We start from the raw sequence: 107805 nt of genomic DNA, 5'->3' as shown, positions 1-107805 counted from the left end.
TTTCGAATCATCGACCTGGATAATGATTTTTGGCCTTTCTTTTTCTTTGTTTTTAATTTTTTATTAATCTGTTTTAACCAGGCAATCGGACCATTCAACCCGAAAACCAGTTCCAGAAGGCTGCCCTGTCCCATCCGGTTTTAAAAATCTTGTACGACACCCAAATTATTACGAGAAACCAACCTCTCCATGACAACGCACTAGAATCAAGAGCCCTTTTGTCAACTTGTTTACCCAATTAAATTCAATTTACAGGGGGCATCCTCTGTACTTGAACGTATCAGCTTGTTGATGCTCTTTGTGCCATTTGGGGAAGGTTAAAATGAGCGCCATTATACTCACCAGTCACCATGCCTTTGCCAGTTCACACAGATGCAAGTGGGTGAGTCATGGTGTCAAATCCTATATATATATATATATATATCGGATCTAGTCTATTTGCGAGATCAGTGAGACATCACTTAAAAGATTCTTTTATGATGCTTTCAGGCTATGTTTTGTTTGAAGGAAAAAATAGAGAAAAAAAAGGAAAGAGAGAAAAATTTATGCAAATCTTGTATAGATCCTTTCTTTTTCCTACTTTTTCCTTCGAATCAAACATGCCTTTAATGGAAACCGTCTACATTGAACGAATGAATATGAGACACATCCTGCCTGGTAAGGCATGCCAAATGGGAGATCAAATTGCTACCTTCTGGTTCTAGGTCTGGGGTCCAATCCAATAAAGATGTGACACAATGCTGTGGGAATTTTTAGCCCATCACATGCACATACAGGATAATGGAGGGGAACAGTTGGGTCTATTTTAATTGTCAAACAGTAATCAGAATTACATTGGAAAGTATAGTGTTTTCAACCCACCGTTGATCCCGTCGGTTGAATTGTTCCAACCGGGAATCAATCTTTTTCAAAACCCAATCGATTTTGTTTTATCCTAGAGTTGTCATTTTGGCCAAAAATTATTAATTTGGTCAGCAAACTGTTGATTTGGGTGATTGAATTGTTCAAATCGTTAAGTAGTTTTTAGCCATTTTTATTTTTTATTTTTTGTGAGAATGGATCATCCATTCGATTCGAATGGTTAAACCGTTTGACCTGAGAACCGAACCCCTAAACGGTTCATTGTCCAGTTCAATTTTAAAAACCTTGATAAAAACCATTCGACTCAAGCAATTGGACCTTTGATCCATTCAACTGAATGACTTGACACACTAAATGTGTATGTAAACCTCGTGAAACCATCACTTTGAACTTTGATGCTCAATTGAAGTGATTTTATTTTTTCAAATTTGGGTAATTTTTAAGATCTATACATCTTGCCCCGCTATTTTTGTAAAAAAAACCTTTTTATCCTCAGATTACAAATTTTAATATTTTTTATAAATAAAAAACTAAATTGAATTAAAAAAATAAATTAAATATAAAATAATACATATATATTATATGTGATACATTATCTATATGAATTTACATATTATGATAGTACAGTTTGACCCGTTCAACTTGAACAATCGAACCGATGAGGCAAAAACAATTAGACGTAAGGTCGATTTTTAAAACATTGGTGAGGTATTGGTTCCTCTCTCTACAAGAATATTAGCTCTCCTCAATCGAATCCAAGTAGTTTATAGTCCCATCTTCTTCTGATTTTCTCATATACAGACATATGGGTAAATAATGATGCCATAATAATTAGGGGTTTTTATATTTCAGTCCACCACTTCTAGGATGGAGGTACGATTGTTAAGAGCGGACTGTATGTGTCCAGCGGATTGTGGATGTATGTGTCGTATTGTCGATACAAGGTGGTCATTTGTATCGAATAATGCCAAATTTCAAACAAACTCATTCCAAATGCCCCTTCTAATTAAAGAAGCGTGTCTGCACCTTGTTGACTTACTAACCAGGAAATCCCATAGTGAGATTGCAAGCAACAAACCTAATGAGGCTGACTAAACATGCATATTTAACAGAAACAGCAACCAGATCATGAGGATATTGTTATATTTCATATTGTTAAGGGCCTTTTAGTATTTACATTTACTCCTTAATTGATCTATTTAATTTGAGTGGTTCAGACTTCAGAGATATATAATGGGGTTCCCGTTCCCACTTTCCACCTCCACCAGTCCACCTGATGAGCTAACTTTTTTGTTTATAGGAGCAATTAAGTCAAGGGATTCACACCGCAAGAAAAAACCCAGAAGCTTTGTTTATATGTAAACAGGCCGACAAATTTCAAGAAGACAATAAGCAATAGTAAGGTACCGTAATAATTCCCCCCTTGGACTTGTCAGTCGGATTAACACAAAATGACAGACTTTTTCAGGTTCAATTCCATTTCCCATTCAATGGGTCACCGTATTTATTGGTGTCATGTCAACATTCAATGATTCAAAAACTGTTTAATTAATCAATAAATTAATTAATTACAAATACATTAATAATCTGCGTGTGTCCTACTCCCAGGGACAGATATCATATTGCCATCCAGGTGCAGGTGCACTAGAGCAGAGGCTTGCGTTGCCACGTGGCAAACGATATTTGACAGAAAGCTTCATTGAAAAAGAGAACTCACGATCGACTTGACCGGTTGACCGGATTTGACAGAGAGCTATTGCAATTGTGTTAGAAAAGGGATGGTTTCAACATTATAAACCGTTGTTGTCACTTGTCAGTGCAGGTGAAGAGCAGCATACGTGGCGAATTCGTAGTAAGTTAAAGTTGGAGTGCTTTCCTAACTAAAATTAATAGGTTTTGTCTGAAATCTGACTTAGCCTATGACGTGTCTCCACGTGAGGTGAGGGAACGAGAGAGTTGACCATTGGTGTCAAGATCATGCACTGTTTTATGAGACCTTCCCCCCCCTTCCTCCTTTATGGCATGCTTATCGCCTTTGTCCGATTTCTGAAACAAAATGCAATGCATGCAGTGATATTATTAAAGCCTGGCTGATAAGGTTATTGACTCCAATTTATTACCCTTTTTTTTGGTAATAATTTATTAGCCTTAATACTTAGTAATAGCTGGCTGTTCCAATTTCCAAACCCGGCCCCCCTCCTACTCCCAGAAGCGCAGAGCATTTTATCAGAAAAAAAAAAAAGGAAGCCCAGAGCCAGAGGGATTGGTCTTACCTGAAGCCAGAAGGGACATGATCTAACAACACATTCTATAGATTCCAATCAGACGTCAAGAAGTTGGACTTGGACCCAGGACCCAATTTTATCAAAAGGACAGACGAGGTTCCGAATTTCTGGCTCCTGAGTCCTCCTGACTGGGTAAACAATTCTGGCTAAACTAGATTATATCCATATGGTTTCCCGGTCATAGGTATGAAGCTGCCATCACCGTCCATAATCCATATGACCAATAGAGAAGCATAGAAAACGCACCTTAACAAACGTAACGTAGCCTTTCCATTTCCTTGTTGTGGGCTCTCAGTGCCAGACGGCCCTTGTCGTGTCAGTGAGCTTAGAAACAAACCAAGGCTTTAAGTTAATAGTAGGGAAAGGCAAATTGAACTCGGCGGTTTCCACCGCCCACCCTCTCGTTTAAACTCTTCAAAGTTCAGAGAGACAAGCACCGTTCTATTATTATCTATTTTTTTATTTACTGCTACTAAATACTAATGTTGGAACTTCAAATGATAAAATAATAATTAATAGTCATAATGTATCCGAGGTTGACATACATAAGGTATTCGAATCCAAAAGTGGTTCTCAGCCAGACAGGATCAGGATATACAGAGGGTTGATCTTATTATTGCATTTGATGAAAAAGATTCTGATCAAATGGACCCTGGAGAGGAGGGCTAGGTTAAGTCCAACAATTTGTCTTGAGCCAGTCTTTTTTTTCTTTAATGAGAGAGTCGGTGTGGTTTTCCCGCTTTTCCATGCTAAAGCAGACCAGAAGGAAGAGTGAAGGCTGGCTGAAGAGACTCTTGCTGATGCTCTCACTCTAGCATTTATGAGTTCCACCCAACTTCGCCATTACCCGTCGGCAGCGGTACACAGACCGAAGAGAGGAAGAAAGCTCCATAGGTTCTCTCGTCTATTTTCATTAATTGCCCCGTTCTTTCGTGAGTCGTGACCACTGGCCACTACAAAGCCGGCAACACATTAATTTCGGCATGCCACCTCCATTAAAGAAATGACCCCAGATATCTGCACCCCCCAACTCACCGCCACCGTCGGTTTCCGGTAATTCTCGCCGGTGATCCGATACCGGTTCATTTGCCAATCATGCTATCTTCGGCCCAAATTCAATCTTTCCGGCGATAGCAATGCCTCGAGATCTCCGCACCTCAATCGGCTGGACGAGAACCCTGCCACCACCGACGATCTCATGAAGATAGGGCTGGTCAACGACTTAGTCCGTCGCGATGATCCTCCGCCGGAGTATCTCACGCTTGATTCTGATAGTGGAAACAATCCTCTCCGTCGAAAGAAAGGAGATTTCATGCCCCTGTAGTAACGGAAAGAGAAAACCCTTGGTTTAGACAATGAGCTAAAAGGCGATGGCCGCTTGCTCCAGAAACTCCCTCTACGATATCTCCAAGGTGACGTTGTTGCTGGCTCCATCACAAACCGATCCACTGTGAAGTTTCGCTCGAATCCGAATGAGTATGATCTCTTTAACAAGAAATCTCGACCGTTAAATCTTCTATCGTCGCTCTCGTTTCTTCGAGGCGATGCCTCTTCAATGGGTCCAATCTCCGACGCTGGTGCATCGGCTTCCGGAGCTGCTTCAGTTAGCCGATTGACGAGGAGACCTAATAGCCCTTCGTCGAGACTCGGTCGGATTCTGGCTGCCATTAATGGAATAAATGGAGATTCTGGACGGAATATCCCGGCACGGCATAGAGGACAGTTGGCATGAGACCTGAGCCATATATCAATGCAGTCCACATGGAAGGCATGGGCACAGACGGGGAGGGTGCGGATGTAGTCATTCTCTTCGAATTCAAGTAGACAAACGGCGCAGTCACGGCTCCCGCCGGAGAACCCCTTGTTATTATTGTTGTGGTTTCCTTTGGAGCTATAGACGGAGAGAGGTATGGTTTTGATTACCGCCTCGTCGAGTCCGTAAGGAGAGAGGTAGTGATAGGCGTCGCTAGACTCGAAAACGTTGTTAGGTAGAGGTGATTCGAGGTCGCCGACGGATGGATCGTACGAATAGCGGTGACGCCATCGTCTCCAGCGTCTGCGTGATCGTCGGAGGAGACTGCGGACGGGCGGAGTGAGGTGGCGAGAGATTAGACGGAAGTAGGTGACAACGAGGAAGGCGGTGGCAACAACGACGACCATGGCGATTAAAGGTGGACTGAAATCGACAGGAAGTCCGGTGGGAGATTGACCGAGAGTGGCAGGAGAAGGTCCCCATTCAAATTCGTATTCCGGTGACTCCGCTGGGGTCATCGTCGTCGTCGTCATAGTTTTGGGCCTTTATTGCTACCTCGTAATTTCTATGCAATGGTTTATGATTGCGTTCTTTCTCCCACAGAATGTGTCCTCTTTAAAAGTTTTAAGCATGATTTGCCTGGCGAGTGCGCCTGTGGACCTGTGGTCCACCTAGGGCAAAGGGAGACGTTAATTGTTGGGGTATGCTTGTTCTTGGGGTGGGTTGGGTTGGGTTGGGTTACTCACATCACTGTCTACCACTGTGCAAGGCAGCAAGGCCCAAGGCCAAGGGTGGTGTTGGACTTGGACCTGTGTTGGTGGGTAAAGTGGTGAAGGATTGTAGTTTGTACAAGTAAACTATAGATGATAACAACTAAAATAAAATTTTTCTCTAGGACTCGTTATTGGTTTCTTGTCAGTGGATGATGACCTATCGGAGTTTAGAAAGGTGGGCCTATAAGATGGTGGTTGTTCTACAGTCTACAGATGTTATGTGTTCACCTGGCCCTGGCCCGGTCCACGTGAACTCTATAGTCTATACCCTACCACTTTAGTTCCGTCCAAATACAAAATTTTTAGACAACAAATGAGGGGAGGGGTCAGAGCCAGAGGGGTGGTGTGAACATTTCCCATAATTTGAAGCGTTGCACGTAGGTGGAGGTGGCACCTACATAATTCATAATGAATTATGATGGCGAGTCACTGCTCTTAATTAAGCCAACAAAAGCCGCTTGTTCCCCCCATGTGTCCACGGGCAAGTCAATAAAACCCTTATTCCCTTAACCGTTGCGTGTATGAGGTGGTAATGGTAAATGCAAATATGGGTGTATCAACTAATGCCAGAGCTACTAATTTGTGAGGTCGGGTTCGACCAGTTTAGCGTAGGATGATGCAATGTCCTTGTTGGCTGGCCCAGACTCGACCAGTTTAATGTGGACAATTGGATTTTGGAGAATGATATTGATAGGCCACAACTGTTCCATTCATTTATGAATTTCTCGGTGAAAATTAAAGAATGTATTGTTTGTATGGGTATAAAGTTGATATCAGCGCACATGATCTTGAATTGTAGAGATTAAAGAACACTTTAGTTCTTTCTTTCTTCTGCTAAACTAGTGAGTCATCGATTAATTAATAATCATTAGCAAGAAATAGGGTTAGGTTTCAGTTTGTTCGGTGGTTTCTGGCTATAATGATTAGTAAGTACATCAAACCCAGACCCTGATGTTCCCTAAAAAAAATATGGTTTCTGGTTACTATCTTTGGCAGGAGTATCAGCTAAAGAATTGGCTGATGGAATTATCAACTCAAACCAGCAAGACAAATAGGATGCCCACCATAACGCTTCTCTAATCTCCTGGTGCAGTTCCTGGGGGCCTTCATTTTCATTTTCCTTTTCCATCCAACTTATCACCACTCTGCAATTCCCTTTGACAATCAAATTTGACCACCTCAGTAAGGGAATAACTATTTTCAAACCTTGAAGGAGTGCTCCTTACTTCCATATTATTGTAACTGCCTCTAGTCTGGTGTCATTTTCTTTTGGTATGTTAATTAAGATTAGGTATAGCTCTTTGTCACTTATCTATCTTTATTATTCTTCTTTTAGTTTCTTGTACACACAACGTTCTGTTCCTCTTACTTTTTAACTGTTTCCAAGTGGTAAAAATTCCATTACTTCAAAGTTCTAGCATGCCTCAATGCTGAATAACCACCACCAATCACCTGCCCTGCTGCCCATCTCTCCACTTTACAGCTTCCTCCTCTTCCTCTATCCATGTTACTCTTTGAAAAAGTAATTGTAGTCTTGAAAGGTTCTTTTACAGGTTGAGATGTCTCCCTTGAAGTAGGGGTGCTCAACAAAAACGAAAAACCAAACCAAACCAAGGAAATTCAACCGAAAAATCTGGTTAACCAAAAGATTGGCAGTTAACCAAACCGGCTGGTATATATATATGTATGTAGTTTAATTATATATGTATAATATAATAACTAATAATAATATATTATATATATTTATCGTATTTATATATTATTTATACTATATTGAAAATATAAAAAATCGAGAAACTGAAGATTTGAACCAATCAACTGATTAACCAATTGATTTTGGCTCACAGTTTTACAAAAACTCGTAGTATCAGTTTGGTTTTAAAAAATAGCTCATGGTTCGGTTAACTAAACCGTGAGCACCTCTATCTTCAAGTTCTCTTTGATGCCTACCTCCCACTCCCAGTTAGAGCTACAAATGGATTGGACTTAATCAGATATACTATTATCAAATTTTGATTCATTAATATTGGATCTAAGGCTTAGTTTGGGAGTGGTTAAAAATAAGTGCCTATTTGAATAAGCACTTATTTTTGGGTCGGGACCACACCAATAAGTACTTATTTGCATTTGGGAAATAAACCCAAATAAGTGCTTATTCCTGATATAAGCACTTATTCAAGAAGCCCAAATTTTGGGCTTACATTGCTTATTTCCTTTCTGGCCTGCCTTGAACCGCCGTGTCATTTTAAAAATATCCATACTACCCTGTTTGAAATAAATGCTTTTTTACCAAACACTCATGAACATTTATTTTTCAAATAAGCATTCCCAAAATCTGCCTAATCTGAATTTGAATCCAGACAAAAGGATACTGTTTCTAGACTTACTCCTAGCTCAATCCAGGTCTCTGCTTAAAGGATTTAATCTCCTCATTGACTTTCACCAAATACAGGTTCATCTTTAGCTGTTTGATTATTCATCTCTTCCTCTTACAAGTGGTATTCTCTTTATCTATATGTAGCTTTAGGAAAGGTGTAATCTCCATAACTTGGACCAGACCAGACGGTTGGCTGTATAACCTCGGAACCAGAAACCATTCAGATTTTTGGATAATGGATACCCCAGTTTTTCAGATTTCTGAAAAATCAACAAACCAATCAAAACCGAATGGGAACTGTTTAAAACCGGCCAAGTTTCAAGGACCCACCCGGGTCACTAAATTACCACAAACCTTAAAATGTAAAGAGACTTGAACCTATGACCTCTATCTATCTATCTATCTATCTATCATATACAACTGTGGTAAAACTGTTTGACCTGTGACCCAGAAAGACATTCTGGGTGTATTTGGAACCTGATCTATTGATTGGAGGACACTTGTGTAAATGTCTAATCTTGTCAATTTGGAACACCTCCTCATATGCTTCTTCACACTCCCTATCCATTTCATTCTTCTTATCTTTGATGTCATCTTCTGAGGCCGACTACCTTTTCCCCTCAGCTCCTCTAATTGGGGGAAGTCCCATAAATCCTAGAGTAATCTCCCCCTACCTGTCAAACTCCCGTTTAGATGATGCATGCGACAGCACCTCCCCTAGCTTTGTCATAGGCTGTAAATGATAGAAGTAGGGGGGATAACAAAGCTGTAGGCCATGTTCAGAAACCCAATTGATCCCAAAACTGTTTGCTTGTGGCGCATGTAACATTCTTTTCCAGTCCAATTTGCAACTGTTATGCGTAGCCTAATGGAACTTCTAGATGTCTGTTCTCTACTAGTGTTCCATTTGGGAGGTCTGAAGCTTACGCCTATCTGCTTAACAATAGCAACTGAAGTGAAAAGGAAGTTGCTGAGAATTCAGATGATTATGGCATTAAGAAAAAACAGTAAAGTTAATTTACGAATAAATTTTAGTCAAGTAAAAGGGGGTTTGTTTATTACTCCAACAAGTTTTAAGATGCAAACACAGAGACTAGGCCCATTTCTTTGCATAAGGTAGAAAATGAAGCTTAAGAGGATAGCTGGTCAAGTGGCTGGATGGTCAAAATTGGCAGGCAGTGGTGAGTGGTTCATTTTTCACTAAAAAAAAATGGTGTAGCCAACTACTGGATAATTGGCCATATAGCAAGATCACTTGGAAGTCTTGAAAAATGCACTTCCAACTTAAGAAAATAATCACATTAGTATCAGAGTCCAAGAGGCCGGTAGACAACCATGGCCAATAATCCAGTAGTTGCTTACACGGTGTCACTGCCAAAAAGGAGGTGTATCAAACCTATGGATCCACAGGCTTTCTGTGGTGTGGCCTATGGGCCTCATGTGCACCCTGCTCTGTCTGCATTGCTGAGTCCCCACAAATGTAATGCCAAATAAAAGGTGATCTTGCATTCTTGCTATATGGAAAATGCACGATTTTAGTATGGTGCCGCCTTGCCTTGTTGTATGGGAAAATATGATTCATTGTATTACCTTATGAGTTATGGGATTATATGATTTAATGTGCTTTGGTTAAGGGATATTCTGAGTTCTGATTATAATTCTTTTTGTTAGCATTGATAGTCTTTTTATTTAGTAATAAAAAAAAAAAACTATATGAGATTGGATACATGAATCCATTTTGTCATACAATTAAATATGTTCCATGTTTCCTTGCTAATGTGGGATATTTACTGAAAATTCAAGACCATCTTCGCCAATAGTCATTGCCCAGGTAACCCACCTGGGCTACAAGGTGCTAAAGGCACTACCCCGTTGCTTTGCCTTGTAGACAGGACACTACCCTGTTGCTTTGCCTTGATGTGACTTAGGACACTACTCTGTTGCTTTGCCTTGTGGACTTGAGTTCATTTTTTAAGTTTTGAAAGATGAAAAAGAAAAACTATTCGCACCCTGAGAGGCCCGTGATTGTTAACATTTGTAATCCAATTGAATCTTGTTATTTGCTGAAGTAAGTTTGGAATTATTGTAGTGTACCTGGACTGGACGCAAAGGATCGGGATAAGAGAAGAGGAGATAGTGGAGGTTTGTAGAGGAGAGGTTCACCATATTCTTTTCTTTTGGTCAACTGTGATAGGCTCTGTTTATGCAGCCAACATGCCCATCCCAACCTTCAAAAGAGATTCTTTTTCTTCATACCTTCCAAAGAGATTGTTTATGTACTTTCTGTGATTTAAATTTTGGCATTTGGAGCTCTTGCTCATTAAATGCCTCAGGAGTCAGGCGTCAGGAGGGATCTCTTATTCATAAAGCGTGTTCGAGTATTGTGCATTGGTTAAGAGTTAAGGAGTGATGTTACAAAAAGGTTCGAGCTAAAATGGATAAACCGTTGACTAAACAGTCAACGAGGACGCATCATGGGTCCACATAAAATATCCTCTGTACCATACAAAAAAGAGTATGGCTGGATTACATTTTAGACATCTGCTTTTTAATAGTGCCTTTGTGGTTGTAACGCTGTTTTCGCACTATCTAATATGGATGCATTGCTAGTTGCAATTATTCGATCATATTGAATCTTTCCGACTGATTTCATGATATCTTGAGTGCAACCCATTAAATGGTGGGCTGTGATCTTATTAACCGAAGAAATAGTATACCAGGGCGAGCTGTAGCCATTAATTAATGATCTCTGGGAAGCATTTTTCCGGCAGGGAGGGCAATTAGAGAGAAGTTCCCAAGTGGGAAAAATTGGTCATAGTGCGCCCTTTTGGTTTTTGGCGTGGGGGATGCGTCAGATATTCATGTACCTATTATATTGACTGTCTAGCTCACTGCCAAAAGGAAAAGGAAAAATTGTGTAATGGCACAATGATGGATGGTTAATGGGGGAGGTCATTCCTGCTTTCCGCCTTTGTTTTACAAACATGGTTGATGGTTCTCATCTTTCAGCGCCTCGAATTCTGTGAAAGCTTAGTGGGCATGCCGGGGAAATCCACTGTTGAGTTAAAAAGCTCCCATGTCTTACATGGTAAGTTGTGAAGAACCTTCATCCTTCTGCTATTTTTTATGGTTATATGGTTTACTAGATCATACATTGTAGAGGTCATACATGATAGATTGAAGCTTGAAGGTTTGGCGTTTCAAGAACTGTGGACCTGCCATCACATCGACATGTTTCAAGTTTCATGTTTGGTGGCTTTTTAATCCATACAATCAGAGAACATTCATGCTTGCCCCATGTGGTCTTTTTTTTTTTTTGATAAAGCGGAAGTGGTTAATTTGGAAAGAGACACGAGCAATGTTTTACAGCCATTAAGATCATATCGCAAGTCAGCCAAGTTAAAAGTAAATTGGGTAAGGGTGGCAATTGGGTGAGCATTTAACCTGTTCAATCCATTTATGACCCATTTAGATTAAATTAAATAAATTGATTTCAATCCAAACCTATCTTGACCCTACCCAACCCACATAGAAAATGAAGAAAAATAACAGAAAAATATAGGAAAACATTGAAAAACAGATATTACAGAAAAACAATAAAATTGTAAAAAAATACAGAAGTGGCATAAATTACAAGAAAAATATAAAAATAATAAAAACCGCAGAAATCAAAACAAACTTGGTCATGATAGTTAACCAGTTGGAGCTTTACCTTTGAATCCACCCTAAACATCTCCTAAAACAAACTCATTGCTCGCTCTGCAAACCCATTCTAAGTGTACCTGGATATCATAGCAATCCAAGAAACAATATTTCCTTTTGGCATTCATTGAAACAACGCATTAGCAATTTGAATGACTCCGTAACCAGCAATCAAAGCATTCCATGATAAAACATCTTTAACATGCGTATTGTCAAACAGTTGACGAGCATCACTTCGTTCACATTTTACATGCATATCAATCAACGCAGTTCTGCCGAGATGCATACAAATGATATTTCAATCCAATTCTTAAAATCTTTACATTTTCCAGTCAGAAGTCATGATAACTCCACAGGTTTTCAAAAGAGTGCGAAGGTTTATTCCTGCGTAATTCAAATTCCACAACGGTGATGTTGGGAATTGCCTAGTAAGGTGATGAGAGTGAATAAGAAAGAAACCACTACATAGGAAATGTAAATCCATCCAAATCCTCTAAAGAAGCTATCTAAAAGAAAATATTGAATTCTGAAAAAATTACAAAAAAAAAAAACAAATAAACAAAGAAGGTAGAATTCTGTTAGCTACCATATTCAACCTCGGATTAGGGTTGGAGGAGGGAGGTGAACAAACAAGGCTATGGTTGCTTGGTTTGAGAACATCTCTTAATGATGACATTATCGGTTCAAGTATCGGGAGATGTTCTCGTGGGGACATGCTGCGGGATGGGTCTGTATGTAGTAGGCGCATTAGATAAGTACAATGAGTGAGCACATATTAGCACACATGTCCCGGTTAATGTGCCTTTTATCTAAATGTTTTTCTTCCATTGGACAGAAATTATCCATTATTTTATTATCATTGTCAAAATAATTAAAAATAAAAACAATGAAAAAAGAAAACCTAAACGTATTGAGAGTTGGGACTCATTTATGTTTTCCTTTTTCATTGTTTTTTATTTTTAATTATTTTGACAAAAATAATAAAATAATGGATAATTTCTGTCCAACGGAAGAAAAACATTTAGATAAAAGGCACATTAACCGGGACATGTGTGCTAATATGTGCTCACTCATTGTACTTATCTAATATGTCTACTACATCCAAACCCGGGATGAGGAGGCCCCTTATGGGGCAGAGATGTAAATTCAAATAGAGATATCAATAATGGGACCCATCATGTATAAGATGTGTCAGATTATATTGATAGAGAGTTGAAACGTGTTTTGTTGGAGAGGATCCGAACGCCATGGATGGAGCATTTGAAAACAGGCCACAGTGAAAAACTCCTTCCTTCTGAGTTTTATTGAGGACTATTCCACCTGTGGATCAGACCACGATATCTCATAAAATCTTGGCCGCACTTATTTATTATGGCTCCTTCCATGCAACAGTGGTTCACATTCAATAAAAGTTATGCAATGCTTTACACCCATCTTTGCTCTACGATTTTTACTGCAGAAAATTTCTCTTTTCTTGCACTCAATTCAGAGACCGGATCTATTACTCACTTAAGGCGCCTCACACGTGTTTCATATGCACATCCTACCATGCATTGTATATATATCCCATACTTATAAGTTATTAATCACGTGAGATGTTCCCAATGCACAGTGGATGTGCATGTGAGGAAGAGATCCCATTCCCTCAATTCATCACTGAGTGAAGTGTGACCAATTTTACATGACATTTTGCTTGAGAAGAACTCTTTTGTCTCAGCTGAGTTCAATCATATTTCCAAGAATTTAAGGCCCTCTTTGTTTTTACGAAGCAAAAACGTGTTTGGTACAAGAAAAAAAAAAAAAAAAGGTGTTTCCGTGTGAAAACAATACCCAAAGAAGAATGTGTTCTTTGGGAGTGAAAAATTGATGCTCCCAAAGAATGTGTTCCCAGGGAACGCATGGTTCTCACAACGTTAACCTTTATTAACGAACACATGTTAACGACTTCCACATGAGAGAAGGGGTATTTTGGATATTTTGCATGAAATGATAGGAAGAAGCTCTATTAAACATTTTCGTTCGATAGGGAACTCCTCTAATTCGTCATTGTAAATCTCAGAGGAAGAAGGGATTCCCTTGGCTCCAATCGGACGACGAGCGGATGGTAGAAAGCACTAACGACATTTCCGGCCAGGAACGAATCAGCAAGCATGTTGTCTCGTTACTGTACCTGATTTTGTATCGTGTGCTCTGTTTTAAACTCACCTTTTCTTCGGCTAGATTCACCTGATTTCATTTTTGCTCCGACCGTAAAGATGAATTTTAAACAATCTCTAATTAATGTGATCTAAAATCGTTTTCTTATATTATTTTGTTTGCATTTGTTAAATGTTATGCTGGATGGGTGTGGTTTTTTTTTTTTTTTTCTAATCCAATCGATGGTTATATGTTATGCCGAATGGGTGGGGTTTCTTCTCTAATCCCATCGTTGTGTTCTGCTATGCCTTGTGTTATATGTTGAATATCATGAAGATTGTCCTTTGTTATGTGTTATGAACCTTGTCCATGTGTTGGATTGTTATGTCTTATGTATTCTGTAACCAATTTGATGTAGGATGAACATTTTAAATTTGAAAAAAAAAAGATAAAATAATGAAGGAATTAGCAGATCTATATGAATGAAAACATAGGAGAAATACTGGAATCGACAGCTGATATTAAAGAAGCAAGTTTGGTATTGATGCCAAATAAAGAAGCCAAAGGTTAAAAATTTTAGTTTGATGGATTAAGTTCCATACAAAAAACAAGTTTGGTATTTGTTGATGAATTTGCAAAACTGATGTTAAGAAATGGTTTCACTATCCAAACGCTATTTCTATTCTTATAGAACAAAAAATTTGTTTTCGAAAAACATGAAGTTCTTGGTCAATGGGAATCAAAATCTCATTGTCCAACTTTCCCCCTCTCAAAATCCATAAAAAGAACACCTATAGAGAAAAAAAAAAGAAATGATGCTAAAAAAAGAAAGGGGAATAGACTATTTTCGACAAAACAGAAAGGGCATTATAAAGCTGAGGTTGGAGATCTAAGAAAAGACCTTTGTTTTCCTTCCATGAATAGAAAATTTTGATCCTGTTCATGTTTGAGTGGTTTTTGGATTTGGGTTCAGTTTGAAGAGAGTAGAAATACAGATATGTGTAAATAATCTACATATTTGTGTTGTACACTTACCAAACCGAACCTTAGATGTAATGCTTTCAAGATCACATTGCGTGCATTGTCAGTGGACGATGTTCCCTATAAACGGTTGGGATATGCTGTAAGGGCGTCTGTGGGGCGCAGATGTGAATTCAATGCTTTCATGTATGCTCCACCGATATGGATTAGTTCGATGGGCTTCAATCATAGAATGGATGGGCCTCGGCGACTAATCCCCCAATCCCATAATAAATGGGCTTTATTTTTTTAGATTCCAATCTAAAGGACAAAAGAAGTGATTCCAACATCAGGGATTCAGGGTTTTATTTTTTCTCAGTGCCGCGGTGCCGCCAAAAGCCTAGAAACTCCTTCGCGTCGGAGCTCAGATTCAGAAGAAAGAAATTTGTTAGGGCTCTAACTCTTAGCACCCCATTTTTTTGAAGGTAAAAGAAAATCAGGGAGATGTTTCTGGGAGGGTTTCCCAGGAAGCCTGACAAAGCGGCGGCACTGAAGCAGCTAACGATGCATGTGACGATATTCGGGATATGGGTGGCCGTGGTTCGAGCCACCCCTTACGTCCTTCACTATCTCTGCGAAGAAAAGGAAGAGCTCAAGCTTGATCTCTGATTCTCTCCTCCAAGATTTAAGAGGTAAGGGGAAAGAAGAAAGAAAGAAAGCCAAATCTCTTTCACTTTTCGTTTTCGTTTCTTTCTTTTCTGTTTGTTTATGTTGCTATAGATTAACGATTTAAGTAAGCTCCCTTCTACCTCTTGTTTGGCGTTTAAATACACCTACATTGTGAACAATCTTTGGAGGCTTTCAATTTAATACGACGAGGATGTAGTTCATGCACTAGTTTGAGTTTATTAATTAAGTGCGGCAGGTTGCTCCTATAGCATTCTGAAACCCTAGGATTAAACTGTCCATTTTTCTCCTTAATTTCTGGTTAGACTTCTTTTAAGGAAGTTGTTTTACTCCTATGGCATTCTGGAAGATGTAACTATCGGAGTCCAACGTATATTTTGTTGTCCAACTGTTTATCGTTATTTGTGCTAGTAAAATAAGTCATTTTTATAAGGCAATCATTGAACCTTGACTAGGAAATGTCATTATGTAGATTGGCATTATTTCTATTAGTAAAAGGTTGATATAAGCAGACTGATCTTAAATTTTAGAAACATTTCAGTTCCTTCTTTCTTTTGTTAGGCAAGTGATTCATCGATTAATTAATTATCATAAGCAAGGTCTGTGCTTAGGTATCAATTTGTGGTGATTTCTGGCTATCATCTCATTAATTATGCACCATCACCTGCACGGCATATTGCTGAACAATTATCAAAATTAAAATTATTGTATAGACGTTTTTTTAATGGGGACAAACTGGGGTGTCAATGCCCTCAATAATTACCCTTACATGTCAAGGGCGTTTCTTGTTTCAAGCCAATTGTTTCTGTTAGCTTAATATGTGCAATCAGTTTTTAATTTTTTTTTTCTTTAGGTTCTATTTGCTTGAACATAAAATAAGAGTTGATATTTTTCATTCTAAAATATTTGAGCTATATTATATTCTCAGTTTACAATGAAAACTTTGTTTTGGGAGGAAAAGCAAACTTTTGCTATAAAAGGGTGAAAATAGTAGCTGAAATATTTCAACCAAGGTTCAAAATATTGATACACCCTGGTATGCCGTAAGGGGTTATCGATACTTTGAACCTCATGCTTTTTATTTAGCTTTCTTTTTTTAATTCAAAATTTTCTGTGGAGCCATTTTTAGCAAAGGGTTTCTTAAAATGCCTTAAAATGGGCAGATGGCTGAACATAAGATACAATACCATACGTCAATACTTGAAACTTGATTTCAACCTGAAAAATTCTATACCCATTTTGTGAGAAACAAATGGTGCCTTATGTTCATATAGATTCAGTACTTCTAACACTTTTAAGACAAGCTAAAAGTTTTTGATGCTCTCTATCAGTTTGTTGTGCTATGGTACCTGATTATTTCTTCAGTCATGCGCAACTATCAAAATGCGACACCTTGTGTGCTCTGGTGTTCAGATACCTTGTGACACCTTGCAGGTCATTTGGTTACGTGCTTGTGTATTGCATTATAGCGTTCATTCTGGCCTATAACTAGGTAGGCTATGATTCATTTCTACATTAAGCTTTTGGAGTAAATGAATGTCCTTAGTGGGCAATGTGGCTGTGATTGCATTGAAGGTTTTACTCAGCCATCTGCTTCAAAACAGGCATGAAATTTTGTTCGACCAATAGGTTCTGTTTTGTGGTCTCTGGATATAGTCATTGCAGCAGGTTTGTGGAGTCTTTTATTATTCTTCTGTTTCTTCTCAATATTTTTTTGATCAGTAATTTCTCTTTGTTTTGAATATTTTGTCTCTTACCTTTCTTAGTTATTTCAAGATTTGTTATACTGAATACTTAATACTTAAATTGGGTCAAGCAACTAGTGCCAGTAAAAAAAAATTCAAATTTTACTTGGTAGATGAATCTAATATGTTGAACCTTGAATAAGATTATAGTTCTGTGGCTGCTTCTCCATTTTCATGGTCAACTCAACAAGCCCTCACAATCCGTACAAGGGTTCATCTACATAGGCCCTGTTTTGGGATTCCTCTCTTTATTTTCACACAATTCAATTAAAAGTGCTTGAAGCTCTCTTTTTTTGAGCCTCATTTCCTTTTTGTAAGAATAGCATAGTTTTTTTTGTTGGGTTGTTTTTCAGAGGCTGGCTTTTCTGAGTTCTTCTGTCCATTTCTGCTGTACAGTCTCTTATTGTACAGGGGCCTTTTGTATCCTGCCCTTTTGTTATTAATGAAATACTTTACCTTACAGTTCTAAAAAAAAAAAAGAAGAGATATGGAATGGTATTCTTTGGACAGGACTCAGTTTTATACTATTGTAAATGTTTCTAAATTCTATGCTGGAGTGATTTCTTTTCGGTATAATTAAGATTTGTTGCGGATCTCTATCATTTATCTGTTTTTGTTAGCTTTGTTCTTTTTTTAGTTTCTGATTGTGCAACTTTCTGTTCCTCTGACTTGTTAACTACTTCCTGGATGTAAAAATTTCAATATTTGTTTATTCCAAAGTCCTAGAAGTGAGTTGTTATTAACTTTCTTTTTGTTAAATTTCCAAGCCCTAACTTTATTTTGTTTTATTTTAATTTTTTGTAGTTAAAAAGAACACTTCCTGCAACACCAATTATACACCTGTTTCTAGGCAAAAGAACCCTAAGGCCTAATCTCCGCCATCATTAATGGGGCATTTAGTTCCATATAGATAAATAACTTTTCTATTGATACCAATTGACGATTAGTAGAATAATAGAAAAGTATCCTTGGTTTCCAATCTATAAAATAGCTTTGATAAGTACTCGTGTTCAACTGTTCAAGTAAATTATGCTTAGTTAGAGCAATTTATAACTGATAATAAGTAGCTTGTATCATTAGTTGCTTTTGATAAGTAACTTACTACAAGCCTACTGAACTAAATGCCACCTAAAAAGCAAGCCTCAACACTGAATAATTACCATGAATTACCAACCCATTTGACCACTTTTCACCTTCTTTCTCTTCTTCTACCCCTAGTATTATTACAATGAGTGATCATAATCTTGAAAGCCTCTTTGACAGGTTTATACGTCTCTATGTCAAGTTTTCTTTGTTGCCTACCTTGTAACACTCCCTGTTTAATTCAGGTTACATGGAGGATCTTGAATCTTTTTATTGATCTTGGCCAAACACAGGTCCATATGCAGTTGCCTGATAAGCTGTCTCTTCCTCTCACAAGTGGTGCTCTTTTTCTTCTAAATGTAGCATTGGGGAAAACTGGAAAGGTGGCACCCCTAGAACAAGTAAACCAGGTCGTTTTACCACTTTCACATTCACCTCACACTAAACAACCTGATCCATCAGAAGATGGTCAGTAGACTTGCGTGAATGGCAAACCTTGTCAATTTGGATTTCCTTTTTCTTGCACCAAACAACTAGGAACCAGTCAATTGCTTTAGAAACAACCTTTTTTTAAGGGGTTTTTACCATCCACTCCACCTCAATTCATAATTTGATCGTACAGTTTGGGTCACTGTCAAGGGGGGGGGGGAAGATTCCCAATTCAGGAGGGAGATGCTATTTATAGGGGGAGCTGGGATTAAATACATTTGGGAAAATAATTTCCCAATTCTGAGGTGGAGTGAACTATAGAAAGGCCTTTTTTTAATTGCTCCCTGTTGAGCATGATTGATTATTTTTGGAGGAAGAAATCTGGGAGGCTCACTACTTTAACTATTTTGGGTTGTTCTTATGCAAAACTAAAATATTCATAAACTTATACCATAAATTACATCAAATGGCTTTGGTTCTTTATGTGCTATTTTATGATCCTTCTGTTCAGAAGATTGGTAAGAATTCCTTTCTACAGGAGATCTGGTTCTTCATCTCTGTTTGGATTTTAAATGGTATCAACTTGCATTCTGAACATTTTCTTTGGCTCCAGAAATTGTCATTGGATATTAGATATTTGCAGCCTGCACATTGCATTTTGAGGACTCAGCTGGTCATTAGATTTCTGATGATTTTCCTTTTACATTAATACATTTGTTTCATTGTTCTGGATGATCTCAACTGTTTTGGCAGGCACTTTTAGCAAGCAAAATCCTTAGCTACTAGCTTTTGCAGCCTTCAGTGTACCATATGATAAACTTGGTGAAATTCCAAGTATCTTAGTACTGAAAAAATTCTGAGTTATCTTAGTACCCTTTAGGTTCTGTTCTACCACCACCTATTTTGTGTGCATGTAACTCTTTGGCAGTTGACACTGATAAAAGAGAAAGAAAAGGGAAAGGAAAAAAATTGTACCGTTTGACTTTAAACTAATGGGATACTTTTATCATGTGTTTTGGCATAGTGACGCCTACTCAGCTGTTGAGATGGTTATGCTGGTTTGATGATGTATTGTCTATGTAAAAATTTTAGCTAGTGAGCTAACTCTAGAGGGCATTTTGGTCCTGCCAACTTCACACACTTCTCTTGTGTTTTGTAGAAAAAGGGACCAGTTCCTGTCATTTCCAAATTCTCCATATGTGCAAGGTGGGTGGGTGGGGGAGAATAGGGATAGGGGTAAGACAAAGGACACTGTTCCCTCTTATTCTTAGTGTGAAAAACATGGTCCCCCCCTCCTTCCCTTTGTGTGTGTTCTGTACAATTGAACATAATAGGGTGCTTCACCATAGTTGTCTACTTGCCTCTTGAGATCTGATACTAATACATCTAATATGTCTATCTTCTATATGTAGAAATGCATTGTTTAAGAATTCAACTTTTCATACTCTAAGAAAATGCATGATTTTTAGTGTAGATTGCTGCCTTGTCCTATGGAGTCATATTATTTAATATGAATTTTTATGTGGCTTTTATATTTATTGCATTTTTGTATCTATATTTTTTAATTTTTGAATATAATATAGTACTCAACCCAACCCTGCAAAGCCTTATCCAAACCATATGGGGTTGTACATATGAATCTGTTTTGCCTTCGATGAAAATATACCGAAAACTCATGGCCCATGCTGTTTTGCCTTTTAGACTTGAGTTTATATGCAAGTATTGAAAGATGAAAAAGAAGAGCTATTTGTATTCATAGAGGCCCATGATTGTTACACTTCTAATCAAATTTCATCCCATTAGTTGCTGAACTAAGTTTCCTATTTTTGCAGTGCATTTGGAAGGAAAGGATTAGGATGGAGAAGAGGAGGCAGTGGAGCTTTGCAGAGGTTCACCATATATATAAATTTTCTTTTGTTAAACTACGACGGCCTCTGTTTATGCGGTCAACATGTCCTTCACATTTTAAATCCAAACGTTGAAGAGAAACTGTTTATGTAATTTCTCTGATTTAAAATTTGGCATTTTGGATGCTACATAATGTTCTTGGCTTCTTGCTAACGGACCCCTGCAAACATCTCCCGTGCATGTATATTAAATTCAGAGCTGGGATATGCTTCTGTCTCTGCACATCTCACCATGAGACTGGGATCCATCATGTTTGCAAAATGCGGATACAGATCATGTGTTGAGATAATTTTTTGTTGTGAGCAGATCGGGACCTTTTAAGTTAAAGAGATGTCTCCAATGTCGGTGGGATTCCATGCTTGTAGAGTGTATTCAGAGTTTTTTGCTTGCAGAGAAATCTCATCACCTCAATAGGAGGGATCTTTTATTCGTGAAGCATATTCATCTAAGACTTGACACGTTTTGAGTGATGTTACAAAAGGCTGGAGCTAAAATGGATAAAACTATTTGACCAAAATATATATATATATATATATATATATATATATATATGAAAGTCAACGAGGACGTATCAAGAGTCCACATACAATATTATCCTATGTACCAAAACAAAAATTAGCATGGTTCATGGTCGTAACGTTGTTTTCGCACCATCTAAAAAATGGACACATTACTAAGATCCAATTATTCGATCATAAGAACCCATTAAATGGTGGGCCTTCTTATTAACCGAAGGTTTAGTGTTGAAGCTCTCTGTAGTTGACATGTGATGGTTTTACCTGGTCGGAGATTTTTCAATTTTACTCTTTTGAAATACTATGAGGATGGACAGTAACTATTAATGATCTCTGGGACTGGGAAGCATTTTAATAAAGCTGGTGATATTTCACCACCTGCCAGCTTGCGGGCAGAGCAGCAATTAGAGAAAATATACCAAGTGGGAAAATTGGTCATGCCGTCATGGTGTGGTGCGCGTGCTGTGCGTCCTTGGCTTTTGGCGTGGGGGATGCGTCAGATGTACCCATATATTGGCTGATTGTCTTGTTCGCTGCTAGGAGGAAGAATTGTATGATGGCACACAACGATTCTGAACGGGAGGTTATTCGAAAGGCAAATTTTCTGAACAAAGCTGCATGGGAGCTAACCGCAAAAATCTCTGTTGTTTGGGCTGATCCTTGGCATCATACAAAAAAAGAAAAAAAAGAAAAAAGAAAAAGATTAAGTAAAAAAATGAATGGACCGAAATATTGATCTGGCTTCATCGTGGAATCCTTTGAGTTGGATTGGGGAGTTTCAGTCGGAGCTTCAGGTGGTACATAGCATCCACATCGGATGGTTGACGATCTGTATGCGCAAAAACAGCAAGTCCACGTGCGAAGGCAAAGGATCCTGTCCCTCCGACCACCATAAACTCTTCTCTGTCCTTGTAGCCTACATTCTTAGCTTGGACACCAAGGCTACCGTAGTACTCTGGTGTGTCGAAAGTTAGATATATGATGTTGAATGCAGAATGCGCGAAGTGCTCGACTGGAATGATGAAGCCTTGAGCTTTCCCAATGACCCGTGAGGTGTTTTCAGGCCCTTCCGTAAGTGTGTGATGGAATATGAATGCTCCACGGTGAGATGGTGATGCGGGCTGCTTGCTGGGAACTGTAGTGTGTAGCTGTTGGATGTAGAGGGAGAGGGCCAACCAAGGGCTCGCCTGCTGCTTTTGTGCCTTCCTGTGGGAGACCGGTGAGACTACGGCCAAGAGGATAACCGCTAGTGTGGCTACAGAGACCGCGGTACAGAATATGACCTTAGGCAGCACCATGACTCATGAACGGAGAGCCCGCTTTCAAAATTTCCGTATTAAGGGATCTGGTTATAGACTTGTAGTTGGTTTGGGTCACGGATATGTTTTTATAAGGGATCTTTTCTAAATACGTTCCTTTTTCTTTTTTTTTTTTTTCTATTTGTTTATGGCCTGGGGGAATTCAGCTGACATTCTTGGTATATCTAATCTGCGTGATTGCCTAAACCACTTATGGATGCTGCGTGCCTTTTCCTGGAAATGACTCTAAACCAGTAGTGGTTGCTAATTGTTATATAATTTTAAAAGAATACAAACAGTAGTCATCTGTGTATAGTGATTATTTGAATGAGTCGTAAAGCGTTAATGGGTTGGATGAAGGAACTATTAGCCAAAGAGGGTAGGGACCCAGAAGACGAGGCTCGATCTACTTCCCCAAAACAGCAAACCTGTCCGATTCTGTTGGATGATTATAATTCCTTGATTTTTTTTTTTTTTTGGGCCCTCGCCCTTAAAGACACTTTCGCTAGACAATGTTGGATGCTTGGAGCTTGACTGACTCCACTTGCATTTTGATTCATTGTCTAAACATCATAATCTGATGGTGATGATTCCTAACAACGTTAAGATGTATCGACTTCCTTTCTAATAGTAATTCATGCGACAGTCCAATAGGATGTGGTATACCTATAACTGTAAGCTGTAGAGGTCAAGATAATCTACCTAAGCCTAATTTGTTCACATTGTTTTCTATTTTTTACACAGAAATAGTAAAATCTTTGGAACGAAACGACTCGTTTTAGCCTCTCCTAATTCCGGGTAGGACCCTTTAGACTTTTGACCTGATTTAGCCTCTATAACAGATGTTGCTCACTTTCTCTTGTCAAGTTGTCATTACCTCATATTATGAAGAAAAAATTTGGAAGTGGTTGGCAAGGAAACTGAAGACCAAGTGTCAGCTAAACTGAACCTCCTTATGAAAGACGTTATTGCTGGGAAAGACCCACGAGCGCCCACTGGCAATTGTTCAACCGTTGCACTACAATGCTACATCCACCAACTTCACCAAGGAAATGACAGAATTGGCCTCTCATACAGGAACAAGTATCATTTCTTTTCAATAGGAACCCAGAGAACAAAGGAGTCTGAAAGAGGAGAGCTTACATTAAAGAAGAATCAATATAAACGCCTCAATTGTACCTCTTAAAATGAAGTTCTAGCCTCTCACATGTTCTTTTAGGCTTCCAGTTGCAGCACGTAAATGTCCAATTGCCTAGCCTGGCATGTTCTTCAATGGCTATCCCACATAAGGGGTCTATTGCAGCTACAGATTAAATTTTCCATGGAGTTAGGTAGATCTAAAAGATTTTCCCGGATAGCTCCACTCTTCCAATAACCTGGTCATGTTTTGTAGCAGCAAAATTTATGCTGGAATCTCTATACGCTGTGTGTAAAGTTATATTTCGCCTTGTGAACAAAAGAATAGATAACTTAGGTGTATATATCCCCTTTCTGTTGTGTTTATTATTGATCTCATTTCATCAGTTGGGAGAAGGGGAAATCTGGCAATGCAGTAGATGTGATGCATCTGGAGGTCTTCCGGATCAAAACAATAATTCGTCACCATAATTATCTGTATATATACTTGTTCAGTCTGCTGCCTCAAATGTTTCCTTCCTTCCTCACCATCCAAAGGATATATGGGATGATTAAGACTTGGGAGCATCAACTCATTTTTTCCATTGAACTATATGACATCTCGTAAATGGCACATATCAAATGGTGGAATCCCAACCTCAGCATGTCACTGCATTGTCGAGAAGAGCATGGACTAGAGGAATAGCTACTTCCTATCCTTCAAATCTTACCTGAACATCACAAGCAAGAGCAAAGCAAATTCATGGATTACCAGAAATCTCTACAGGAACATAATCCATATCTAAAATGGTGGAACCTCAAGTTGTCCCTCACAGTGATCTGGACCCCAATAATCTTGGACATGAACTTGATGGCATTATGACAATCTCCACATATCCTCAAGTTCTTGAAAACCCGCACCAGTGATTCCCCATTGAGATTTAGTATGCCAAAAGCAACGGCAAGCCTTTCACTGTGATTACAGAGAAGCTCTTCCTTCTCCTCCTGATCTACATCTTGCAGAACAAAACCAGTGTCAGGCAAATATCCTGCTAGTCTCATCTTCTCCCTTAATTCATCCAGAAAGCGGTAGATTTCATTGCTTTGTTCATTTCTCTTGTCACCCACAACAAAAGTATGGACTCTATTTTTCACCTGAACCCAACTGCAACCTGGTGCTTTCGTAATTCCTCTGTCTCTCATCAGTTTCCTAATCTTCGAAGCATCCTGCCACATTTTAGCAGAAACAAAGATGTTAGATAACAGTATATAGTTGCCTGGATTTTCTGGTTCAATTTCAAACAATTTGTTTGCTGCAATTTGTCCCAATTCTACATTCTTATATACCCTACAAGCACCAAGCAAAGCTCCCCAAGCACTTGCAGTTGGTTCTATTGGCATTTTTTGGATAAATTCATATGCTTCTTCTAGGTAGCCAGAACGGCTGAGTACATCAACCATGCAAGAATAATGATCTGCATCAGGTTCAATCAAGTAGTTTCTACTCATCAAGTAAAAAATTGAGTGGGCTTCCTGGACAAGCTGTGAGTGGCTACAACCAGACAAAACACCGGTGAAGGTAACTGAATTAGGTTTAATTCCTGAATTTATCATTTTCTGGAAGAGCAGCAAGGCCTCCTTGCCATTCCCATGCATCGAGTTTGCCATGATTATTGTGTTCCAAGCAACGGTATCCCTTCTGGGTAACTCACTGAAAACTCTTTGGGAGAGCTCCAAGTCTCCGCATTTGGCGTACATGAGGATCATGGCTGTTGCTATCATAATATCCTCAATGAATCGATGCCTGAAACTATACGCATGAATCTGTTTGCCTCCTCTTAGGCTTTCTAAATTGGTGCAAGCTGGCAATAAACTGGCAATTGTAACGTGATTGGGTTTGAAGCCTGAATCTTGCATTTGAGCAAGTAGGTACAGTGCTTGTTCGGTTTTCCCATGTTGGATGCAGCCACTGATGACGGCATTCCATGAAGCAGAATTCAAATTAACCCCTTCGCTTCTCATTCGATGGAAGAGATTGACAGCCTTTTCACAACCTCCATTAGAAAAATGTGCTGTTATAATCACATTCCAGGACACGATGTCTCTCTTTGACATATTATCAAAGACAAGCTGTGCTTGGTGGATGCTGAAACAGTTGGCATACATATCTACAAGCCCACTGGTCACAAAGACATTCTGGGACATCCCATTTCTTAGGACGAAGCCATGAATTTCTCTTCCCAAGTTAAGATATTTCAAATCAGAAATGGCGGGAAGAATAGATGAAACGGTTACCGAGTTGGGTTTCATTCCAGTCGATCCCATTGCTCGAACAACTTGCAGGGCTTCTCCAGGGAGGCCGCAATTGACGTAACAGGCAGAAATTGAGGTCCAAGAAATGACATCCTTAGTGGGCATCTCGTCAAAAACCTTGCGTGCACCTTGAAAGAAGTTGCATTTCCCATACATATCAATCAATGCGTTGCCTAACAGAAGATCGGAAGAGAACCCAAATGCAACAGCATCTTCATGAATCTGCATTGCATTGGCAAGATGTGCAGAGGCAGCGCATGCCTTGACAGCAGCCAACAAGACCAACTTATCAGGCTCAACTTTCCTAAGTCGCAATTCCGCATAGAGTTTCAAAGCTTCTTTGGGGAAACCCTGCTTTGTATGTGTGGTAATCAAGATAGTCCAGGAACGGAGATCTGGAACTGGAATTTTATTGAATAATTGCAGAGCACATCCCAAATCACCGGAATTCACATAGCTTTTAATGAATTTTAGACTAATATTGAGAGGAAGACAGGTGGGCACTTTTGAGGGCATCACATCAGCATTCAGCACTCAGCCGAGCACAGGATTGTAAATTGTAATTGAGAAGAGATGTTGGGGCTTGAGGCACGGCATGCAGATATTAGTGGAGGCCAGAGGGAAAATTGAGAAGAGAAGAGAACGGTCTGGTCTGGTGAGCGGCGAATGGTGTCTGCCAGCTTGTAAAATGTTTTGATGAGGGAGGGTATCTTAGTCATTTCAGAACAAAGAAACACAAGGGTCCTCTCGCTCGCTCGCTCTCGTTTTGCCCTCCGATGGGATCTATAAAAAAGTGACACGTGGAAACTGTATTTCAATTTTCAACACATTATCATGGTCCATGGATTCAGTGGTCCAGGATCCACAGACAGGTCCATCATATTATTGAACATCGATGACACACTGGGTTTCGGAATCTGGACCAACCTCTTAAAATGGGCCATGTCTATAGGCTAAAAGAATGGGTCGGTCTGTTGAGAAATGGCCTAATCAAAACCTCACCAGTCACCAGTCACCAACCTCCAGTAGAAATTGTTATCAGTATGTAAGACCGTAACCGCAACAAAAACGCGGAAAAGGAATTAGGATTTGGGCAAAACCAGGATTGAAGAGTCATAAGTTAAGCGATGCTCAAGTTGGTGGGCCCCCAAGCCCAATGACGTTGGTTGGTAAGTATTTATTCTCTTGCTACATTCTTGAATAAATTCCAATTCCAAGTGTTTGTATTTGTATGGTTCTGCGACTCGAATTAGTCTTCCGTAGAATTTTAAATTTGTTTGGTGGTCAATGGCACCACCCTTGTAGAAAAGAAGAAGTTCCTTAATCGTTGGATGAGAGAGAGAGAGAGAGAGAGAGAGAACAAATAGAAAGATTAAAATACAAGGACGTGATGGTAATGACTCGTCAACTGAACTGAAGCAATAATCCACATGTCGGCAGCTAAATGCCCACAAAAAAAGCTACACATGTTCTGATTTATATTCATTATCTTTTTCTCCAACTGTGTAACTCGGATTAGCTGAATCCCCATGGCTGTTTAGCGAGCTGTTAGCTGGTTAGTTCACACATCCATCTCATGTATGGAAGATCAAAGGGCCCATTCCAATAGAAAAAGAATTTATCTCCTTTTTAAGCTGATGGTAAAAAGAAATTAAAAGTTGATTCAACGACAAACAAAAATGAAAAATGTATTCCACGACTCTTTAACTCCGACCCCCTAAAACTCGCCGGAAGGCCAAAAACACACCATATGTGCTACCACCCGAGTCCCGACTCACATGCAAACGACGAGAGAGAGCGAGAGAGAAAGAGAAGTCTTCCATTCTCATTAACGTTTATCTTCTATCTTAAATGTTTCCTTTCCACACCTCTTACTCTGTCTGTGAATGGAAGTAGTAGTAGAGAAAAGATATAACAGAAGCACAGAATTCTAAGTCGATTTTTTTCCATAAAGCCTTCCCGGCCTTTGACTAGTTTGGGGATTTCTGTTCCTTAATTTCTATTTCCTAATTTAATTTGCTCCCCTGTTCTTTCTCTGCCCCTCCTCAATTAATTGCACAGATTCACCGCTCATGAGGAGCTTCACATGGAAAAGTTTGACAATTGGACGGCCACGATGATCTTTCTTTGCAAGGAAAGGAACAATAATCCCAGCCGGAGAGATCCCATGCACCATGGACGACGAACTACCTGGGTCTTTCGGCACAAGCGCCAGCTTGTCTCTGCGATTGGGGCAAGCCATCTTCTCCTCTGCCTCTCTTCTCTTCATGTCTTTGGGTGTCGAGTTCTACAACTACACCGCTTTCTGGTACACTCTTCTCTTCCTCCTCTCTGTTTTTTCTTCTTCTTCTTCTTCTTCTTCTTTATGAATGATTACAAATAAAAGAACCGATCCAACATACAGTTGCTTGAGTTTTTCGATATGTAAAAAGTACAAAATCCCTGGTTTATTAAAATTACCCAAATCATCATCCTCTTTATGCTGTTCCGTGCGAATGGAATTAAGAGAGATTGAGGTGATGTTGGAGCTGTGGCATTAAGATCCACTGGGAAGTGGGTACTTCCCCACTCTGTGTTCCTATTTTATCTGTTGTTCAGTTCTTTTTAATAAAACAAACAGAGCCAAGGAAAAAACACATGTTGTTTCCACATCTCCCTTGTTCCAGAGCATACGCTTGTTATTGAGAACTTCATATTTTTAGTAGATATATCAGTTCTCGTGTCATCTTCAGCTAGCGACAGAAAGAAAAAGGCCAAATTGCATCTAGGAATTGTAATTTGATACTTGTGCATCAGAGGTCTATGATGTTGCACCGAGTACAACCATCGAAGTAATAAAGTTTGGGTGGTTGGAATGATTCAAAAATGATAAACCATCGACTGGAGAAAATTCCATTCTTTCTGATAGAACAAAAAAGGTTAATTTCATTCCTTCAACTGCAGGAAGTTATAGAGAAACGAGTGAAATAGAAGAGAAGATTAAGTCTGCATTGCTCACATAACGTCTTTGGTTGATTATCTATAACTCTCTTTACAAAACACCCAAGAATGAATTTCTGACTAGAACGAGAAAATGGCATACTAAAATACGCAGATCAACTTCTACTACCTGGAAGACCTCAGACTAAATACACTACTCCGAGATGATTGTTGATGTCCATATTAGAAATTGGACAGGAACTAGGAATAGCCACCATAGGAGTACAATGCATGGGACTCTGTTTAGAGGCACCTCCTTCCCCCACAATTCTATCCATAAGGTAGGCAGTAACTGTGAAATTCTTCTCTGATAACTGCCATTGGTGGTAGTGTGGTACTCTTTCTGAAAGGCTACTTCAGAAAGGACTAAATAAATCAACTTTATCATTTTTCCTTTTCCTTTTTCTGATTTTCTATGGTCCATGAAGTGACTCTTAGTCTCTAAATCATACATAAATCAATAATGTCTTTATAATGAAGGTATGCTTCCCTGAATACGCTCAGTCAAGACTTTTAGATTCAAGTTTGTTCAAATACCTTTAGGTTTAGTCTTTTTACTTTGGGGCATGCAATCCCCAAAGTTTTATTGTAAGCAAGTGAAGTAGTGCAGTTGTTATGATCTCAAGTTAAAAAGTGAAGATGTCAGAATTGAAGATTGTAAATATTCTCTGAAATTGAATAAAATCCTTCTAACGAAGTACCATCCTCACCCCAAATAAATAAATAAAATAAAGAGCTTCTAGAAAAGGAGGATTTTCTCTCAAATAAGCACACAAGAGGCTGCCATATTTATGAAGTTGTCTGAGAACTCGAATTTGGAATGCAATTACCCACCCAAGATATCCATCAAATGAAGATAAAGTTTGTCTGTCTTTTCATATTTCTTATGTAATTGTTTGTAAATCATATATATGAATTGGCAGCTATTTAGTGACAGTCATGGGTCTGGTAATTCCATGGAGTTTCACATTGGCACTGGTGGATGGGTACTTGGTCATTGTTGGTTGCTCCCTTCGCCAACCAGGAATCCTACTGATCATAATCATAGGAGATTGGGTATGCGCCCCTTTAGTTACATCGACAAACAATTAATCTTATCACCCACCACTTAATTGTGACTAAGTTATCATTTCTACCACAGGTTCTATCAATTCTCTCACTAGCAGCAGCTTGTGCAACAACCAGTGTTATAATTTTCCTGCTTGAAATTGGTGGAGCTTACTGTCCTCCAAAGTTCTGCAGTAGATATCAGCTGTCTGCTGCAATGGCTTTCCTATCTTGTTTTCTATCTGCAGCATCATCATTGTTCAATCTTTGGCTGCTCCCTTCCCTGTAGTTCTCATTTTGCTATTTTCATTTTTTTGTTTTTTTTTGTAAAAACCAATATGTATACTGTTAAGTGGATAATGTTGAGAAATCCAAATACAAATAATGAAATAGTACCATTCAAAAGTAATGACATTTTTACAGAAATAGAGAAGAAGATGGCTGGAGCTGCAAGAAATCAGGCGAGATTTTTCTGATATGTCCTCGTATATTGTATGGTTATAGTCATGATGTGATGTCTCACAATTGTATGGTTAACTTAAGTGTTTCTGTCCTGTCAAGTACCGTAAAAAAGAAGGGTAACTTGAATAAATGAATATTTGTAATCTATTGTAAATACCAGTCATTTAACCCACAGGAACACATACATAAACTAGAGCTATATCTGTTTTGAAAGGATTTGTGTGAAACAAAAATGGGAAAGAGATAGAAAAGAAATCCTATCATTCTAAAAGAATCAAGTAATATATTGCTCTCACCTTTCTGACTACTAATTATTGAAATTCATACAAAGTAAAAGAAAAAAAAAAATAAAAGGGCAATTTTTTTATCGTTTTAGCTTATTAACTCTACCCTTAGTTTTTATATATTGTGCTTACATTTTCTGACAATTGATTAATTACCCCTACCACTAGGGCTGAGTCATAAAACATTACAATCCGCTCACGTGACTGTTATATTTTAAGAAAATGACAGTAATGCCCTCAAACTTTGCTTTTGTCTCTACATTTAAACAAGCCTTGGAAAATCTCCGTCGTTCTCCCCTGCATCCAGTCAAGAGGGAATGTGATTAATGCCAAGATGTCACTTGCCATGGCTGCGAACTGCCACCACTGTCTTCGTATCCAACTGGAATATGCCACCGTGTTTGCTCTTTTTTTTTTTTCATTTTTTTTGGATCCTTTACGTATTCCTCTGCAAAGTGCAGACACCGTTGTCGTCTTTGTACCCGACAACCCCGCATTCCTCTACAGACAAAACTCAAGAATGGAAAGAAATGAAATTGGATAAATTTTTCAACGATGGGAACTGTTGTTGCCACGTCTCGTAAAATTTAAGCAGGTTAATCTCCACCACTACTATAATCAGATTGGTGATTTTATCGTTCATGAACCGACGAAAAGAACCCCCATCTTGACTTTACAATCTACACCCACGCAGAAATGACCAACTAAAAACCCCCTACCGAAATGAGAATTTTGAAAGATGTTTAGCAAGCAGCCCATACCACTTTGCATGTTCCCTTTCTCCTATACAATACACCATACATTGAACTTAAACAGACATAATAATCTTGTTTAATAAACCAACTCTTTTAGTCTGAAGGGGCATTTTAGGAACATCAACAGTAGCAGAAAGAGGAAAGTAGAATCTTGTGGGCGGTAAATAATTCTTGAAAATTTTCATCAGTTGAGTTTTATTTTAAAAATTTGAGAAAAAGTGAAAGGCAACTTTGACATTTCTTTTTTTTTCCGTTAATACTCAACAATAGGAATTCTTTAAGATAATTTGTAAAGAGTATAAGGGTAAAGTTATTAACTAAACAGTAGGACAGTTTAAGAAATTTGCCCATAACACAATTAGTTTCATTGACGCTTCTGGCATTTCTATGTTATTTTGTCTTTTAATTTGCCCAAAATAATTGGCGTGTTAAATGCGAAGAAAAGGTGGGACAACAGTAAATCCCATTCATTAATTGATCAATCTAGCAAGTATCAAGTATAGAGAGGTTTCTTCAGGTAATAATGAAAATAGCCTAGAATTCAGGAGAATAACCTCAGCAATCACATGTGACAGGAAATGACACAAACTTCATTAACTTCAATACTGTACCAGACAGTATTATATTTGCCATTTCTCCAGTATCAATCAAATACAAATCAATTAATGGATTTACATGCCATCAACACAGCATTCGCTTAGAATGCTGAGAATTTGAGCGTACATCTTTCTGCAAGTAAAGAAAGGCATATGCATCACCAAAGCAATTAACGTATAAATTGAAGGAACATAGAACCGTGGTGCTCCAACTCCAAGTATGCTCTCTGGAGTGAGACCGGAATTGAACCACATGTTTCTCCCACCCTTGTTATCAAAGAAAAGAAATTCAAGAAAAATACATAAAGAAAAAGGAAAGGGCACAATATCCAGTGGGTTATATGGCTAATGAGAGCATGGATGCATAACAAATAGCTAATCCAAAAGGTTCCTCGTCACAAGGTTTGTCTGGATCTTCCAGATAATCTGTGCATGTGGCAGATAAACCTATCATCGTGCGCTTACGGAGCCTTCAATGCCAGCAAAAAATTCCTTTCACCCTCTTCCCACATGCTAGACTGAAAATTGATGCAATCTCACTTAGAGCTCCAATACAGGATATTCTAACCAATCTAGTATCTACGATAAAGCTTCCATATAAATGCCACACAAATTTGGTTACCTTGCACACACCAAGAACATATGCATTAGATCTTTTTGGCTTGCCATAAAATAGGATGTTCATTCATAAAACATTAGTTGTAATAGATAAGCACCTGGAGCAGCACAAAGTTGAGCTCTTGTATTTAAGTCCTTCCTTGCAATGAAGCCAACTAGGCTGAAAGTGCAATCAAGTTCACTTCTTCCATTTCTGCTACTACAATGAAGATGAAAGAACCAAGTATAAGATAATGTTGCCCCATCACATGAAATATCAATGGAACAAAATAAGAAAGGCAGAATAAGGACTTTTATGATAATCTGCTCTCTGTCTTTTAAATAGAAGGGAAAATTCTCAATTAGTACCTTGTACTTTAGCCCTAGTGCCACTTTGGCCCCCAAACTTTAAAACACGAAAATCCAGTATCCGAACTTTCAAAACGTGCCAATCCAGTACCTGCTGTTAACCAGCCAATAAGTGGCATTTGAAAAGAACACAGATGCCACCGAGTTTCATCTAATTTTCTTTATCAACCATCCAAACGCTGATAAAAAAAATGAAAGTCCCAAATCCTTGCCTCTTATACTCAAGAAAGTTGAGGTCACCAGAAACCCCAACTTTCTTGAATAGAAGAGGCAAGGATTTGGGACTGTTCATTTTTTTTTATCAGCGTTTGGATGGTTGATAAAGAAAATTAGATGAAACTCGGTGGCATTTGCACATTTTCAAATGCCACTTAATGGCTGGTTAACGATAGGTACTGGGTTGGCACGTTTTGAAAGTTTGGGTACTGGATTTTCATGTTTTAAAGTTTTGGGACCAAAGTGGCACTGGCACAAAGTACAGGGTACTAATCAGGAATTTTTCCTAAATATAATTAAACTATTTTACAATACAATAAAGGACAAAATAACGTCAAGACAAGGTGGTTGTTCCCAACTTCAAAATAGGACCCTATATAATCATGTAAATAGATAGGAAATTCTACCCAGGATTTCTTACAGATAGAAATGTCAATCATGGTCTAACCTAAGCATCAGAAGCAGAAAAGTGATCATAAGAATTATGGTCCAAAGCCCCCTAAAATTCAAAGAAAGAACACAAAGGAAATAAAACAAAAGAAAGGAAAAAAGCAAGGCTAATTTTTATTCTCCACCCAACAGTTTAGAGGTTTTCTGAGTCCTAATCTTATTCTCAATAAAAACCAAAAGTACAATAAAAAAAGGAAACAGATGCAGAAAGGACAGGAAAGAATATAAGCTTAATTAGGTAATATACCGATTTTTTTATTGACAGTTAATATACTAATATAACGAAGATGTGAGGTGGTTTCAAAATGCTGTGGAATTGAAGGAAAAGAAATCATACTTCTTTACATTTGCTTCCTCATCCTCGGTGAGCACATGATAAATGGCTGCAACAGAAGATAAATAATAAACATTCTTGAGTTTTCCTTTTTCTTGAGGATAAAGTGGGAAGCAGGGAAAGGAAAAGAAGCCTTTTTAACAAGATCATACCATAGAGAGGATAAAATGCAAGCTAAGGAAGTTCCTTTCCCAGAACAAGCAAAGAAATTCTTGATGAAACTATGAGAACAAATTGGTAAAAAAAAATCCTAATCTCTTTCCTCGGCCAGTCCAATTTCATACATCTCTGCTCTTAATTTTCTTGCTTTATCTTCATTCCCCTGTTTCATATAACCCTCAATAAAAGTATTGTAAACCTTAGAATTTGGCGGGAATCCTTTCCCTACCATCTCTGCTTGAAGCTTCATCGCTTCTTCCATCTTCCCTTCGACACATAGCCCTCCTATCAGAAGCTCGTAACTTACTCTATGCGGAAAAAAACCTTGCCGTTTCATCACATCTCTTAGAAAGTCCAAGCCTTCAGAGATCCTACTTTTCTCGCATATTGCTCCAATCACATGATCAACTGTCGAAGCCTCTGGCACGAAACCTTTCCTAGACATATCCTTATACAAAAGGATTGCCGAATCAACCTTCCCAATTTTACAGTATCCTTGGACCATATGCTCATAGGTGAGGCAAGTCATCTCGATCTCACTCAGTTCCATCTCTTGGAAAAGTTTTTCTGCTCTTCCCATTTCTCGAATTTTGCAAAAACCACTAATTATGGTATTATAAGCCATCACATCAAGCTTAATTTGTTTGGTATGCATTTCTTCCCATAATTCAAGGGCTTCATCCATCTTCCCTTCATCACAAAGTGCAGCCATTAAAATACTGTAACTAAAAACATTTGGATTACAACTGAATTTTACCATCTCTGCCCAAATTTCTTCTAACCTCTCCGTCCTTTCATCTTGATAGGAGGAAAGCATCAATATATTGAAAGTCTGCAAATTCGGAGCAACCTGAATCCTGAATTTACTCCCAATTTGGTAATCCACTCCAAAAACCTCTTTATAAATGGTGAAACCAGCATCACATCCTCTTAACCGGGAAACTGACTGGATCAACAAATTGCAGGTGCTAACCATGGGATAAAACCGGCGAGACCGTAGCATCCGAACGATCTCGATCGATTGATCTATTTTTTTTGCCTGCAAACATGCCCGAATGAGCAAATCAAAAACAAAAGGCGCCGAATCACATGACCTGTAGGTCTTTGCTAGGGTTTCAAAGATCTTTGGAGGCCTCAACGATGACAAATCAGAATCGTCAATGTTGTTTACTTGGGAAAGTCGCATGGCTTTTCCAATTAAGGTTTCTGATAGGGTTTTGAGGCGAGCCCTGGCGAGAATGTGAATAATGGTGGCGTAAGAGAGGAGGTCGTGCGTGCAGAGGGACTTCTTCTCTGCCCAAAGAAAGAAGCGAAGGGATAGACGGGGATTGTTCTTGAGGCGAATAATAATTTCGGAAACCTCTGCGGGAGAGAAGCCACTTGGGTAGAGGGATTTGATAAAGTTCCATCGGTTTTTCGAGCATTGCTCCCTGAGAATTGAAACTACCGATGAGACCAGGGTTTCGTTTGGGGAGTTGTGCTCATATGATGTTGATATTGACGAGAAACAAAAGGAAATTCGCGCCTGTGCGTGGTTTGGAAATGGAATGAACTTACCTCTCAAAATCGCCATTAAAGAAGCAACTTTCAAAAGAAAAACGCGGCCAAAATACTAACGAGGGAGAACGAGCTGTGATCAAATGTAAACCAAAGGAGGAAGATTGGAAAAATTTTGGAAAATGCAGAGAGATCAAATTGGCGCCCCGCATGCATATCTCAGCGTGTATTGGGAACATCTCCCCGACTTGGGAGTGCTTATTTCATAAATAAACAACTGTTTATCGTGATAAACATCCACGAGTGCTTGTTGAAAAAGCACTTATTTTAAACAGGGGTGATATAGGTATTTTCAAAAGGAAATAAGCACTTATTCAATAAATGCTTAAAATAATAGGCTTTAAATTTGAACATATTTCCCACATAAATAAGTAAGTACTTTATATGATTTAAACCTTAAATAAGTGTTTATTTGAATATGACTCCCAAACATGAGTTTAGTAGTTTTGATGAAAGCAGTAACAGTAGCAGAATTTAGTTATTAAGGCTGTGTTTGATTAGAAAGAATTTCCCTACCGTTCCCTTTTCTTTGAAAACAAACATAACGTAAAGCTTTTAACCAAATTTGTAGATAAATTCTACAATGGCAGAAACTTGAATGATAGTTGCACGTAGGATTGTTACCTCAAAAGTAGGGTTTTGCTCATGACATCAATAATAGATGACTCCCAGCTCAGCCCTTAACACCCCAATTTGTCCATTCTTTATTTTGGTACCCCTTTTTAATCAGCATTAAATATCCGGTACTTGTTGATTTTCAATAAAAGAAATAGAATAGTTAAATGGTTAAAATACTTTTAATACATGAAAGAAACAAAAGAATACATCTGGTACTATGGTACAGATTGATTTTTACACATTGAAAAAAAAAAAGGTTTATAAGCAGGGGTGGCAATTTTCAACCCAACCCGCTAACCCACCCAATCCAACTGGATTGGATTGTATCTATTTAATCCTACGTTTGGTGGGTTGGGTAACTAGGGGTGTCAATGGTATTTGAAAATCCAATTTTTGAATTTAAGATTTGATATAATTGAACTGAATTCAGATATCTTATTCATATCGAATAATTAATTGGATTTGAATTCGAATATGACTTTATTTGATTTGATAAATATTTGAATTTGATCGATTATTAATTCTTATATATAATATATATAATATTTAACTACTTTATATAATTTATATATTAAATAATTAAATCATATAAATAATTTATATATTTATAAGTAATAATGCTTGATTCAATTCAAATTCGAATTTTTCAATGTAAACTTTACGTTGGAAACAAATGTGTGAAAATATAAATCGGGTATGAAGTTTTACACTATCTATATTTACCAAGGTTTTAAAAACCGACCCAAAAATGGAACCGTTGTGGCCATCGATTTCTGAGGTTTGGATTATTAGGGAAAATGTTTTTTACACTTTTAGGTTTTTATGAAAAAAGAGAGGTTGTGGTTGTTGGCTGAGAAAGAAAGAAAGAAAGAAAGAAAGAGAGAAGAAAAGAAGGTAAGAAAGAAAGGAAGAAGAGAAAAAAAAAATGAAAGAAAGGAAGGAAAGGAAGGTTGTGGTTGTTGGCTGAAAAAGAAAGAAAGAAAGAGTGAAGAAAATAAGGTAAGAAAGTAAGGAAGAAGAGAAAAGAAAAAAATATGAAAGGAAAAAGAGAAATGAAGGCTGAGTTTGGAAGCAGTACAAATGCAAATATGTATCGTGTAAATACATACAAAATAATACAAAATATAAGGTTTTGCATTCTACATATTTGCATTTGTACTCCTTCCAAACTCAGCCTGAAAGAAAAGAAAGAAAGGAAGGAAATGAAGGAAGAAAGAGGAGGAGGAGGAGGGAAGAAGAAGGAGGAGGATTCAACATTATAGGAGATGATGATACGATGGTGGTGACAACAAAAATGCAAATCTCAGATCTAAGGTCTGATTTCTCTCTAGTCTCCAACCTCTACAATCTTCTACTTCTTCTTCTTCTTCTATCTACTGTATTTGGGATTTAGTGATTTGAGATCTGAGATCATTCTTCCTCTTCTGTACTCACGAACTGCTGTCCGGGTTGAACGGTTCAACTGCTCAGGTCAGCAGTTCTCTGACCAAGTCAATAGGTTTGGGCTTAGGAGCATGTCAAGGATGAAACTAAGCCGGTTGCCTGGACAATTTCTGAACCAAACAGTCCAACCATCCAAGTCAATAATGAAAATCAAGTACAACCTAACCAATTACTTTACTTCAACGCCAATAATGAAAATCCCCAAACTTGCAGTAGAGATTCAACTAAGTAATCATGATTTATGAATCTTAGTGTCAGATGTTCGAAGAAATCAAAGAAGTCTGAACGTTCATTGCGAGTGAAGGTCTGCTTGAAGCTTTAGAAATATATATCTCGATTAAACACTATTACTCCGTTGTGGAATTCCAGTAAGTTTCAAATATGAACTTAAACTACCATCGGTGGAATGTCTATGCCAACCTTTTAAATGCCATTGTAATATGATCTTTGACAATCGAAGTGAAGGTTCGAAAAGGCTTCGTGAAGCTCCGTTAGATCCTAAATAATTTACTATTTAAGTCAAGATGCAAACGAATTCCATCTCCAGCATTCAAATCTTCCTCTTCTCCATCAAAATAGGCTTGATCCAGGATGGTTTGAAGAATATGCTTTAACTATGAATTGCTTCAAAAAAGCCACCGATCTAACATCCAGTCGAGCTAAATGAAATTTATGAGAGTGAAGAACTAAAGCTTCTCTCAGAGATTTGGAATGGTTGGATGGACTATGCATTTATTTTTCTGTAATTTCTATTAATTTTTACGTTTTCAGTGTATTTTTATAACTCCAGTATTTTTTTTTTTGCAATTTATGTCTTTCTTTTCAATTTTCATGTTTTTCCTTTTGTTTCTGTAATTTTTGCTTTTTATGCTTTTTCATAATTTCTATCATTTATCTTCATTTTCTGTGTTTTATCATTTCTGTTATATTTTCCTGCAATTTCTCAATTTTTGTTTTTTCAATATTTTATTACTTTTATGTAAATTTTTATTATCCTTTTCTGTAATTTGTGTTTTTTTCACATTTTCTATGTTTTTTATATTTTTAATAGTTTTATTATTTATTATTTTCTTTTTTGTATTTTCTATTTTATTCTAGAACTTCTGTGTTTTAATGGATTAAAAATAAAGTCTCAAATTAAAAAGAGTATAAATATAAATATATACAATACACATATAAATAAAAATACAAGATTTTGCATTCCACATATTTGTATTTATGCTCCTTTCAAACTGAGGTTAAGGTTTTATTTGAATCAAATCCATTTAGGGTCCATTTGGTTTGAGTTAGAATTGAAATCAGAATCAGAATCAAAATCCTCCGAAATCGGAATCGGAATGGTCCATTCCCATATTTTGTTTGGTTCAGACAGGAATGAGATTTCATTCCCAAGGGAGCTATAGGGAATGGTCATTCCCTCAAATGGGGGAATGCCATTCCAACAGGAATGGAAATGGAATTCCAATTCCATCCATCCAAATAGTTGGACCATTCCAATTCCATCCATTCAAATAGTTGAACCATTCTGATTCCAATTCTGATTTCAGACCCCTATTCCCGCAAACTAAACGGGGCCTTAATTTTTGCTCAATGGATCGTGTTAACGAATTTTTTTATAGATGGGTCACGGATTGGGTTGAAGGCTTGAAGCTAATTCCAAGGCCATCCAATTGCCACCCCTATTTATAACCGACATGAAATATACCTATCTTGTGTTTCTCTGGTTGGTCCGGCAGAGTATTCTCTACTGACTACACCGAAGAGGATTAACAAGCCTGGCAGTTGGAACTTTGAAGTTTGAACCCCATCTTGTTCCTAATTCCAAACATATATCGTCATCATCTCATGCTTCTCTGGTTCAAGTTTATAGCCCTGCTGCGTTCCCGCCTTAGCTTGTCATTCTTGATTTCTCATACCCTACATACCATTGTACCTATACCACCACCTAAGAGTATCTCCAGTCCCAAATTAATATCCTCTCTCCACCTGAACATCCAAATCCTACTAGCGCGATGTTCTTCAATGGCAGAACTCAAACATCTTCATGCTCAGATCATTGTCAATGGCTTGCTTCAAGAAAACCTAACTGTTGGAAAATTGATTGCCTTCTGTGCTATTTCCGATGCGGGCAATCTCAGCTACGCTCGGTTGGTCTTCGATCAAATCGCGGAACCCAATAGGTTCATGTGGAATAGTTTGATAAGGGGCTACTCAAAGAGCAATTTCCCAAGAGAGGTTTTCCCCCTCTACCACAGGATGAGAGGTTTAGGTCTTTCTCCCAATGAATTTACCCTCCCATTTGTTCTCAAAGCCTGTGCTTCTGAACTTGCATACAGGGAAAGCTTACTCATCCATGCTGACGCGATCAAGTTGGGAATTGGATCACAGGTTTGCGTACAGAACGCCCTTTTGAGTGTTTATACAGCTTGTGGATCGATTGAATCTTCTCGATCAGTATTTGACGATATTGTTGATAGAACTCTTGTTTCTTGGAATTCAATGATCGGTGGGTATTCTAAGATGGGTTTTTGTAAGGAAGCATTTTCTCTCTTTCAGGAGATGAGAGACTTGGGTTTGGAACCCGATGAATTTACCTTAGTCAGTTTTCTCTCTGTTTGTGCACAAACTGAGAATTTTTACTTGGGTAGATATGTGCATTTTTATATAGAAATTACGGGGACTAGTATCGATTTGTTTGTGAGGAACGCAATAGTGGATATGTATGCTAAGTGTGGGCATTTGCATTTGGCTCAAAAGTATTTTGATCGAATGCCTGACAGAAATGTGGTTTCATGGACTTCCATTGTCAGTGCTTATGCTAGGAATGGCCTATTTGATCAGGCCCAAAAGATGTTTGATCAAATGCCTACCAAAAATGTAGTTTCTTGGAATTCCATGATTTCATGTTATGTCCAACACGGTAAGTGCAGGGAAGCATTAGATCTCTTCACTCAGATGCGCAATTCAAGAGTGGAACCTGATGAAGTGACGCTAGTAAGCATTCTTGCAGCATGTAGCCAAATCGGTGATTTGATAACAGGAAAGGAAACTCACATTTACATTTCCAATAGCAGTATAACCCCTAGCATTGCACTATGTAATTCCCTTATAGATATGTATGCGAAATGTGGCCCTGTTGATACTGCCTTGGATCTATTTAATCAAATGCCTGAGAAGAATTTGGTGTCATGGAATGTTATGATTGGAGGCCTTGCTATGCATGGGCGTGGTCTTGATGCAGTCAAGCTCTTTGAAAAAATGCTAAAGAATGGGGTTGCCCCTGATGGGTTCACTTTTGTTGGCGTGCTCAACGCTTGCAGTCACAGTGGCTTCGTAGACATGGGCAGATATTACTTTGACATCATGACTCATGTTTATGGGGTTCCCCATGAAATTGAACATTATGCTTGTATGGTTGATCTTCTTGGGCGTGGAGGGCACTTGGAGGAGGCAGTCAAGTTAATAGGAGGTATGCCTGTGAGACCTGATGTTGTTATATGGGGTGCTTTGCTGGGGGCCTGTAGAATTCATGGAAACGTAGAGATAGGAAAGCAAGTTCTGAAACAAATTTTGGAGTTGGAGCCACATAGTGGAGGATTACATGTGCTCATCTCAAACATATATTCTGAAGCTCAAAGATGGGAAGATGTGAAGAATGTGAGGAAACTAATGAAGGACAATGGGATCAAGAAGGATAAAGCACTGAGCGTGATTGAAATTGATGGCCATGTTCATGAGTTCATGGTTGAAGACAAGAGCCATGAAAACTCGAGCAATATTTATTCCATGATTTATCAATTGACAAATCATTTAAGGTCCATTGGGTATCTAAGCAACAACCCAGGAGTTCCGTTAGATGTAAACGAAATTTAATATTCTTGAATTCTTTCTCTGTTGTATTTATAGAATCATGATCAAATCAATATGCTTCACTTGGGACATTATTCTGCGAATTGAGTCAGAACCCTATCTCTTATAGCCTCTTAAATTTGGAGGCCTTTAAGGAAAGCTACAAGCCGAAGTGGGGAATCGTACCTAGATTATCATCTTTGGAAGAACTGGGACAACCGATGGAATTTCTGCAAGTTCAACAGAGAGTGACGAGCCTTTTGAAGGATATATTCACATTCGACTCATTGAACACTTGCACTAGTGCGAAGATTCTGAAAGTTACTCATGCTACCATGGGAATGCTCGGGGCTTGAATACTCGTGCATGACTGCATTCATAATTTCATACACAAGGATGACAATTGACAACCTTTCGTTTTCACCACAGTAGACTATATTTGTAGTTTGACATTACGCATCCAGGGATTTCAACGGGGTCCGGTCTGATACAGGCTTGATTCAACCAGAACACGACAACGCACCCCAATCTGATCTTGATTCCTGACTGGCTGATTAAGCCAAATAGATTTATCGAACTTGACCCTATAGGTGCCAACCAACTGTTTGGTAAGGTCTGCTGATTGTAGTGGAGACATGGGGATCGAATCCCGCCTGCACCTGGCTTGGGGGCGTGGGGGGGGGGGGGGGAGGTATGGGTTTGGGCTACACAATGGTTCACAAGATATAAAAAAAAAAACAAAACAAAACAAAACAGAAACAAAACTAACTAACCTAGAACATTATCCTTATTATTAGTGCAGGCTATATTTACAATTTTTTCAATGTCACTATTTTACCCATGATGAATGTTAATAATGCATTAAAGATCATGACAAACATAGTTTTAATATTTTATTAGGAGGAAAAGCATAGTTTCAAGTCCTCTTCTGATCAAAGAAAGTTTTACCTACACAACATCGTCAAAATATCTAAACCAACAAATCTGCATCTTCTTAATGGAGCCCCTCTTTTTTTGCCACAAAAAAAAAAAAAAAAAAAATCTAAGCCAACAAATCACAACACTTGATACGATATAGAAAGGAAAGAAAATTTTGGGAGAAATTGATGTCAATGGTCTGGGTTCGATGTGGATTAACCTCGACCCAAACCTTGATCCAAACCCATTGATATCTCTACACTTGCTTGCCACTTCATTTTCCATTAATTTGGGAGGCTAGGAGTCTCCTCTCCTGTTCCTATTTGTAAAGGATTAAAAAAATGAAGATAAGGGAAATCAATGACATTGTTATACTAGATATCTCAATTCCCAATTTATCTAAAATCATGAACGGGGATTTGAGGGTCTTTGAACCACTAGATGTGAAATAGGCGAGTCTCTCAGATGTATATAGGTGTCATTTCTTGCAGCCAGGGGTGTCAATTGGACTGGATTTGGTTCAATCCCATCCAGTCCAATGTGAGTCCATTACAATGGACCAGGTCCAATCCAATCCAATGACCATTTGACCCGGTCCAATTCAATGTCTAGACCATCTAATCTGTTCAAATTTGTTTTAGTTTAGATTAATTGTAACCCAAACCTGGTCCATTGACACCTATATTCTTATCCAGATATGGGCTCAATTCAACCCAATCCAATATAAATTCATTATGGATGGACCCTGTTCAATCCAATCCAATAAATACTTTGGACCATTAAGTGTGGACTGATCCAATTTAATTTGTCTTGTTGGTCCATCCAAATTAATTTTGATTTGTATGTGGTCCAATACAAAACCGGTCCATTAACACCCCTACTTGCAGTGGCAGAGCTGGGGGGGGGGGATCATCCATCCCCCCAACTCCCTATGCCTCAAAATCTCCACATATATGATTTCTCCACTCTATGTATGTTTCTCCCCTCCCCATATATGGTTCCCCCCCTCATGATCCAATCCCCTCTCCAATTCATGTTAGAATTTGGAATCCCAAAAAGAAAAAAAATCCTTGCTCCGCGACTGATTCCTTGGTTGCTCGGAAGGATAATTAAAACTTTTTATTATCTGAGAAATGATCCAATTACCAATGAAGAGAAAAATAATAATCCTTATAAAGCAAATGGCATGAGATGATGGCATTGGATTCCAGTTGGGAATTTCTAGTACCATTATTAATTGTCGTTGGAAGGAATTCTAAAGGGGATCAACCCTATTTTCCTATATATAATCAGAGATTACAGGCTTATCAATCAATCAAAAACAATAATACATGTGCTACATCCAAATGGATAACGTTTGTTAGTAATAAGCTAAGCTTCTTTAGCATATGCTATGGGAGAAGAATAATACTATGTCTTCATTATTCTGTGGAATATTTGGACGAAATATCTAATCTAAATGATATATACAATAAACAGAACTATTTATAAGCAGGGAATTTATTCCTGTTGTGTCATTCTCCACTTCAGCGACATAATATAATGAACTACATTAAACGTATGGCCTACTTATTCTCTTCTCCTCTCCCCCTCTTTCTTCCAAGTTCCAATTAATGGTTTGTGCAAAGTTTCCCATACTCCGCCTGCTTTGTTTTCAAAAGCTTCCGGTGTGTTGAAGAAAAGAGACAGGGCAAATTATAAAGGCATCGCTTTTAGCGCCCCCCCCCCCCCCCCCCCCAAAAAAAAAAAAAAAAATACAATTAATTAATTAATGTAGACGAATTGAAATCAGATCTTTGTCGGTTGGGCTGTAATCCTGCAAATCATTTTCCAAATTGGGTGTACAAGTTAATTCTTATTCTCCAAATATTTAAATATGAGTTGGATGTGGGCAGAATACTTGTACTGTACTAATTCAAAAGCAATATATATATATATATATATATATTTGAAACGACTTGACAAGAAATCTCATTTATCTTGCAAACACTTTGGTAGGTCATACCCATACAGACTTATATATTGAATTGAACCAGGTTATCCATAAATTACAATCATTCGGTGGAGATCAACTTGAACCGATCGAAAAACAATAATAAGGGGAAGAATTGGAATTCTTCATGGCGAACAACTACCTGCAGTCTATTTATAGGACTATAGCTTCCACCACTAACTACCATTTACCAAGCATAAATCCCCACAGGCTTAAAAAACAAGCCAACCAACAGTACTGTTGACTTAATATTCTTTCTTGCTACATATGACGACCCTCCCTCACCCTCATTAGAACCCTAACCTTGGGCTTTGGGTATCGGGTATCCAAACAAAGTACTTTTAATCTCTCTCTCTTTCTCTAAAAGTTTCCCCATTTGGCTTAATTTCCTTAATATATAGTTTCTTCTTCTTTCTTTCTTTTTCTCCGGCCCCAGAAGGAAAAATAAAAAATAAAAAATAAAAAGCATTCAAAGTTGAAACAGATTTGTATATATAAGTAAGGCAGCAGTGTTGGGCGTCATTCAGTTTTACCACCGACGCGATGAAATACGGAGAAATAAACCATCTGAGCCATCCTCAGCACAAGCTAAGGTTTGAATACGCAGAAGCACCATTCAAGTGTGATGGGTGCAAAGAAGCCGGCATAGGCTCACGTTACAAATGTAACGTCTGTGATTTTGATCTACACATGCACTGTGCCCTTCCTTCTCCTTCCATCTCCCACCCCTTCTACACCAAATGTTCCTTCCAGTTCCTCCCTCGACCCCCCGGCGACATGCCACGATTCTGTAATGCATGCGAGAAGGACGTCAACGGATTCGTCTATCACTGCAAGTCCTGCGGCTTCGATCTCCACCCCACCTGTGCAAATCTCCCACGAGTGATCGAGGATGGAGAGGTGAAGCTCTACTTGTACAGGAAGCTCAGCTCTGCGTGCCACAAGTGTGGGAGGAAGGGGCGCAGCTGGAGCTACCGCTCAAGTTGCAAGAAGTATAACTTGCATGTGGCCTGTGCCAAGGAGATACTACTGGAGAGCTGGCACGACATTTATTTTGGGCGAGGAAACAGCAACAAGAAGTTACAGACTAGAATTCCTAGCCTGAAAGCAACATTTCAGAACCATCACCCCACTAGGGGCGGTAAGGTGAAGAAGTGTTGTGAGATGGCTGGGATGGGCATTCAGTTCATTATCTCTGCTATTCTTGGTGATCCTACCTCTATTATTGCTGGAGTTATTGGATCGTTAATGTCAAAATCATGACTCCTCCGTGCCGGCGACCAGTGGTTTGCTCACAACTCACAATATATCATATATCCCCTGTAAATTATCATGTAGTACTAATTAAAAGGGTCAATGGGGCCTCACAGAAAAGGTCTTGCATGGAAAGTTTGTAATGGACCTCCTTTAATCTAGAATATTTCTAATTAATAAACTTTGTCCTTTAAGGTGTAGTAGTAGTAGTATTGTGCTGGATGATGGAATAGAATCTGAAAATTTCTCAAGAAAGCGAGTCATGTGCCATGTGTATATATGGAGCATTGATACCTTTTATCATGCCAAGCCCATTTCTTTACCGTGGCAAAGTTCCAAGGTAGCGTTTCTTTTGTTTGGTGCACGAGAATCCAGATGGGGGGTAGCCTTCTTAATTAACAAGTTAAGAATCCTCAACAATGATATTCTTTAGGAAGCACATGAAGACTATTAATTCTTTCTCTTAAAGGATAAACTATACGTTTATTCTTTAGGAAGCACATAATAACCAAAGACTTCTGCCTCACCCATCCATCTAAACAACAAACAAGGAATGGATCTGTCCAGCCTTAACATGTCTAACTCAGCCCCATCTATACTATGAATATGCCTGAACTAATTAAGGCTGAATTACTTGGACTGTTGTTTAAGAATTTTCGCCAGTTAAGCCTTTGACATATGGACCTTGCAACAATAATGACTACTACTAAATAATCAAGAGGAAAAACAGATAATGAATAACTTAAGAACAAATCCACAGGCCCAGTTTGGGAAGGGGTTTTGATTGATCAAAAAGAAGAATCTACTTCAACCGAGATGCCCTTAGGCACGGCCATACATAACATAGAAATCACACTTGGAAAGGGTGGACAATTAGCTAGAGCTGCGGGTGTCCTACAGCACATACACAGCGGGGATGTATTGGAAACATATCATTTCTGATATATCATTCAGAGATATTCCCAATACACAGCGGGGATGCGCTGTGGGACGTTGTGGGGGGTTGATTTGAACTCCCCATTAGATGCTTTGTTTTTAAAAATAAAATCATACATGTTGTCGAATACCCCTAAGTTTGTGTTGTTTTTTGGAAAATAAGTAGGTCTCAATTGCTAAATTGCTGAATGACATGTTTTTTAAATTTAGAATCTTTGTAATATTCCACATTTATCTACTACTTTTATTAACCCTTCTTCCTTTTAACATGATGAGGGATAGGATGGACAACCTACAGGCTACGGTGGCCATCAGATATCTTACACGATGATCCATGTGTTCACTAAAACAACCACGTCTTCATTCCTGTCATGGGGTGTCAATACACCGGTTTTGGACAAATTGGGTAGACCAATAAGACATATTAAAGTGAATTAGTTCAAATTTAATGGTCTAAAGTATTTATTGGATTGTATTAGACCTGATGCATTCGTAATGGATTTATATTACATTGGGTCGGATTGAATTGATATCTGGTCCAGTGAAGAATATAAGAATACAGGTGTCAATGGACCAAGTTTGAGTTGGAATTAATCTAAATTAAAACCAATTGGAACAGATTTGAATTGGACCACTGGTCCAAATTGGTTCAAAGTATTCATCGGATTGAATTGGACCTGGTCCATCTGTAATGAGTTCATGTTGGACCTGGATTGAATTGGATCGAATCCGGTCCAATTAACACCTCTATTCGTTGGAGATGCGGGTAGTTGAAAGTCTATGACTCTATGGTTTTCGGGGCTTTGGCAAGGTGCCCCACCCCCCACCCCACACACACTTTTTTTTTTTTTTAAATTCACCTCACTAAGAAAAAGGCTGAGAGAGGAATGGTTGTTCTTTTGGTCAAAAACAGCTTGCCAAGTGGGGTTTTGGGTAATGCTGGTAGTTGGAACTTAGGAGTCATGTGGTGGTTGGATGTCATGATAAAACAAGGTTTTTGGCAAGCTCTTCAGTCCAACGAATAAAGTTAATCTAATGCTCCTTTTAGCCCCAAAAAGGTTGCAACGTGGAAAGATCTTAACCCATCTGGACTGCCTTCTGAAAGCCAAAAGTTAAAACATGTCATTTGAGGGAGTGCCAGGTTGCAATATATATGTGGAAAGCGGGAAACTCATGATTCATGAGTATCTACAAACTTGGTTGGCCGTTTCCTATGGCTCAGTTTGGAAGGGGTATAAATATAAATATTTAGAGTGCAAAACATTGTATTTTGTATATATTTATGCTGTACATATTTGTATTTGTACTCCTTCCAACTTGAGCCTATGAGAATATGGCCGAACCTTGACTAGATCCCCTGAAATTGAGATAAATGAACAGATGATCCAGTTAGAGAAAGTGTGTAGAAGATCCATGAGGATTCAATGGGCCGTAGAAAATCCATGAGGGTTCAGTGGGCCATAACCATAATGTGGGGAAGGGGTGTCAATTCGACCATATTTGGTCCAATCCAATCCAGCCAATATTAGTCTATACAAATGGATCCAAGTCCAATTCAATCTGATGAATACTTTGGACCATTTTGGACTGGTTTAATTTAGTGTCCTGACCATTTGATTTGTTCAAATTGGTTAATTTAGATTTGTTCCAATCCAAACCTGGTCCATTGACACCTATATTCTTATCTTCTATCAATGGATTAGATATCAGTTCCATTTGACTGATCCAGTCCAATATAAATCCATTATGGATAGAGCAGATCCAATCCAATTGAATAAGTACTTTGGACCATTAAGTCTGGACTGATCCAATTCAATACATCTTATTGGTCCGAAAATCCATCCAAATTGATTTTGATTTGGATGGGTCCAACTCAAAACCGGTCCATTGGCACCTACACCATTGGGGTAGGTGTCAGCTTGGAATTGATGTCAATTCACGGACGGGCATTGATGTATAGAATGAGAATTTTTGACATTTTGAATGTTTATAGGCTTGCAGTGGAATTCAAAATTTTGCATTGGACCGTACTTTTCCCTGAAAACTTTTCCAGCTATATTTCTGTCCTTTAAATTTAAAAGATCATTTACATCTAAACAAATTATAAGATGCTGTGGAAGGAGACGGAAAATGGCTGAGACAGCAAGGATAAGCAGTGTTGTCGTTATAACGTTTAAATAGAAAAGAAAAGAAAAAAACCTCGATGACCGTAAGGAGCTGTTTTGACTATTATTTTAGACTCAGTTTGGCAAAAGTGCAAATACTAATTATATACAGTGCAAATACAAGTTTATAATTTATAAATGCTGTATACAAGTTTTTGCACTGAATATCCTTGTATTTTCGTCCTTCCAAAACTAAGCCTATGAAAACAATTGACCTTCGGTGAACATCACCAAACAAAAAATGTAAACTTTAGTTTTTTTTACCTCAGAAACTTCCACCAAAATTTCAAGTTTTTCAGTTTTAGAATGGATTAAAAAATTGTTTTTTTTTTTGTGGGGTGGGGTGGGGGGGGGGGGGATCAAAGTGAACAGGACAATCCCTTGTGTTCAGTCTGGCGTTTGCATTTACCCTAACAATACCTGCAACCAAGTAACTGAGCTATAGTTAAAAGGCGTACCTAGAGAAGAGAGCTTACTGGAGGGGTTCTATTAGTTGATAATGCCAAGCACAATGAACCCCTGCCGTTCACCAGATTTGTTGATGTTAGATTATGTGTCAACTAGCTGTCCATTAAGGATTTGTGGAGAAATGGTATAGATGCACCATGAAAACTATCTATCAAAAAAAAACAAAAAGAAAAAAAAAAAGATACACAAAGAAAACCATAAGACTATTATCCGGGTGATCAGTGAGTGGGGATTGCACAACTTCATTCATGTGGTATTTGGTACCCTGGTGAATGGTTTCGAACCTGGATTTGGAAGGGGGTTGGGGGGAATTGAGATCTGCTCCTCACACCGACTTCAGTTACATCTTATCATATACTGTAAACATCTTCCATGAATAATTACATATAAGGAGAAATCCGGACTTGGTTGGAGGAAGACTGTCCAGTTTTATAATTACGGAGCCTGCTATGGTCAGGGATTGTGGGGTCTACCAGCAGAATAGTCAGAGGCATAGGTTTAGGCGATCACCTTGCGGTTGTGGGAAGCCCACTGGGCTAGGCCATGCCATGAAGTGCTATTCTCCCTCCGGGACGAATTCAAATCAGCCCCCCACCAGATTGCCCCTCACAATGTCCCACACTACATCCCCACCGTGTGTTATGAACATCTCCCAATGATGACATCATCATTTCTGATACTGATGATGTTCCCAATACATGGCAGAGATGTACTGTGAGAATTTGTGGGGGGCTGATTTGCTCTCCTCCGGGACTGGGTGTTCCCACTACATTTATTTATTGAGTGAGTGAAGTTATGGGCTCCAAGCCTCTGATTTCCCGGCGGACTGTGAACCAAACGAACCTAAGAGAATGTCTTCTATCTTCATTCAGAATTGGGGCTAAAGTGTAGAGAAGAGAAGGGGTAATTTTGTACTTTTAACCTTTGTATGTATATTATTAGATGTGTATATTAGTGTCCAGCCCTGTACAACTGTCCTTTTGTTTCTTTTATAAGGGCAATCTTGTCCATTCATCTTTTAATATAAATATATCTTTTGAGAGCCTTGGAGTTCTCTCGCTTTTCCCTTGTTTGTTTCTCTCTCTAAGGTTAACATAAAGCAGATCAATGCCATGTGAGAATAGGATTAAAATCAAAATCGCACCAAAATATTGTCACACTTGCATTAAACACAGGTAAAAAAACAGAGAAAATTATGTCATGGGAACTACATCAGCTTCTTTCACTCCGTCCACCGGATATTTGGATATTTCTAATGGGAAAACTCAACAGTCAACATACTGCTTGGCTGAGACCATCTCTGTATAGGAAGGGGTCGATCATTTACAGCATTCAAAACTACTAGCTTAGAAAACTAATCAAATTTCAAAGCAAATGCATTGCCAAGTAGCTCAACGATTAACCAATCATCCTGCTTGTACTCACAAACATCCTTTACCAGTAACTCCAGAAATAAATGAAGGATATTCAGTACAATTCCATAACCACCGGTTTACCAAGAAACATGCTCAATATACATACATGTAGTCCCATGTAACCTAAACTTTCTCAATCAGTAGCTGACCAAACGAGTATCACTTCAGGCCTTCATTAGGGTGACGGGATCAGCCACAATGGTCCCTGGAGAAGCCTCTATCAAGCAAGGCTGCGAAGGTAATTGAACTCTAATGCTTAATAAAAAATTCGAAACATGAGATGTGCAAATATAGATATTGTTTTTCCACAAACATATCCATTCGTGGGGAAGAATTGAGGTGGGTTTCTGAATGGAACATACGCAGCATTGTACAAGTCTAGAAATTTTTTGTTCAAGCTGATGTATAACTTGGTTGTGTCCATAAGTGGAGTGATCAGAAGGATTCTTGTGTCTTTGATGGCGAAGATAAACTCCATATGTATGATTCTTCAACAAAGCGAGTGTCTAACAGATTCTAGTTTAATTGGGAGCTTACAGCACAGAATTCTATGCAGAACAACTATCTTTCATAACGGACAAAATTTGTTATGAGAACAGAGAAAGATATACAACAGATGAAAGAAAGACATGGCAGAACTTCAAGAGGAGCATTTTTTTTTTTCAAATGTCAATTAATTTCAGGAAATATGCTAACAAGCACGCAAGTAGTATACAAGACAATGATCATCCTAGCACTCCAATTCTAAGAAAGGATATTGGAGATGAGGGCCATGAAGCGCAATTCAACTTCACCTCCTTGAAATCAGTGGCAAGGTATCAACTAGCTAGTTGGTAAGGTCTCTAGGTGGTTGTAGTGGAGAGACTTGGGCTCGAATCTCACCTGTACCAGGGTTTGGGGGAAGTGCTACCCAAGATTGGCTTCAGTCAGTGCAAAGCCTATTCGAACAGCCTTTACAGCTTTGCATTGGGAATATCTCCATACTTATGTTCTTTATTTCATGGGGAGATATTCCCAATGTAAGGTTGCAACAGACTGTGCAAACGGTGTGAGCACGGGCTTGCACTGACTGAAGCCGGGCTAGTGCTACCCCCCCTCCCGGGATTGTATATGACGCTACAAAGCTACACCCAAGCAGTTCTGGAAAGATGCTAAAAAGATATCAACAGTTCCTTCCTGAACACGTACAAAACAAAATGATGGATTGAAAGAGATGGCGTCATACAAAAAGTAAAAATCTCCAACTCCCAAAACCTAACCTCAATCTGAGAGAGTGAGAGGTATATTCAAAAGTCAGCTAAGAGTCCATTGAAATCCAAAGTTCTTGGATTCCCATTTCAAGAACTGTAGTCATCTGAATATGAATTTCTTGAAGCTCAAGATAAATGACAGACAAGAAGTGCACAAAGCTACAAATGGTATAAACCACTATAATACATTTTATAATAGACTGTAAAATGGATAAGTTTGACCCACCAACCCATCTGATACCCAACTAAGAGAAATTAACAGTACAGAGTATAATGCTCAAACATGTATCACACAATGTGATGATGGATGTAGGAATATGAATCATCAATCATCAAAATCCATATGCTGAAACCATAGTTTAATCTTTCTTCCTTTTTCTCTTTCATTACAGATGGATTAAAGAACAGAAGAGGATTTCCCCATAAAGAAAAAGGATCACATGAACATACAATTATAGAAGTGAGAACTCCTTCCATAAAATTTTGAAAAGAGAAAAAGGTAAGAAAAGAAAATAATCAGATACACAACACCCCTAAAAAGAGGGAACCAAAACAGATAAAATTTTAAGATAATACAACCTCTTTATATATAATTCATTTTCTATTATGCAAATCCAAAGGAAAAATAAATCAAACACATTATGGGGAGAGACAGCATCAAGTATACCTTCTCCTGAACATGATGGTTTAAACTAAGCTGTGGCAGGTGGGATTGGTTTTACACCTACTTATGGTTGTTGCTACCCTTCTTCTTCAGCAGACTTCCAAACTTCCGGAGCAATGGTTTTTTCTTCTTTTCTGATTGCTGCTTTGTTGGAGAGCTCCCCCCATTGTCCAAGTTCTCCAATGCTGAGCCATTTACCTGATCAAAGCCCTCACCATCAACCTTTGAATCACGTTCCTCTTCAAAGGATTCTGGTTCATGCTCCCCCTCAGGCAACAAGTCTTTCTCTCCAATCTTGCATGTCTCCCACATCTTAGCCTCCACCTTTACTGAGTTATGTTCTTCTTCTTCACCTTCTTCTTTCTTTTCCTCATCTTTGGGGTTTCCAATTCCATTCTCCATCTTCTGTCCGACAGGAAGCTTTTTCTCACGGGCTTGATCTTCATCTCCCTGAGGTACTTGAGATGAAACTTCATGCTTGTGCTTCTCCTCTATTCTTCCACCTCCATTCTCCTCAGTGAATTCTACCACCTTCGGGAGCAAATCATAATCTTTTTCACTATCCGAAAGCTCTACATGTTCCTCATTCTTTGCCTTAGAATATGCTTCTTCAAGCAACTTGGATAACTCTTCAGCTTTCTGCAGTGCTGCTGTCTCTCTCAACCGAAGCTCCTCATTCTCTTGAATAATATTCTGAAACTCATTCTCTTTGTCCAGCAATCTCTCCCTCAATTTCAGATTTTCACCTTTTGCATCTTCCAGAGCTTCTTCCAAAGAACTAGCTTTGGATTCAGCTAGCCTTAGGGTACTCAGAAGTCGAGATCCTTCCTCCTTTGCAGCTTGAGCTTCTTCTTCAGTTTCTCTAAGTAAATTAACCACTCTATCCATTTCTCTTTTCATGGAAGATGTTTCTTCTTCTGATTGTCTTAAACAATTCACCAAATGGAGTTCTTTTTCATCCCACTCAATCTTGCAGTTTTTGTATTCGTGATTGGATTGCTCGAGGGTGCTTGTAAGAACATCAATCTCATGTTTTGCCTCATCAAGCATGGATTCATATTTCTCATTTGTTTCTTTTAGAAGCAACTTCAAGTTTTCTATCTGGGACACAGAATTTTCAAGCTCAGTTTGATTGGACAAAAGCTTCTCTTTGGCTTCCCTGGTTTCAGAAGAGGCTTCTTGTACTGCTAAAGCTAAGCTTTCCATTGCATTTCTACTCTTCTCTTCTTCATCTCTGGAGGCTTCCAACTCACTAATGAGTTTGCTCTTTTCCTCCAGCAGACTCTGAACATTTGATGCTGCAAGGTTCTCATTGTTCAGAGCTTGCATTTTCTCCTCCTTCACAGTTTCAAGTTCAGTTTTTAGAGACTCAACCACTTTTTCCATTTCTGATGCTTCTTGTTTAACCATGTCAAGATGCTGTTCTGCTTCTTCAAAATCTCTTTTCTGTCTTTCAATTGACATCTCCAAGGACTCCACCTTCGCTCTAAGAGAAGTAACCTCAGATTCTGTATCATTCAACAAAGCACTATTGGCCTCTAGTTGTCTCATCAATGAAGCCAGAGATTCTGAAGCAGATCTCTCTGATTGTTTTGCTTCCTCAATCCGAATCTCCAACTCTTTGGCCTTTTTCTGCCATTCCTCAATTAAAATTTCAGCATCTGATTCAGCCCTTTTTGCAGTTTCTACTTCTACCCTGAGTTTTTCAACCAAAGCTTCTTTGTCAGCTAATTTCTCCTCCAAATCTTTTGCTCTCTCAAGTTCTTGCTTCAGAGAATCCACCTCAGAGTTCAGCTTCTTTACCAACTCAGTGGTCTTGTTAGCTTCTGTCTCCAACTTTGAATCAAGCAAGGCTTTTAACCGGCTTATCTCAGTAGATAGGAACTCCACTTTCTCAGCATGAATTTCAGCAATCTTGGTTGCATCATCAGCATGGCTAAGAGCTTGGTTCTTTAAATCAGTGGTCATGGCCAATTCCTTTTTAGCCCGTTGGAGCTCTTCAGTGGTAGAGAGCAAAGCAGCTACATCCACAGCATGTTGGTTTCTAACAGCTTCAATTTCCTTCTCCCATTCCTCTTCCCTTTTATGAGCAGCCTCAATACCCGCCTGCTCCAACTCATCAGCTCTAAATTTTTCAATTTCAGTGTTTTCCTCAGCTCGCTTCTGAGCAACCAAGGCCTCCCCAAGCTTCTCATTTGCCTCTGCAGCCAACCTCTTGGCTTCTTTCAATTCCTCAAGAGCATGATCTTTCTCTTTCTCAATAGAAGCTAATCTCTCTTTTGCTTTCTTCAAATCTTCCTGAGCAAGACTTAATTGAGCTTGTAGGTCCGATCCCTTCAGCACTCGTGGTTGTTTCTAAAATCAAGACCAAATGACAATGCCAATGAGAAGCCAAAGAAATTCCACAAAAAAAAAAAAAAAAAAAAAAACAAAATTGAGGATATCCAGCTTTTAGATTCTAGATATTTTTGTACGACTTACATCAGGAGTAACAGTAACCCTTGGGGATCGCCGATCTACCGCAGGCTTTGAGTCAACTGATCTGGGCGATCGGTCAATTGAAAGTCGTGGATTTTGCAGAGGAGAAGGTGAATTAGCATCTGATTTAGTAATTCCCCTGCCCAATTTGCTAACCCTTGGAGTTGCTGGTGAGGTCTTGTTGTGTGAACCTTCTTTATTGTGAGAAGCTTCTTTGTTATGTGAAGCTTCAGATAAACCAGATCTGTTCAAGAGCCAATACTCATATTATGTAACAAGATCAAATCCCTCCGAGGAGAGCAAACAGAAAAAACAAAGACGGTAGCAAGCAATTAAAAAAAAAAAAATAGAACGCAAGGAAATTCAGAATCAAAACAAAGGAACAACCAAAGCAGAGTAATATGGAGAAGCCTACCACCAGACCAAGTCCACATAAGAGTCATTTAAAAAGCAATACTGGAAAAAATGGAAAGAAACCTAGATAGGAATAACGAGCAGAAAACCAAAATGAGAGACAATTAATAAAATTGGACTGAGAACCAATAAAACCATAAACGGTGCATACACATCTCAACAAGATCAAAACTACCAAGAAAAAAAGAGGGGCCAGTTACGGATCGAGTCCACACTGAGGGAGAAAAGGCGAAAAATGCAATCTTGAATCAGAAAGAAATATAAAGCTCGGATCAGATTTCTGCAAACCAGATCCAACATACCTTGGAGAAAAGTCTAAGCATAGAGTTTCAAATGATTAAGAAGCCAAAAAAACAGGTATGGATATAGATTGAGATAGATAGAGAGAAAACAGTAAAAGAAAATTGCAGGTTGAAATAATAAATAATATTCAAACCGGAAACGGTAATCAGATCTGGAAAGACGATAATACTTACTTGGTTTTGGAAGAAAGCATGGCCGGTAACAGAACAGAGAGAGACTAAAGATCCACAAGCAAACAAGGTTGAAATGGAGGTGGAGAAGGCGCAAAGGAGCTTCTAAAATGGCGACATCGTAAACAGATTAAAAGGATTCCTTTAAGAGTTGAAAGAGATTTCTCAGATAGCAGAAGCTAAATTTTACAGGTAAAATTATTTCATCGGTAGGTCTGCCTGTGGACTACCCAGAAAGAAGCTGTACTGCCCACATGACACTCTCTCTCTTTCTTCTCTCTCTCTCAAGATTACAAACGACTATAACCTTCCTTTTCGGAGCTGAAGACTTACGAAACTACCAAATTACCCCTACTTTTTTTCCGTAAGGAGGAACTCTCTGCTACCCGACATGGATTGCCCTCTAAGTTTCCAAGAATAACAGAGATGCCACCTCCCCAGATCCAGAATTCCAATACAGATAATTATAAAGAAAAAGAAATTAGAAGTTTGTATTGAGTCTATTGAACAATCAATTAATACCCCAATGACAAGTAAATTGGGCTGTAAGGTTTGACAAAAAGGCGAAACTAACCTTGAATATGTTCTTGGAAGTGGGTGGATGTCTGGTGATGCGTCCACTACCATAGCCCCTCATTCGTCTTTTTATTTAAAAAAAAAAAGAAAGTATTGGCCGATAATTAGATCTGTCTTGTTAGTAGCGTTGATAGGTATGACTGACCAACCAAGTCGGTTTCTTTGACAAGTTTAAGTTAAAAAGAAAATCATGAATCAATTATTAAGTACTACTATATTAATGAAATCATGGGATCATTCCCATTAATTAATTTGTTTTATTCAAGAGATGTTCGTATGGTATGATGTGTTGGGTCGAGCCTGTTCGGTCATATTCGAACCAGCATGCAAAATAAAGCTAAAAATAACACAAGGGTATTAAATTATTTTAAAAAATAGGGTTTTTTGTTTTTTATTTTTTGAAAAGTGAAGGGACAACATTGTAAAATTAAGTGGGAGAGTATTTATGCTGGACACGAGAATCGTGGCGGGCAAAGAAAAAGAATTTGATCGAGAAATACAATTAGTGAATTCCGCTTTTTTAGCTTTCTTGGAATAATTCGGGGGCTTCAGTTGAGGCCTCGGGGGGGTGGAGGGCAGTCACCTTGCGCATTTCAATGAACCGTAGTATGACGAATTTGCCCCTGGTTGTTTTCTATATCTTATCTATTTCAGGTATTCCGAATAGATATGTCATTGTAATGGATAGACTATAGTGATATCCACATGAGATTATTCAAGAAAATATCTCCTCGTTAAAACGTTTAACAGGTAGTAGCACTAGCGAATAGCGATATATGTGAACCTCTGGGCAATCATGTGATATCATGGGCCACAGATCACAAAGGATGAATGAAACAGGGGGGGGGGGTGCAAGTCGGATTATCCAATTTGAATAATTAATATTTCAGTAGAGACGGGCTTCGGTCAGTGCAAGTCCGTGGTGCTTACACCGTTTTGAACAGCCTCTTTCAACCTTGTATTGGGAAATAAATCACAGAGATTCCTAATGCAATGGTGTAAAGGCTGTTGGAACGGAGGTTGCACTGACCAAAGCTGAATTTACATGCAAGAAGACTCCTGGAGGATGAGCTCACATCCTCTACATCCATGTTGCAGAAAAATTTCTACAACTATTGAACTTAACGGAGTCGAGGCCATTTGGACTAAAAAAAATCCCGCTTCTCAAGTTTCAAATCTCTCCAGTCTCCCCTCGAACTCCTCTCTCTCTCCAATCGCCTCTGCCTCTCAGAATACTGCAACTGTGAAGGTCTACCACTGCAAACACGGAGTGTCACCGTCTCCGATTCTTCTGTGAACGTTGTTCTACTTCGGGTTTCTGTCCTTCATCCCAACTCCACCATCTAGCAAATGATGCAATCAAATAAAACAAGCCAATTCTTAATTGTCTCTCCTATGGTGCAGACCTCATCACAAGGCATGATCATAAATGTAAAAGCTGGACATGACTCATTTGTATAATTTAGTGTCTAGTTCTCTCATCCAAAAGCAAAACAACGAGATTTTGACGGCATCACTAATTGTTAAAAACAAAAGTTGAAGCTTAAGCCATTTGAAAAACAAGATTTAAGAACACCTAATCTCTATGCTTAACCCACCTGAATTCACTCATCCGCTCTCTTCTATTGACACTGCGATGAATTGAAAATCGAAGAGTCAATCCAATCCTTAATTGAGAAAATCCTTCTTGCCCCATACTCCGGTATCCAAACCAGACCATCCACCTCAAACTGGTCTCTCTTTAGTCTCTCACATCCAGAAACCCGCGGTACCAATGGATCAAAGTTTATGGGTTCCTTCTGGATGACATTGACGACAGCAAAGGGAAAGGGGCGTTGTGATTCAGCAACAAGACAGTCCTTATCCCGTTATTGGGTTTTAGTGCGTTCAAAGGTGTAGGAATAGGATGATTGGTGTTACTTTGACTCATTGACTCATGTTTTTAGGGTACTTCTCTAAAGAATGAAATAATCGAGCCTTGTTTCTGGTTATCTTTGCTTTCGTATTGAGTGCAATAGTATTAAAGAGGAATGGATTTAAAGATTTCATGGATCTTTTATATGTGATAATGCGAATTGAACTCAACATTTCCAAATAATATGTTATAAGGGTAAAATAGTAAAATCAGTGAATTTCAAATGGTAAAGGGGTTGATCTAATACAAACAAATTTATAGATTCAGAACCTCTAAAAAGTATAAAAGCACATATGCTTCTTTTCAGATTTTAGACAAATAATATCTTTTTAACTTTTTAGATTTCAGGTTTCAAATTTATCAAATGCCACCTAAGATTCTTTCCAACGCATACCTCTTTCCATGCAAAATCTTAACTGAAGCATTCTTCAAGATTCAATGGCTACTGATGATGATAGTGAAAGCATAGTGGTTGTCCTTCAGATCCTCCTACTTGGCCTCTTCGGTAACTTGAGCAACAATTGAATCTTTTTCCTCTCATTTCTTCAATTCCTTATCAGATACAATGGATGGGAAAACAATATATGATCAAGTATTGGAGAACAGGTTAAAGGGGAATGGAAGCATTTTCCGGTTGGCCATGCTGATGTTCGCCATGTAGTGCAGGTCCATCGGGTTCATTTTGTCTGACCAACGAAAATTTGTATAATGATTTAGCTCTAGGGTTTTTTTTTTTTTGAAAATTTGAACCAAAATAAAGAGCAAATTTGATATTTCATTTTTTTCCATTAAAATTTAACGATAATAACAATTGATAGAAATAGCAGGGGTATTTTAAGACAATATATGAACAGGGTAAAGTTTGTCAATTAGATAAAGAGTAGGGTAATTTAAAAAATTTGTCCTATTAAAATTAATGAACCTAAATTCATAAATCTTAAAATTTATAAATAAAAAAAATCATAAAATTAAAAACAAATGAACCTAACCTAACACTTAGGTTGAGTAATTGAATTTCTCAACCCAATCCAAATTGCACTCATATCATCAACCAATTCACTAGCAGTCATAGCTAACGTGTAGTTAAAGTGATATGAATACATATATGAAGCGAGTAATAATTTCAAAGACCAAATTAAACGTGCTAATCATCGATGTATCAAGGAAAAAATTATGATACACATTGTGAAACGTGAATTCGAGCAGGTGACACCTTATAAAAATATGAACTGATAAAAATAAAATAAATAGACATTAGATGATTTTTTTGTACAAAGATCATATAATAGAATTAAATCTTAATGCATAAACACCTATCAGCCTTCATTGCGTATTACAAAGATGTAATATATAAAAGAAAATTAATAAAATCAGAATGAAATGTTGACAAGCATGAACCTTGAGGCGATAAAAAAAGGGCAAATTTCTTAAACTGCCCTTATGGTTTAGTTAATTGACTAACTCTACCCTTATTGTTTATATTTATCTTAAAGTATCCTTACTATCTCTAACAATTGCCATAGTTGATAAGTGTTAACAAAAAGAAACAAAATGTCGAATTTACTCTCCACTATTTCCTCAAATTTTCAAAATATAACATAACTGATGAAAATTTTGCCCTCCCCTCTTCCTTTCCATCTTCCTTTCTTGCCATAGAGTCTCTGTTCATCGGCTTCTACAACAAGAACAGAGGAATTGCAACACCTTTCTTGCTTTTCGTTCCTTGGGCAAATCCAACTTCGATTTGTCTCTAAATTTCAACCTTTCAACCATGAAGGTAGCTTTTCCATTAATAGGGAGAATTGAGATGCATGGAAACAAGATTAACTTCATTACGAAGTTCTACTTTAGATTCACCTAACTCCAAGCTATAAACATGTGGCGCCACACTCCAAATCTCTAATGGTCAATTTCCATTAGTAGGGAGAATTGAGATACATGGAAACAAGAAAAAGAAAAAGCAGCTTCACCAGGATCGCAATCACATCTCTCTTCGACTACTCCTATTTTAATATTAAGTAGATTACTTTTGCACTAAACCCTACATCTCAGCTGTTTAATGACTGTTCAGCCCAGGGTCAGAAATTTTAGGCTCAAAGTACTGTCGGGGTAGGTGACAGGTCGGAATTGATGCCAATTCACAGGCGGGCATTGGTGCATAGAGTGTGGGTTATTGACCTTTTGAATGTTTATAGCTCTCCAGTGGAAATCAGAAATCTGCATTGAGCAAATCCGTACTACTCTGTTAACTTTAATCTCTCTCTTGGAAACCCCACCTTTTTGTTCTTTTCGTGTGAGTCTGTGACAATGAACAAAACCTCGCTCGCTCAATTGCACTTTCTTCCAACCAAACCTTCATCTCAACCTCTCTCTCTCTCTCTCTCTCTCTAATCGTCACTGCTGCTGCAACACAGTGCCCTAGTTATCTATGTTTCAAACTAGAACAGCCTTGTTTGTAGACATTAGTCAATAACAACTCTTGAGTTTTTATTTGGCTGTCAGAGTATCGAGCAAATCTTCAGTGAGAATGATGTCATACACAGAAGAAGAAGAAGAAGAAGAAGAAGAAGAAGTTACGTCCATACGGTACCGAAGATTGAAGATTTTATTGGTGGCCATTCTCCGTTTCTCAGAGACCCTCCTTCTCTCTCTACCTCTCTACTCGGTGTGTCTCCTCGATTCTTTGAAACATTGGATTTAAAAACCGGCATAATAGTCCCACTTATAGGCAGTGATTGGTTTACATAATAGGGATGAAGGGTAATATTGGGTTTTAAAAATTTTAAAGTTGATGTCACATGTGTACTGATTTTGACAGAACATTAATGAACACTAATAACAAGGGTAGAACTAATCAATTGTCAAAAACAGTAGGGGTGGTTTAAGACAATAGTTAAACGATAAAGATATTTATCAAACAGCTAAACAATAAGGATAGTTTAAGAAATTTATCCTAAAAAAAGAAAATGGTGCCATGATGATGGTTAGTACTCAGTTAATCTAAACACCACCTAAATTGCCACGAAATCTTTGCTTCTTGTTTTGGAATCCTAAAGGCCTATAGCTTGAGAGGCGTTGATGGGAAATGGGAGTATGGGATTATGAGAATGCACCAATCATTTATATTTAAAAAGAATGCAAATGCTGGTTTGATTTTGTTTTGGATTTTAGTATGTTACTTCATTCTGATTCAGGCCTTATTTTACTTCATTTATATAGTTATCAAGCAAAATAAGGTAAAATAAAAAATAAATAAATAAAACAGAATTTACACCAATCATTTGCGCTATCATAGTTTTGCATTGTTGCAAATAGATTTGAACTGCAATCAAATACAGCTCTAAGAATTTAGGGGGAATTACAAAAAGCATAAATTATTGAAACCTCCCTTAAAGTTTTGGTAATTGTAATGGCTCTCTTGAACTTTCTGACATAGTTGCAACTAGACTCATTTTATTAGAATCCACTAAAAAGAGGCATAAAAATGTCCAAAATACCCATACAGTTAGTTTGACCAAAATGTTTACTTTTCAAATTTTCTCTAAATATGAATTGCTACCCCAAATCCTTCCAATCTCTTTTCTAAAATTGATTTATTTTCCAAATTTTCCATTTATATCAATTGCTCAAAGGTAAAGCTCCAACTTTTAAATTCTCTTTCTTTTTTGCTTTCATAAAAATTTTATTGTTTTTTTTCTAGAAACTATTTCATGTCTCTTTTTAGAGGATTTTAACAAATGGAATCTAATTGCAATCGTGTCAAAAAGTTCAGGAGAGATAATTGCAATTACCAAAACTTCAGGGGAGATTTTATCGATGGTCCAAAACTTTTCATTGTGTTACTTTAATGATTTATCAGTTAAGAGTGGAATTAAAAAAAAAAAAATCTCTTTATATTATATTCAGTTATTCTTAATACCTTACCTTTTCAAAACCATGTTGTCGAAAGCCCAAATGGGTAACGACTAATAATTAAGTAGAATAAAGATGAAAAAGATAATAAAATAAAAAATATATATATTTCGATTCTGTAAAAATAACAGAAAAAAAAAAGACCACCTATACTTCTTTTTTGAAGCCAAAGACCACCTACACTAAATTTGGCTTGATTTTTCTTAAACATAATAGCAATTATTTGATGTTGGCTTCAAAAAAAATTATTTGATGTTCAAAAAGTCAATTTTAAAAGTAACGGAATTTTTGCCAAGAATTTATTCTACTCTTTAAAATAAAGAAAAAATAAACAAATAATTAAGGGTATGTCATTATAATATAAGTTGTTTTATTCTCTAAAAACAAAAGAACTGCCATGTCAACGAAAAGAATACATTGTCGCCGATGTGACAATTTCTTTTGTTTTAGAAAACAAAAGCATTTTCATGTTCGTGAGAAAAATATATTCCGTTTCATTCAATCAGGTAAAGGAAAAACTTGGTACAATTTTGTTTTTCATTCAGGGAAAGTTGCCAACATTTTATGGCCGTTTTGCAATGAAACGACGGTGACACACTCGAGGCAAATTCATTGGAAAGATTGTGAGAAAACAGTTCTAGGTTGGGAATAAATATAAATTAGTTTACTATATGATGATGCCCATACTTACCTTGGTGCATGGTCTATTGGCAAATCCATCTCTGAAATTACACAAGTCTGGATTCTCGATCACATTTTCAAGATGATGAAAATACATCCTAAGGCCCCTTTGGTTTGCGGGAATAGAGGTTTGGAATCAGAATTAGAATTGGCTATTCCGATTTCAATTATTTAGTTGGATAGAATTAGAATTCCATCTCCATTCCAGCAAGAATGACATTTTCCCATTGAAGGGAATGGTCCTCTCCTTTGATAATGAAGTCTCATTCCTATTAATTCTAATTCCTATTCTTATTCTTGTCTGAACTAAACAGATTATGGAAATAGACCATTCCAATTTTCAGAAGATTTCGATTCTGATTCTAACTGCAAACCAAATAGACTCTATATTTGGTGCTAATTTCAGAAATGGATGGGTTGAAGGCTCGCTTTCAGAAATAAGGTAATGGGTGAAAGCTTCAGGCAAAAACAAATGGCAAAAGATGCAAGGTGGTGTTTGGAAATAGCTCAAACTGATTTAGACAGACAGCTTGCATCTGTATTAATTTTTTTTACAATAATCCTGTTTTGGTGTTTGTCAAACACATCATCAAGCACTTGTGGTGTTGCATATATATCCCCTTCAAGCCATAAACATTAATGGCAAAAAATGAAGTCTGGTCTATCAATCTTTAGAGAAAGTAGATGAAGAAACCTGATGTCTGGTCCAACATGCTGGGTTCAGATCCTCTATGATAAGGTCTTAAATAGAGAGGGTTGAGGGAGTTTGGTTAATTAAAATTTTAAAAGCATTAGATCTTACATTGACTCTCCATGTTTGATGAACCTTTTTTAGCTGCCTAAAATCCCGTGACAAGTACTCAAACAAACAAAAAAGAGTAATTTGCTTATGCTTATTTCTACAAAGTATTTTTTTTTTATATTAGTTTGTATTGCATTATTAAAAAAATAAAAAGTGTAGGGGCTATTATTTGTACGAAAAGCTGCAGTACATAATGGACGAAAAATGGGATTTGTCCCGGACAAGGACAAAGTATGTATGAATGGTAGTGGCTATTGGCTAATAAAGCCAACATGAGATAAGATCATTTGCTAGCTAGCTATCTGTCAATTTCATGACCTATGCATACCCATTGTTGGAATGGCTTTAAAGTTCAAAACCCCGCCCATTGGCCCATTCACCTTAGGCGACCTTTGATAATTTTCCGATCAAAATTAAGTTACTAATTAACCATAGATTTAATTTACTTGATTATGGTACATTTCATCATCAATTTCAATTCATGTAATAGAATGAAACCCCATTAACAGTAGATAAAATTTAATATATATGTTGGACATAGAGAGCATAGAGAGCTAATACTTCCCCAACCACAAAAATAGCACTTCCAAAGTACTTGGTCACATGCTCACTATATTTATAGTATGGTCTATTGTTGCCAGTGATGCAATAATGTGATAATATGAACAATACTGTAAACAGTTTTATAGCATTAATATTAAACAAAACTAGTGCTGTAACAGACTATGTGACAGCATCCCTTTAAAAAAAAAAAAAAGAGAGGGAGAGAGAAAACTGTGCTTACAACCCAGACATGTCCAACACCAATGTACTGTGTTCTCAGCACCAATACCAAACAACTACTTTACTTTATTGTGGTTTTTCCTCTTTTGTATTTGTATATTGAGAGAAGCAGTAGATATAATGTGTGTAATTTCATTTAAACCATATATTTTAATTTACAGGTCCCCTGGCCTTGGCCCCATTAATTTCACAAGTTATAGCAAGAACTTGTGCGGCCTGTGAACACTCAAAGCCAGAACAAGAAGATTTTATGTAGGGTTTGATTACTGAGAGTTGCGGGTTTTGCAGGAGTAGCAGCGGCTGCAGAATGTCGACACAAAAAGAAGGATTCGGGATGAGTTTGTCTGGTTCAATACCTCTTAGTTCTGACGAAATCTCAAATTTAGTTTTGAGTAGAGCTGAACAAAAGACAGATAATCCGTGATATTACCATTTTACAAGGGGGAAAAAGGTAAAAAAAAAAAGAGCGACAAAGATGTTTTGGCACTCAGAGTCAGAGGAAATAATCCAACTTGTCAGGGTAACAAATTTGTAATTTGTACGCACAATAAACAGATGCATATCCGTGATGACTATAGGAGTGTGAGATACATATCTCAGTGTGTTTTGGTGAGATACAAATATTCTTGGTATGACTTGGAATTCTAGAGCAAGGACAAAAAAAGAGCACTGTAATCAAAATTATTAAAGGAGGCCTGAATTGCTGCACTTGTTATGCATTTTCATTCTTCACATACTGAATTGAATAGAAGTGCATGGATAAGTGTAGCAAATAAAAAATAAATAAAAATTAAAGTGCAGCAGATTGATTATTCCATAAGGTGCCAAATAGCTGATTGGTATTGGTCAGTCATAACAAACACTTGAGATCAAATTTCGCCTGCACTTGGGTTGGGGGATGGGCTACCCCCATTCTGAAACCCTTAACAAAAAGCCACAACATATTCCTCTGCATCCGGCATCCGGCATCCGGCATCCGCACTAAAACGTAAAACCTATTTCCGTGTTGTTTGTTTTCTTGTTAATTTGTTTAATATAGATGCTTTTGGATGATGGTGGAAGGTTTTAGAATTGATAAGGCAAAACAAAACATAGATAGCAGTTAGGGAGTTGAAAAAGAAATAGTCGTGGAGGGTGAGCCATGAGTGTAGAGTCGGCGACATTATTGTACATATTATATACTAATAGGGAGCCAAGGTCACATTCAGCTGCAACTGTAACGATAAGGACCTCATACCCACACTCCTCTTCCCAATTCCCACGAGAGAGGAAGATATATAAGAGAGAGAGAGAGAGAGACTGCTTCTCCTTGCATAGTTGCATGTGTGTGGGTAGTGGACCTATGCGCCTTGCAATGAACGTATCATGATCGTCATCACAGATTACAATCGTACGGTAAATAAATAGCAGCCTCGTATCTGAACACATGGCGGCACGTTCAAAGTTGAAACTGATGATAAGTAATGGTACAAAAAGAGACTGGATGGTGCTGTGAGTCCACCACACAGTTCACAGTGCAGGGTCAGGGTCAGAGGGTCCCCCCACTTCACATTGACACATTCATAACCAGACATATCCATATGCAGCCGTGACTATTTTTACTCCTTGGGCAGCTGTGGTGTGCTGCTGCCTTTTCCTTTTTGTATTCAAATTTATTTATTTATTTTTGTTTCTTTCTATAACTAATATAAAAAAGGAGAAAAAGAAACAATAAAATCTTATTAGAAGTAAAAGAGACGAGACTCACTCGAGGGGCAGAGGCGCAGAGCAGCTGACCTGACCTGACCTGACCCGACCAATACTGCGTGAAAACTGAAGGCACAAACTTGTCTTCGAATGCTCTTCTTTTCTCTTTTCTTCAAGGAATGGCTCAAAGATTATATTAATAAAACCAATATTTCATAATAGTTGAATTATTTAATTAACAGTGGGTTTTTTTGTCTTCTCATATAGAAAGTCATTTTTATCGGACGTGGCAGTGACTAAATTCAGCTGCCTTGAGATTTGAAGTGTTTGAGTTTGGATTGGAGGAAATTAACTTATTAAGAAAGAAAACAAAAGCAAAAAATATTCCCTGGGTTTGTTTGGGTCTGAGTCGGACAAAAACAAACGCAAACCGCTGTTTAGTGTTTGCCCATTACGAGAAAATTTGTTTGGGAATGCTCCCCCGTGCCCCTTCATAAGTTCATATTACAAAGGGATGGGAGGCCGAAGCCCGAAGGGGGGCTTAAAAAGTGAAAGTACAACTGTATAAGCCTTCGGAGTCTCGTCTATGATATCACCCATAAAATAATAGTAAGCATGGTAAAATGTGTACACTGAAACACGCACGCATGTGAGCAATATTTACATTACTACATGGGTGGAATATGGGCCCCCCGCCTCTCGACTCTCGACTGAGACTGAGAAAAAGAATGTGCATGCAATGCAAATATGCAATGGCATGTTCTCAGCCTGGCATGTCAGGCTTCAGAACTGGGCCCCACATGATTTGGGTTTGGGGAAAGATGTAATAGAAGATTGTTGAGGCAGAAGAAAGAGAGATGAATATGAAACCCTAATATTTATCAACTAAATCGGTGTGGACCTCATTGCCCATTATGGGCCACCCGAGCCCACATCAAACTTCAAAAGCTAGTGGGCGCCTGGGCAGGGTTTGAATTTTTGATGATGGGTTTACTAATTGCTATGCAACCATCAGTGATGAACATGTCTCTCCTCTCATGGATTGGACACGGCTACAACCACCAACCCTAATCTAATTTCACTTAACTGCAAGTGTACATCGCGCCGTGCCGGCCATGCACCCGTGCAAAGATCGTACTGTGCCATGTTGTGCTAGTCCATGCGTCGAATCCGGCCGTTGGAAGTCGGCCCGATATAGCTCATAATTCGAGCTCACTCACATGGGCCCGTGCCATGCCGTGGGTATGGGTCGAGCAGGCTGTAGGCTATGTCAAGCGGGTCTATGTAGGGGTGTAAACAAATGGAATTCAGATCAAATAATCTTAGAATTCCAATCCAATTAGAAAATTTGATATCCACGGATATTGAAAATTAATATTTGAATCTGATTAAATATTTAAATATTCGATTCAATTTAAATTTGACTAATTAATTATTTTAGGTAATTAATAAATATATAAAATAAATATTTTATCTATATAAAGTATATAAATATATAAATTATCTCTATAATTTAATTATTATTATATATATTATATAAAATATTTACTATATATAAACATTAAATAATCGGTCGAATTCGGATATTTATTGATTCGAATAAGGTCATATCTGAATTTGAATCCAATTAGCTATTCAGCAAAAATAGGATATCCGAATTCGACATATTAGATATTTGAATTTTTTAAATTTGATTTGAGTATGTCAACTCTCGAATTCGAAATTGGATTTTCGAATACCGTTGACGCCCCTAAGTCTATGGCTCGGGCCTTAGGCCTGGGCCAAACTGGGCCAAAAAGGCCTAAACTATTATTTTGTTCATTTTTTTTTATTTTTTTGCTTAGTAAACTAAAAAATTTAACTTTCCTTTGCGAACAAATTAATAAAAAATAAAAAATCTAACAAAGAAATGAAAATCAAATACTTACCAAAATACAAAATGGGCAACAAATTGAAAAAGAAAATAGGAATTTTATTTCATTTAAAATATAAAAAATTACAATTTGAAAATAAAAAATTATATTGTTGACAAAGTAACAATTATTTAACTAAAATTAAAAAAGACTACTCCATCTCCTTGACTTTAATCATTTGTTTCTCATGGAAGAGCAAATGTCTACCCAAGTAGTCAGTACCATTCTTGATACTGAAGCTAAAGTCAATCTTACATTTTTAGCAAATTACTCCTTTTTCCTTTCCCTCAACTTCCTCTATTTTAAATATTTTTCAAATCAAACTAGTGAACTTAATGTTGGGGAATTAGTTTCAGGTGAAGGAGTCAAGCCATTTTTTAATTATAAAAATTAAAAATCAATTTAATTCCACTTACCCGGATTACCGATTTGAAATCTCAACTTGATTTTATCGATTGAAGCCTCAAAGCCTTCTTCTAAATTGCTAAGTGTATGAGACTGTATAAGAGACTAAGATAGTATGAGAATAGAGAAGAGAATTGAAGGTTTGGTGTGATGAGAATGGTAGAGAATAGGGCTATTTATAGGAATTGAAAATAATGCAATTGCAAAAAATACTTTAAAAATGGTCATTTTCTAGTTGTTATGAGGGTATTTTGGTCATTTATCACTTTATCTAAATCCCCAAAATCCCAAACTAGTTATATATGATATAGTTGTTGGAGGGGCATTATTGTCTTTTTCTTCATCAAAAGCCAAAATACATAAAATACCCCCTATATAGTTGTTTATTGGCTTAAAGCTATTGATTGAGGGGTATTTCCATAAACCCCCTCCTACAAAGCTAAAACTAGTTGTTGGGGATCCCACAAGGGCCCCAAATCCTAAGCCCAGCATGGCCCGCACAATCATGTTATTCCAATTACGACCTACACTCCGTTGTGCCAAGTCGATCCAAAATCATGCCAGGCCGCCTCTACGAGTTTACTAAGCAATTCTACACACACACACGGAGAGAGAGAGAGAGAGAGAGAGAGAGAGAGAGTCAATTGTATGATAGATCATGCATCTAATCCATGGACATAGATCTAACTTGGGGTATGGGCTACCGCCCCCGTTGTATAGTTCCCGTGGAACTTCAAAAAAAAAGAAGTCTATTACTATAAAACAAATGGTGATATTAATTTTACATAATTGTATTCTTAATTTTTCAACACTTGGATGGTTAAGGCTCGTGATTAGGATTGTTAATGGACTTCGAAAATTTATACCCGATTCTAACTGGATTTAGATGTTAGAACTTGCATTCTATTAATAATCGGATTGAATGTGGATTTATTCTCATCTCATCCGATTAAATTGAAGTCCACAAAAATTATTATTTTAGGTATATATTGTATAATTTTGTTTTGGTAATATATATATACTAGCGAGCTCCGCGTGATGTACAGAATTCGATTTAAAACTTATTATTCTATAGAGCTATACAACCTGGGGATAGGGATGACAATTTTTTCCATCCCTGCCAAGTACCCAGCCTCCCTGATCAGGCGGGAATAAGGTGGAGGTTGTCTTAGCAAAGATAGTGTAGGGATGTAATTAATAGGAATACATAATAGGGGACGTTGGGATGGGGAGTGAAGTCCAGGCCCTGGCCCCAACCCTATATATGTGTGTGTGTGTGTGTGTGTGTGTGCGTGTGCGTGTGTGTATAATATTATTTATATATTATATATATATATTTTTAAATTATTATTTGCATTTTAATTTTCCCTTTATTTTAAATAATATCTTTCTAAAAACAATTCAGGTCCCCAATGGGGAAGTCCTCTCTGTTGAGGACCAGGGATGCGGGCTAAAATTTTTTATAGGGATTGATTTAAAACTTGAGGTCAGAATGGGGAGTATGATCCCCACCCATTGCCATTCCTACCCCTAGGGGTCATCCCTTAAATCTATAACATCCCCCAAACCCATAAATATAGTTCCATTAATTATGGTAATTATAAATGTAGTATCCAATACTTATGGAAATTATTAAAAATTTTCAATTAGTTATTTGAAAAATTGGAAGTTTTATAATTTAAGTTTCACTAAATTAACAAAACCCCTAATTATTGCTCAAAATTATAATAAATATAAAAAATATACAAAATAAATTTATATTTATTGAAAATAATTTCCACTAAAAATTACTAAAATTTTTTAATTATTGTTTGATGATATTATTAAATATTAATAACTTGACCAGAATTACTGAAAATATCAATAACTACTTATTGCTAAAAATTACTGATAAATTTTAATTATTAAATTTGTATTTATTAATGTTTTTAATTAATTATTGATTTTTTAGTAATTATTGATTTCAATAATTAGTTTTCCAAAAATTCTGAAATTAAACTACCAAAACCAGTATTTTTCAGAAAAGTAATTCTTAGTAATTAAGTTTTTCCATTTACGAAAATTATGATAAATTATAGTTTAGGTGTTGATATTTACTAAATAATATTCAATATCAGTAATTATTGAAAATATAAAAGCGCTTTCACAAATTAATTTAAATACCCAAATTAATTTACCCATGTTTTTTGGTTTTTATATGGTTTACAGTATAGATTAAGGGAAAAACTTTAGCTGTTGGGGGCCAACAACTTATGTTGTTGAGAGAATTTCTGGGAATGCCATGTTACCATGAGAATGGGTAAATTAGTAATTATATATTAATTATTTTTTACTAAAAACCAAAACAAGGGCATGAATAGGTGAATTGCCCAGAACGTGCCCAACCTAGAAAGTTGGGGCCCAACAGCCATAGTTAACCCTAGATTAAGAGGTGTTTTAGGTGGAATTTTAGATGGGAGAGATTGTTTAAGAGAAATTTTAGGAGGCGGTTTAGCCAATTGGTAACATGAGAGTGAGAGAGATAGAGAGGATTGTGGAATTCTAGTGAAGAAGAGAGAGTTGCCACATGGCAATATAGATTAAGAGGTGTTTTAAGAAGAATTTTAGGTGGGAAAGATAGTTTATGAGAAATTTTAGGAGGGGATTGGTTAAGTGATTGAGAACATGAGAGAGATTTGAAGTGACACTCTAGTGTAGAAGAGAGGGCTGCCCCGTGGCTACATGGAAGGGTTAGGAAGGGGTAAACGAGAAAGGATTAGAGAGGTTTAAGGAGGGAAGAGAGAATGGGGAATGGGAGAAGGAGAGGGTTGTTGATGTAGAAGCTAATCACTTTATAATATAGTATAGATACTAGTGGGGACTAGTGCGAGGCACATGCTTTGTTAAAAGAATCTAAGGCAAAAGAATCTAGGGGTGTAGTTTGGGTGGGCCCAATCTGAGTCAGATCCAGCTCAACTAAAGCTTTTGCACAAATTGGGCCTAGGGCAAAAAACTTAACCCTAACCTAATCTCAGGTTGGGCTTGGATTGAGGCATTGGGTAACTCGAGCCTAACTCAACCAATTTGAGCTCACCTAACATTTTATGGCATGCATATCTACATGTTATCAATATATTCTTCTTGGAAATTGGGCTATAAAGCTCACCATGCGCAAGCCCAAGCCCAACCCAAGATGTTGGGTTAAGCTCGGGTTAGGCCTAGGTTGGTAAGAGAAAAAATATTGATGATTTTCAATAATTGTTGATAATTTACAAATAAATAACAAAAATAGAATGAAATAGTTACAGATAATTTACTAACCAAAGCCCAAGTTTACCAACCTATGTCTAATCCAACCTTAACCCAACATCTTGGGCTAGGCTTGGACTTGGATGTATTGAGCTTTGTAGCCCAATTTCCAAGCTGAATATATTGATAATATGTAGATATGTCTATCATAAAATGTTGGACGGACTCAAATTAGGTAAAGTCAAGCATAGGTACCCAAGTCCAACCTAAGTTTAAGTTGGGTTTGAGATTTTTCGGCCTAACTCCAACTTGAAGTTTGAAAACTCAATCCCAAAAAGCTTTGATTAAGCTAGCCAGGCTTGGCTTGGGCCCACCAAAGCTGCACCCATACCTCCTTTACCTCAAATGCTTTTTGCCATACATAGCATAAGTCCCCGCTAGTTTACTAATAATTTTTTGCCAATTTCTACTATTTTATGGATATATCTATTATTTTATAATAACTTTTGATAATTACTGATAACTTATGTTAACTTGTGGTAATTTATGAAGATTTCTGGAAATTTATTGCATTTTTCGGAGACTATTGGTAATTTTTCTCTAACTTTTACTAATTTCCGGTAAATTATGCTTAACTAAAAAATTTTGTAATTTATTTTATAATTTGTAAAAATTTCTCTATTTGTTAAGTAATAGAGTCTATGAATTATGATAATAACAACGGTCACCAAATTAAAAAAAAAAATCAAACAACAACATTTTTAACTAATAATAATTTAAAATAAATATACAACAATTTTCAAAGCATAAATTTAAATAAAAACAATTTTGTTAGCAAAAGTCAATCACAAAAACAACAAATTCATCAATTGACATCAATAAGAATAGTTTTAATTTACAGTCATTAATTTATTACAACTATTAATAAATTTAATTTAATTTTTATAATTTTTTGTTATATTAATTTATTAACAGTAATAATCATGGATATAATTTATTTTTTGGTAACATTAAGAGTAATTTTAACAATAAAATTTATTAATGTTTTTTGTTATTAATTTTAGGTAAATTTTATTTAATCATGAATATAAAAAGTAATTTTCACGGAATAAACATATTCAATCATTAAAACTTATAAATAATAATATTAAATATTATTTAAGTACAGAAATATTAAAACTTCTCAAGAATAATAATAAGCATTATTAATAGAAATTACGAAAATAAAATGTAAAGTAAAAATAGCAAAAAATAATCCACAAATTAAATACCAGAAATCATGATATGAAAGAATAATTTCCACGATATTAACATTTTCAATAAAATAACCCAAATTAAATAAAGGTAATAAATTACCATTAGAAAAATTAATTACCACATATTAAACATTTTTAATAATTATTTAAAATTAAAACTTGTGAAGAATAATGATAAATATTATTAATACAAAATACGAAAATAATATGTAAAAATAATCGAAAATAATTTTCCCAAATTGAATAACGGAAATAATTAATTATTAAAAATAAAGTAATTATTATTACAATTATATTTATTAATACTGTTTAATGATTTTATTTATTAACTGTATTAGTTCTGTCAAAAAAATTAACAGTATTAGTTTAATTAATGGTAATATATTAACAGTAATTAATGAACAGTAAATATTAATAGTATTAATTAATAACCAGTAATTTTATTAACTGCATTAGATGCGGTTTATTAATAACACGAATTTATTAACTGCATTGGATGCGTTTTATTAGGGTAAAATACAAAAACCTCCGCTATAGTTTTCCTTTAACAGAAATCTCCCCTCTATTTTTAAAAAATTCAATAAATACCTCTATTCCGTCAATGAAAAAAACGGAAAACGCTGAAAAGATTATATTTTTTCAAAATACCTAGTTTACCCTTTTACGAATTGAAATATCTCTACAATATCCTTATACTCCCCCTCCAACCTTCCTTCTTCTTTAATTTCCCTTTGATTTTCTATCAATCTCTCTCACTCTCCCCAACGCTATGGCTTCTGCTTCTCTACTCCTCGCCCTGGTTGTAACAACCATACCAGTGTGGTTGTCCCAAGAGAACACCGTCACCGACACTGTAACAAGCGGCGAGCTTGTAGTAGACGTGATAGCCCTTCCCTCTGCGTACGGATCAAAGCCTAGCCCAATTGCTGCCGCCCAAGGTTCCTCTTCTCGTGTGCCCCGATTTCCCTCTTGGCTCATCTGGGGGCGGTGTCAAGGGAATGGTGGGCTTCAGTCGCAACCGAATTGGGTTACCATCGCAGCTTGCAACAGCGTTTAATTTCGATCGGAAGTTCGCTATCTGTTTGCCATCGTCAACCTCATCGGACGGAGTTGTTTTCTTTGGCAATGGGCATTATACGGTGGTTACAGGCATCGACCTATCCGAGACACTTTAGTTGGAGAAGAATCTTGTATAGTTGGATGTGGGTGATTCGAGATTGGGGTTTAGTTCTGATGAAGGAAGATTTGGCCCGACCTCTCTATTATGTGACACGTGGTAGGAACAACAGCTCGGCAAAAGGGGTCAAGCATAGGCGGGAACAAGGGGACACACTTCGCCAAACTGACCCTTATAACAGCTCGGGATACACTTCACCGAACTGACCCACCTTGCAATAGCTCGGGATACACTTCGCCGAACTGACCCACCTTGTAACAGTTCGGGACACATTTCGCCGAACTGACCCTTGTAACAGCTCGGGATACACTTCGCCGAACTGACCCACCTTGTAACAACTCGGGATACACTTTGCCGAACTGACCCACCTTATAACAGTTCGGGATACACCTCGCTGAACTGACCTGCCCTATAGATACCTCCGAGCTCAAGACTGCCTCGCTCAGCACTTCGCATCACCTTCTGGGCACCAAAACCAAACAAGTCGTACCATGCCTGACACTAGGGAAGTCCGTGCCCGAGGGCGCCACGCCTGACTGACTTGGGATCTGACGTTTGGCGGCAACACTCTAAACGGCCACCTGCCACCGCCACTGACACCGCCATCTCCAGTTAGAAAGACGGTTAGGCAGTGACGGTTCTGTCTCAGCAGAAAGGACGACGGCCGAATTTACAAGCACAAGGGTAATCATACCCGACCTGACAAGGGCCTCGGGACGAGTGCACGAAGTGACTATAAGAGCCCCCTGCCCCCCGACAGCGGAGGTATGCAAACTTTGCGTTATCTGGTATTACCTTGCTTTTGAAGGATTCTAACTTGATCTTCGGAGCCTCTACACCGGGTTCCCCCGGAGCTTTCCCATCTCCTCCGTTTCAGGTTCCCTGCTACCCCGTTCGGAAGCAAGGCAGTGGACAGCTAAGACCGGCCGGATCGCGCTCCATCAATTGGCGCCGTCTGTGGGAACACGCTTCAAAAAGCCTCCCTCCAAACTTTGATAACCCCTTTTCTTCAAAAAACCCAACACTCATGGCCTCCTCCAGCAACACCGGACGTGGCACGGAGACAAACGCCACCGGGGAGCAACTTCAAGTCCCCGTAGTGTGCATTGGACAGTTCACCATCCCCCTTTTGGCGGATGGGATCCCCAGCTTGAACGCGCCACAAGCAGTGGCACCCGTAAACCCTCCTACCACAAGCACCCCCTTTCCTCTCCCCATCGAGACAACCCTCACTGAACCAACTGCCGTCCCCCTGGCAGCTAGCCAAAACCGGTTGGAGGACCTGATGTAGTGCATGCGGGCAATGCAAGCCCAAATGCAACAGTTCCAACAGCACCAGCTTCACCAGCATCAAGTGCTGCACAACATCTCCCAGTATCACTATCAACAGCAGTTCCCCCAACTGCCACTGAACCAACCACTACTTCCACCTCGCCACCCCGCTCCGAGGCCGGTCAAGGCCTCCCCGCAGGATGGACGCCCCCACCAGGCGAAGGCCTCCCGGCCCCAAAACCACCCAAACAGCCAGGCCTCGTCCTCGGGCCGAAGAGAGAAAAGTGTCATCCCCGCCTCGCAACCCGCGGGCGGGTCGGGAACCTCACCCGCGAGGTCGGCACCCCGGTGCTCCAAGCCCGAGCTCCCGCTCACTGAAAAACGATTCAGCGCCCTGGCGGCGGACTACCAGCATTCCAGGCCCATCGAGCTCGGTAACACGGAGGCCAGCAGCGCCAGTACAAGTCCCGCTCAACGGCGAAGGCGCCGGCGAAGTTGCCGAACCGCCACCCGTGCCTTGTCGGAATTCAGAGGCAAAGACATGAGCTCGGGCGAGGTAGGGGCTGCCCCGGCTCTCTCCGTTCCTTCCCCCCTCACATCGGAACTCCTGGCGGTCCCCTTACCCAGAGACTTCAAGCTCCCACCTCTAGACAAGTACGACGGGTCCTTCGACCCCAACGACCACGTTGACGCCTTTCAGACGCAAATGCACCTCGCCAGGGCCAACGAATCGTGCATGTGCGTGGCCTTTACAACCACCCTCAGGGGGTAGCCCTCACTTGGTACAGGAACCTGGCCCCCGGGTCGATAAAGTGCTGGGCCCAGTTCGTGCAAGTCTTTACCACACACATCATCACCAGCCGACGGTGCCCCAGAACAGAGGAAAGCATCTTCGGAGTGGTCCAAAGAGAAGGAGAATCTATTCGAGGCTACATCAAGCAGTTCAACGAAGCATGCTTGCAGATACCGCAGTTGGACCCCGCAGTGCAGCTCGCGGCGGCCAAAAGAGGGGTGACACACAAATGGTGGCCAACCAGCCCACAACCGTGGCCGAATTCCTCAAACTCGCAGATAAGTTCATGAGGACAGAGGAAGAAATCAACCAACGAACCGAAGGCGAGAACGAGAAAAGAAAGAGAGAAGGCGAGCTCTCCAACCCGGTGAATAGAAAAAACCCGACCCGGGAGCCGAAGCCGAACCAGTCATTCCAGGCCCCCCTAGCAGTTCGGATGGACTACATGCCGTTAAACACGAGGCAGACAGAGATCTTAATGACGATCAAAGACGCTCCGTACGTTAAGTGGCCACCTCGCCTAAAAGGAAATCCGAATGAGAGACAAGAATTTGTATTGTAGTTTCCATAGAGACCATGGTCATAGCACCGAATAGTGTAATAACCTCTGGGACGAGATAGAGGGGCTCATCCGTCGCGGATACTTGAGAAACTTAGAGCAGCACAACAATAACAATAAAGCAAATTGGCAAGGGGAGCACGAAAAGGATGCCCCCGAGTCTAGCAACAGACCTGCCGAACCGTTGCAGAAGCAGCCTCTAGAAGAGAAGCCAGTTCGGGGAACCATCCATGTAATAGTAGGAGGTTCGGTGGTAGCGGGGTGTACCTCGGCAGCAGCCCGGACTTCAGTTCGCGAAGCGGCCCTCGAAGAACAGAACCCCCCAAAGAGATCAAAGACCGAAGAGCCAATCTTTTTTACGGAAGACGACGCGCGAGGAGTCCACTACCCCCATGATGACGCGCTAGTCATTAAACTAAGGATCAGCGACTTCGAGGTCAGGCGCGTACTCGTAGATTCGGGCAGCTCAGCGGACATCTTCTTTAAATCAGCATTCGACCAGCTGTAGTTACAGAGGAGCGAGTTGAAGCCCGCGAACACTCCCCTGGTGGGTTTCAGCGGAGAGGAAGTCAGGCCCCTCGGAAAAGTAACTGTCCCTGTGGAAGTCGGCACATGGCCTTGTGCGGTCAGACTCAACCATGATTTCCTGGTAGTCGCGACCCCTTCCCCATACAAAGCCATTATAGGGCGTCTGATCACGCATATCCTACGGGCGGCGGTCTCCACCTACTATTTGGCCATGAAGTTCCCTACGGACTTCGGTATAGGGGTAGCGCGGGGCGACTAGCTCGAGTCCTGCAAGTGCTACGTTGCCGCCCTGAAGGGAAAAACCAAGGCGGCCGACGACCTCAAACTGGAGCGGCCTGCGGAGCAAGGTGAGGAGCAAGCTTCGCCCACGGAGGAAACAGTCGCAATCCCGACTTCAGCTACGGACCCAGCTCGCACACTAAGCATCTGAGCTTCCATCGAAGACCCCTTATGAGCCGAACTGGTGAGTTTTTTACTTCAAAATTTAGATATTTTTTCCTGGTCCGTGGCCGAAATGCCCGGCATTAGCCCCGGACTGATAACTCACAAACTTAATACTGACCCTGTAGTCAAACCCGTTAGACAGAAGAAATGCAACTTAGCCCCAGAGCGTTGGAGAGCGGTCGACGAGGAGGTCGAGAAGCTCCTCACAGCAAACTTCATAAGGGAAGTCCATTACCCGAGCTGGGTGGCCAACCCGGTGTTGATAAAAAAGGCAAACGGTAAGTGGCGCATGTGCGTCGACTATACCGACCTGAACCGAGCTTGCCCGAAAGATTGCTTCCCCCTCCCCAGAATTGATCGCCTAGTGGACGCGACCTCGGGAAACGAGTTGCTAAGCTTCCTAGACGCCTACTCGGGCTACAACCAAGTTAGGATGGACCCATCCGATGAAGAAAAAACCAGCTTCATAACCGAGTTCGGCCTGTATTTCTACAAAACCATGCCCTTCGGACTAAAAAATGCCGGCGCGACTTTCCAAAGACTTGTAAATAGTCTATTTCGGCCCCTGATTGGTACGAAGATAGAGTGCTATGTAGACGACATGGTCGTCAAGACTCAGTTTCCAAATCCTGCATCAGTTTAGCATGAAGTTGAACCCCAAAAAGTGTGTCTTCGGTGTCACCTCGGGCAAGTTCCTAGGCTACATTGTCAATCGGCGCGGTATTGAGGCCAACCCGGACAAAGTAAAAGCCATTCTAGATATGAAACCACCTCGAAAAGTAAAAGAGGTTCAGAGGCTAAACGACCGCATAGCCGCTCTAAGCCGCTTCTTGTCTAAGTCAGCAGACCGCTGCCTACCCTTCTTCAGGGCAGTCAAAGGCAAAGGGTTCGAGTGGACCCAGGACTGCCAGTTCGCGTTCAACGAACTAAAAGTTTACCTCGCTAGTGTGCCAACCTTAGCCCGGCCCGAGGTGGGCGAGGTCTTAGAACTGTACCTCTCGGCGAGCGACGAGGCGGTCAGTTCAGTACTGATAAAAGAAACAGACCGGGTCCAATGACCCATCTATTATGTTAGTAAAATTTTGTAGGGAGCAGAGGCAAGGTACCCAGAGATAGAAAAACTAGCATACGACCTAGTAATAGCAGCTCGGAAACTCCGCCCATACTTCCAGGCTCACACCGTCATCGTCCTAACTGACAAACCTCTTAGACAAGTTTTACTCAAACCCGAGGTCTCCGGTTGACTGACGAAATGGGCCATCGAACTCAGCGAGTACGACATCCAGTACAAACCGAGAACCGCTATCAAGGCCCAAGCTTTGACAGATTTTATCGCCGAGTGCACTTTCAGCCACGAAGCCCCACAGGTCGAGCCCGAGGTCCCCAGTTTGGGCGAACCCGGAGCTCCTGAGCCCATAGAGTCCGAACCCCGTGAAGTAGCAGCCAGTGTGGCATCTCTCCTGGTCAGGCGAAGCGCGAACTGGGATGAGGAGCCCTGGATCCTTCACGTGGACGGTTCCTCAAACCGGCAAGGCAGCGGACTGGAATAGTCTTGTGCGGCCCGGGCGGCACAAAATTACAATACACACTACGCTTTGAGTTCGCGGCATCCAACAACGAGGCAGAGTACGAAGCACTGATCGCCGGACTGGACCTAGTGCGAAAGGTAAAGGCAAAACACTTGGTCATCTGCAGTGATTCTCAGCTCGTGGTAAACCAAGTTAACGAAGAATACGAAGCACGCGATCTCTCCATGATTGCATATTTGGCCAAAGTAAAAGAAGCCCAGCTCAATTTCCGGTCACACATCATCAGACAAATCCCGAGGTCAGAAAACAATGAGGCCGACGCCCTGTCCCGGTTAGCCAGTACGAGTCACAACAATATGAGAACTGTGTACATAGAGGACTTACCTCGGCCTAGTATTATCGGAGGGACAGAGGAGGTCGCTGCCGTCTCAGAAGCAGAGCTGAGCTGGATTGATCCACTCACGAGCTTCCTGATAGACGGAACCCTCCCTGCAGAACGCAATGCGACCAAGAGGGTGCAGCGCCAGGCGGCCAAATACGTCATAATAGACGAACGGTTATACCGACGGTCGTACACACTCCCCTATTTGCGTTGCCTGCGACCTACCGAAGCCGAGTTCGTACTCTGCGACACTAATGAAGGCCTGTGCGGCGGACACTTGGGGAGCAGAGCACTCACCCAAAAGGCACTTCGACAAGGATACTACTGGCCAACGATGAAGGCAGAAGCTGTCGAGCTCGTCAGAAAATGCGACAAGTGTCAGAAACACGCTAACATCCACCATCAACCCGCCTCCGACCTCAAATACCTTGCCAGCCCGTGGCCCTTTGCACAATGGGGCATCGACCTCCTAGGGCCATTTCCACTAGCAACAGGCGGAAGAAAATTCTTAGTTGTGGCAGTAGATTATTTTACGAAGTGGATAGAAGTCGAACCTCTGGCAACTGTTACGGCTCGAAACATACGGAACTTCTTCTGGAAGAACATAGTATGTCGGTTCGGGTTACCTCGGGTACTAATCTCCGACAACGGCAAACAGTTCGAGGATATCAAGTTCCAAGAGTGGTGCCAGAACATGGGGATTTGGCAAAATTTCACGTCAGTCGCGCACCCGCAGGCAAACGGACAGACGGAAGTTATGAACAGAGCCATCTTGCCCGTATTGAAATCACGTCTGGATCGAGCTAAGGGATTGTGGGCCGAAGAGCTACCAAGTGTCTTATGGGCTCACCGAACTACCGAAAAAGCAGCCACGGGAGAAACCCCCTTCAACCTCACCTACGGCACTAAAGCAGTAATCCCGGCCGAAATCGAAATACCAATGTTGCGATTAGAAACATACGACAATCGGACGAACGGAGATGAGCTACGTTCCAACCTCGACCTACTGGATGAGGTAAGGGACCTCGCGCACATCCGAACAGCGGCATACCAGCAGCAGGTAGCTCGCTACTACAATAGCAGAGTTAAGCAACAAAGCTTCCGAGTCGGCGACCTGGTCCTTCGTAAGATTATGGTGCCCGAACCCGGCATGGGCAAGCTTGGACCTAATTGGGAAGGGTCCTATAAAGTAAAAAGAGCGCTCGGGGGCACATACGAACTCGAAACTTTGGAAGGCAAATGAGTATCGCCTTAAGTTCACGATGTTTCACGGTTCTTTGGCTTGTTCTCAAACTTTCCGGTGAGTACTTTCTTGAATCCATCTTTTCCCTAATGTCTAGCTTTGATAGCTCAGACGATTCTTCGAGTAGGGCAGACGTAGGCTCCACCAACCGAGCAGTGTCCCTAGACTGCCTCAGTGATCTTGAGGTGGAGCTTGACTATGAACTAGTGGGCCGAGTCGCTTCGGGCAGTTTGGCATCTACCTCCCGCCGAGGTTGGATGCTAGACAGGTTTGGTCCTTCGACCATGACGCCTGAGGGGCTTCAATCCATACTTCTGTCTTACAATCTTCCTGGGGGGTACACATATTTTATTCCTTCAGGTAGTTTTCCTTGGGAATACGGTCCCGACGAGATCGTGATTTTTCGAGAGCAGCTCGCTGCAGGATTGCGACTTCCTTTCCATCCCCTTCTCGTCGAAGTCATAAACCACTTCGGTGTCACCGTTGGCCAGCTTCATCCGAACTCTATTCGGAACCTGGTGGGGACAGTTTCCCTTTTTTGCGAGCAGAACTTCCCCTTAGACTTAGAGATATTCTCCTCCATCTTGATGCTCAAGAGACGGGCAGGTTCTCTTCCTGGGGGGAGATGAGCGTATTACCTTTCTCCTCGCCAGGGTTTTAAGCTTCTGCACGATCTTCCTAATAAGGTCCCTTATTGGAAGCGGGACTACTTCGGCGTGTGAAGTGCACAAGGATGGCCCTTTCAGACCGGGTGGGGTGAGGCCGCTCCCGATTTGGGTGTAACTCTTGATAAAGAGACGGTGAAGGGTCTCCGGCAATGGGCACGACAAGGCTTAAAATGCCACCACTACTTAACGGAGGCCAAGCTTATTGCAGCCGGCATGAGTTCGGGTAGGTTTCTAGCTATGCGGTTTCTTGTTTGCTTTGTTCTTTCATTTTTTTTGATGTCGAACTCGTTTCTGCAGGTGTGATGGACACGGAGAGGACTCGTGGGGGGCGCTTGTTTCAAGGTATGAAGAGGAGGAAGCGGGTCGCCAAGCGAACTCGTACCGAGCTGCCCCTGGGTGAGGAGCCCCAAGTTCCAGACCATACGCCGGAGGATCTGCCCAGGGAGCCCGAAGTGACTCCATCGGTGCACGAAACTGCCGGGGCGCCTTACGCTGAGACCACTCATACGGGCGCTCCTACGTACTCAAGTGCTCCTGCTCACTCCGGGTCTGCTCATACGCGGGCTGGGCCCTCAGGCTCGGGAGCTCAAGGGGAGTTTAGAAGCGTGTTGACGCCGAACTACACTCTTCAGAAGAGTAGGGACGCTACTTTCCCTGAGGAGGTCGCGGCGTGGACCGATCTTCCCTTGAATCAGGTCGCTTGCCGCGCCGTAACACATGCCATGGTGGTAAGTTAGATTCTGTCTTCCTTTTTTATTTTGTTGCTTCTGTTGTCATTTGCTCACTTGTTTCTTTTGGTAGGCGAATTCTTCAATTCATGCCTTGGCGGCCCAAGTGGGGAGGAGCTCGCGACAGGCACGAGCTGCTGAGGCTGCCGCTCATGCTGCTGAAGAAGCCTTCCGTGCTGCAGAGGCAAATACCCGGGCTGCTGAGGCGGCTGCTTATGTTGCTGAAGAGGCTGCTCGCGTCGCGATGGCCAGACAGGCGAGGTCTCAGCATGACGCCGAGGCCATGGGGGTAGTTGTCAAGCATATGGCGGACTTGAAGTTGGATTTGCAGCATCAAGTCGAATATCTTCAGGAGGACATCAGGGAGAGAATGCAGATTTTTTCCCAAGGCATTGAAGATGCCAAGAAGAAGGCAGTTGAAGACTACATTGCCTCTCCGCGTTTTGACGATCTGATGGTGGACTCTTACAGGAGGGGGTTCAAGTTGAGCCGGTGGATGATCCGGAATACGTACCCCGACCTCGATGTAAGTGCCATAACCACTTAGCGTATAACTCAAGAAATGGCCAATGCTGCCAATGGCGAGCCGGACTCTGAAGGAGAGGCAGGGCCTTCGGGTGTTGTTGAAGTGCCTTCCGATGGCGAAGAAGTGTCTCCGGACATGTAAATTTTTTTTTTTGCCAATGTACTGTTTCTTGCAATGGAGTGTCTTTTTCCCCTTGCTCATCTTCCCTGAACTGTTTCTTTGCCGGGTTATTAAATTTCCGCGGTCTTTTATGCCGCGAACTGATTTTTTTGCCGAGCTGATAATGTGCTCTTTGTTTGTCTACGCCGAATTTCCTCTTGCCTTGCCTTGTGGCACATAGGGCCTGATTTCGTCCACTTCGCTTGGTGGTTTATAAGTAGTATCGCCTTAAGTTCACGATGTTCCACGTTCGAGGTACTGTATAACCAGCCTTGACGCGACCTGGAAAAGACTTGGACGCAAGCTGAAAGGTTGGACGTGAACTCAGTAGACAAACCGTAGAAGTGACAAACCGACCGGGGTCCCCCACTATTTATAGCTACAATAACCAAGAATCGACCGCGCAGATCGAAGACGATCCGACGGCCCACGTTCCTACTGACCGCACGACCCCTAAGGTTGAGACATGATTGGCGCACGTCTTTTTGAAAAAAGCAAAACGTCAGCGCACGTCTTTTTGAAACTGACGTCGCTTCGACACGCGTCTTTCTGAAACTGACGCGCCGCACGTCTCCCCGACAGTCGCCCGCGCACGTACAGCAGTGGTGCGCTTTTTTGAAATGACCCGTTGTCACGTCCTAGCGGCGTGGATTGGTTTGAAATTTAAAACGCGCGCTGCCACAACCACCAGCATTCTTAAGCACGTTTCCAGCCTTCTCGGAAACCGAAAGAACCCTAGCAAAAGCGTCTCGTGTAGTGAAGGTTCGAAGGACGGGACAAATCCACCTGCTACCTCGCGAAAACTCCCCGCACCATGGCAAAACCTCCAGCGCAAGGAGTCGGGGGCAATTGATGAAGGAAGATTTGGCCCGACCTCTCTATTATGTGACACGTGACAGGAACAACAGATCGGCAAAAGAGGCCAAGCATAGGCGGGAACAAGGGGACACACTTCGCCGAAGTGACCCTTATAACAGCTCGGGATACACTTCGCCAAACTGACCCACCTTGCAACAGCTCGGGATACACTTCGCCGAACTGACCCACCTTGTAACAGCTCGGGGCACACTTCGCCGAACTGACCCTTGTAACAGCTCGGGATACACTTCGCCGAACTGATTTATTAGGATTTGTATTAACAATCCTGCATTGTTTTTTTGGACTAACTACGTGAATCTTAATCTATAGATATATGAATGAAATTTTAATTTTTCCATCAAAGGAGATGGATGGGTTTGATAATTCAAGGCACATTCCCAAATAACAATATTACACCAAAAAATCTAGAAAATTAAATTTTAATCGGATATTCAAACCTCAACTAGAAACTACGAAAAAGGTAATCGGAAAACTCACTGTCTTCTCCTTGCAATAGTCGACATCCGTCCAACAGTCCTCCCCTTTGATGACATCAGTAGGCCAGTACCGACTTGGTATGGTGGTAGAGATCGATGACGTTACCACCACCCGTCTCACCCCTCACTCCTTCGCCGCTTTCAGCACATTAATCGTCCCTTTGATTGCCAGATCCAAAAGATTAATTAAATCAAATTAGTTTTCATGTGTTCTGCCTCAGAGCCTCCGAGAGGACCTCAGGGTCTTCGATTTTATCCACAATGCAAGGGAAGCAAGGTGGAATACGCTGACGGTTCCATTAATCGCGGCCACAAGAGAATCGTAGTCGAGGAGATCGATCTTGAAGAGGCAGAGAGAAAGGACTCTTCTCCTTGTATAATCGATGTGTCATTATCTTTTGAACTCAATAGCGGTCAATCAGGTAGAATCAAATTGGTCGAGCGGGACAGTGTTCAAGCAGTGTCGTGAGGAAAAAGATGAACAGTGTTCAGGCAGATTATGGAATTGCTGAGGTGGGTTATTTTAATTCATAAAAGGGTAAAATAGGTATTTTGAAAAAATATTCTCTTTTTACCCTTTTTCGTCTCGGTCATTGATGCAAGAGAGGTATTTGTTGAATTTTTAAAAATAAATGAGAGCTTTTTGCCAAAATGAAACTATAAGGATAGTTTTTATGATCGTCAGAAACAGGTTTTTGTATTTTACCCCGTTTTATTAATAACACGTAATTATTAACAGTAATATTTACAAGTGATAATTAATACTGTTAATTATTAGCGCTTCGGATATGGGTCAGTTTTATCCGGAGTGAATCCGGTCCATTTAAATTAAGCCACGTCAATTAAGTTAAATGTACTAGGTATAATTTATTACCCAACCCGTATCTGACCACGATCTCATCTTTTTCGCTTGGTTTTCATCTATGGTGTTCGCTTAAAAAGGGCAAAGTGAACACCAGCAGATAGGGGTGTTTACGGGTTGGGTTGGATCGGTTTATTAGGGTTTTTCCATCCGATTCGACCTGATCGGGTTACCTGAGGTGGAAACTGAAATCAGCCCACTGATAGGCCAAACCGATTTGGTCGGTTTGAGTCGGGTTGGGTTGGTTCCGGTTTTGCTCTTGTACAAAAGGACACCTAATTGAATTCTAATTGTAATTGCCTAAAGGGTTGCCTATTTAGTATAAAAGATTATAGAAAGTTAGAAACTAAGATAGATTTTGTAATTGCCTAATGGGCTTTCTAATTCTAATAGAAGACTAGTTATAGTTAAATAGGAAACAACTCAAACTAGGAACTACCGAATTAGTAGAAGATTAGTTTGGTTCGAGTCAAGTTGGTTTCAGTTTTCAAATCCAATATATCGGTTTATATATTTTCCCAACCCAAAACTGACCGGTACTGATGAAAACCCGGCCAACTCTGATTGGGTCGTCCGGATTGGTCAGTTTGGTCGGGTTGGGCATTCTTATGAATAGCCCTTACAGTAGATGTAAACTAGTTGTAAATACCAAAAAATTGTTCTCTAATCATCACATAAATAATAATAATAATAATAATAATAATAATAATAATAATAATAATAATAATAAAAGAAGCTATAAAGAGAAAAAAAGGGAGGGAAAAAAAAGAGAAAAGGAAACTGAGCATGCAAATGGGAGGAAAACCAAAGAGAAGAGTGTGCGCCGATCAAAAGAGTGCATCGTGCTGAAACCAACCGATCCAATGAAACCAAATATCAAACCGGCTCTGTTTTTGCAACCGAAACGGTGATTTAACGGTAGGAACGTGGAGAAAAAAAAACAGGGATAGAAAGCCGAGAATGAACCTCTCTTATCCGTTCAAAACTCGTTTCAGTTTCGAAGAAAGAGATAAAAAAAATCGAACTGAAGTTCCTAAGATAATAGAGACAAAAAAAAATGACGGTTCTAGTTCTAGGGATGCCAATAGGAATGGATTTGGTCCAATCCGATTCGGTCAATGTGATTTCATTATAAATTGACTAGGTCCAATCCAATCTAATGAATATTTTGAACCAATTTGGACCGGTTCAATTTAATGTCTGGACTGTCCAATTTGTTCAAATTCATTTTAATTTATATTAGTTTTAATCCAAATCTGGTCCATTGACAAACATATTCTTATCTTATATCAATGGACTAGATATTGGCTTAATCCAACTCAATCCAATACTAGTGGAGGGGGCCCTGCGTTGCAGGGGCTTGCTCATAAACTATCAAGCTCGAGCTTAGAGACTTGAGTTTGAACTTGAGCTTGGCTCGAGTCAAAAGCTCGGAAGTTCGAGCTCGGCTCCCTTTGATTGTAGGTCTCTCAAACAGTTGAGGTGCCGAGCCGAGGTCTCCCTCAATTGCTTTGGTGCGAAATCAAGGTCTCCCTCAGTTGTTGAAGTGTTGAGCTGAGGTTTCCCTAATTTATAAAATATTTAAAAATTTTCATTATTTAAATTTTATTTATTTTAAAAGTTATTGCGTAATATTAAATATTTTGTTATATAATTATTTAGCTATTTTTAATGTTTTATCATTTAAGATATTTAGTTGTTGAAATATTTAAATAATGTTTTATTCTTTAATATTAAATTTTTATTGTTTGAATAACATTTAAATTGAATTATTCTGAAAATTATAATTTATATTGTTACTACATAATTTCATGATGAATTTTGTAAAGATATAGAATTATTAATAATATGAATACGATTAAATCTATTATAATTAATTCTTGTGTTTCAAATAAATATTTTAAAGTTAGTATATAATTTTGTTATAATATTTAAATAATTCTGGAAATTTTTTATTGAAATTGTCTATAGATAGATTTAGATAAAAAGTGGGGGACTAAATTAGAGATAGTTTAAGAGATAAATAAGAGTGAGAGATAATTTATGAGATAAATAGGAATTAGAGACAATTTAAGAGAAAGTGGGGGAAAGTGGTGTCACTTGGTTATACATTAAAAAATCAAATCCCTCTTTCATTATAGTTAGAAATAGTTAAGCCTATTTTATTTCTTTATAAGTTTATTGGGTAATTATGTGAAATTAAAAAATTAAAAATTAAAAAAACAAAACAAAAAATTAAGAAAAGGGTGTGGAGCAAGGAAATGCATGGTGACTCCATGATAATAAGATGCATATGCAAACCTACTAAATTTCATAATGGGATACAGATGTAGATGCAACTGAATATTCGTTTACGGTCACTCTTGACTGAAACCTAAGAATCGGCTCAATAGGCCAAGGTCCAGCTCAACTTCAACTGATGCCGAAATTGCCCAGCCCAAGTTAAACCCCAATAACTGACTCCAGACAGGCTTGGATGGGCTTGGCTGGTCGGTTATCTTCCCTAGTTTTCATTTCATTTGCATTTGTTTTGTGTTTTACTTTCTTGTCTGTTTTTGGAGAGGAGTAAGACAAAAGATCAAGACAAAAAAAAAAGAAGGTTGTGGTCTCCACACTTTGCATGGGAGAGACTGAAGGTATGAGGAAATTGGTACAAACCGATGCAAGATTTGCACTTCCAATAAATGCAAATGAGAGAGACATTATAAATTTTGCGTTAGGTGGGGTAGCAAAACATAGTTACAAAAAGATGCATGCATATCTGAACAATATCCAAGGTATGCATCCAGTTGGAGTTAATTAGGTAGGCTGCAAACAAATAAAGTCTAAAACACATTTACAGATACAAATTATCGATGGACATTGCATCCTTAATCTACTTCTGCAGTGTATATCCTAATCGAAACGTGTACAATCTGACTATATGTCTTGAATATTTTAAATTGCATACATATTACAAAAACTCAGAAGTGTGTGGGGCCGGTTAGGGACAAACTACCAAGGCCCAAATGAGTGGGGCCTTCCAATTAATTTAAGTAGCAATGTAGCATCAACAGTCAGGATTCTGGAAACTTCGCGCATGCTTTCAACAATCTTATCGTTCATAGCCTGCACATTTTTCCTACCATCCCCTGGTTCTTGCATGTCCATGTCGACACTAGCTCTGTTCATATTCTTAATTTCTTTGTTGAATTCTTGCTTCAGAAATCAACAAATTAACATCAGCATATATAGTGAACTCAACTCGACAATGATGGTGATACAAACACTTGTTCCTGTAGACAAATGAAACGGATCATTCTTTTCATTCCTCCTACTGGATTGATGAAGAGCCACGTAATTAATGACGCCAAGGAAGTTCTAGCATGTACACTGTGCATGGTTTTGCATTTGAATTCTGTGATAAAGTTCACACTTGACATGGGTTTTCCCTTTGTATTGACCTACAAGAAAAAGGAAAAGCAACGAAAGCACCGATAGGGTTTATTTTTAGTTATGTTTCATTCAATGAAGGTAAATGTTTTACACTTGTCTTGTAGATATTGATGTGGATTGTCATCCTTCGATAACAAATAAATTATGACGAAAAAGAAAATCTTGACACACAAATCTGTTCGAAAAAATCAAATATCTCCATTGGCTTTTTTTTTTTTAACGCCAAAAGACGAAAATTCATTCAAAATTCTCAGTGAGTAGAGTCAGAATCAATCGATCGTCGGAGAAAAGGACACTCTGACCAAGGACGGCAAATTGAAGTTGCATATCTTGCTAGCTTATGGGCAACTTTATTGCAGCACTTGTTAGTAAACTTCACCGAGTATTGGGACAATTTAGTAAGGATTTCTCTGCAGTCGCCAAGGGGGTGAGGTGATGTCCCCAACAGAGAATTAATGACTATTTGCACATCTCCCTCAAAAATAATATGACCCATATCCAAATCAGCTTCCAAAACGGCCCAGGCTTAACTTTCCAAAGGGGGTGTAAGAAGCGAGATTAATAGATCGAGCAACAATAAGATCTCCCAAATGATTCCTTATGATCACACCAGCCCCAGCTTGGGACAAAGCCGTAGCACCATCAAAGTTAATCTTCAGCCAGCCTAGAGGAGGATTTGTCCAAGAACTAAAGTGGGATACTTCCTTGAGAGTTGAACGATGAACCCCGAGTCACGGAAAGAAGTTTGTTGCGCTTCCTGCATGGGTACAACGATTGAATTAACAATCACAAGGGGGTCGAAAGGAGACTTTTTCATTACCAATTTGCATCTAGCTTTCCACACACCCCACATAATAATAGCTCCTTTTGCAAGCTTCGAAATCTCAGAATCATCTTTTGGTTCTCCTTGGATAATCCATTGGCTTCTTGGCCGAATTCCCATCTCTTAAATTTGATTTATTTGTGTCTAATTTGATTCAAGAGAATAAGAGTCTGGAATCAGAATCGGAATAGGTTATTTCGATTCCAATTATTTGATTGGGTAGAATTGGAATTCTGTTGTCATTTCTGCTGGACTAGCATTTTCTCATTTAAGGAAATAACCATTCCTTGCTCATTCTAATTTTCATTTTCATTTCTGTTTAAACCAAATAGACTATATAAATGAACCATTCCGATTCTAATTCCAACTAAGAATCAAATTAGACCCTCAGTTGTAACTGCTGCTAGATGGTCTTCAATGATGTAACGACCATATGCATTGGCCTCACAGTTGCATCGACAAGTTTCAGCATCCCACCCCACACATTCCCAGCTGCATGCCATGAACAAAGGGACAATCAGAATCTTGTGCACTACTGCAGTTGATTGTTGACGTAACACGAGTAGAGGGATCCTTGTCTAATCAACGGTCTGATTTCAACTACGTCATCCTCTAGATGCAGCTGAAACACGAAAGTTTAAATACTGATCTTACGTTGTTAATATCGATAGAGAAAGGATACATATATGGACAATTTGGGGTGGATTGCCCATAATGCAGAAAATTAGGGAATATATTCTTGTACCTTGATCCATCTACCTGAGTTAGATGTCTTATCTTAGTGAGGAAAAGATTTGGATTTCATAAAATTTCTAACCATGGTTGTCAAATGATGAACGTTACAGTTCGAACACAACATTTATAAGTTAATGAGCACTTAAACGCTATATTTCTTATAAACACGTTTAATGAATACTTAGAAAATTTTTAGACGTCTGTCCCTTAAAATATTCGCAACTTATCCTTGAAAATTTTAAAAACCAGTTGTCAGGATATTTAATTATCAGTTGCTCATTAGACGTGCCTATTATACTCAACTCAAATGATGAATGCAAGCAAGGAAAGTTTCTGATATTCTGGGATCTTCGATGGGCTTATGTTGTGTCTAAGTTGTTAAGTTTGGGCCTCTTCTCTTTTGGATTTGACGACCGACCTCCCTACGTGTCGGCCCCAGCTTAGAAATGAGGAAGTGATGAACATGTGATCGTGGGCCATGATCCATCCATGTCTCTGTAATTTGAAAGCCCCTAAAAGCACATTTTTATGTTCAAGCATGATGCAATCAAACAACGTAACCTTCTGTCTGGTGATACATAGATTTGAAGTGTGATTAGCATACGCCTTCAACCGAATTACATAATTAAATATAAGAAAATTGTTTAAAACTCACTATGAGTTTATAGCATTTCTCTTAAATTCATTACAACTTTTTAAAATGTCTAAAGCTTACTATGCAACTAGTTTGACGTTAAACAGACTAATGGGTGTTAATATATTATCATTTTAACCTTCATAGAAAAATAGAAAATATATACAAAATAAATTAATGGGCGTTAATATGTTATCGTTTTAATATTTAGACATAAAAAATGAAAAAAGTTCAAAAAAATATTTTCAAATAAAAAATGCATAAAAACATTATAAAATTTCAAACAAAATTAAAAATTATTTTCAAATTATAGAAACTATAGAAATTGAAAAAAATCAGAAATAAAAAAATGTAGAATAAACACCAAAAATTATAGAAAAACACAAAAATTGTAAATAAATAACAAAAATACAGGAAAATTTATAGATTGCAGAAAAATAGAAAAATGCAAAAAAAAAACAGAAATTATAACAAAACACTAAAAATGCAAAAAAAAAAAAAAAAGAAAATTAAAAACTGAAAAAGATCAGTTTTCTTCTAACTCACCATTCAAGGATAATTTGGTCATGAAAATAGTTATTTATACTGACATGGACACCTCTGTTAAGAAGCATTAATGGTGTAATAACGGAATGTGAGTTTTGGAAAATAAAAATTTACTGAAATGGTGAGTTTTAAACATTTTAAAAAGTTGTGATGATTTTAAGAAAATTATTGAAAACTCATGATGAGTTTTATACAATTTCCCTTAAATATTAATTTACGTAAAGCAGACTATCTTATTCTGTCCGCTATTAATTCCAGCTACTTCCTGCTTGTATTTACAAGGAAATAACCCACTACTAAAAAAAAGTAACATTTTATGCCATGCCCATGATGTTAGATCATGAGATGATTTGAATGGCTACAAGTATCCAAAATTATGGGGGTCGTCATGCAGGTTGTTATTGGGAGGCTACAGTATGTTGAGCATGTGTACCACGTTTGTTTTCCATTGGCTAATGACCATCGATGGGCTGGGCTTTTTTATTGTCATTATAGTCATTTCATTTATTTATCATGGGCCGGCCTTCTCAAATTTCAATATATCAAAGACATGAGCTCCTATCTCCACTCATTAAAAAAAAAAAAAACAAGCAGACGATAAATACGAAGTCTATTGGAAATTCCAACAAAGTAGATTCTTTTAGGAGTGTTCAACCCTACAATCCAGAATGTAATTGGGCTTGTGTCGGGTAGTTGGGTTGGCATCTGCAGACGATATTATTCTATTTCTATTTCAATCCATTCCTGGTTCTAGTTGATAAGCAATTGATCTCTTGATTGTCTCCCACGTTCGATAGTATTATTAACATAAACTATTCAACGTTTGCCGTTTTGGGTTGAATTGCTCCAGTTAGCACATGCCCTAAATCGACTGACCTAAACTGATATTTCTCCAAACATTTACACAAGGGCTGGGCCTGGGCTAGCTCCACTCCTTTTTGGTTGAGTATGGGCTTCTTGAATCGGATCATTTGGGCTTTTTCTGTCAAACTTTTATATCAAAGGTTTATTATATATTTGGTTTGATAGAAAATAAGTGATTCCTTAACAACAACATCCTAGCTAGCTACACTACTTTTGAGGGTAGAGAAGTGAGCTTCTTCATATTGAATGACAAATATATTTGAGCTGCATCTTCCGGGAAGGAATGTGGACGGATAGAATTAAAATCTAAAGTGGCAGATAAGATTTGTGGTCGCTCGGAAAGGTCCAAGGTGGTCTCCCTGTCACTGTCTCCTAGTTGGTGGTGGCAATTAACCACCACACCATGCCTTCTCACATGCCTCATCTCGCCTTGTCCGGGATTCACTGCTCAGTGCCCATCCCCATCTTTGTCTGTCAAATCCCCACACCATGAATGCATATTCCTATTATTTTCCTTCCTTTTCCTATCATTCAACGGGAATGTATAAAATCAAGGGAGACCACAGGAATTAAAGTTCCAAATTTGGTTTCGTTAATCTGGAAGGTATATATATATATATATATATATATATATATATATATTTTCGCCAGGTAGCAAATGGCTTTTGTTTGGTCCTTTTCTATATGTCGCCTTTTCTCCTATATATTAGTTTCACTTTAGTATTGATGTGTATTGGTTTCTTTCTTTCTTTCATTCTTTCTTTATACTTATGCTGTTGCAAATTGCAACCATAAATTGGGTTGAATTGAAACACCGATTGTTCAAGAAAACTAAAATAAAACAAAATCCAACTTTGTGTTTTCATCGACTTGAGAGGATGACAATCCAGTGCTTGTGACTCCTAATGCTTGGAAATGATGTTAACTGAGTCTAACTAATATTCAACAGTATCATATACTAATTTTAATTGAGCATATGCATTACTTCAACTGCCGGCCCAAAATAAAGGAAATTAAAAAGGAGAGGGGCAAGCTAAGATTAATATTTCTTGTCAAGAAAGCAGGGAAAAGGGAGAAGACAAGCTAAAATTCTTCTTGTCCTGCAAAAATTCAGCAATCTCACGCATGTTAAGCTCTACCATAAACAATACACATGCGCTTAATAGAGTAGTTTTTATTTCATGTCCCTTCATTCTCGAATATTTCTACGACTTCAGTTGTGATGTCTAAATGATTGTTTAGTAATGGGCGTCTCAAACTAAAAGAATAAGACAGAGAGGAGGAGGCAGAATGATTGAGACTCTTCTAGGAAATCTGGCCATATATAATATAAGTTGAAGTTTGACCAGAGACAGAATATTTGAGAGATTATAGTTCTTGACCCGATTAATTAATTATATATACCACGTCGAATTCGGGTTGGTTGTCTGGGTCGGTCGAATGTCGAGACCGTTGGATACTCCTTGGATTGGTTGCGCTGAATAATGTTAATTAATTAAATATCGATTTGCTTGACCAACGAGAGGTGGAACTCGGAAGCTTCATGGGCTCATGGGCATGTTATGTTATGGGTGGGTGGGGTAGCAATTGAGCATGGCATCGCATCAATTATGAGTCCTTTCCATCCATCAAATCAATACTCAATTTATAACGGTGCCCGAAAGAATTTATATAAAAAAATGCCCAGCCCACTACTGAGATCTGAGATCCATGGGCTGGTCCTTCTCTCCAACCCTAAATCCACAGATTACCAGATACGGTCTTTTGACGAGTCTGGATCTGCTGCTCACAACGCTGTATCTAAAATATAAAGGAATGCATCACCAATCACAAGTGAACACGTTAGTGTTCCGTACATTTGAATGTGCGTCCTGCCGCCTGCGTATATAGACACTGGTGTGTTCTTCGTGTCTGGTCGAGTAGATTTACACAAACCGATCCCAGGGAGGGTGCTTTTCGGGGGTAACTGGGAAGTGGGAATTTTCACGTTAACCCTTGCTACGTGTCGTCCTTTCTCATGAACAGTTCCGTAGGCAATGGCAGGCATGGCATGGCATGGCATGGCATGGCATCCGAAGCACCTGCCACGTACGCCTTTTTCTCTTAAATTGCAAACTTCACAAAATGCCCCTGCTCTCTCATCAAACTCACAATCTCCTTGACAAAAGGTACACATTATGAACAGTTTTTGGTAAGTCGATCCTTCAAGTCCGATATTCACAAACGATAAGAAAGGGAAAGCAAACTGGCAAAGGAGATTACTTCGCAGAGAGGTTTATACAGAAGAACCACTATCTAATCAAGAATCAACTTTCCCTATTCTGAGCCCTTTGATCCAATCACAACGAACGGTTCTCACGAATGTAAACAGAGACCCACCAAACATGAAAAGAAGCACTATGCAACCCTCCATGTATGAGCCCTCATCGATGAGTTGTACGTTTACCAGAGCCAAAGCCCAAATGCCAAATGATGGTTGATGGATGGATGGATGGCGTCATTGCACCGTGAAAAGTGAAAAAAACTGAACTAAAAAGCAGAAAATACGGAAGGAAGGGCAGAGGATGAGCAGTCCCGAGGTTGGTAATTTCAAACCTGAAACGTGAGCAAATATATCTGGCATGACTGATGTACTCTCTAATTACAACCTGTCATCAACAACTTACAGGTTGGCTAGCTGGCTCCCGCTCGATCTTCAAGAAAATAAAGCCCCCAGGTAAACGACAAATCCTGACTTGACGACAAAATACTGACTACGAGAGATAATCTCCGCCCCTTTTTATCCTCCCCTCTATAAATACTCTCTACCCGCCTTCCTTGGCTTCCCGTTCCCGTTCCCGTCTCCCGCGTGGACTGAAATCACAACTCCGTCGCCATTTTTATTATTCTTCACGTCTCGAGCGATACCTGCCTGGTAGCACTTAAAAAAAAAATCAAAAGCAGTGCAGTAGATCTAGATGGGCATCTGTAACTCCTGCGAGTCCGGGTCCGCTTCCACTGCGAAGCTCATTCTCCAGGACGGACAGCTGCAGGAGTTCCCTTACCCGGTGAAAGTCTCCTACGTGCTGCAGATGAACCCGTCCTGTTTTATTTGCAACTCTGACGAAATGGGCTTCGACGACTTTGTATCGGCTATCAGTGCCGACGAGGAACTTCAACCCGGTCAGCTCTATTTTGCGCTGCCGTTGAGTAGATTAAAGTATCCCCTCCAGGCGGAGGAGATGGCCGCATTGGCTGTCAAGGCCAGTTCCGCTCTCATGAAGAGTGGGGATGGTAGTGGGGAGAAATGCCGGTGCCGCCGGAAAGGGGTGGTACCCATGTTATTTTCCGGCAAGACACAAGTAAAGAAATCACTGCAAGAGGCGGGGTCAGGCAGGGTTGGTATGGTGGAGAATAGAAGAGGAGGGAGGAATGGTGGAAGCTTCAAGTCCAAATTGAATGCCATTCCAGAGTAGTATAACTGACGACAGCTAGGATGTTCTTGGAATCATTAATAGAGCATAGGCAGGCCGCAGGCCCTGATCCTTGGAAATCTGTAAATATTTAAAAAAGAAAAAAAAATTTGGGGTTTTACATTTTCTTCTTCTGTTTTGTTTTTGTTAAAGAGGAAAGAAAGTAATGAGATGTGGCTGCCTGCTGCAATTTCAAGCATTCTCGCCTTATATGATTCATCAAAGCTATTTTTTTTTCTCTCCTTTTTGGAACAAAACGGAACGAACACGAACAAAGCCATCCTATCTATTGTATAAGAATGGTTGGTTTTGGAGAACGTCGAATTTGGGCTGACATGGGTTGAGTACGTGCAATTTATTCCAAAATTTGTTGTAACGCCAGAAAGAATCAAATGAAGTCACGATCTCCCCATGCATTATTAATAATAATATGAACTGTGAAGTTTGAACTCCGGGAATAAGACGATGGTTTTTTGTTGTGCGGATGTTGTTTTCTTCCATGATTTCTTTTTCTCTTTACAAAAGGGGAAAAAAAAAAAGAAGAAAAAGTGTGGTAGTAGTAGTAGCTGCGGAGGTACGTGGTTGGTGATGGGAAGTCGGAACGAGGGAGAGACGTTATAGAGAGAGAGAGAGAGAGAGAGGGAAGGGAGAGACGACAATAAGGGGAAGGAGTGAAGTTGAGAAAAAGATGTGTGATTGGTGGATGGTTTCTCTCATATCATTATGCATAAATGATTGCTACGATGGGAATTCATTCAAGCAGGAAGGAAGCGTGCACACAGGGTTTCCGTCGGAAGGCTACTACAGCTGTCCAGGTTTAATCGAGACACTGACGCTGCCAAGTGGTGGGGCGTGGATGTGGGTGTTGTTATTACGTGGGACCTTGTCCTGATTTGATGGTCCTCCTTCTCGAGATGATTTTCGTCTTCTTCCAAAGATTAGAATCCAACCAGTACATAGCGTGGCTTGATGGATGGGTGGATAGGTGCATGGACCACCCCGACTAGACTAGAGAGTGGAGCAGAGAAAACAAACTTTCATTCAGGCTTTCGGCTGTAATATATAGTACTGCTGAACAGGGAGGAGAGAGAGAGAGAGAGAGAGAAAGGGACAGATCACACAGAAATTGCTTGGTCATCAAGTGACGAGTCCAGTAAATTAATAATGGATCCATTTCAAAATTTCAATAACTCAAACTCAAAACACTAGTAAACGAATGAAGCATTGTCGAGTTAATTTGTAGGGAAAAATTACATGGTGTGCTGTGTTGTTGCAGAGTCAGTCGACACTCTAACAACTAACATGGGTTTGAAATTTTGAATATATACAAATAGTCAAATGTATGAAATGGGACCTTTAGCTTTAATACAAGCATACATATTACTTATTGCCTTACAGCTATAATACATGAATCAACTTTCAATCCATTTTTATTTAAAAAAAAATCTTTCAATCTTTGGATGACTGAAACAAAATTTCCCAGCCCATCCCTTCTTATAAATATTGTTCACTTCAATTTCAACTCATTATTATTATTATTATTATTTTTGTTTAAAATTATTGTTGCTAAATAGGACGTTTCGTAAAGTAATAGCACTTTTTTTTTGGTTAGTATCAATGCTCCGGGAAACATTGTCTGTACTTCTACCCATTATCCAATGCTATATCATTGCCTTCTTGGTAATAACGAGCTGTAGCTCCAATAAATGCCAAATTTGATGTTGCTCCAAACCATGCCTTTCTGATTTTCAATATGTGACTTAGAGCACAGTTTTCAGTGAAAAACGATTCCAAACAAATAACTGTTTCCTGGAGCAACCTCTTTTCCTACATGACATTAATATAGCGCCATTGCTCAAAAAAACAACAACAATGCCAAACAATCACCTAACGAATGGGGACAGTCCAAACCAAACAGTCCGTCCACGAGATAATCCCAGATTCGCACAATAGTTACAATAAAGAAAATAACCACCAAGAATATCATCCATGTGTAATCTTATGGGTCATTTTGGTTTTTTGAGAAAGGTATGAGAAAGTTGGAATATTTCCGAGTGATTCCATTCTCTGTTTAAAGAGAAACAGTAGGATGGAAAAGGATAAATATTGAGATGTGATCATATTATATAGCTAAACATGGGATTTTAGATTCATCAAGAGTTTTTACAAATTTTCTTATGTAACAAACATTGGAGACTTGACTATTATTTTGAGTAACACATTTTATGTATTTCTCGACTAAATATGTTCTTTATCAAAGTCCAATCAATCTATTTCACAGATATTTAGGTCTCATTTGCTTTTTGATAATTTATTTACCCATTTTATTTTATTTCTCAGGTAAATAAGGCAATACCCGTTTTAACCATAAAAATCCATTATCAAAAAGGGCATTTTGTCCTATACAATTGTTGTCAATCCCCCCCCCAGGTGAGAAAGTTATTTACTCACGAAGAAAAATAAACTTTTCCTGACACCCACATAATAAGAGACCAATGTTCCCTCTCTTATTCAAATCAAATTGCTTTCTTATGAAAATATAAAATAGTCTTGTGATCAACTTCATCATTAATTGCTAATTTCTTTATGAGGCTGCCTCTCTTATTCAAATCAAATACAACAAATACCCTTATTAAATATACAGAAAAATCTCCAACCAAATCTGGGACCAAACACTCTTGAAGGGTTTTTACTATCATTGATTGCCATTAATCCTTTCTTAGCCAATTCATTGAGCTTAAATAGAAACTGTGCTCCATTCATCTAAAATCACGATTTTTTTTTTGAATTGTTGTTGACCCGGACAGTCAAGCCATTCAGTTTAGAAACCGTTTAGGCAATCAGTTTCGTTTCACCCTTAACAATTCGTTCCTTGGCCAAAAATCATTAACTTGGTCAAATGTTTTGACTGCTTTATTTATTTTAATTGTTATTTTTTTTCATTTTTTAAATTAAAACAGATAAGCCATCCAAATTTGAACCGGATGATCAAACCACTAACTCAGAAACCGATGGCCAAAAAGTGGTTCTGATTCCTGATCGATTTTTAAAATGTACGGCTTCCAACTTCTAAGACTGTGTTTGGTTTGAAAGAAAATTAGAAAAAGTAAAGGTTTTTCCATGTCTTATCCACATCCCTACACCTATCGCTTTCTCCAAATTCCGCTAATAACTGGAGTAGGTCAGAACCGGTGATTCTTCCTTCAATTTCACATGTCCTTTTCAAAACAGCCTTTTTCCGATTCTATGGTTTCTGCTTTGCTTGACATGCATTCCATTAGGAATTGCTACGAAAGATTCAAAAAGACAACGCTGGCTTGGAGACTTAGACTGGGCTCTTGGACCGTATATAGGTTTTCCTACATGGGAGGGTTATGTTAGGTGGGCTCCATTACGCATCGCTATCGTTCATCAAATCTGCAAATAGTTTTGTTGGTTGGTTGTTTTCAATCCAGCTACACTGTATGTAGTCATGTAATCATCTTCTGTTGCTTTCAAAATGAAAGGAAACCACAGATTGTCTAAAATGATAGAAATATGTGGTGATTATCACCTTATTACAAACAAACACCATCAAGGTCAAGGTGTGTGATTATTTTTCTCTTATTAAATATTGTTTATCTTTTTCTCTTATTTGAACGGTCTTTTTCTTTTGTTTCTACAGGAAAAATTATTGATTGATGCACAGGTTGTGGCAAAGGTTTAGGCGTTAGACATTTGACAGTTCTTGGTGTCATTAGGTCATCTAGACCAATCGAGGGTTAGCTCGTTGATGTGTTAATTGATTTGTTCCAGTATTTACACAGAATTAAATCCTGCAACCAATACTTTTGGCAAAAACGGTAAAGAAGGATGATACCAAATATCAAAAAGAAAAAAAAAATCTTTACCTTTTATTTAAAAATCTTTGTCTGGGTCGCTATTGCCACTTGGTGCAGTCGGCACTTGTCAGTCTAGTTTGCAAATTATGTGGATCGAATTTGTTACAATTTAGGTACATAATTCATAAAGGTTTAAGGTGAGTGGACCATGTCCCAAATGCCGGATCCAAATTAATAATTTTTTAATTGTTCCTTAAATTTAATTCATTAATCGTGTTGGGCTTCTAATTGAAGCCTATATCTGATTTGGTTCCAGGGCTCTCTCATTGTGAAGTGGTACACAATTTAATTATCCTTGAACCTTTCAACTTTCCCTTAAAAATGTGGAATTCACATCTGCGCCTCATAGCACATCTCAACCGTGTATTGGGATTCTCAATACATGCTGAGATAGTGAGATGTGCATATAGAATAATAGTGTCCTTTGAAATTATCAATTTTTACTATTCAATCTAAATTTTAGCTCCACCTTACAGTTAAGATAAGATAGGTGCCACTTCAGAATTAATGTCTGTTACAGGTGGAATTGTTTAAAATTTTGAATAGTAAAATGAATTCAAAATTCTGAGATGAAGTGCAGTGTAATTATCCCTTGAAATTATTTGAGGCCATGCCCTGATGCAGCAATTACTTATCAAATACGAAAAAAGGAAAAAGTGTCAACATCCCCGGATGCCGGATGGTATTGTGTGCATATTCATACGTATCAGATTAGTTATTTCCAGCAGAGCAAGCAGTACAAATTTGGAATGAGAGAAGAATTCAATGCATCAATGCGTCACGTATGTATGTGTGTACTTAAGCAGAAAGTACATCATGCACTCATGCATGGTAATTTGGTAAGGTTCCTTGTATATCAGCCATGTATGGATGATGTGTATACGGGTCATGGGCCTCATGACCAAATCGTTGTCGTGGATGGTCAAAAAGTAAAATTATCAAAATCAAAGGAAGTCCTTTCAGGTTTCACCCAATTATATGAAGAAGTTCACATGTTTTAATTGCGGTTGGTCCCCTCACATGTCACAAAGATATATATTACGTTTGCCAGCTTAAATCCACAACTACCTTTTCTCTGAGTTTTCGTTTCTTACGTTTTTTTTTTTTTTCTTTTTATGTATTGGCTTTTAACGACGAGTTTGGATTAATAATGAGAATCAGGTTTATGAAAAACAAAAGAGATTTGTATCAACAAGGTTCATGATTGAGATATCATGATTCAGACTAACAACTAACTTGCTTTATGTTAAATATCAATAAGGTTCTATCTAATATTTGGTGGTATGTGAAAATATCTTAACCATCTGGCGTATGTAATGTCGGTTGGTTTTTAAGTCTGGAAAATACCATTTAGTCTCCTTTATACCGGATGGTCTGTACATTCGTGAGAATTATATATAATCTTGTGGTTTCTTGGGTTTTAAATGACTTTAAGAGTGAAAATACTATTTCATCACCTGAGTGATAAATATTCATTTACAATCACAATTGCTAATTCTCATAAGGGTACAATCCATTCGGTATTGAACAGGCCAAATGGTGTTTTACAGACTTAGACATCACCTGGCATTAAACAAACATGATGGTTTCTTATAATTTTGAATTATCAATTATAATTGCAACATCTATCACCTAGGTGATCTAGTGGTATTTATACCATTAAATGCATCTACAACCCAATAGACTGCATGGTTCAATATGATTCTCATAAGTACACAATCGGTTGAGTATTGAACATGCCAAATGGTGTTTTATAAACTTAGACACCATCTGACATTAAACATAATGGATGCTTTCTTGTAATTTTGAATTATTAATTATAGTTACAACATCTATCACCCAAGTGATCTAGTAGTATTTACACCACTAAATGCATATAGAAGCCAATTAGGGATGTCAACTGCTCAGGTCTAACTCAATAGACCCTAACCAATTGGGATGGTTCTATATCCTGGAACTTGAACTGATGGGTTGGTTCTGAGTCCTAATATAAGGTCCTGATTAATATCAGTTTGGAATTGGTTCCACCTAGTCCTAAACCAATTCAGACCCGACCTGATATATATAATGTACAATATATAAAATAAATAAATTATATATATTATACATATACTAATATACTATATAATATGTATAGAATATTTAATATATATTAAACACAAATATTTATCTCTATTTATTATAATCGGGTTTGTCACGGCAAACCCGAATATCCTAAGAACTAATTGGTTTGGTTCCGGTTCCAACTAGCTTCGACCCAGACCCGACACGTTGATAGCCCTAAACTCAATAGAACGTATGGTTCTAAATGATTATCATAAGCGTACAATCCATCCGATATTTAATAAACTGAATGTGTTTTAAAGACTTAAGACACTATCTAGCATTAAAGAGACCGAAGGGTTTCTTGTAATTTTGATTTATCAATTTTAGTTGTAAACATTTATCATCATGTGATCTACTAGTACTTACACCATTAAATGCATTTAGAACCCTATGATTCTCATAAGTGTACAATCCATTCAATATTGAACAAACTGAATGTATTTTTCAAACTTAGACACCCATATATATATATATATATATATCTAGTGTGGGCATTAGAGAATTGTATAACCCATTTTGCTTTTTAAACAAATGAGCCATTTCATTCATCTAAAAGGGCCCATTAATTAGCGGCAACCCCTTGATATGAACAGATGATGCTAAGGCGAAGCATTTCACGATGTCCTTTTCTTGATTACAACAATTTAAGATCAATGTCAATGTTATGATCCTTAACCCTATACTATATCAAATATAACAGTAATAATGCTAAATTCGACAAGCAATGAAATAGCTTTGGCAACAACATAAGAGGGAGAACCATGCAGCCCCACTAAACAAATATGCCTTTAATTTCTAACTCTGCACATACTATGGCTCTATTTCTTCCCTGAATTGGGAGAAGCATCTCGTAAGAGACCAGACCCTTCTTTCTATCATGGCTACTAGAAGCTGATCTAGACCTATCCTTGCTTGCAATGCTTGGTAGGAGGGGAATCTGGACTCCTTGACAAGTCTGGGCTCCTACTCCTACTCTTGCTCCTAGAAAGTGATCTTCGTTCTCGGTTCTTGACGACCCATGAGACTTAGATTTTTCAACAAGAGATCTGCTACACACTATATTGTGACTATAATAGCCTCTCCCTCAACTTCGGTTGTGAATTCGACTACAGGACTCTAGCTATGCATCTTTCTTCATCTACTCCTATATTTGCAAACAGGTTTTCAAAAGAAACAATCCATTTTAGTGGCAAGAACATTATTGTCCAGCATTATAGCATGCCAAATTTAAATAAAAAAAAAAAGGCTAATAAAGTTGTATTAGTGGAGTTGTCTCATCCAACTCTTTTTGTGTGTGTATAACCAATTAGCGTGGAGGCTCTGGTAGTGGAGTTATGTCATCAAATATCTTCCATATTGTTTTTTGCAGTGCAGCAAATACAAAGCAATAAATTAAAAAGAAATTAACAAAACGTAGTAGAAGGAAATAATGGAGAGTTGGAAACTAATAATAATAACACCGAACAATAATAATAATAATAATAACCCAATCCCAACTGCCAACTTGATTTTTTCTTTTCTTGTATTTGTACTCCTGCTACTTTCGTTGGTGGCCCATTGGTTTTTGGTTGGGCCAACTCACATCCACATTCCTACTGGACGAATTGAACTTAGTCCTTTTGTATCAGTAAATCTTGTCGGATTCTGTTCCAATCCATATGAAAAAGGGTTCTTTACTTGGGTCAAGCAGAGCGATTCCCTACATGGCATGCCGTTTTTCATCTGGAGGGATAATGTGGCCAAAATCAACCCTCCACCAAACAGGGGACCTACTGGATTGGCCACCTTCTCAATCTTTCAGACTTTCAGTCCACATCAATCCAACACCACATTCTATTATGTCTTTCTCAAGTGTTATTGGTCATTAAAAGTTCTATTATTTCCAGAAAAAAAATATATATTTTATTTTGACCACGTGGCAAGGGAGTTGGAGATCCAATTATTAACTCCATCAACGGGGATAGCGAGAGGAATTTAAAGGGCAATTTGGAGCCAAACTGATTTGCTACATGAAAGATTCCCTGGTCAATCAGTATTGCTGCTTTGTTGGTGATATATACAACAATATATATGTGAAGGTTTTATAATTGGGTCCGGTATTTTTATTTCCTAAGGCTATGTTTGGTTTGATGGAAAAAGTAAGGTTCCCTACCTTTTCCTTCAAACCAAACACAGTTTAAAAGATCCCACTTATTTCTGCCTCATAAAGGAAGGCTCATAACCGATCCAAACTATCCATTAGACTATAGATCATCAAGATATTTTGGGCGGGATTTTTTCTTTTTCGCGAAGGAAATCTATTCAAAATGCTATTCAAAAGCCTCAATTTAAGTCTTAAGATTTTATTCAGGAGGGCTAAATCATAAATTAAGCCAAACTGGTTCAGCTGCTTTGAAGCATTCAAGATAACTAGATAAATTATTCAAAGATGTTGAAATGGATATTCCTTCAAATGATTGACTGGCACCCAAATTGGATTCTTTGGGTTTTTCACCAAACTAGCTTATAAAATGTTTGTGTAGGGCTGCTCACCACAGAAAGCTAGATGCTGCCGTCCTTCAGCGGAACATCTCTCATATTTGCTATGGGGAAATATTTCCAATATACGGTTTGAATGTGCTGTGTGGCATTCATGCGAATTGTTCGAAATGGGCACTTAATTGCCACGTGGGAAGCCTTGGAACCCCGGATTTTATTTTTAGTGAAGAGATCCCTGGATTGTTAAGACTAAACTAATCAACGGCCGGTTATCCATAGAAGACATATTTAAACTTGCACCATCATCAAATAGACCTCTCTGGCTACCCAGATCTCATGTCAACACAGCAACCCTAATGCTGGAGCTGTGCCCACCGCCCAGACTACGGCCACACAGCCATGCCCATGCTCAAGCCTCGCTGTCATGAAATAGACCTGACCCCCTCACCGCATGTCTTACAGATCCATCCTCACAGGCCAACGTATTAATTTGTTCTCAAAATTGGTATCCACAAGCTTGTTGGTAAGGTTTCCTCTTAGTCGTAGAGCATTTGGGATCGAATTCCGCTTGCACCTGAATTTGGGGTGGATGGGTGGAGAGATTTATGAGTTGGGGGATTGACGTGACTCCTGAATCGTGCAAGTAATAGTATCACCCGATTCTGTACTTTGGATGGCGTTTGGAGTTTGGACTTGGGATGTTCGTGAATATGTACTTTACTACTCGGATCATAGAATATTTTAAAATACACATAAATCAGTTTTAAAGGTACTTATTAAGTTAAATAATATAGATTTACTTACATTATTTGTTCATTTAGTAGCTTAGCTTTACAATTAAGTTTCGAGTCCAGACATCTCTTTCCAGATTTTAGGGTTAATTTGGTTCATGGACTAAATTGGAATTGGAATTAATCGGAATCAAACTCTGTTAGAATTGAAATTTTGGTTCAGAAAGAAATTAGCATGCAAATTAAAATCAATTGGAGTGGGATTTCATTCCCAAGGAAAGGGGAGGCAATGGTCATTCCCTTAAATGGGGAATATCATTCCACTAGGAATGTTAATAGGATTCCGATTCTGCCTAATAAAACAGTTGGACATTCCGATTTCAATTCCAGACCTCTATTTCTGCAAAATGGGCCTTAGTCAAGAAGGTGAAAGTTTCTACACATACTAGGAACTTTCAAGAAATTGGTTGATGACTTGCATCTCATCTCTTTTCAATGTGGAATTTTCTCCTAGTACACTCACACGTGAATCCAATAAACCTCCATTTTCATAGGTCATAACAAATTGGTTGATGACTTGCTCGATTTAGGAAGTTGCTAGACAGTAGGGGTGAACGCTTCTATCTAAAACTAAAAGAAATTTACCTCGAAACCAACTTTATCGAATCTGTTACTCAGGTAGGGTCGGGTTCCAAGAATCAACCCTATTCAAGCTGATTCCAGGGTCTAGGGTTTACCTTATCTAATCCAATCCTGAGAACTCATATTGAAATAAATCTTAAAATACTTGAGAAGATGAAGATGATTACAAAAACCATGGTCTCACTTGATCATTGAGTCATTTCAGTGTTTTAATTATTGTTCTTCAATTTAATATTTGAATGTGTATAATAATTGATGTAAAAAGTATTTTTATAAAGAATATGTTCTATCTTTTGGGGGGTTAAAAGAAAAGCATTTTCCACAAATAGACCTTGGAATTGACAGGCCAAAATTGACCCTATAATTAATCTTGACAGTATAAATTCCTATTCCAAAAACCTAAAACTAATCCCAACAACTGATCCATACTCACCCCTAATAGACAATTTAGTAATATTGACATCATTAAAAGTTGTCTAGTTTGTTCTTTACTTCTTTGTGGTCATTTATTTTCATTCATATTTTTCCTTGGGCTCACAAGGCCTATGAGACTCTTCATTTGGGTTCCTTTTGACAATTATGCTTTGTTTTTTTATAAAACAAGGAAATAATTAGCACCAGTGGGGCAGAACCTGACCCGCCACATTAAGAAAATCAACAAAGTTGCTTATGGGGATTTACTTATTTTACTATTTAGTTATCAATGTAATCGATACCTAAAACATTTCACCAAGTTTTCTATTTATAGTTACATAGGCAAAACCAATATATTTTACAAAGGTAAGTTGCTTATGTACCCAATTACTTTTATTTTTTGTAATTAGTTACTCTTAATTAATTACTTTTATTCAGCATTTTGCTTTCAACATAGTTGTTGTTTGGCATCATAGCATTTCATAAGTGTTCCTAGATTTACAAGTCTTCAGTTTCACTTTATTTTTTTGAAAAGCACAAAAAAGATATTGTATTTGGTAGAAATGTAAGTTATTGGGTGTTTAAAGTGATTTGGCTTATTATTATAATATACATACAATGACAATGTATGACAAATTAGAAAAGAAGTTAATTTTTTCAAATTTCAATGTGCCACATCACCTTACGCTATATTTGGTTTGAAGGAAAACGTAAAGAAACCCATATAGGTTTGTAAAAATTTTCCTACCTTTTTTTCATTTCCCTACTTTTTCCTTCAAACCAAACACAATGTTAGTGATTCATATACTATTTTGTTATCGTGTAATTGCTGATGTGGGTGAATGACAAATAAGCAAAAACAGAATGCTTGTGAAACCTGCATTCAGTGCCAAACGCCAGCTTAGTGACGACTGACAAAGCAAATGCAAGTTTGGTGACAAGGGATTCTGCGAGATGCTCAATTGGAATCGGCCATATAGGTCATAGTATATATATCACAGTTTTGTGAGCAGTATGGCATGGAATAAGCAAAGATATTGCACTTGATTCTCTGCTCACCTGATGGGTCATGGGTCCCTTATCGCTAACGGAGGTGCAACAGTTTCTGTGGCTCTGTTGTGGTGCGGGAATTATTCTCCTTCAGATTTTAGGTATTGGAGGGTGTAAACTGTAACTTCAGGCAGATCCATCTTTTCCCCGATCCATAAACGGTGACGGAGCTCATTAACTTCCCGGTGGAAAATCGTTTCCACCCTGTCCACAATTTCCTATCTGATATTCAGCTTCTGAGCAAACGTTTTGATCATCTGGACTTTCTTCATATCGGCAGAGGTACAACTAGCCAGGTACACCCGGTACCCTGGTTACTCAGAATGGTGATGTTTTTCCTTTCTCTTTTACCCCAGAGGGCAGTCATCTTAAAATTTTATTAAACCAATTCAAAAGAGAAAAGAGAAAAAAAGGAAGAAAAGCAAAAGACAGGGAAAGAATACAAAAGTATTCATCCTCCTGAAAAAGAGGAAAAGAAAAACTACTAAAACACATTAATCAATTCAAAGAACAGGAAGGTTAAAAATATTATATTGTCACCAAATTTG

At 38.7% G+C, this 107805-nt stretch overlaps 7 protein-coding genes and 3 pseudogenes across 14 annotated transcripts; 5 read left to right on the top strand and 5 right to left on the bottom strand.

Annotated features, from left to right (window-relative positions):
* Nucleotides 1-3644: 3644 nt before the first annotated feature.
* On the bottom strand, nucleotides 3645-6097 carry LOC148851018 (RING/U-box superfamily protein). The gene has a single exon (XM_088942470.1). The coding sequence runs from the start codon at nucleotides 5430-5432 to the stop codon at nucleotides 4245-4247; it is 1188 nt and encodes a 395-aa protein (XP_088798596.1). The 5' UTR covers nucleotides 5433-6097; the 3' UTR covers nucleotides 3645-4244.
* Nucleotides 6098-15223: 9126 nt separating this feature from the next.
* LOC148851017 (mitochondrial import receptor subunit TOM6 homolog pseudogene) lies at nucleotides 15224-20827 on the top strand (annotated as a pseudogene). The gene is made up of 2 exons (XR_016099753.1): nucleotides 15224-15539; nucleotides 20624-20827. The product of XR_016099753.1 is annotated as a mitochondrial import receptor subunit TOM6 homolog pseudogene (transcript).
* A 1025-nt stretch (nucleotides 20828-21852) lies between these two features.
* On the bottom strand, nucleotides 21853-22610 carry LOC148851016 (Disease resistance-responsive (dirigent-like protein) family protein). Its single transcript, XM_088947921.1, has one exon. It carries the CDS (start codon nucleotides 22510-22512, stop codon nucleotides 21958-21960), a length of 555 nt encoding a protein of 184 aa, XP_088804047.1. The 5' UTR covers nucleotides 22513-22610; the 3' UTR covers nucleotides 21853-21957.
* A 974-nt stretch (nucleotides 22611-23584) lies between these two features.
* On the bottom strand, nucleotides 23585-26604 carry LOC148851015 (pentatricopeptide repeat-containing protein At1g20230 pseudogene; annotated as a pseudogene). The gene is made up of 2 exons (XR_016100001.1): nucleotides 23720-26604; nucleotides 23585-23636 (listed from the first exon to the last, which is right to left on the bottom strand). The product of XR_016100001.1 is annotated as a pentatricopeptide repeat-containing protein At1g20230 pseudogene (transcript).
* A 994-nt stretch (nucleotides 26605-27598) lies between these two features.
* LOC148851014 (CASP-like protein 5C1) lies at nucleotides 27599-30376 on the top strand. Its single transcript, XM_088947920.1, has 3 exons — nucleotides 27599-28249; nucleotides 29844-29976; nucleotides 30062-30376. Exons 1-3 carry the CDS (start codon nucleotides 28116-28118, stop codon nucleotides 30254-30256), a joined length of 462 nt encoding a protein of 153 aa, XP_088804046.1. The 5' UTR covers nucleotides 27599-28115; the 3' UTR covers nucleotides 30257-30376.
* A 1662-nt stretch (nucleotides 30377-32038) lies between these two features.
* LOC148851013 (Tetratricopeptide repeat (TPR)-like superfamily protein) lies at nucleotides 32039-35981 on the bottom strand. 5 transcript variants are annotated; one of them, XM_088943165.1, is made up of 5 exons: nucleotides 35747-35933; nucleotides 34183-35619; nucleotides 34034-34079; nucleotides 32781-32881; nucleotides 32058-32686 (listed from the first exon to the last, which is right to left on the bottom strand). In XM_088943165.1, the coding sequence occupies exons 1-2, from the start codon at nucleotides 35923-35925 to the stop codon at nucleotides 34281-34283; spliced, it is 1518 nt and encodes a 505-aa protein (XP_088799291.1). In that variant the 5' UTR covers nucleotides 35926-35933; the 3' UTR covers nucleotides 32058-32686; nucleotides 32781-32881; nucleotides 34034-34079; nucleotides 34183-34280. The 5 variants fall into 5 exon arrangements, with proteins under 5 accessions (XP_088799288.1, XP_088799287.1, XP_088799289.1 ...); XM_088943162.1 differs by having other exon boundaries at nucleotides 32039-32582; nucleotides 32687-32881; nucleotides 34183-35981; XM_088943161.1 differs by having other exon boundaries at nucleotides 32039-32582; nucleotides 34183-35981.
* A 3189-nt stretch (nucleotides 35982-39170) lies between these two features.
* LOC148851012 (pentatricopeptide repeat-containing protein At2g22410, mitochondrial pseudogene) lies at nucleotides 39171-41748 on the top strand (annotated as a pseudogene). The gene has a single exon (XR_016098888.1). The product of XR_016098888.1 is annotated as a pentatricopeptide repeat-containing protein At2g22410, mitochondrial pseudogene (transcript).
* Nucleotides 41749-44851: 3103 nt separating this feature from the next.
* LOC148851011 (uncharacterized) lies at nucleotides 44852-46076 on the top strand. Its single transcript, XM_088946976.1, has one exon. It carries the CDS (start codon nucleotides 45111-45113, stop codon nucleotides 45828-45830), a length of 720 nt encoding a protein of 239 aa, XP_088803102.1. The 5' UTR covers nucleotides 44852-45110; the 3' UTR covers nucleotides 45831-46076.
* Nucleotides 46077-52399: 6323 nt separating this feature from the next.
* On the bottom strand, nucleotides 52400-56384 carry LOC148851010 (WEB family protein At3g02930, chloroplastic-like). Its single transcript, XM_088944045.1, has 3 exons — nucleotides 56088-56384; nucleotides 55201-55441; nucleotides 52400-55074 (listed from the first exon to the last, which is right to left on the bottom strand). Exons 1-3 carry the CDS (start codon nucleotides 56105-56107, stop codon nucleotides 52780-52782), a joined length of 2556 nt encoding a protein of 851 aa, XP_088800171.1. The 5' UTR covers nucleotides 56108-56384; the 3' UTR covers nucleotides 52400-52779.
* A 38932-nt stretch (nucleotides 56385-95316) lies between these two features.
* Nucleotides 95317-96154, top strand: LOC148851009 (HTH-type transcriptional regulator). Its single transcript, XM_088947068.1, has one exon. It carries the CDS (start codon nucleotides 95461-95463, stop codon nucleotides 95956-95958), a length of 498 nt encoding a protein of 165 aa, XP_088803194.1. The 5' UTR covers nucleotides 95317-95460; the 3' UTR covers nucleotides 95959-96154.
* The last annotated feature ends 11651 nt before the right edge of the window (nucleotides 96155-107805 follow it).

Source organism: Nelumbo lutea, chromosome 5 (genome assembly GCF_056320005.1).
Source record: "Nelumbo lutea isolate HS-2025 chromosome 5, American lotus-T2T, whole genome shotgun sequence".
Classification (NCBI taxonomy): domain Eukaryota; kingdom Viridiplantae; phylum Streptophyta; class Magnoliopsida; order Proteales; family Nelumbonaceae; genus Nelumbo; species Nelumbo lutea.
Note: the sequence above shows the minus strand (reverse complement) of the source record. Positions and strands in the feature narration are given on the sequence as shown.

What these genes read in the sequence shown, in the direction of transcription:
- LOC148851018 (XM_088942470.1), bottom strand. Translation starts at nt 5,432, where the DNA reads ATGACGACGACGACGATGACCCCAGCGGAGTCACCGGAATACGAATTT.
- LOC148851016 (XM_088947921.1), bottom strand. Translation starts at nt 22,512, where the DNA reads ATGGTGCTGCCTAAGGTCATATTCTGTACCGCGGTCTCTGTAGCCACA.
- LOC148851014 (XM_088947920.1), top strand. Translation starts at nt 28,116, where the DNA reads ATGGACGACGAACTACCTGGGTCTTTCGGCACAAGCGCCAGCTTGTCT. An exon ending in TACAACTACACCGCTTTCTG is followed by an intron (nt 28,250 to 29,843) that starts GTACACTCTTCT and finishes ATGAATTGGCAG; the next exon opens with CTATTTAGTGACAGTCATGG. An exon ending in TCATAATCATAGGAGATTGG is followed by an intron (nt 29,977 to 30,061) that starts GTATGCGCCCCT and finishes TTTCTACCACAG; the next exon opens with GTTCTATCAATTCTCTCACT.
- LOC148851013 (XM_088943165.1), bottom strand. Translation starts at nt 35,925, where the DNA reads ATGTTCCCAATACACGCTGAGATATGCATGCGGGGCGCCAATTTGATC. An exon ending in TTTAATGGCGATTTTGAGAG is followed by an intron (nt 35,620 to 35,746) that starts GTAAGTTCATTC and finishes TTCAATTCTCAG; the next exon opens with GGAGCAATGCTCGAAAAACC.
- LOC148851011 (XM_088946976.1), top strand. Translation starts at nt 45,111, where the DNA reads ATGAAATACGGAGAAATAAACCATCTGAGCCATCCTCAGCACAAGCTA.
- LOC148851010 (XM_088944045.1), bottom strand. Translation starts at nt 56,107, where the DNA reads ATGCTTTCTTCCAAAACCAA. An exon ending in ATGCTTTCTTCCAAAACCAA is followed by an intron (nt 55,442 to 56,087) that starts GTAAGTATTATC and finishes GCTCTTGAACAG; the next exon opens with ATCTGGTTTATCTGAAGCTT. An exon ending in GGGTTACTGTTACTCCTGAT is followed by an intron (nt 55,075 to 55,200) that starts GTAAGTCGTACA and finishes TCTTGATTTTAG; the next exon opens with AAACAACCACGAGTGCTGAA.
- LOC148851009 (XM_088947068.1), top strand. Translation starts at nt 95,461, where the DNA reads ATGGGCATCTGTAACTCCTGCGAGTCCGGGTCCGCTTCCACTGCGAAG.